At 34.8% G+C, this 132,315-nt stretch overlaps 7 protein-coding genes and 1 non-coding gene across 15 annotated transcripts in view; 5 read left to right on the forward strand and 3 right to left on the reverse strand.

Moving 5' to 3' along the window:
• The window catches only part of LOC144567211 (UMP-CMP kinase 3-like), a 3,918-nt gene extending 2,157 nt beyond the window's left edge, over positions 1-1,761 (forward strand). For 2 of the 5 annotated variants that reach the window (XM_078317291.1, XM_078317292.1), the window contains exon 9: positions 195-503. In XM_078317291.1, the coding sequence (XP_078173417.1) occupies positions 195-356 (162 nt within the window). In that variant the 3' untranslated portion in view covers positions 357-503. The other 3 variants (XR_013515366.1, XM_078317293.1, XM_078317294.1) reach the window with 3 other exon arrangements.
• A 936-nt stretch (positions 1,762-2,697) lies between these two features.
• LOC144567867 (proline-rich spliceosome-associated (PSP) family protein) lies at positions 2,698-7,062 on the forward strand. Its single transcript, XM_078318074.1, has 16 exons — positions 2,698-3,089; positions 3,165-3,410; positions 3,508-3,570; positions 4,022-4,129; positions 4,589-4,666; positions 4,762-4,854; positions 4,937-5,023; positions 5,244-5,345; positions 5,450-5,569; positions 5,664-5,726; positions 5,828-6,058; positions 6,171-6,229; positions 6,316-6,355; positions 6,453-6,544; positions 6,634-6,703; positions 6,796-7,062. Exons 1-16 carry the CDS (start codon positions 2,820-2,822, stop codon positions 6,862-6,864), a joined length of 1,791 nt encoding a protein of 596 aa, XP_078174200.1. The 5' UTR covers positions 2,698-2,819; the 3' UTR covers positions 6,865-7,062.
• A 104-nt stretch (positions 7,063-7,166) lies between these two features.
• MEE21 (PIN domain-like family protein) lies at positions 7,167-9,613 on the reverse strand. Its single transcript, XM_078318075.1, has 6 exons — positions 9,286-9,613; positions 9,100-9,180; positions 8,483-8,603; positions 8,121-8,396; positions 7,642-7,713; positions 7,167-7,389 (listed from the first exon to the last, which is right to left on the reverse strand). The coding sequence occupies exons 1-6, from the start codon at positions 9,474-9,476 to the stop codon at positions 7,294-7,296; spliced, it is 837 nt and encodes a 278-aa protein (XP_078174201.1). The 5' UTR covers positions 9,477-9,613; the 3' UTR covers positions 7,167-7,293.
• Positions 9,614-15,787: 6,174 nt separating this feature from the next.
• On the forward strand, positions 15,788-19,163 carry LOC144567372 (putative disease resistance protein At1g50180). Its single transcript, XM_078317496.1, has 2 exons — positions 15,788-18,718; positions 18,947-19,163. Exon 1 carries the CDS (start codon positions 16,077-16,079, stop codon positions 18,666-18,668), a length of 2,592 nt encoding a protein of 863 aa, XP_078173622.1. The 5' UTR covers positions 15,788-16,076; the 3' UTR covers positions 18,669-18,718; positions 18,947-19,163.
• Positions 19,164-36,366: 17,203 nt separating this feature from the next.
• Positions 36,367-118,493, forward strand: LOC144567045 (ent-kaurenoic acid oxidase-like). Of its 2 annotated transcripts, XM_078317083.1 has the most exons (10): positions 36,380-36,696; positions 45,114-45,274; positions 45,610-45,926; positions 46,163-46,426; positions 46,508-46,597; positions 46,706-46,784; positions 47,000-47,106; positions 47,315-47,436; positions 47,727-47,841; positions 118,483-118,493. In XM_078317083.1, the coding sequence occupies exons 1-9, from the start codon at positions 36,464-36,466 to the stop codon at positions 47,821-47,823; spliced, it is 1,470 nt and encodes a 489-aa protein (XP_078173209.1). In that variant the 5' UTR covers positions 36,380-36,463; the 3' UTR covers positions 47,824-47,841; positions 118,483-118,493. The 2 variants fall into 2 exon arrangements, with proteins under 2 accessions (XP_078173208.1, XP_078173209.1); XM_078317082.1 differs by lacking the exon at positions 118,483-118,493 and having other exon boundaries at positions 36,367-36,696; positions 47,727-48,044.
• Positions 49,177-52,580, forward strand: EYA (eyes absent-like protein). Of its 2 annotated transcripts, none has more exons than XM_078317084.1 (7): positions 49,177-49,364; positions 49,630-49,801; positions 50,278-50,520; positions 50,816-50,983; positions 51,065-51,158; positions 51,558-51,719; positions 52,075-52,580. In XM_078317084.1, exons 3-7 carry the CDS (start codon positions 50,287-50,289, stop codon positions 52,341-52,343), a joined length of 927 nt encoding a protein of 308 aa, XP_078173210.1. In that variant the 5' UTR covers positions 49,177-49,364; positions 49,630-49,801; positions 50,278-50,286; the 3' UTR covers positions 52,344-52,580. The 2 variants fall into 2 exon arrangements, with proteins under 2 accessions (XP_078173210.1, XP_078173211.1); XM_078317085.1 differs by having other exon boundaries at positions 49,226-49,364; positions 49,627-49,801.
• Positions 65,239-65,345, reverse strand: LOC144567885 (small nucleolar RNA R71). The gene has a single exon (XR_013515534.1). It is a non-coding gene; the product is annotated as a small nucleolar RNA R71 (small nucleolar RNA).
• On the reverse strand, positions 104,767-111,917 carry LOC144567044 (ASI1-immunoprecipitated protein 2-like). Of its 2 annotated transcripts, none has more exons than XM_078317080.1 (12): positions 111,724-111,917; positions 110,881-110,961; positions 110,095-110,631; positions 109,705-109,790; positions 109,100-109,614; positions 108,380-108,748; positions 107,748-108,159; positions 107,434-107,664; positions 106,941-107,065; positions 106,318-106,857; positions 105,306-106,099; positions 104,767-105,217 (listed from the first exon to the last, which is right to left on the reverse strand). In XM_078317080.1, the coding sequence occupies exons 1-11, from the start codon at positions 111,793-111,795 to the stop codon at positions 105,474-105,476; spliced, it is 3,594 nt and encodes a 1,197-aa protein (XP_078173206.1). In that variant the 5' UTR covers positions 111,796-111,917; the 3' UTR covers positions 104,767-105,217; positions 105,306-105,473. The 2 variants fall into 2 exon arrangements, with proteins under 2 accessions (XP_078173206.1, XP_078173207.1); XM_078317081.1 differs by having other exon boundaries at positions 110,881-110,951; positions 111,724-111,891.
• Positions 118,494-132,315: the final 13,822 nt, after the last annotated feature.

Here is a 132,315-nt window from a genome sequence, read left to right on the forward strand (position 1 = left end):
TAAACAAATGCAGGTCCACTATTTGCTATTTTCAACTTTATTTGGAATATACCCAATTCTACCATCAAAGAATTGGGAATTAAGTTTTTAAGTTTGCAGAACTGGCAAATATGCATGACTAATTAAACACGAGTTATTGCTTATTGGTTCAGAGAACCGAGTAATCCATTATATTATGTGCATTTATTTGGTAGGGAAATCATATAGGCTACCAGGATATTGCCATCGAAGGAAAACCTGAGCATTCAGCTAGTCTGATTGAGCGCTGTCTCCCCTTTCTATGTATCATTAGTATTTTGTTATTTTTATTTCAGTTCTTGCTTACAAGCAGACAGCTGTATACTTTTCCACACTAAGGGTTGAAGGATATTGAAAAGGAAATAAAAAATAATTGCAATTATAGATTCTTATGGAACTGCAAGCATACATAGGATAATAGACTGTATTAGTCATAGGTACAATCAGATAAGCAAAATATATATTTTTTAGTTATTTTACTTGTTCCTGTTCTTATACTTATAGGTTGCTTGAGTGTGCATGAAAGAAAATGAAGACAGATTCCACGGTCTCTCCTCTCTCTCTCTCTCTCTCTAGCACACATACACATACACATACACTCATGAAAAAGGGATTTTTTTTTTGTTGTAATTTTTTTTTTTTTTTTGGTTATTTCCAAGGAAGTGTTGCTGAGTGTACCACTTTTGCTTCTTATGCAGGTTTGAAAAATCTAGGATTTCTCTTGGAAGATGACTGTAATAAGATATGGATAGTTTGGAATTGAATTGCTTATCTCCTTAAATGAATAAATTTAAATGTGAGTGTATTCCTTTTTGTTTTGTAAATAGGGGATATGATGTTACCACTGATGTAAACCCTCAAAAGTTCTTCTTTTCTTTGTTTGGTTTGTTAATAGAATTATGGATTTTGCTTTGTCTGTATTTGTCAGGTTCTGGATTTCAATATATCATTCAAATTACACCTGCTAACAATGTGCATTATTTAGAACAAGAAACTGACGATTAAATCTACTTGAACCAAAATAATTATTTACCTATAAAAAAGCAATTGGTTGCTCATTATGCGTGAGGAATAATTGTCTGCCTTTGCTCTTTTCTGGTTTTTCATACGCCTCGGTATAAATGTCGAGACATTGCCACACTGGTCATTTTCATCTAACAATAAATTGGGAGGAAATTCAGTGGCGTATTAGTAAGATTAATTGCCATACACTCAGATTAACATTGGACTGTATCAATTATATTACTCAATTTCAGGGGGGTTTCAGAATTACACACTTTGGTGTGGTGGAAAATCAACCTACCTCCCAAAATTAAAGTGTTCATGTGCTTATTGACTAAACATAAAATCCTGACCAAACATAATTTAGCAAAGAGGGGATGGGGCGGAAGTACTAAATCTAAATGCTATTTTTTGTGATCAAGTGGAAATTATAGACCATTTATATATTCTTACAATGTTCTCTAGTTCGACATGTTTAGTTTTGGATGGGAGAGTGTCAGAACCTAATTGAGAATTGGTCTACTACTATATATACATGTTATCATGAGTTTTGCTATTGCTTTACCACCTGCAGAAAGGAAGAATGGATTGATGCCTCAAAATACTTAACTGGTTACATTTGTGGACAGGCTCAAGCAGAAGAGACACAGGAGCAGATGAAAGAATGGATGCCTCAAGACACCAGCCACATTCCTCTAAAATTCTTGGGATGCCAGTAGAGATGGGCAAGTGGTGGCTCAGATTTCTGATGATGAAGAAAATTAACTTCCTGGCGCTTTACTGTTTTTAGTTAGTTGTTTGTTAAAACAATTTGCTTTTGTTTGTGTGTGGTAACTACTTGAACTTGAACTGCAAAGTAGGCTCCATACATTGGCCTGTTGGAAAAGTTTGCTTTTGTTATTTACAAATTTCAATCAATGAAACGGGCTATATCATTATTTTTCACACAACAAAAAAGATCAATTCTTTTTAATCGCATAAAATGTTACACTTGTAATTACATAAATAAATATTTTTCATTTATGAATGCATTTCAGCACATAGGTTAGAGTACGAATAATGGAAGTCCACATCCAGTTACCCTAGTGTGATGGTAGGCAGCAGATGTGGCATAGCATATGTGCTGTGCGCACCATCCAATTCAAACGCTTACATATCTTTGGAATCTGATTGTGAACTGTCAGATTCTAATTGTATGGAGCCTATAAACTATGGCATATTCAATGTATAGTATTTAGTTCTTATCTAATGTTACCCTATATTCCCATATCATATCTGATAGGTATCATATCCCCGTATTGATATCGTTGTTTTAATAATTACCGTATCACCATATATGTATCGTATCCAATATGATACCCGTACCCTTATCCATGCAACATAGATTGTCCCAATATAATGGTGCAGTGCTGCAGTGTGCTCTGATGAAATAATTTAAGCTAGATTGACATGTAGATTTAAATTGTTTCAAATTGAAGAGTGTAATAAAATAATTGTCAGAAATTAGAACTTCAGAGCAGTTGGTCATAAACAGAATTCGCTGATATTGCTGGCCTGGGTTTTTTGTTCTTTTAATTGAGGCCCATAGGCCTATTTCTGTTCCGGCTTGTATTGGGCTTAAACCAGCAATGAACACATATTATTTTATTTATAAGGAAAAAGAAAAAAATTCAAAGAAAGCTCTGATTAAAAATCCATAACCCAAACCCGAATAGAGGCTACACCGCGTCCTCACTCCTCCAGCCTCCAGGAAGAACCCTCTCCTCCTCTCTCTCACCCCTTGTCGCAAGGCGGCGAAAATGGCCACGGCAGTAGCAACACCAGCCGATCTCAGCCATTCAAACTCTAACTCTAACCCAAATAATGGCGACTATCTGATTAACGGAGGGGGATCGAACGCATCGTCCCAGAAGAAGAAATCGCGAGAAAGCGAGCGCCGCCGTCGAAGGCGGAAGCAGAAGAAGAACAAAAACAGCTCCGCCAACGCCACCGGAGATGATGAAGACAGTGACGCTCTCATGGCCGACGACGACAGTTCGAAGGAGAATAACTATCCCAATAATCACAAGGTACTATTTCAGTTTCTTCGTTATTTCTCGAATTTAGGGTTTGTACCTGTCTGATTTATTTTTAACCTACTTCAGGTGGATTTATTGGTAGAAGTGGAGTATGTGCCAGAAAAGGCAGAAGTAGATGCAAGCTTTTTAGAGGATTTCAAGAGCGTTTTTGAAAAATTTAGCTTCAAGGAAACTGATCCAATATCAGAAGAAGACGCAAAGAAGGAGGAAGCTTCTGATGCGGCAAAAAATAAGGATGATTCTGATTCTGATGAGGAAGAACAAGAAGGCCAACAAAAGAAGGACGGAGCTGTTTCCAACAAGAAAAGGAAGGTCAGAAAGCACTTTTCTTTATTTTTTTTCTTTTCAAATTTTCTTTTGGGTTACTCTGGGATTTTTGTTAATATCAAAATTTTCTTACTTTTTGCAGATACAAAGGAGAATGAAGATAGCAGAGCTGAAGCAAATATGCTCGAAGCCTGATGTTGTTGAGGTCCTATACTTTGATACTTAATGGAATTTAAATGATTGGTAATTAAACTTGAAGGAAAGTTGATTATGGGCTGTTCGGCAACAAAGGATTAAGCCTCCTTAAGTCTTAATCCGTTTCCTTTAGCTTCCTTAGCCGCTTAATCCTACCGAACACTGGTTCCTTAGCGTGGATTAAGAACACCTCCTTTAGCTTCCTTTTGCTCGGATCTTAATCCTCTGCCCCGACTTTACGGCACCCATGCCCCTTCCTTTAGCTTCCTTAGCTTTTACCCACTTAGCGCTCCTTAAGCTCTTAATCCTTTGTTGCCGAACGGCCTCGTAGGGATTTATCTGTTAAATAATTGGGAAACTACAGCTGAAGACGTATCAGACAATTTTCATATTAATTAAATTTTAACAAGATTTTGGGATCTTGGACCATGCTAAGTTGCCTATTGAATTTTGTCTTCTAGGTCTGGGATGTGACAGCATCAGATCCGAAGTTGCTGGTTTATCTAAAATCATACCGAAACACAGTCCCTGTGCCAAGACACTGGTGTCAGAAACGCAAGTTTTTACAGGTGAATTTCTTCTTTCTGTTTACTATGAGTGACTAGGCATGTGGTGATATAGGGTTTTGAGAATGACTATACATACTTTCGGGGGTGCATCTGAAAATATGCTTGTGTACTATACATGTACACACACATACACATGATATGACATAGTAATACAGTATGGTAATGCATAGATCAGGATTCGCCCCTCTTATGTGTAAATCTAATTCTCTTGCAGGGCTGGAGGTGACCTTGGAGGAGCTGGGATTGGCCTTGGTGCTCGTTACATGCTTTCTTAATAGTACTTGTGCAATTTTTGCATGCATCAAATGCAAATGCACGTCATTTGTCTTTGGTCATGCTCAACCTATACAAGGCTGAGTTCAGTCGGGATTGAATGAATCTGAGCCTTGGAACGAAAGTTGTATTTATTTACTTGACATTGGATTCTAGATTCTCATGGTTGTTTGATTGTTTTTTCAGGGAAAGAGAGGTATTGAGAAACAGCCTTTCCAATTGCCTGACTTCATTGCTGCTACTGGGATAGAGAAAATCAGACAGGTTAGAGTTCTTTTCTCTAGACAATTTCTACATATTTTCTTATATCTTGTGCTCAAGGTGGAGCTAAAATTAAATGCTCATTTTGACCTTTCCAGGCATACATAGAAAAGGAAGACAGTAAGAAACTGAAACAGAAGCAGCGCGAGCGCATGCAACCCAAGATGGGAAAGATGGATATCGATTATCAGGTACTCTTTTACTCGGGATATATTGTATTGAGTTTAACCAGTTGCATGTGCTTCTTAATAATTGCATCTGCCGTCTTGTCAGGTTTTGCATGATGCATTTTTCAAGTACCAAACAAAGCCAAAGCTAACTTCGCATGGTGATCTCTACTATGAGGGCAAGGAATTTGAGGTAACCTTTTTAGTTTTTCAAGTTTGCAGAACATAAATTATCATACTTGGCTTTAATGTACTGCATGTTTATACAGGAATCTTGTAATCACTTATTTAGTTATGAAATATCATGTGGTAAAAAATCATGTTGTTGACCTAATTTTCTTTTTGTTGGGTATTTTGGGCTATATGTTCTGATTTAAACAATTATTGTAACTTTATTCTTTTCTCATTGACAGGTCAAGCTTAGGGAAATGAAACCAGGCATGCTGTCTAAAGAACTGAAGGAAGCTCTTGGTATGCCTGATGGTGCTCCCCCTCCTTGGCTTATCAACATGCAGGTTAATTTTGATGTGAAATTAATTCTAATTGTTGGCTTATCCTACCTTGTATTGCTTTCTGTTGTTCTGATTGTTAAATTGTTTATATAAAATGTATTGATCAGAGATATGGCCCACCACCTTCTTACCCAAGCTTGAAGATTCCTGGCCTAAATGCACCTATTCCTCCTGGAGCCAGCTTTGGTTACCACCCTGGTGGCTGGGGCAAGCCACCTGTGGATGAGGTTTGTTTTTCTCAGTCTTAATACAAAAAATGAGATTTATTATAAGCAAACCAAGTGTATAAGTCAATCCTGACTCTTTTGTTTCTCTAATCAGTTTGGCCGTCCTCTCTATGGAGATGTTTTTGGGGTTCAGCACCAGGACCAACCCAACTATGAGGTACGAGGCAGTCCTCAACTTAAAATATATGTTTTTCTATTTTGATTTGACAAATTTGAAAGCTGGCGAAACATGTGAATATATTTGTGATGAACAAACAGGAAGAGCCTTTACCGGTAGATAGGAACAAGCACTGGGGAGACCTGGAGGAGGAAGAGGAAGAAGAGGAAGAGGAGGAGGAAGAAGAAGAACTTGAGGATGAAGAGGCCATGGCTGACGGCATTGAATCTGTTGACTCTCTTTCTAGCACTCCCACTGGTGTTGAAACCCCAGATGTTATTGACCTCAGGAAGCAACAGAGGAAAGAGCCCTCAGACAAGCAACTATACCAGGTAACTTTTCTTCCTTCCATTCTTCTTTCCCTCTTTTTTATAAATTGTTTCTCTCAATTGCCCATATGCTGTTATTTTGTTGTTTAATTGAATGTTTCCATGTTTTTTTAAGGTTCTTGAGGAAAAGGAAGAGAAGATTGCTCCAGGCACCTTGCTCGGGACAACTCACACGTATGCCACACTTTTCTTGTTTGGTCATTTTCTTCTTTATTTTTTTTTATTTGCATGTTTCTCTTATTGCTTCTTTTGTATAACAGATATGTTCTGGGCACGCAAGACAAATCTGCAGCTAAGAGGGTAGGGATTTCATACTATTATTATTATATTTTTTCTTCAAGTTTTATCACTCTCATTGTTTGGGGTTAATGCTGATTATTAAATGGTTGTGTTTCAGGTTGATCTTTTGCGTGGTCAAAAAACAGACAAAGTTGATGTCACTATTCAACCTGAGGAGCTGGAAGTCATGGATGATGTGCTGGCTGCCAAGTAAGATTTATTTGTTTATCACTGATATAAGTCCAGGGATTTGATTGATGTTAATAACTCTAATTTATTATGGTATTAAAATTGCACAGGTATGAAGAAGCAAGAGAGGTTGAGAAGCTTCGGAATCAAAAAGAAGATTTCAGTGACATGGTTGCCGAGGTTGGTTTTCATTCTCATTCCTATTTTGTACGCTATTTGTGTACTTATCAAGCTGGTTAACTTCAATTTAAAATTCTTTCTTTCTGCTGTAGAATGCAAACAAGAAAAAGCGAAAGCTGGAGAAGGATAGCAAATCCAAAAAGAAGGATTTCAAGTTTTAAATGTTTGGGTGTTATCTTCATTGTACCTGCTTAGTTTTGAGCACTCGGCTGAACTCTAATATATCGGGGGTTCTTATTTTTAGATGTATTTTGTAATGTCATGAGCAGAGAAATTAGGAGATATTTTGATGTACTGTACTTAGAGTGATGAATTATAATTTCTCTTCCTTGCATCAAGATAGATTACGGTATATCATATATATGCGTGTCAAATATTTTGATTATGATTGTTTATGGTTGATATGTTGTGCGCATATTATTGTAATTTTAATATAAGAAATGAGCTTTGGAAACGAAAAGCAATTCTGAGGCAAATAATTGTCAATCCTGAAGACTACAAGCACTTCTTAACTTGTAAAAAAAATAAATAAACCTAATCAGTGTGATATCATTTCACAACTAAATCCATGAGAAGATGGTAAAAGAGCTTTAGTTTCCGGTCTCTGATTTACTGTTTGCATTGCCACTGCTCTTTTTGCGCTTCCTGATTCTTTTTCTCTTGGTCACCGGCTCTTCCTTTCCCTCCTACATCAGAAAAATATTAAGGAGTCCTGATGAGTTAATTGCAAAATCATTCAGAGGGACCAGTTTTGTCATCAGGTAGAGGGCAATAGGGCAACAAGATAATTAATTTACCATATGAATACTAGATTGTTCTTTCAATAATCATAGCATTCCGAAAGTCATTTAAAACTGTCTTCCGGAGGAAAATAAATTTCAGAATTAATTAAAGCTAAACCAACAATATAGGAATGGAGGAAAATACATAAACCTCACCTTATTTTGATTTTGAACTTCTGAAGTTTCAGCCTTTTGCTTTTTCTTCTTACAAGAAAGTGGATTAGGGCCCTGTAGATTATTATTTTAAGACTATGTCATGAATATTTCTAGAAACGTTACAGTGCTTATTGTTAAGTTCAGTGTGTGCGGTATCCAATATTGTTATCCCCATTTTGTAACCAAACCTAATATTGCCTCAATTAACCCTGCAATTGTGCAATTTTGCCATTGGACTGCATTCTGAGCCTTCTCTTCTAGGTAACCTCACTGTGATATATTGCCTTTGCTAAAGTTAACTTCAGGACCATTCAGCCTCATTCAATATAGTTCCTAAGGGATCTTTAACACACAAAAAAGCCTAAAATTTGAACAAAATGGTGCCAGCACAATACAAACAGATTGACACCAGAACTGATTAAAAATTCTAGAAGCTCTTACATAATTATCAAATCCTTTTTTTAAAGTGGAAATCATACCTTTGCCATCTTCCTCTTAAATTGAGGCTTGTCTACTAAACCCAGCGATCTTTTCTTAGAATGCAAAATAATTCTAGCTTCCTCTTCTTGAGTTCCATCAGAATCACCTTCGGATAGATTTTCCCTAGAGGTCTTTTTAAAAAACTTTTGCACCTCAGATTCGGTCATGTGCAAGCGTTTCTCTTCCTCTGACTTTGCAAACTCCCGTTGGCTAAAGGAAGGTTGCTCGAGGAACAAAGAATTTTTTAGCCCATATATAACAGGGACTCCTGGTACCTATTTTACATTCATTTCACAGAAAATTAGAAATCTTAAACCTCATCGAATAGTTGAATTATGCAGAGAAAGATGCGAGTATTAACCTCTCGAAACATTTTTCTAAGATCTGAATCTTGCGTACCAACAAAGAAGTGTTCTGAGTTGTTCTCTCCAATTACTGATTGGATGCAATTGGTACCACTCACCCTTTTTTCATGGTCGCACCTGCAACAAAATTATATCTTAATTTCATGGCAGCCAATACTGAGCTTTCACATCATTCTCTTTACACAGAATCACAGAGAAGTTAATCAACTGGATGTTTCCAGTGCTCTTTTGTATATAAAAAACAAGCCTTTTGCGATTTTTGTTGCAAAACACTCATATTATCTCATATCTGCAACTGACTCAAAAATAAACAAAAACATAACTTAACAAAGAGGCTTCATAAATCAAGTCCTTAGTAAGCTCAAGACCATATATAAAGAGGCTATACATGTGTCCTGATTTCACGAAGTATTGGCTACAAATCATTTAGGTTCTAAAAGATTGACAAGCCATGATCAAACAGCAATTTCCTTTTGCCTAATTCCTCTTCAGTTAACACCTAAATGCATATAGTAAAAAAATCATCAACTGTTACACAACGCCAACTAGTAGGAAACCTTTTCAACATGAACAATTGATTCCTTAATATACCAAACCACACAAAAATAAATACCTAGCAATCATGAGCTGCTTAGCAGCTTCTAACGTTTCCGTATGCGAGGGTCCGAGACTTCTAATCTCCGCAACAATGCACCTGCAAACAAAACCAAAACCAACCACTACTTCATATCTTATTTCCTTTTGATTTACTTATATTCTTGCTGAGAGGTTAAAAAAAAAAAAAAAAAAGGAGACCGACTTGGTGGTGAAGAGGAGGCAGCGGGCGCCGAGGAGGCGGAAGAGAGCGTCGTCGGCCGGAGAGAGTCCGTGCGAGAGGAGGTGGTGCACCAGGGTTCCATCCAGCAGCACCTTGTACGGCTCTCTGAACCCAAAACAGGCCGAATAGAACCGCACCACTTTCCGGTGCCTCTTTTGCTTCTTCAACCTCATTCCCTTCTCTCCTTCACTCTCTTTCTATCCTAGTGCTGTGAAATTGGGGTGGAATTGGAGTGGCAACTGGCGACGGCGGAGTGGAGGCGGTAGAGGGTTTAAGGGTTTGCCTTCGTAATTGGTACGAATTGGAGGCCTTTCCCCATTGGTAATTGGGACTTCTATTTGCAGAGCTGCTTTTACTGCGATGAGAGCTTTGTTAATAATATACAATACCAATTTTCTTAATATGTATCTAGGGGTGAAAATATAGTGGATAATATTCAATCAATCCGTATTCGAAAAATAAGATATGGATATTTAATAGAATATTCACATAAATACAGATACTAATATAATTTTATATTTTAATTATTTGTATCCGAATAATAGTTCATCAATATAAAAAATATATATATTATACATCATTATAATTAGATAAATATTATAAATTTTGGTATTTTTTAATAAGATTTATAAATTTAATAAAAATCCGGTCCAATTCTTATTTGTATAATTTGTATCCGTTTAATATTCAATCCATGTATATATATGTATCCAACATATTGCACATAGACGATTAATTTTGCCCGCCTAGGGCATGCTCGCCCTGCCCGCCTGTGTACCCATGCCTGAGCCCAGGTATAGGTCGGGTACTCGGCTACACGGGTACGGGCAAAAAACGGGCCGGACTCGATTTTTTGGGCAAATACCCGACCATACCCGGACCGACCAAACTCGGACCTGACCATACCCGTACCCGACCATACCCGTACCCGTGTACCTGTGCCCGTACCCGTTGTACCCTACCCGGGTATCCGTACCCGTTTAAATTCAAAATTTCAAAATTTTCAAAATCCCCCCCCAACCCATTTAAATTCTGTTTTTTTTCTGTTTTTTAAATCTGTTTTCTTATTTTTGTTTTCTAATTTCTGTTTTTTAATTTCTGTTTTTTAAATTCTGTTTTTTAAATTCTGTTTTTTAATTTCTGTTTTTTAATTTCTGTTTTTTTATTTCTGTTTTTTAAATTCTGTTTTTTAAATTCTGTTTTAATTTCTGTTTTTTAAATTCTGTTTTTTAAATTCTGTTTTTTAATTTCTGTTTTTTAATTTCTGTTTTTTTATTTCTGTTTTTTTAATTCTGTTTTAATTTCTGTTTTTTAAATTCTGTTTTTTAAATTCTGTTTTTTAATTTCTGTTTTTTTTTATTTTATATGTTAGATTCATTTTTAATAGGTTAAAAAAATTGGTTTTTTAATTTATGTTTTTGAATATGTGAAGTAATTAGATTTGTTTTTAATAGGTTAGATTTTATTTTTGAAATTCGGATTTATTTTTAATAGGTTAAAAAAAGATGTTAGATTTATTTTTGTGAATATGTTACATTAGATTTTATTTTAAAATTGTTAGATTTATTTTTAAATAGATTAGATTTATTTTTGAAAATGTTAGACCTATTTTTGAATATGTTAGATTTATGTTGAATAGGTTAGATTTAATTTTGAATATGTTAGATTTATGTTGAATAGGTTAGATTTATTTTTAAAAATGTTAGATTTATTTTAAATAGGTTAGATTTTTAATTTATATTTTATTGTTTTAAAGTAATTGATTTAAGATATTTTTTATTTATATTTTATTTAACCTATTAAAAATAAATGAACGTTTACAAAATATATTATCAATTTAAAATGAACGTTTAGAAAATATATTATCAATTTAAAATGTAAACTAAAAATTTCAAGATATAAATAAATTATGAAACTATATAGTTAGAATGAGAATTTGAAAATAAAATAAAATGACTCGTGTAAAGAAATAAATAAACACATTTGTACTTAGCCGAATAAACATACAAATTTTCACAATAATAATTTTTATATATAAGTTACAAATTTTATTTATTTAGGAATTATAAAGATGTGACTTGATAATTTTATGTATATATATATATACACTATTTGATATTGAAGTATTGAACTATTCAGATTTTAAAAGTCGAATTATAAACACGTAATAATATTTATACGACACTGTTAAAAAAACAGAAAAAAAATATCCTAAAATTAAAAAATATATTAGAAATTGATCAACTTTTGATCTATAAAATAGTTCTTTTAGACAAAATCAATTGTCCTAATCTGAAAATAGTTTAATATTCTAATTCTCAAATGAAAAAATCACTTTTATGCCTGAATCTCTGTCTTTGCTCTCTTCAATGATGGAAATTAATTGTTTTGCTAATATTTTGTTTTGAATTTATTTGATTAAATATTAAGTGATATTTGACAATTTTCAAATTAAGTAATGAAAATGTTGAGTTTAAGAGTAGAAGAAAAAAGATAACAAAAATAAACTCAAATATTAGTTTTAGTGAAACTAAATAATTTGTCAAATATCACTAATTGACACAAATGTGATACACTAGAATTGCATAACACTTTTTATTATAACATTAAAAAATACACATAATTGACACAAATTTCAATTTATTTGGATTTTTCTACAATTAGTTATGAATTTCAAAGTTCTACCGTAAGAAAAAACTTCAAACATCTATAACTTTGGCTAAGAGTGTCGGATTCACGCGTTCTTCGACTTTTCGGAAAGGGGAGAACGAGACGGATCTGATTTTGCAATAATAATTAGAATGAGAATTTAAAAATAAAATAAAATGACTCATGTAAAGAAATAAATAAATACATTTGTACTTAGCCGACTAAACATACAAATTTTTGGCAAGAATAATTTATATATATAAGTTACAAATTTTAATTATTTAGGAATTATAAAGACGTGACTTGATAATTTTATGTATATATATACACACTATTTGATATTGAATTATTCATATTTTAAAAGTCGAATTATAAATACGTAATAACATTTATACGACACTGTTAAAAAAAACCAACAAAAAAACATAAACAAAAAAACCAGAAAAAAAAAATAGCAAAAAAAAAAAAAAGCAAAAAAAAAAACCAACAAAAAAACCAGAAAAAAAAACAAAACAGCAAAAAAAAACCAACAAAAAAAACCAGAAAAAAACAGCAAAAAAAAAAAAATACCCGTACCCGCCCTACCCGTCAAGGGTACACGGGTACGGGTATAGGACGGGTAGGGTATGGTTTTTGAAAAAAATACCCGACATACCCGTACCCGTATATCCTAGTACCTGTCATACCCGTACCCGAGACGTACCCGTACCCGTACCCGTGCCCGGGTATACCCGGGGTACCCATACCCGCCCGACCATTAATACACTAATTGCACATAATTATTTTAAATAAAAGTTTGACGCTCGATTAATGATTCAACATATTGTATGGCACATTATATAGAATATATGTGTTTTTGACATTTTTATACATTCTTGTGTAATTTCTGATGCATTCCTGATGAATTTTCAATGTCACAGTCTTCATCTCCAATAATTGATTAAGCACATGCAGTTTAAATATAACCATGTTTCCTTTGCTTTCACCATCTTATATTATTTAAAATTTTTGTGATCTTTTTATTTTTTTTCTGAGTAAATGTGATCTGTATCTGCTGGATTTTATTTCGGATATCATCATTCTTTCTAGAAAATGTGGCTTCCAAAAGGAACTTATATAGAAGGGCAGTACAATAAAAGTAGGGGTGGTAAAAAAGCTCCTATCTCTATTGTGACTCGCACCTAACTCGTTCGTTAACAGTATGTTTATTATTGGATTGAGTTGTTAACGAGCCAGTTCATCACTAGCTTAGTTCATAATTAACGAGTTTAAATTGGAGTCTAACTTACTTGCCTACTCGCGAGCTAGTTCGGCTAGACATCAATTTGTAAATTTGTATGAATTTGTGTGCAATTTATACTGTCTAACTTGGTCTAGCTCGATTTAGCTCGATTCAAAATTTTTGTAGAATTTATTTTTTTCTTAAAACAAGATCTAGCCAGACCCAGTGAGCCAGTTCATCAACTCGTGAGCTAACTCGGGCTAGCTTGTCACGATTTCAAGCTGAGGTTTTAGCTCGGATGCCCTAGATCCAGCTCGCTCGGTTGTAGCTCGATCCATAATTAACAAGCCGAGCTAGAGCCTAGCTCAGACCAAGCCAGGTCGTTGCCACTCATAAATAAAAGAGATCAAATAATGGATAAATAAATGAATAATTATTTGAATATACTCAAGTACTTTCAAAATTCTCGCATCTTATTTATAAAAATTATGTACTATGTTCCTCACTAGTTATTATTCTTAAAAGATATTATTTGTTCCCAACTAATTATTAGTCTCCATTAATTATTATACTAAACTTCTTACAATATTTTTCTTCTATGGTCCCCACTAATTATATGGTCTCCCTTTCCTAGACTTAGTACTCGTTCCCGCGTCAACTTTCGTAGATATAAATACTTTAAAGATAAGATATTAACACTTGAAAAATAAGATATTAATACTTTGATGCGTAATTTGTTATAATAATTTATTTTTTAGTCCCCCAATCATCCCGCATCAACCTTCCTCTAATGAAGTAGTGGAGACGCCGTATCACCACATCAACCTTCTCTGATTGTCCCTGCGTTAATCTTTCTCTAACAAAAATAGTTGACCACATATATATAAATACTTCAGTGCATAAGTATAAATATTTGCAGTACTTGATATTAATACTTTTAGATGCCATTAGTGTCATATATAAAAAATATTTGTAAGTATAGATATAAATACTTAAACCCTAAACCCTAAACACAACGAAATATAAATATTTGTGTGACGACGAACTAGAAAGTACATCATCATGGATCTCAATTGAAAGAAAAAATTATGTAGAAGACGTTCATGGTTTTATATAGATTTGCAAAATTTCTCACAGATCGTCAGAAATATGGACAAGATTGAATGGAGAAAAAAAAATTTACCTCTAAAAACGTGTATGGTCCCCCACAGGTACTTATGGTGTGGGTACATTTAGGAAATTTGGTTGAGGAGACAATTATTTACGTAAAAATTGTAAATACTTTCGTGCATATGCATAAATACTTGCATATATATTAATATTTTAGAAAAAGAAATTCAATGCTAGAATTTTTGCGGTTCCGCCAGATAATTATGATAGTTATGATGTGAGTACAGTATGAATATTGTAGCGCGGGTGATAATTATTAGCTCCCTAAATAAAAATATATATGAATACAAACTGTACTTGGCATCTCTTTAGGATTTTATAAATAGTGCATGGCCTGAGGCATATATATTAATGATTATGCCTTTTTCTTGCACTTCTAAATCTATTTTGTTGGCCCTAGTAAAATTGTGGAGATTCTGAAGCATTGTGGCAACTTCTATTAAATGAATTTACAACTGGCACAGATTGTTGACAATGCAACATTTTAAGTATAAAAAAAACGACCTTTGCTGGCATTAATTTTAAGTGTTCCTGACCCTTGACCATTTCATATTACAATGGGATTTAAGAAAAAAACGATATGTATTTCTGCATACCTGATTAAACATATTTTATTTTAACTTGGCGATGATTTGTATCTGGAACATAACATATGTTCCTTGCAAAAATTATTTTATGAATATAATATCCTCTGTGAATAGAATATTCAGATTTTCAGTTACATACAGCTCTGAATCTTTTCAATAATCAAAATGGTTTTCTTAAAGTTTTGTGTAGGACGTGCATGATAGGGATAGGCTAACAAGGAACCCGCACACATGTGACGGGTCGTCTGATTCACTTCAAGATTCGTGCTTACCGCTTCAAGGTTTGTGCATATCAAGTTTGTGCAAATTTGAAAGCAAATCGGACAGCACCGATTGGGAATCTGATCGATTTTGGTCCGTCGGACCCGGCCGGCCCCCCTGGCAATTTGCAACATCTCTCTTTTTTTTTCTTTAATTAATGTGCCGGCCTTAATTTGTGAAATACATGCTCACCAATACAGGAGAAGTACATTATTTTTTAATTCAGTTCTGACAATTCTACTGTTTATGTTCTCACATTGTTAAAATAACCACTAATGTCCCTCATATTGTTATAGATTGCACTCATGCCTTGAGCTTGTTATTTTCTCTCATCTCCAAGAAAAAGTAGCTTTAATTAAATTGTTTCATGTGACAGAAAATTTTCCCACCTGTTACTTGGTGTACCTAACATTTTCTACATCTTTTAATTGGGGGATCTATAATCAATAAATAAGATCATGTGTTGGATATGAAAGTTGCCTCATGTACATGGAAATCACGAATTAATTTGTTATTTGCAGGATTAAATAGTCTATGGTACCACTACATTGGCAATATATATATATATATATGAGGTGCAATTGCTTCATATAACATGAAAATCTGATAATGATGCCCAATAAAAAATAACTTACAAGAAATGCAATAAATTAAAAAAGAAGTTATGGAGGCCTCTACAAGCTCAGGAACAAATCAACAAAGAAAGCCCCTAATACTTTATTAGGTCTTTCTTCCACATCATATTTGTTCGGACATTCCAGCAGTTAACTAATGCAAACCATGGTTCGCCTACCTATGTCCCCACCATCAAAGAAAACCCAAGTATTCTGTTCATCATACACAACTCAAATTTGAAAGAGAGAGAGAGATTGAGAGAGGCCAACATGGCCCAAGCAATTGTTTCTCATACGGTGAACAAGCTCGAAGACCTCATGCATGGAGACTCTGCATCCCTATATGGAATGAATGATGATATCCATTGGATGAAGAGAGAACTCAAGAAGTTGCTTTGCTTCTTAAAAGATGGTGATGCCAAACAAATCTGGGACGGAGAGGTCAAATCCTGGATTAAAGATGTAATAGAATCAGCGAATGGTGTTGAGGATTTAGTCGACAGCTATTTATTCCGTGCTAGCAGGTTTCCTCACTACTTCAGTTCTATTCATTCTCGTCGTAGTTTTTTCAAAAAGGTTAATGAAATAAAGCAAAAAATTAATGGCCTATCAGCTCAAAGGTTAACACTTGGCCTTGTTAATCTTGGAGCTCGCCGCTACATTCCCAAACAAATTGTAGATCCGGACGCCCAAAGTAGAGAATATGTTTATGTTGATGGTGATGATGATGCGAGTACTAGTATTGTTGGTTTTGGAGAGGAGAGGAAAGCAATACTAGGCCAATTGAAAAGTTCTGGTGACCGATTACTGGTTCTTTCTCTTGTCGGGGTATGTGGCGTCGGAAAAACAACTCTCGCAAGATCGATATTCCAAAGTGCCGATATTAAACGAATGTTCGTTTCTCGTGCTTGGGTATCGGTGACTAAACACTGTACAGTAACCGATATCTTGAAAAACACAATAAAAGAACTTGTTACAAGTCCCAAAAAAATCAAGGGCCAAACCTTGTCCAAATGTTCGAAATTGATTATTGATGAAGCAAAAGATGATCATAATTTGGAAAGTTGGAATGAGGAAGACATAAAATCAGCACTGCATGAGCTGATAAAACTAAAAGGGAAGTGCCTGATTGTCATGGATGATGTACACAGAAAGGAGATATGGGAAAGAATTCAAACAGCAATTGTTACTACAGATAATGGAAGTTGTGTATTACTAACAGCACGGTCTATAGAGGTTGGCAAATTTGTTGGCCAGCACACCAATCCACATGAACTCTGTATTTTAAATGAAAATGAGAGCAAACTCCTGTTTCTCAAAAGAATATACCCAGATGAAATCGTTCATGAATTCATGGATGATCTCAAAGAAGTCGGCGAAAGGCTACTCAGAATATGTGGGGGCTTACCCATGCACTTGGTGCTACTAGGCAGCCTTCTATCAAGGAAAGCAAAAATCGTCGGTGTTTGGTCGAAAGTGTTAGAAGCCTTGACCTTGCAATCCAGTGATATACTTGGTTTCTGCTATGATGAACTCCCTCTTGAGTTGAAACCCTGCCTTTTGTATCTTAGAGCATTTGAGGAAGGTAGTGAGATCAAGGCTAGCCAATTGAAAAGGCTATGGATTGCAGAATCTCTAGTGTTATACAAAGAAGGCAACCAAGAGAGGGAGCAAATAGCAAACCAGTACATAGAGGAGCTTAGCAAAAGATCCTTAGTGCAAGTCACTAAAAGGAAGTATAATGGAAACCCTTCAAGGATCCTAGTTCATCGCCTTATCCACAAACTATCTGGCAAAGTAACAAAAGAGAACAACTTCCTCAATGTTGAGGGGAGACGCTCAAAAAATCCCCCTTCCGATCCAGCTCCAACGGTGATAACTGCACGCCGCCTTGCTTTTCATGGTGCCATACCAAATACATACTTCGATCCGGTGACATCGGATCTAACAACTCCGAGCCTAAGAACATTTATGTGCTCTGGTTCATCAAAACTACAACACCGGCTTGGCCAACACCTCGAAGGATTGAAGCTGTTAACCGTGATTGATGTAGAGGGTGAAAAAAGGCTTTCAACTATACCGAGTGAGATCTCTAATTTGATCCATCTAAGATACCTTCGTTGGATCGTTCATTCAAACCAAGGGGTAAAAACTTTGCCTTCTTTAGAGAATCTCCATAATCTTCAAACTTTAGCAACAAATGCCACAATAACAATTGGAGATGGCCCGGATGGTTTAAAAAGCATAAGGTGTTTGACACATACCAAGTGTGGATATTTAGTGGCAAAGCAATTGATCAAACTCACTAACCTTAGAAGGTTGAAAATTACGTTCAACGAAAGGGTGATACTAAATCCATTTGAGAAGCAGCGCACACTCGAATCTCTATCTCTATACGGAGAAGAAGGGTCAATCCCGATGGAGGCCTTTACAGTGTTTCCTGCTCTACACAAATTAAAAATTTACGGAATACTGACTGATGCAAAACCACTTCCGGCTCATACTGTATTTCCGCAAGATCTTAAAAAGCTCACACTGGCTTTCTCTGGTCTTACCAAAGACCCCATCCCTACATTGGAAAAGCTTCCAAACCTCATGATCCTTTCTTTGGAGGATAGGGTGTATGATGGTAAATCTATGGTTTGTTCTGAGGGGGGTTTCCCTCGACTTTTGCGGTTGGTTCTAAAGAAATTGGAGAGGTTGGAAGATTGGGAGGTTGCATATGGCGCAATGAAAAAGCTTAGAAGCTTGACAATTGAAGGTTGTAGAAGGCTCAAAATGCTTCCTGAGGGGCTTCAACATATAAACTCTCTCAAGGAGATCAAGTTAATTCAAATGGGCAACATGGTGGTAATTGAATAAGCTGAATTCCATGTTGACATCTGTTGGTGATATTTTGTGAGATTTGATTTGTAAGTGATTCAATTAAACTTCCTGTTACTTTATTTTAGTGAGAAATCATACTATTATGCACCAAAATTTTCAAAGTCTGTAGATCCGGTACTTATCTGTGCATTACATGTTGAAATGAAACAATATATGTCCAATTAAATCCTCTGTGACAATAAGTTTTTGTCAGCTGTCCCAAATTTAACTATGAATTTTTACTCAAAATTTAATTATGAATTCTTTCCTTGTAGGAAAATTTTGGTCATTTCTGCGGATCTTTGCGTGCATTGTTGATATATATTACGAGCACTGCTTTGCCTTTTCCGAATACCCTTTTCCATTTTTATCTAAGTCTAATAAAAGAAATGCATGTAATAATTTTCATCTGGATTTTTTCAAATATGGGAATGATCCCTTTAATTATGTGGAATTGTAAAATTTGTTAAATGCAATAAGTTGTATAAATTAAGTTTTTCGGTTGTAATTAAGATTGCAGATGATATGACATGTAAATAATTGCTGGGTTTTTGGGATTATCAAATCGGTTGTATAAAAGCTTCTGATCCAGTGATGATTGGATTAAATTTTTTTAATGTATTGATTATTTGACAGACAATTGTTATACATATCTATCTATAATTGTAAAGATTTCCTTATTTCTTTTTTTAACTGGATTTTAGAAATTATATTCAGCCATTTATAACCTAGCAAAACAAATATGGAATGTAACTGTCGAAGATAGGAGGCAAATAATTGTATAACAAAATATCAAAAAAGCTTTTAGGGTTAATTTATTGTGTGCTTTTTAACTTTTTTTTTATTTTTTTATTTACCCTTTAAAACTTCAATATATTATATTTACCTCTCAACTCTTTTCATTCTTTCATATTTACCCTTTACACTCAGAGTCCGCATCGTCTGCATTAACTCAATTAATAAAGCATCTTTTGAGTTGATGCATCTCTGCCGTCTGATTTTAAACAAAGTCAATCTAGCCACAACCTATAATTCAAAGAGCTCTTTAATATCAGTGCGGATCTAATCCGCATGAATCTTAAATCGGATTGGACGATCCATATGCATTAACTAAATTTTTTTTTTTTGAGTTAATGCAGACGATACGAATTCCTTAGTCAACACACTTTAATTTTAATATTTCCGATTATACCCCTTCTTTATTTTTTCTCCTTCAATCAAAGCAACCATTTTTTTTAGTTACCACCCCAATAAATCAGAATTAAATGAATACCACCTGAATTACTAAATTTAAGATTCCGTCACGTTCGCACCATGTTTTTTAGTTACCACCCCGTTCCCGACGACCCATTCGCAAGATAGAAACAGAATCGATCTGATGTGTATATATGCTTAAACCTAATGCGTGCGCAGATCCAGAGTGCGAACGGGTCGGTGCACATATCCATCTTGCGAACGGGTCGATGCGCAGATCCATTTAGAGAAAGGGTCAGTCAAGCGGGTCAGGTCAGGAACGGGTCAGTCCGCAAATCCATTATGCGAACGGGTGGCAATCCGTCCGCAGATCCATGGTGCGAACGTGGCGGAATCTTAAATTTAGTAATTCGGGTGGTATTCATTTAATTCCGATTTATTGGGGTGGTAACTAAAAAAAACGGTCAAAGCAAATGAAAGGCATGTAAGAGAGACATGATGAGCTTTGTGCTTCGATAACCTGCTAATTCGATCATGAGTTTAGCCCAACACTCCTACTGGATTTAGAGTAGGGTGCTAAAATGCACTAACCACCATTGTCTCTCTTCTCTCTCCCATGCCTTTATTTGCTTGAATTGAAGAAGATGAAATAAAGGAAGGGTATAGTAAGAAATATTAAAATTAAAGTTTGTGAACTAGTGAGTGATAAATAAGAAAGAATGAGAAGAGTTGAGAAGTAAATAGAATATATTGAAGTCTTGAAGGGTAAATAAGAAAATAAGGAAGAGTTGAAGGACACAAGAAAATTAACCCAAGATTGTATCTCCAATGAGGCAAAGATAGCAATGTATGACAGAGTTTGATGAATTCTCGTGCAATGTTGGAAAATTTCCGGAATCCAGAACTTGCCAATTAATTTCAAAAGAATATCAAAATTTAATGAAGTAGATCTATTCTATATTATTACCAAATCGAGGCAAAAATCAAGTTCAACCATACTGGCGATCAATTTCATAATATCACCAAATTAATGCAAAAAAATCAACTTCAGATATGCTGCCTATCCAAAATAGATTGATCCAAAATCCCTCTCAAAGAGTTACTATATAAAAAGCTATCATGCAAATCGCACAATTTGAACCCCTAAACCCTGCAAAACTATTCAATCAAAAATGGCCATTGCTTCTTGTCCATTTGTTCTCGTATTTATTTTGTCGATTGTTTCCGTGCCGCATTTCATCAATGCTTCTTTTGTATCTCAGGCCTGCACAAAAGCAGCGGCTAGTAGTCCAACTATAAACCGCGACTTCTGCATTGCGTCTTTACAAGCGGACCCAAAGAGCGGGTCGGTCAACTTTGTCGGTCTCGCACAAATTGCCACGGAGCTTACCTCCAAAAATGCAACTAGCACAAAGGCCAAGATTAATAATCTGCTTGCAAATCCAGGAAATGGCAATGATAATATCAAGCCAGAGCTAAGCACCTGCCTAGATTTGTATTCTGGCATGATCGATCATCTCTCTGACGCTGCCAGTGCTATTAGTTCTTTCCGTTATGATGATGCCAAGACATACCTCAGTGCGGCTCTTGATGCACCAAGTGACTGTGAGGATGCATTTTCGGAAAAAGGCACCGGCTCTGTTTTGTCTAACGAGGATTCAAATGCAACACAGCTCTCTGCAATAGCTCTTGCTCTTCTAAACATATAATTCATAATTCATTTCTTATTTTCCTTTTCTTTTCTGAGGTTGTGGATGTGTGATTTGGGTAGTTGACTGTGGTCAATGTATCTTAATTAGGCAATCTAAATTATTAAGTAATAAATAACTAAAACATAAAAAGGGTATACGCTTACAAGAATTTTATTTCTGAAATAATTAATTTTCTAAATGGAATGGAAACAATATAATATGATATTTATTCTTGTCAGTCGTGTCTTTCAAATCTCAAATAACGCTATTTTTACATTTTGGGGCTTATATTGCTCTAAAACTATAAGAGACATTTCGTCAAACAGTTTGCATGCGCGTACAAGTCACGCATTTTTTTGGACAAGTTGAAGAAAACACCATAGAAACCAACACAATACCGCACAAGTGGCAAAACCAACTCGCCAGATTTTTGTAGAAACGAAAGGGGCAAGCGATACTGGCAGACAAATTTCATGTTTTATGTTTCATCGCTTTTTCGCGGCCTTTCTCTGTTCCTTCTGTAAGAATCAAAGAGAGAAATGAACCACCCTGAGTTTCTATCCAAAGATATCTAGCCTATTGGGCCTGGTTCTAGTCTGGGCTTGATACGGGCCTAGATCCAAGAAAATATAAACGTGTTCGCTAGCCGGGTTTAGCCTTTGTGAAACCATAATCGACGATTCTGATTTCTTATAGCATAGACCAACAGTCGTTTGTCCAATTGATGAGTACATTGACACTGTCAATATTTTATTTTCAAGAAAAAAACAAAGAATATCGGAAAATGAGTAAATATGAGCTCACTGTCTAAATATGCCTTGATAAATTAAATTGATAAAAGAGAACATACTTGCATTTGAACCCGAACAGAACAAAAACTGGTTTTAAAAATTTCTGTTCCATTTTGAAAAAGAATAAGAAACTTTCACCAATACAGCAGGCACAACAGATATATAAACAAATTCAAATTAAGCACAACTCCCGCCATTTCTATGTCAAAGTATGTTTTTGTGTACTTTTATTTTTTGGTTAAATTAAAATTTTAAAAGATAAAAAAAATTAATTATAGGGAGATAGAAATCTCTTTACGTCTATTAGAACTAGGGTGTTCTTAAGCTCACCAAAGTATTTGGTGACCTTAACTCCAAAACCCATCAAATTAATTTTAAATGACGAATCCGAACCGTTAGAACCCGCCTATCTTACGTGTGATGCGTCTACATGTGAAATTTTTAAACATTCGAATTAATTTAGTATAAAGTCAAGTAGTCAAAAAACGTTCAAAAAATGAATGCACTAAAATTAATTTATTAACCTTCTAATTTTGACCGATTGACTTTATACTAAACTAATTCGAATGTTTAAAAATTTCACATGCAGACGTATCACACGTAAGATAGGCGGGTTCCAACGGTTCGGATTCGTCATTTGAAATCAATTTGAATGGTTTTGGAGTTAAGTGTTTGGTGAGCTTAAGAACACCCTAGTTCTACTCTTATTTTAAATATATCTAATCACATTTGTTCTTTTTTATTTAGATTAAAAGGGGGGGGGGGGGGGGGGGGGGGGGGGGGGGGGAATGTCAGAATTACCCATAGGTCATGCTTGATGGTGTAAAACTGTACATAAAGCGATTTTTTTTTAAATAAGTTGCTCTTATCCTACCTGAAAGTGCTATTAAAATTACTTCTTATTCCTTAATTTTATTCCTCTTTCAAACATAATCATAAGAACTAATCAATCACAAACAGTCTGGACGTTTAAACACTCCATGTATAGGCCCTGTTTGGATACCTTTTAATTTGATGGGAACTAATGGATTTTGGGCAGAACCCATCAATTTTTTACAAAACCGTTTGTTTGCTCTTTTTTCATTCCCTTCGTTCCCACCATAAGTTCTCAAATAATTCCTCGAGCAGTGTAATTTTTCAATCAAATGAATCCGGACTCTGATTGAATTTTTTATTTCCCAATCTTTCTCTCTTTCTCTACTGTCCATCCACTGCATCTGCCTTTCTTTTTTACTTTATTAGCTGCCACATGGACTCTCTCCACTGTCTCTATCAATGTTCTAAATAGCTAGCTATAGCGGCACTATAGCTTTTTCAGACCATAAACGCTAAGCTATGAGATAAAAGTGCGATAACTTAGCTATGACCGTTATAGCTGTAATAGCTTACTGCTATTAGTGCTATGCGCGATGCTCTATTACTACCGCTATGCTACATGGATATTTTTTTTTGCAATTTATATGGGCTTCTATGCTTCTATTCCTATTTCTTATTTGTGATTTATTCTCTCATTCTATACCGAAAAATATTCAAATATTAATTCTTCCTTTTGATTGCTCTTCATATAGTATTCACTTGTAAAATTATTATCGTTCGTTTCAATTGAAAGCTGATTTTGATTATTATTATAATATATAAAATGTTTAAAATAAGTATACTGACTTCATTTTTCTTATAAAGTTAATTGCTCTTCATCTATTATACTCAAGGTTCTAAATAGCGTTTATCGCGTCATAGCGGGGAGCCTCCAAAAAAAGCTATAGTGAATAGCGACGCTATAGCGAAAGCTATGCCACATAGCATTTTTTTATTTTTATAAAAATTATATTATATATTTGTACTAAATATCAACATTATTTAGCTCATAGAACAATAAATAATACCAAATTGATTAAAAATATTATAATATTCATATTGAACCAATACAAAGTCCACATTGCGACTCAAAATATCCATAGCAATGCTAATATCATAAACTATCGATCTTTTTCTATTCAAAATATCTTCAACATCATAACATAATTTATCTTTTTTCTATTTAAATTTCAAAATAACCTAGAAATTGAAAAGAAAAAAAATTCATACTTCTAGTAAAATAAACAGATGATCCTTGAAGAAATTCTTGTTAGTTCCTAAAATTTCCATAATTTAGCAATTATTTATTTGATTTATCATCAATTAAAAAAAACCAAGAGAAAAATGAAAAAATTATTATAGCGGACTTGAATTTGATATAATGTAATATTCATCAAAATTAAACAATATCTTCACCATTTATTTATTTTAAAGCCCATATAAATTGAAAAAAAAAAAGCTCATGTTGCATAGCGTGCACTATTTGCGCTATACGCTATGCTCTATAGCGGACCGCTATTACCGCTATAGCGTCCGTAGCTCAAATAGCGTGTGTTAATGCTATAGCTTAGCGTTTAGAGTCCAAAAACGCTATAGCGCGCTATTTAGAACACTGATTATAATATGTCATATTATGAAGTATGAACTATTAAATAATGTTACTTTTTTTCTTTCTTATTTGCATAATTAATAAAAAAAATATAGACTTATATTAGTTGTCATTTAGTTGTTACCTCAATTCTTCAATATTGATCATGTTGATAATTAGTAGAAATATAGAATATAAAATTAAAAAAAAAAAAAACGCTATGTATGATAACTTCTGCTATAGCTATGCTATTCGCAATAGCTTTTTTTTTTGTGTCTCCGCTGTGTCGTTATAATCGCTATTTAGAACCTTGTTATCTATACAAAATAATTCTTGAATACTTTATGAGTCTTCTCCACTTTACACAATACAAGAATAAAAAATGAGTATTATATATAACTAGGTGGACCTTGTTTAAATTAGGCATGTGGGACTAACATTGATGACAAATTCAGACATCGTTTTTTTTTTAAAAATTACAGCTATTTTTTGCGTATGTTGTACAATTTTTGTTTTATTTAAGTTGAAATTGATTTTTCAAATAGTAAAAACCAACCTTCTATAATAGTTTTCAACCAAAATTAAAAAGATGCATATTTTTATTTTATTTCTAGCAAATTAAAAATTATTAATTATCAATTGCTAATTTAATTTAAATTTCTTTTATTGAATAACAAGTATACGAGCAAAAGCATTGTTATAAAATAATAACTAATAAGTATTTTTATATTATTTATTTAATTTAATTATACTAATAATTATTAATAAGAATAATTGTGTTGATATCAAGCATTTTAAAAAGAAAAATAGAATTTCTCACAACTAATTCCACCGAACAACCGAACACTTATTTCAAAAGTGGATTTCTATTTCCGTCAAATCCCATCCCGTGTAATCCCATGACAGACGAACAAGCGTCCATCTTTTGTTCTTTGCAAGGGCAAACATAAAATAACAAATTTGTGAATAATTTTCGAACTATATATTTACAAACTAAATAATGATATATATGAAAACTTGAGTTGGACTATAGTGCATTACAATGTATAGGTTTTCTTAATTTTTTTTTTTAAGTTAGTGGTTTTAAATGCCTACTAACAATTTTATTGATAAAAAATATATATTTACAATCTATCAAATGACCGTAATGTCTAAATCTACTCTTTTATTCTCATGAAAATCTTTAAACTACTCTAATATTCTAATCTATTTTAATTATTATAATACTTTAATCTCCATCTCGCTCCACGACCGGATCTGCTTCTTCGACCGCCGCCGCACTCCGACAACAACTGGATCTACTCACTGTCGTGCTCCAGTCGAGATGTTGTTCACCCTAACACCATATCGCTCCACGACCGGATTCGTTTCTTCGATTGTAGACGCGCTCTGACAACGATCAGGTGTACTCACCATCACTATATAATCGAGATAGAAACTCTACGCTACAAGCTCCGACAATACCGCACTCTCGGCTTCGATCGGTCCCGATTACTCCCCTCTCTCTCGTTCTCCTCTTTACTCAAAAAGATAGAACCGAGAGAAATGGAAGATGTTGTATCTAAAAACTTTTCATTAATTTGATCTTATTATTTGACCTTAATTAATAATAATCTCAATTAAAATCTTATTCCTTACTAGACATTATAAATGTCTTACTATCTAAATCTAATCTAAATAAATTGAAATCTGATTGTATAAATTTTAAATCAAGCAATTAGAAATACAATTATGGTAAATATTTAATAATGGACTTATTTGTAATATAAAATAAATTGAGGGTCACTGGCAAATAAATGTCTAGGGTCATCGGTGAAAATTACCATAACATTAATGTTAACCCTTAATTGCCGCATAATCACTTAGTCTTATATATATCCGAATGATGTGAATTATTATAATTGAATGATATAATTAATTATTACAGCCAACAAAACTGAAAGGCTAACTAATAAATGATCTTATAACTGCCGTAGTAATTATAAATCATGTATAACTATCTTGACTATTCTGTTGATCATTCAGAGAAAATAAATAGAATAATATGTTACAATTATTTTTTTTATTTTTTTTTTAAAAGTGGTGAGCCACCGATTTCATTAGAAATCACAAAATTATTTTGGCTTCAATCTCCAACCAAACTGGAGAGAGAAACGCATACAGTATGAAAAAAAACCCACATAGGCAATACACAGTATCATGCCTAGCCAAATATTCAACACAACAAAGCCATGCTAATGTAAGCATCTAATAGCAAAAGACCGGAAAAAAAACCACAAACTAATCATTGAGGAACTCTAACCCAAGCATATGGATTAAATCTTCCTGTGCCAGCATAGGGTGCTCTACCTCTAGCGTTCGATCCCCCTCTTGAATCGTTGCCCTTAGGCCTACTATAATCAAATCATGAGAAGACAAGTCATTAGTGTCAAAAGGCATAATTAAATATAGGTTAAGCAAAGAACCATTATTTAAGGTCTTACACCAAAATGTAACTAAATCAATAATTTTGGAGTCAATGGCCTTTAAAGTAGACATACGAGATTGTTGGAAACAAAGCTTATTTCTTACAAGCCATAAACACCAAAGCACAGCTCCTCGAACAAGCTCTACCAATGGTTTATCCTTAAGGGGAATAGAGGCATTCAGAAACCATATATCATCCATAGTCAAACCCTCAAACAGAAAGTTATTATGTTGAGCAATCCAACTCCATATTTGAAAAGAGAAGGGGCAATGCACAAATAAATGATCAGTAGATTTGAATGAATTACAAAAATGACATGATGTATTACCTATCCAACCTCTATGAGTAAGATTTTCTTTGGTCAACAGTTTATTTCTTTTGAGAAGATAGAGAAAAATTTTGATCTTCAGAGGAATTTTAGATGACCAAATAGATGTAAATTCAAAATTGGGAATACCTCCATATTCAAGCCACATATAATAAGAATGAACTGTGAACTTATCTATAGAAGACCACCTCCATAATAAAGTGTCATTTAAAAGGGGGTTAAGTCTACAATTATTTAAATGAGAAATCAGGTTATGCCACTCATGAAAAGTGACACCTGTTAGTTGGCGTGTGAAAAAGATATCTAAAAAATCATGTTCTAAAGCCTCACTAACCAACAAATCAGGATCTTGAGCTATAAGAAAGAGAGTTGGATATAAACAAGCTAAAGTATGTTCGGAACACCATCGATCTTTTCAAAATAAAATGGTAAGACCATTACCCAAAGATCTGGCTAGCCCAGTATTGACTACATGGGCACCCTTTAAGATACCTCTCCAAAAAGGAGAGCAAGTGGAAGAAAAACCTGTGTGGCCATACTTAGTCAGAACTATTGATTTCCATTTACAACTAATATTTGGATCTTTAAACCTCACCCACCATTTAGCAAGCAAAGACTGGTTAAGACGTTTTAAATCAATTAAACCCAAATCTCCCTGTGATTTACTTTTACAAACAGTTAACCATGAAACTAAATAGTATTTCTTTCGCACTAAATTACCCCCAAACCAAAGACATCTCTGTCTTAATTTATCAATTCACAACCTAATTTTTGCTGGCATAAGAAAGACGGACAACCAATAAAGATGTATGGCAGACATGACAGAATTTAAAAGTGTTACTCGCCCCCCATATGACAGAAGCTTCCCTTTCCAACCTTGAATGCGAGATTCGATTTTATCAATTATAGCTTGCCAATCTAACATAGTAGGTTTTTTAAAATGTAAAGGCAATCCAAGATAAGTAATAGGTAAAGATGCAATTTTACAACCAAACAAATCTGCCAAATGTATTCCTTCTTGATCAGTTAAATTAAATGGTACCATTTCTGATTTTTCATAATTAATTCGCATACCAGAAAGATTCTCAAAGGCAATCAAATGTAATTTAAGGGCCTCCACCATTCGAGAATCAGCTTGAAGAAATAATAAAGTATCATATGCAAATTGTAGGTTCAAAACTGGACCAACATTGGCAGAATTACCAATACCAGATATAAACCCTGCTGACTGGATTTGTTGTAACGATTTATTTAAAACATCGGCCACTAAATTAAAAAGCAAGGGAGACAGAGGATCACCCTGTCTTAAACCTCGTTTCCATTTAAAATAAGGACCTAGTGTGCCATTAAAATTAATACAAGTTTGTCCACTGCAAATGATAGATTTTATCCATGCAATGAATAAAGTCCCAAAACCCCTAGCTTGAAGGACTTCAAGTAAGAAATCCCAATTCACTCAATCAAAAGCTTTTTCGTAATCAAGCTTAAAAAGAATGCCCTTTAGTTTTTTTTGGTGGATATGATGCAAAACCTCATGTGCACAAGCTATATAGTCAGTAACCAATCGACATTTGATAAAGGCAGTTTGAGAATCATCAATAAGATAAGAAAGAACCTTACCAAGTCTATTAGTAAGTACTATGTTACAATTAATTTATTCGTTAAATATTTGAATAGATAGTTTCATTCAAGAGATACCCTCATTAATTAGGAATTAATGTATAATTCTATTCGTTGGAAGATTTACTAGCTAGTGTTATATATTTGCATCAGAATTTGGTTGATATGCACTAATTCTAATTATGTGATACGAATTATTTGGTGAATATAAAAATAATAAAAACGAAATGTGGGGGGTATATAGAGAAAATCATACAATTATTATAATCAATTTTATTGATTGATTTCTGTTACTGATCATGATAACTTATATTAATTTGGGAATTTTAAGATAAATGATTTTTACACTTCACTGAAATGATTAATAAGATACTATTGAGTATCTCATATTGAAAATGTGGGGGGTTTGAATATTTAAAGAAATATTATATTAACCCTATGATATGTATACATATCATAAATATACATGAATATTAAATACATGTCCTTTATTTAATGAGCAAAATGATATAATGATAAGTTTGATGAGAAAACAGAAATGTAATTATATGAAATAAAGAATGCTCATTTAGTTGATCATGATGACTAATATGTATTTAATTATGATGTTATATTTAAAATATAATTAAGTGAGATGATATTGTAGTTATTGAGAATTTAAATGCTCATTGAAATATTTAACTCATGCTATAATAAACATGTCATGTGAAATATTTAACTCATGCTATAATAAACATGCCATGATAATATACATGAATAATAATATATTTGATTAATTTTATATAGCATGATACTATGATTAATTATTTAAATTTATTAATAAACCTTTAAAGATTATTACTAATCACAAATAAATAAAGTAAAAGGAATTACTTACAAACTTAAGAAATGAATGATAATTCATTGTCATGAAAATGTTGATGATGGACTACAATTAAAGTCTATATATATAAGTTTCGTCAAGGGGGATGAGTGTTAGCCCTAATTGGTCATCTTGCGGTGACAATCCAATCTCTTATAGGCGCTTCCTTGAAACAGATTCAATAGGTAATAACAAGCTGATAAGTTGACTAAAAGAGCTCACATTTTTAAGGAGCATTGACTCCAACTCCATCCCTTTGGTGAGTGTGCTCTATGTAGATGATAGGATAAGCAATTTAGCTCTTAATGAGGACTAAGGCGGTAATTTCCATTGGATATGAATCTACACATATCCTTGGTAGATAACTCACCTATATGATATTATGATAGTGTTTGTAATGGCCGCGATGCGAGGCATGGGTAAGCCTTTAAGACTCTCATGAAAAATTCAAGACTTGCGTAAGGCCATTAATGCGCGTATCGCGATGAGAAGCTCCATATTGTGTGTATGGTGGTTGAATTTTGAATAAAATGAACGGGTTCAAGACATAGTTCACTTTGTTTCCTCTAAATTAAATCTATCGATACTAAATGAAGTTCAAAGTTTCTAAACTACTTCATTGATGCACAATATTAATATCCAACAATTTTGAGTTTTGTGGGGGATTGTTGGAACTTTATTTGAAAACTCAAAATTCCAACTCAATATTTTATATTTGATTCAAATATACATTTGCAATATTTCCAAATTGGAGGGTTCAAATGTAAATCTCATGTCCATTCATTTCATTTTCGTTAATTACTCTCTAAATTGATTCATAATAAAAGGAATAATAATTAGCCCAAAGAACACTTGAGCACCGTTTAACCTTTGATTGATTATACATTAATATTCTTTAATAGCCTTATATTTTGGATCCGTTTCTTTTCCTCGTTTTCAATTCTTATTTAATTATCTCAATAATTAAATTATGATCTATGCTGGATATTGCGGAGTTATCGTCAATTGCTTCCATGGCGTGCCTAAGGAGCAATAATCCCGTATTATCTTGGTTGTGGTTTCATCTTGCATGATGAGACGGAATACACTTAAGGAAAGTGTTTCGTACACGATCCGGGGAACTCTATTTCCATTTAATTTATTTTAATTAATTTCTAACTATCCGAATATTCTGAAAATTTATACCAATAGTTGTATTGAGAATAAAAACAACAAGAAATAGAAAGAATGAGGTTGAATGGAGAGAAGGGAGAGGTTGGGTGGCGGCTGCCAAAACCTAATTTTGAGTTGCCAAGGGAAGAGAAAATTCACTTCTGGAAGAGCGAAAAGGTCGCTCAAAACATGTTAGAATTAACTCTCTTGTAGAAGTAATATGTTCTCTTAAACATTAGACCGTAAACAGTTAATTTTGTTTTTCAAATACTCGATCCAAACTGTTCAACTTGAACTTCATATTAATGTGTTTGGAGATTAAATTTTACATTTCTTTTTAGCAAGGTTCTAACTAGCGCGCTATAGCGCCGCTATAGCGTTTTCAGACTATAAAAGCTATGGCGCTATTAGCGCTATTTGGGCATAGCGCTGTTTTTTTAATCAGTCCGCTATGACGCGATAAACGCTATTTAAACCTTTGCCTTTTAAATTGTTTGTTATTTTATTTTATTTTAATCGTTGTGCTACTGCTGACATTTCCTCCAGTGTAGTACATGCCAACTCTTCATAAGCTTCATGGATGTGTTCTTTTGCGTATAGAAAAAATATATATATGTATTTGAGAAATTATTTGGTGGGTGAGGACAAGTTTTGTATCGAATTCTTACACTAATTTTAACATATTATTTATGAATTTATTTTCTAAAGCATAAAATTAAAGTGTGATCTTGTATAACTTTTTAATTTGTGAATTTATTTGAGAAATGAACCACTTCGGAGATTTACAAATTCCTTTTTATTGCCGGATCGGAAGTGAATAGATTGCAATTGCATCCATCAAATGGGAGGGGCACATCATGACGTGGTACTTTATTCTTTAGTAACGTGGTACTTTATTCAAATTACGGATTTTCATGAAACTCTGACATGTTCTATTGGTACCGATTCCAATAGCACAGATTTAGACAACATCGCACAATCTTTTTTCCAAATCATAATCCCAAGCCCAACTTTAAATAGCAATGTCTCGATTTCACTGAAACAAATTGGTCACCAGGAGGAATCATATCACCATATATATGTGCAATGGAAATAAAGAATAATTGATTTGGGGCGATGGACTTTCTAATATTGAAAAGAAAGAGCTGGATCGGAATCTCGAGAAGTTGAGAAAGATTCAACACTTTGGTTCAAATAGATTGATGCTCGTTTTCTAGATGCCGGGGATAACAGTAGGGAAAAAAAACAGAGAGAAGAGAAATATCGAAACCGGATACGATAGCTTGGGTAGAAAAATCTTTTCTCTTAAAATAAACCCTTATATTTAAACAGTTCCCCGAATTATTTTACTTAAAAAAATACAAATTTATCCAAGGTATGCACACTTGACTTGTGCACCCATAAATAAATGCTAACTCGATCTTCATAGTTCATAAGCGTCATAGCTGTATTCTTATGTGCATAAAAATAATATATATATATATAAAAAATGATTTTGTTCACGAGTAATTGAGTCATATGTCGAAGGCTCTAAGAAATAGCTTTCAAATTAAATTAGGGTCCAGTCGAAAAAGGCTTCCGAAGGCCTTCGAATCAGGCTTCACAGGATGGGCCCAAAAGGCTCAAAACAAGGCCTTCTAAGGCCTTCTTCAACAAGACATTTCGACACTACTAGACTCAGTTCGAGTTCGAGATTATGAGTGATCTCCGAAACCAATTCCGTACAATATATCAGGTAGATTGTCAAGTTTTCAGGTCAACACTACATGACAGTAAGAGATCGACCTATAAAAGATTCAAACCTGAACCGAAAAAGGAGTTCACAGATTCACACAACACAAGGTGTCTAGAGGTTAGAGTCCAAACACCTTACACCCATTCCTCTTTCCATCTCGAGCCAGTCTCGAAACCATACGGCCTGTCACCTCGGGACCACTGTTATCAAAATCGAACCGAATTGGCCGATTTGACCGGAATAAATTGGAACTAGACAGGTTTACAATTTGGTTCGCTATTTGGACCGGATATGGAATAGAACCGGGTATATTTAATTAAACCGGCCGATTTTATATAAAAAAACTGAAGTAAAAAAAAAAAAACGGTTTTGTATTGATTTTGCGTCCACTATCATCTATTCCCAATTTTGAATTGAAAGGAACAACTTTTGAGGAAAAAATGAAGCAACTTTTCAGGAGAAAAAAGTGTGATCTAATATGTATTATTATGTGGCTAACTCTATGTAGTTATTTATGTTTTGTAACATACTTTTGTAAACAATTATGTGTTTGAAAATAATCCAACATTTGTTGCAATATTATTTTTATATAAACCAAATATTAATTCTAGTATGGATCATTAGAGGTTCACTTGATCACAAAAACTAAAGAATTTCTATGTAGTTATTCAATTTATTTATGAAGTGTAAAGCTATAAAATTTATTTGATGAAAAAAATATATTTTATGATATTTTATTTAATTTTACTAATTCTAAGAATAAGTTTTACATTTGAGCTACAATAAATATATTATTTTATAATAAAAAAATATTATTTCTAATATATAAATTTACTTTTATAGTACATTGTTAATATGTATATTGAAAATTTTATTACATAAAACATAATTATTTATAATAATAATTATATCTTATAAATAAATATGCAAGTATTTAAAAAATCAGTAGTCAAACCAGTTGAACCATCGATCCAACTAGTGAACCGTCAAACCGGAGCTTTATCGGGTCGACGTCCGGTCCGATTCTGATAACATTGCCCGGGGCAGGACGTATCAATGAGGATAAATTTTGTATAGATACACTATTTTTTTCATGATATTATTGAATTTATTTTGCAAAGAATAAAATTGAAGTATGATTTTTTATAATTTGTTTTAATAAGTGTTTTATATATAATTCAAAATGTGTACATAATATAATATATGAAATGGTACATAAATGATACAGCGTGGCAGAAATATTTAATTAGTACGAATGAAAATGCCAGCATTTAGCACGCTGGAAAACATAGATACATGCTTAAAAAAAATAGGATTATGTTTTAACACAAGAGGGCCTTGGATATACATCGAACCATAATTGGTTCGATGTTTGATCGGAGCCATTCAATTTTTTTTAAAATTCCCACCAACTTTATCCACACGAATCTTGAAACAGTACACAAACAACTTGACACGAATCAGCGACTCCAATCAGGTTTGGATGCCCCCCTTGTTGTACCTATTTATCAACGAGCACCCATTTCAAATGAGTGAAGTTACAATTAATGTGTGACGAAAAAAAATTAATTACGAACTTTGTCTTTAATTTTTTTTTTTTTTTATTGATCAGTCCTCTGCCTTATCGTCACAATAAATGAAAAAAAAAAAAAAAAACGGTGCATGGTACTTCTCTTCTTTTCAAGATATGTACATTGAATTATGTGTTTTTTTTTTCCCAGAAGCAACAAGATCCGAACTTTTTATTAATATAAAAAAAAAAATTTCGAATTCGTTTGAGAAAATTTTAAAAATTGTTCAAACTGCAATTTTATTTCACAGTTTTGGGTCTCAACACCTCAAATTAAATCCCTGATTTTACCCCCTCTAAAACCGTAGAACAAATCCACGGTTTCAAAAAACCATAATTTGTTTTGCACTTATAGGCTAAAACTGTGAATTTAATTCAAGGCTAAAACCATTTCATCATACAACTTTTTGAGAATCAATTTAAAAAAAAAAAAAAAAAATAGAAGGTCTACAATATTTTTTATTTTATCTAGAAGTGACTTTTGAACCGAGATTAATAACTCAGTTTCAAAAATTTTTATTTATTTTTCCAATAACACAAAGAAATATTTTAATTTTTCTTACTGGCACAAAAAATTCGGCTTGAAAAATGTTGACCAGGTTTATTTGTCGCAGTCTTTCTAATAAATCAAATTATATATATTTTCAAAGAAATATATAAAATATTTCTAATATTTTAATAGAAAAAAATCATAAAAATTTCCATTTGAATAAAAAAAACCAGAAATATTTTTGAAGTTGCATTCGCAAAAAAAAAAAAAAAAATTGGTTTTTCGAAACCGTGGATTTATTCTGTGGTTTTGGAGCTGCTAAAACCGTGGATTTAATATGCAGTTTTGGAGCCCAAAACCGTGAAATAAAATTGCGATTTAAACATTTTTTGCAATCTTTTCAAACAGAGTGTAGAATTCAATTTTTTTTTTTTTTTTGGTATTAATAAAAATTTCGGCAACAAGATTCTATCTACCATATCCAAAACAGATTACAGTCTGAATTTTTTTTTAAGAACAATACATTTATTTTAAAAGTATTAAGAGATTAAAAGTGCAAAAATATTATTCGTCATTAATACATAACTTGTTTAAATTTTGAATTGATTTTAAATTTGATTTATAATATATTAAGATACCGATAAATATTAGTCATTGATTTTATATTCATACGTTGAATTATGTTTTTGTAATTTGTAATAGAGCACGAGTGCATGAAATCTTAGTCATTGGAATTATAACATTTGTGCACCTTATCGTCACAATAAATGAAGAAAATTTTAGTGCAGGAAATCTCGATCATTTTTTTTCCCGATACGTACATTGAACCGATTTTTTTATTTATATCTAAAAAAATAATTAAATTTCAAAAAATAACCGAAGATGAATAGAATATTGAAATCTATCCAAACCGGAATTTTTTTTTTCCGGTAATTCAATCCAAAATAAAAAAAAAATTAAATATATATTTTTTTAACTCAAAACTGCCCTTTGTCTTTGTCTGTAATTTTGTTTTTATTTATTATTTATTATTTATTATTTAGTAATCATTTGTTGATCTTATCGTCACAGTAAATGAGAAAAGATATGCACTGTAACTTTCCTTCTTTACGTTCCGTACATTGAATTATATATTCATTGTTTGTTGACCAGAGCACCAGGTCCAGGATCCTTTGTACTATGACAACTATCCATGTACGTATAAAATAAAAACAGATGAAACGCCTCCTACCTTAATTGGTGCCGGACGGACCCAACAGGGACAGGGTATATATATGACCAACCCCCAGTCCCCAGGGAACACCTTCCTATAGAAAAGAAAAACCCCACAAATTCAGACACCTAATCGAGAGAGAGACCCAAACAAATTAAGCAATAATCCATCTTGTTCTCTTCCTCAATTTCATCTCTCTATCTCGATCGGTATCTAGATCTCCTCCTAACACTAAGATGGAAATGGAGTTTGCAACGCTGGTGGCTGTTGGATTACTACTGTTGTTGCTTGTCGGCTGGGTTGCGAGGCGGGTGCACCAATGGGTGCAGGAATGGGGAGTCGATATCAGCGGAGGTGTCAGATTACCACCTGGTGAGATGGGATTTCCGCTTATCGGAAACATGTGGGCTTTTCTCCGGGCGTATAAATGGGGACAACCAGATTCCTTCATGGGCTCCTTCATCCAACGGTCAGTGATTTCCCACGTCACTTTCTTTTTTATTCTATGTTCTTATTCGTATTGTGAGTACGCTCTCCGGTGTCTTCAAGTCATTGCTTAAGAAAGTGCCACTTGTGTCGGCTTTTTCTTTTTTCTCCGGGGCCAGGGATATCTACTGTTTAATGAAACGGAGAGGATAACCTATGAGAGTTAGGGGAGGGGTAGTAGTAGTACTACGGAGTAGAGGGACATGGCGAAGGGGAAGAGGTGTAGGGGGTCGATAGCTGGATAGGATTGGTGTTTCATTTAATGCATACACTATAGCTAGATTTTAAATCTCAAAACCAATTAAGTTGGTCATTACAATTTACAGATAATGTCAATATAGAAAAAGGTTGTCAGTAGCATTTATGGTCAAGATATAGCAATAATTAATTTTTACATTTCTAAATTATAATTTATTAATATATTAACATCTACAATAATTTGTTACAACATATGAGTGAGTCTATGGTACTATGCATATTACGATTTGGCACCGTGCTACGGCTCTATATTCGAGTTTTCAAATCCTAACGGTCGATCCAAACCGTTCATCTTGTTCTCCATATTAATATGTGTTTGGAGACCAAATTTTACATTTTTTGAAATTTTTTACTATTTTTTGAAATTTATTGAAAATCACTATTTTTGGAGGGTCCAGAATTTTCAGATCAAGTGATTTTCTAAATATCTAAAAAAATAGTAAATTTTTTTCAAAAAATGTAAAATTTGGTCTCCAAACACATATTAATATGGAGAATAAGATGAACGGTTCGGATCGACCGTTAAAATTTGAAAACTCGAATATAGAGCCATAGCACAGTGCCAAATCGTAATATGCATAGTACCATAGACTCACTCTACAACATATTATCTACGATTAGGGTCCAATTAGCATATATTAATTTCAAGATTGCTCGGACCTACTATATATAGGTGGTCCAGCAATATATAACAAAGCGTTCCCTACCTTAGATTTTCCCTCCACGAACACCCAAATTAACATATAAACATAAAGCTTTTTCTAGAACTATCTACACGGGTCCTGAATTTTGATATAAAAAAAAAGATCACTGTAAAGGAGATTTAAAGATTACAAACGTACGTACTTACCTTTTCTTTCGAATTTTTTTCATAAACCATAATTGAAAAATGGATTCTTAGGGAACCAATATGATTACAACTTTTTTTTCAAAAATCATAAGAACCGTGGGAACCTCATGGTCTGGCATTTTTTTTTTTTTTTCCAGACCGTGTGCTTCTCACGGTCTTGCCAAATTTTTTTTTTTTTTTTTTAAAAAAAACAGATTTTTTTTTCAGACCGTGGGGTTCCCACGGTCTCAATTTTTTTTTTTTTTTATAAAACAGAATTTTTTTTAATTTTTTAATTTTTTGTATTAAAATATTAGAAATGTTGAATATGTTTTTTTGAAAATAGATGAAATACAATATAATTTGATTTATTAGAAATACTGCAATAAATAACCCGGATCAATATTTTTTAGGTCGGATTTTTCGCGGCTGTAAAAAAAATTAATATATTTATTTATGTGTTATTAGAAAAAAATAAAAATGCTTAGATTCTGAGTTATTGATCCCGGTTCAAAAGTCATTTCTAGGTAATCTATAAAATATTGTGATCTTTCTAGTAAATTTAATTTATGAAAAGTTGTATATATTTTTGAAAATAATAATAACTTTTAAGTTATTTAATAATTGTTATTCAAAAAGAATTCTCAAAATAGATATAACTTTTTATAAATTAAATGTCCTAGAGGGATCACAATATTTTCTGGATTACCTAGAAGTGACTTTTGAACCGGGATCAATAACTCAGAATCTAAGCATTTTTATTTTTTTCTAATAACACATAAATAAATATATTAATTTTTCTTACAGCCGCAAAAAATCCGACCTGAAAAATATTGATCCGGGTTATTTATTGCAGTATTTCTAATAAATCAAATTATATTGTATTTCATCTATTTTCAAAGAAACATATTCAACATTTCTAATATTTTAATACAAAAAATTAAAAAATTAAAAAAAAATTCTGTTTTATAAAAAAAAAAAAAAAAAAAATATTTTTTGGCAAGACCGTGAGAAGCACACGGTCTGGAAAAAAAAAATGCCAGACCGTGACGTTCCCACGGTTCTTATGGTTTTTGAAAAAAAAGTTGTAATCATATTGGTTCCCTAAGAATCCATTTTTCAATTATGGTTTATGAAAAAAATTCTTTTCTTTCCATACCAATAGCTATATATAGCTTGGCCTTTTTAGTCAGTAGAAGTCAAATTATACGTAATAGCGTGTTTTTAATTGAAGATTTGGGGGACCCATTCAAGTTGACTAAACATGAAACAAGATAAGATTTGGGGGACCCATTCATAACACAAACGTGCGAACCCACTTCCATTGAAAGGTGGTATATTTATTCTTGGACCTAGCTAAGGGGGGAGGTACAAGTCCCATAACCTTTATGAAAATTGTATATATTGGCCTTGTCCGGCTAGCTTAAGACATTTCATTTTTAATGTCATTTCGCTTTCACTATATATAAGTTGTCTGGCTCTGTGTTGTCAATTGAGGAGAGCTTGGGGGGCTTTTTATGTCATGATAATACATATTTGGAATTTTTTTAATTTTTTAATATTGATAAAAATGGACCCATAAGGCCATAACGCATCAACTTTTGAGCCCATATTATCACTGTTTCTTCTTTGTGTTTTTATGTTTGGCCTCTCGCGTGCTGCCAGAAGATTAGAATTCACATCTCTACCCATGTTTGATTGAGATCTAAAGCTAAGGAGATCTAAATTGATTATTTCAACTTAGGTCGGTCTAAATTATTCATGTTTGGTTGAGACCTAAAGTTAAATCATAGCTTAAACTATTTCTTGTTTGGTTAGAGTTGGTGGAGGAGTAAAGTTTTAAAAGCCTAAATTGGTTAATTATTTATAATAAGATACTAATTATATAATATTAATATATTAATAATAATTGTAATATATTATATAGAGTAAAGCTAATATACACTTAAGTGTACCGTACTTTTAAGTTTAGGCCGTTTGATTTCTTTAAAAGTCGTGCTTTCACGACTTTTAAAGAATCTGCACGACTTTTAAAGAAATCGAACGGCCTAAACTTAAGAGTACGGTACACTTAAGTGTATATTAGCTTTACTCTATTATATATTATTATAAAATTTATTTAATATATTAACAATATAAATATTAATTATATATTAATAATAATTAATAATAATAAAATATAAATTATATAATTATAAATTAATAATAATTACTAATTATATAATCTTATTAAAATAATAATTTAATATATTAACAATATAAAATATTAATTAATATTAATAATAAGATGCTAATTATATAATATTAATATATTAATAACAATTATAATATATTGTAATATTATTATAATAATTATTTAATATATTAACAATATAACATATTAATTATATAATTACATATTAATAATAATTATGAATAAAAAATATTAATTATATAATATCAATATATTATAATATTATTATAATATTATTATAATAATTATTTAATATATTAATAATAATTATGAATAAAAAAATATTAATTATATAATATCAATATATTAATAATAACTATAAAATATTATAATATTATTATAATAATTATTTAATATATTAACAATATAACATATTAATTATATAGTTATATATCGTTAATAAGTGTCACACCCCGCGGCCACGGGTCGTAACAATCTCCCGCCGTAAGCATACAACGCCGTGTATGCTTACAAGGCAATTACACAGTTCAAGCACAACAACAAGCAATAGAAACAAGTTTCTAATATATAATCAGAGTACACAGTCTGGACAGAAAATAGTACAACAAAAGTATCACATCCGGATACCAACCATGAGGCCTACCCTAAATCTATACAACAAAATATATCTAGGGTCATGAAGTGGTAAGCTACTAAGGCCTACTACTCTCGTGCCTCTCCGGAATCAGTCGCACCAGTACCTGTAAAGTAACCCGAAGGGTGGGGGTGAGAATAAATTCTCAGTGCGAAAGTTGCCACAGTTTAGATTATTGGACTTGCAATCAAACTCTATATTCAACAATGAAACCCAAACCAAAACAGTTCAAACAGATATATATATTCATAAATAACATAATGTCAATGCTCGACAACAATTAACCAGATAAATCACAGTTAACGGAATCCCAAGATGAATTTCAAACACAACACATATTTTGGCTTAACTCGATTTATTAGGGCTTGTAGCAATTACAGATGTTCTTTCGAGCTGGACCCTTTATCAAACCCACATCTGTAGGGTTACTGACACCTACAGATGGCCCACCGAGCTGGACCCTTTATCTGACACCCATCTGTAATCGCTTGGCTTAACCGTTTATTAAGGTCTGTTTCAAGTCACATAAAGAAAATTCTCTTTAGAATCATTTTCAATATTCGCAATATTCAATTGACCTTTCAAATGCATTAACACGTAGGAAAATGCCACCGAGCCATAGACGTTACACACTAGTCACCCACGATCTCAATTCACACATCATAACATAATCACCTTCCCTCGTCCCAACCGGTACTGGGAATCATCGAGGGCCGTTCACCTAAGGCCATTAGGATCCTGGGAATCAAAGCCAGCATACAGCCCGACTTTGCAAATTCATTGGATCCAAGTGCTTAACTTCGTAAATCCATTCACATACATATCAAATCGTGGTGACTTTCAATCAAATCAGATCATAATTGATCGACACAACCTACAACCATACCAGCATGCAAATCACTCAAGTCACATCAATTCGAGTTTAATTTGATTGGGCTATGCAAATGCTTTACACAATTCAATGATGCAATCAATGATATTCAACATGACAAACGAATACACAGTTTAATTCCTGAAAATAAAGTATCAAACAAGTCCAAGAATCCCGCACCTGATTACGACGAGCGTACCGCTTAATTCAGGATCGGACGTCTCGAATTGCCTCGCGAAGTCTTGCTCGACCGAGCCTACACCTATATTACACGTATACTAGGTTTAACCGTGGTTCATGATCGAGGTATTCACTTAAATTATATTAGGGTTCATACTTTTCTATTCCTCTTTCTTGCTTTAAAATCTCTAACTTCGCACAATTTTCATTTGGGTCTTCTAGACCATACACGATCTCAAGTTGGTAACAATTCATTTACTAGTTCACAGTTTCGGTTCCCATAACAATTCAATTCACCAATTGGTTAAACCCTAATTTGGTCAAAACCTAAAATTAACCGTTAAACGTTCTAGAAATTCAAGATCAAGGGGTAACCCTACCGATTACAAGTCTAATCGGTTGGATTAAACTAATCAATTCACGATTATGCCCGATTTCAGTTTTGGCACAAAACCCTAGAAATCAAAATCCACAAATCGGAAGAAATTAGGAAAAAGATTGACAAATAAACAAACAAGAAGTGTAGAGGAACTAATCCTCGAGCAATTCGAACACAAATCTCGAGTTTAAAACGAGAATCTGAGAAATCGAGAAAATTCGAGGTTTCGAAAGAAAGAAGGAGAGAAAGAAATACCAAATAGGAGAGTTCGGAGAGATCTACAGGCGCTTACTCGGTTCCAGTTTCGATTTCTCGCAATAATTGGGGGTTTGAGAGGAACGGGAAACTCTCTCGCTCTTTTTCTCTCTCTCGGGTGAAAATCACTTGAAAATGGGGAAAGGAATGAAGTGGGAGAGAGAGAGAAATTGGATTTGAGTTTTAGGGTTAAAATCACCCTGAGTGCGGACGCACTCATCCGCAGTGCTGGTGGCTTCACCCGCACTCAGCACTTAGTCGGTTTTCAGAACATAAAATTTAACACATAAATCTCTGAGTGCGGACGCACTCATCCGCAGTGCGGGTCACTCACCCGCACTCGGGACTTAGGCAAGAGTTCAGGAAAAAGTCCGAGCCTAATGCGGATGCATTCCACCCGCAGTGCGGGTCCATCCATCCGCATTCAGTACTTGGAAGAATTTCAGAATAACACAGAATTTCATGAGTGCGGACGCACCCACCCGCAGTGCGGGTCAATCCATCTGCACTCAATACTTAGAATATTTTAGAAAATTCAGTTCAATACAAAAATTCATGAGTGCGGACGCACCCACCCGCAGTGCGGGTCAACGCATCCGCACTCGGCACTATAAAGTTTCAAAATCTCAAAATTTCAACGCAGTTTCGATTCACACTTAACTTACTTACTCAGATGAACCTTAATTAAGGTTTTAAACTCCTATTTTGTTAGCACGATTTTCAATTCTTGCTTTTAATTCATTTGAAATTAATTATAAAAATTTCGTAACGTAACAATAAGATACTAATTACACAATATTAATATATTAACAATATAACATAATAATTATATAATTATTTATTAATAAAAGGATATTAAATATATAATATTATTATAACAATTATTTAATATATTAATAATATAAGATATTAATTATATAATTATATACTAATAATAATTATTATCAATAATATACTAATTATATACAAATAAAATATTATTATAATCATTCAAGTTAAGCCACGAGGTGGAATAAAAATTAAATCACCATGTGAGGTGGCTTAATTTAGGCCAGCCTAAAGATCGGTTTATGCCATCTTAGTCCGGCTCAATTAAGACACGTTTGGTGAAATAACGAGGTCTAAACTCCTTATTCCACCATTTAGGCCACAACCAAAAGTCCAACACAGATCGGATATGGATGATACTTCAGCAATAATATTGATTTGCATTTCATTAATATTCGTGTCATAATAGAAATCATTGTTGAGAATATGCAGTAAGAATCATTTCCATGCACAAGATTCAGCGTTTATATTCACATACTGCTAGACTTTGTATTTAGCATGTGAAGTCAATTTAAAGTAAAGTAGATATTTATTATATTACTTTAAAATATTGATATTTCATAATAGTGAAATAAGTAGATAAATAGCTTTTAATAAAATACTTTTATTTTATGTATTAAGGCGTCTTAAAATACTTAGTCAACACAAGCACAAAAAGGTTGCATGCTCTATTTTTTTTTTAAACTGCCAATTATCTCTCATCTCTTAGTTTAAAGCAGGGCTAGTCCTGAAAAATTTGGGATCCGGGGCAAGAGAAAAATTTGGGCCCTTGATATATACAATTTTTTTTTATGAAATTGACTAATACACTTCCACAAGTACTTCAACATCATATGCTTATTAAGTCATTTTTGCATTTTCAAAGTCTAAACAGTTGATCCGAACCGTTAAATATGATATCCATATTAAAACGTGCCTGGAGACCGAATTTTACATTTTTTTTAATTTTTTTTTACTATTTTTTAAGATAGGTAGAAAATCCATTGATTCAGAAGATTTTGAATCATAAAAGACAATGATTTTCTACCTACCTTAAAAAATAGTAAAAAAAAAAAAAAAATTCAAAACAATGTAAAATTTGGTCTCCATACGTTTTAATATGGTTATCCTGTTGAACGGTTTGGATCGACTATTTGAAATTTTAAAATGCAAAACTGACTTGTAAGCATATAGTGTTGAAATACTTGTGGAATCGATTTACCAGTCTAATTTTTTATTAATATGCCAATAGATCCTATCTATTTATAAAAAAAATTTGAGCCCTAATATTTTAGTTATTTTTAATATATACAATTTTTTTGGAAGGGCCCTTGGATCTTGGGACCCGGAGCGGTCGCCCTAGTTGTCCAGCACCAGGGTCGGCTATGGTTTAAAGAACCTGCTTTGTGGTATGCAATTTTGCATATTACAGAGGTGTAATGCCCACAGAATTTCCTAATAGAAGTAGGTCCATATTACAAACCACTGGCTAGCAAAATCTGTTCTCTCTCTCTCCAATAATAACTAATTATTTTCCTGATCCTTATCTAGAAAACAGAGGCGGGTAAGATTGGATTTAGAATAGGTCATTTCCAGTTGGGTTTAATTGGGCCCAACTCAAAATGGGGTTGAATTCTTTGGACGGGCTTATATATCTGGGTCAAGTTTTCCTACTACATGAAACATCTAAAACTTACTATCTGTTATTTTAATTACAGATCTTTTTTTTTTATGGTTATTTAATTACAGGTATTAGATGGTACACCTGGTGTACCTCTAAATAACTGTTGGTTTTGGATTAAGTGAATGTGCCTATGATTCCTTTCTTTTGCTCTCTCTATTATTCCTTATGATCAGTTCTTCCAGTCTATATATGCATTTGGTGTGTTTTTAACATGAACCTAGAAGTTCACACAAATGAGAAGTTTTCTTATAAATATAAAGTAATATGTTCAACTTCCATCTGACTTGATCTCATCTTGAATGCATGCAGATATGGTAAAACTGGCATATACAAGGGGTATATGTTTGGGGGTCCCACAATACACGTGACTTCCCCTGAGGCATGCCGAAGAATTTTGATGGATGATGAGCATTTTGTGCTTGGATGGCCTAAGGCTGCAATGGCGCTTATGGGAAGGAAATCGTTTATTGGTAAGCTGGTGTGCATGCAGTCATTTATTTGGCTTATCATTGGCTTAAATAGCATATATGTACATGTTTACTTGGTTTTTGTGATGGGATCCATTAATTGGAGATGTCATGGTGTGTTATTTTTCTTTTGAATTCTCATATGGTGATTAGGAGATTATTATAAATTAAATTCATTGATATCTATGTTGTCCAAACACCATTTTTCCCCTTAGCATTACCCATGTCAGAACTTTTCTGAAACTGTTCATGATGTCAACTTGAAATTTTTTGCAAAGCTTAAATCAAATTTAGAAAATGGCTTCAAGATATCTGGTAATAAATAAACTTTGTGACAGGTATATCTCAAGAGGAGCACAAGTGGCTTCGAAAGCTGACAGCAGCCCCGATCAATGGCTATGAGGCGCTTAATACCTACCTACAATACATCGAGTTCTGCGTAATATCTGCATTGGAGAAATGGTCAGTGATGGGGGAGTTTGAATTTCTTACAGAATTGCGGAGGTTGACATTTCGGATTATAATGAAGATATTTCTGGGCAAAGAGAGTGATGTCATCACGGAAGCTCTAGAGAGAGTGTACACCGAGTTGAATTATGGGATAAGAGCAATGGCTATCAATATCCCAGGTTTTGCTTTTCATAAAGCACTTAAGGTATGATCTCAGCCATGTTCTCTTTTATTATTACCTCTTTCCCCCTTTTATGCGGGCAGGATAGACTGGTTATCTTATCTGATTGGTTGAGTTTCCAACAAATGATACAAAATGGAGTGAATCAATGCCAATTATATGGCTGGGCACTAAATTTACCAGATAAACAATCATAAGAAAATAAAGTAGTCTAATAACCCGTTCTTGTTAATACAACACTTAACTTTGTTCTATGCAAGGCTCGGAAAAAATTGGTGGAAGTTTTGCAAGCAGTACTTGATGAAAGAAGGGCATTAGAAGGAAGAGATACAAGTCGAAGATCGAAGGACATGATGGATAATTTACTGGAGGTTAAGGATGAAAATGGTAGAAAATTAACTGATGAAGAGATTATTGATGTGCTAATCATGTACCTTAATGCGGGACATGAGTCATCTGGCCACATCACCATGTGGGCAACTGTTTTTTTACAAGACAACCCAGACATTTTCAAAAGAGCCAAGGTTTAAAAATTGTTATGCTTTCCTTTCTTTTTAATTGTATTTTCTAGATATTCCTGGTAAAATGACAATGTTAATTAATAGGAGGAGCAAGAGAATGTAAGGAAAACCATGCCACCAATGCAAAAGGGATTGACACTCAAAGAGATCAGAAAAATGGAGTACCTCTCTAAGGTAAGCTCGAACTTCAGAAACTGAGTGTTGGATCTTTTTTTAGTTACATTCTCTTATACTTCCTTAAAAGTTCTGAAGAGCACTGATTTGTTCTTTTTTTTGTTTAAGCTTATTGACGAGACACTACGCCTCGTTAACATCTCATTTGTATCTTTCCGTAAGGCAACTGCAAATGTCACTATCAATGGTCAGTACTTCATAGCTATACAAATATTCTTACACTTTTTTTTTTTTTTTCTGTGACTATTGTAAAATGTTCCTTGGAATCATAAACGTCAGGTCCTGATTTAATAAATTCAAGTAGGTAAATAACAACAAAAAACAACACAGTTTAGGAAATTGTTTGCTTTACAACATTATTTTGGCTCCCGGTTCAGAGGTTCTTTTAAATATTGTTTGTAGGTTATCTGGTACCTAAAGACTGGAGAATAATGCTTTGGTATAGAAGCGTGCACATGGATCCTGAAGTATACACCGATCCTAAGAAATTTAATCCATCTAGATGGGATGTAAGTTTGGCCACAAATATACCTATGCATCTGACCCTAAACTGAAATTCATGAATAAATTTTAAAATTAGCTTTCTTTTCCTCTTCTTTAATTTCTTTCTACCTTTTCAATCCTTCTTCTTTTCTTTTTAGAAATCATTGGAGAGAATTAGTGGATTCTGTGATATGTATATGTCTTCTGATCTTTTGTAAATTTAACATTTTCCAGGGACCCCCTCCAAAAGCTGGGACATTTCTGCCATTTGGATTGGGTAGCCATTTATGCCCAGGAAATGAGCTGGCTAAGCTTGAGATATCCGTCTTCCTTTACCATTTTCTCCTCAAATACAAGTCGGTTATCTTTTTCTTCTTCCACTATTTTCTCAATTTCATCCCCTTTGCTACAAGAATTAAAAAGAAGTAACATATTCACTTTTCAAATTGAACAAAAGCAAAAGATTAAAATTGGTACAGAAATTTTGTTGTGATGCTGTCTACAAAACTGTACCATTATTGGCAATTAATAGTCATTTTGAAAGATATTTTCAAAGTTAAATTCATTATGCCATTAATAGTCATTTTGAAAGTTAAAAGATATTTAATTTAGTTTCATATTCTCTTTTTTTTTTCTTCTTTCGCAGGCTTGAGAGGGTGAACCCAAAATGCAAAGTGAGGTATTTACCGCATCCCCGCCCTGTCGACAACTGTTTGGCAAGATTAGTGAAATTAGGAGATTGACAGTATTGAAAGAGAAAATTGAACTTGTAGGGTCATATATCTCAATTTATCTGATGAAATAATTGTTGTAGTTTGATGGTAAGAATCAGTAATAAATGTGAACTATCATGAAATTTTCTATCATATCTGTGTTAATGTTTAATTAAAAAATGTAGTTCCATAACAAAATGCGTGCACAATTTATCTGTGATATTAATCCAGATGTTAGTAAGGCGACAAAAGTACCAAATCCTGTTTTTTGCAAGTACCAAATCCTGTTAGTAAGACTATTATTTGCCTCCCTTCTTTATATCTACTATGCAAAAAATACATACTTTGCATATTAGATTTAAACATTTTGTAGTAGACTGTATGCAAATTGAGATTACATAAACATTTACACACACGCTTCTTCTGTACATATAAGGGGTGAAAATAAACCTACTATAACATTATAGAACATTTGGTGGGTTGCTAAAAACCCCAAGTAATTGATAAAGTAAATGAATAAGAAGGGAATTTTTATTTGTAGAAATTATTATCAAATAATAATAAAAACAGAAATAGTATATTTATTTTCGATGTTATAGATGGATCCCAAAAAAAATACAAGATCCAAACTTTGAAATGGAAATTTTGTTTCAGATTAAAAAAAAAAAATTGCTGAAAGAGTGGCTGAGTTTTCTTGAAACAGAAGAATATTGAGATTTTTACTGAAATAGTAGCTGGATTTATTTGAAACAGCAAGAGTGGCTCAATATCTTTCTAAAATAGAATCAATGCTGGATTTTTTCTGAAACAGTATAAAACACGTTGAATCCGATTTTTTTTCTTTATGAATCCATCTTTACCATCGAAAATTCAGATACGTTTTATGTTTCTCTTTTTTTTTTTTTTGATATAATAATGATTTCTATAAATACATAATTCTTATGTTTTTCTTTATTTGATGAAAAAATGAAATAAATAATTAAGAAGATATTTTTTGTTGTCATATAAAATTATGATAAAGTGTAGAAATAATCCTTATTTAGTTATCTCTCTATCTTAGTACAACAAGACAAATAGTTTTTTTATCTAATTATCTCTCCAACCAAACGTCTCACAAAAGAATTAAACAAAATGAACAGAAAATTTTGGACTTAGTTCTTTTTCTACCAAACACAGCGTAACAAGATATGGGACAATTCCTTATCTAATTATCACTTCAAGAAACGTAGCTTAAAAAATAAAAAAGAGGAACAAAAGTTTCAGGTTTAAATGGACAATCTCCCGTATTTTATAACTTGAGAGAATGTAATACCCACATGTATATGGAAATGGAATCGTCTATATAGCAGCTTTCAAATGGATCATCTCCAGTATTTTTAACTTGAGAGAATATAAATATGTATATGGAATCGTCTATATGACTATATCTTTTCACTTTTCAAGTATGAGGTGTGTATGCTTCGGATAGACCGGAGGCGTATAAAACCTGATCGTCCTCTCCAGGCCCTTCCCGTCTCTCTCCCCTCCTCAAACGGCACAAATCAGATCAGAGAATATTTCAAACGAAGAAGGTACGAGATTTCAATTTTTTACTCAAGTTAAACCATGATCTGGCCAATGACGCCGACCAATCAATTTGATCTCTGCTTCTAACTTCTAAGGTTTTAATAGAATTAGTGAAAGCGAGGTTTTACCTCCTCGAAGGATTTTAGTTCGAAATTGTTTTTTTTCCTTGGTCAGAACAGCTTGAATTTTTTTAATAGGAGTCAAACTATATTTTCTCATTGCGAAATTTAGATTCTCGAGTAACTTTTTTTTTTCTTTTTCTTTCAGCAGCCTGTTTATAACCAGCGGATCCCACCCGATTTGCTCGTCATTAGGGAAACCTACTTCACGCTATCCCGAATCTCTATTCTGGATCCACTAAAAAAAAAAAATCAAATCTGAAGCATCAGTCGGTCGCAAACAATATAAACTAGAAGGAAGGAAGAATCAGCTTAAGTCGACGGTGAGTCTTATTATCTTATTCAAGGGTTCTTTCGCTCAAAACGAGGCCAGTCGGTTTGGAAAATCGCCCAATTATCCGATCGTGAGCTACCGGTAGATTTTTCAACCCATGGTAGCAACAACGGACTATGGTTGGATATGGTAGAAGGTCCTAATTTATTGAGTTTTATCTGAGATAAACTTGTTAAATTACTTCCAACTATATTGCAAATTATTTTCTTCTAGTCGTTTTGAATTATCAAGCTAAAAAATAGATATATTGCCTTAAGTAAAGCGCACTCAGCTTGTTGGCTTTGCTTTTGAAAGGCAGTCATGACATCAAATTTGAGAATTCCAGTTTTCCCGAAGAGCAGTCATAACTTCAAATTTGGGCCGGTTGATGATTGAACTGAGTTAAAATCACTAAATGTATATCAAATCAGACAAATAGGAGTATCTCTTATCTATTTCCTGGATTATTTTTATCTTGAGTATCAGATTTGAGGTATGGAGAAGAGTGACTGTAGTTCCACTGCTAGCGGCCTGGTATCATCAGAGAAAGTGAGAACTGTATATGTATGGGACATGGATGAGACACTTATTTTACTGAAGTCATTGTTGGATGGTACTTATGCCAATTCATTCCATGGTGGGAAAGACTTGAAGAAGTCAGTTGAAATCGGCAAGAAATGGGAGAATCTTATTCTTCGAGTTTGTGACGAACTATTTTACTATGAGGAGGTTTGTATAATTGCTTCCCTTTTCCTTTTTTTTTTCTTTTCCGCAGATTTTGTTAGCGATAGTGATTAACATAGCTTCAGCAATGTGAGTTGGAAACTTGTTATAAACCCGACGACATAGTTATTTATTTAATTGTGTTTCAATCTTTTCCTAATGCAAGGGTTGTGGTTTATTACAAAACCACTTTTGCTTAATAATATTACTTTTTGTGAAAGTTTGCCGTTGACTCCTCAGTTTTGCTTACATTTGACTTAATTGCAATAAATTATTTTTCTAGTTGACACTTAATTTGTAGATTGAGAACTATAATGAGCCATATCTCAATTCATTGAGCGCGTTTGATGATGGGAAAGACTTGTCGAAATATGATTTTGAGAATGATTCTCTTTCCGCTCCTAATGACATTTCAAACAAGAAAAAGCTTGCTTATAGGCACCGCTCAATTGCTGACAAGTATAAAAAGGTGCCTCACCCATTGAATTAACCTTGTTATTCTAAGCACTTGTTGTCCTGAGATTTAGCTAAGATTGTGATTTGATGACAGGGCCTGCAAAATTTGCTGGACGAACAATTGCTTAATGCATGGAATGATTTGTATAGTCTCACTGATAGTTATACCGATGGATGGCTTTCTGCTGGTAAAGATCTATCTCTCTGTCTGTCTCTCTCTTGCGCACCCACACACACACACACACACACACACTCGTGTGTGCACTTGCAGACAATTGTTTCTTGCTTTTATCTGGACCAACCTCTCCATCACATTTTATTACAGAAGGGTATTTTGCTCCAAAGAATTATACTTATTTGCATGATATGCAAGGATACGAGGAAATATATTAGATGTGGGTGAATGTAAGGGTATGGGCCGAAAATCAATGATTTCTAATGGTGCATGTACTATTGGTTCTTGTTTGAGAAATACAGATTGTTTACTATAATAGGACTTTTGAACTGTATGAGTGCTGTACTAACTGCTATTTAATGACAAAATGTATAATACTCATACTCTGATTAATTTTTCTATTGTTCTTTAGCACATGAGTTGGTTCAGCAAGCATCTGGTGTAACATCAAATGGAGATGATACTGCATGCAATAATAATAGTGTAAGCCTGATTGTTACGTCAGGTTCGCTGATTCCTAGCATTGCCAAGTGTCTCTTATATAAGCTTGATGACGTCATCTCTCATGATAACAGTATGTGCTTTCTTTCCTGACATCTCTTTCTACCTTTTTATATTGTTTATATTTTCTCTAATTATCATGAAGACAGAAACCCAAGTATTATTAAGCATGTTACATTTGTATTTTACCTATTTTTATCTCTTACTGTTGGAAACTTTGCTAGTTCCACTCCTGATGAAATTTACAAAGGCAAACATTAAAATTCTTTTCTTTATCCAGTGAGCTAGATACATTTCTTCATTTAGAGAAAGTGAGAAAGATCGAAGTTATTCATGAGAAGCCAAAATCAAATATCTGACAAATGCGAAAATGCAGTTCATTATCCATAATTATATATTTAACTTTTTATTTCTTTCCTGTCTTCTAGTTTACAGTTCTTGGGAAGTGGGGAAGCTGCAGTGTTTTACCTGGATAAAGGATCAGTATGACAGCCCCCAAACTCGTTTCTGTGCGATTGGAGATGGCCACGAAGAGTGCAATGCTGCACAATCTCTGAAGTGGCCTTTCATCAAAGTGGACTTCAGACCCGGTAACCCAAACCGATTTCCTGGTCTCAACAAGGGTACACTTAGGAGTTACATATCTGTCATGTATGGGACCCCACAATCTGATGAAGAGGAAAAGCAAGATGGCTGATTCTTTTGTCAACCATAATTTGTTTAAGAAATGGCGAAAAAAGGTGGATCTATTTTTGCATATGCTGGAACCTGTTCAATAATTAAACTGGAGGGCTCAGTTCTTAGTTTGCATTTACTTGTGCCCTTTCAATAGGTCCTTGTATAACTGCGCCTCTCTCTGATATCTGTATATACATTCAGTAAGGTTCCCATATGTAATAACTGTTATCATTTTAATGCATTTGTGTTAATATCTGTGTATTTTGCCAAGTTGGTGCTCTTTGGAAATAGCTACAGATTTCTAAAAAGGTTCAGAGAGGAGATACAGTCATACAGGTGCAGAGCAGATGCATCATATGAAAAAGAGAGGAGATACAGAGCATGTTTTCTTCTGATATACATACAGATGTGGCACAAAACAGGGTGAGGGATAAGTTATTTTATTACGGATAAGGTAACTAAGGTTCAAATTTTAATAACGTAATTATGAGTATGGATTTTAATATTATGATCCATCATGACACCGCCTCCGAGAGGAAAATTTAAAATTGACAAGGGAAATTTCATGTATACCCCCGAAATTCTTGAAATAACGTGTCTTTGATCGTGGACCTGTTTTAGTTTTGAAGAGAGACAGTTGCTCCAATATCATCTTAGTGATGCATGATGCATTTACAATGTTAATTCCATACGGTTGAGAAATTTCAAATAATTTAATGAATGATGAGCATGATCAAATATCATCACTTCATGTATGGAATAACATGTGATCATTTATTAGATAATATATTGTTATATTGTTTAGTTATTACTCTTCTTCTTTTAAAATATTGTTAACATTAAATTTAAAATTATTCAAATTTTATAAATAAAACTTTATAGGGAGAAGGAATAGAAAATGCAGATATTTGAAACCTAATATGTTACAAAGTAATCTGGTACAGTGAATATTTGCATGAGAGTTTTTTATTTTCAATGATATTAATTGTGCAAATAAGAAAAAAAAAAGAAATGTTCTGGTACCTCGAGCCATTATAATCGAGCGCGTCCCTCAAGTAGTATAATAGAAAAAATTTCCAATGTTGTCTAACTTTCGTTTCCAGCATTAATATCTAAACATTTAAAGCTATGTTTATAACATTTTACAATGCTACTCTCAAGCATATAAACGTCTGTATGAAAGTATTAAAATTCTAAATCTGTATAGTTTTAACTCCTAACTACTTTTGTCTTCAAGTCAAAAACAGAAAGATTTCTTTTACCCACTCTTTTTAATTATTTCTCTTATCATTATAATTTATTTTTCCAACGATCCGTGATCAATTTTATGAATCTAAAAATATGAACATTTTTTATTCGATTTTATCTTTCAAATATGATCCATGAAGAAATACTTTTGAGTAATTTTAAAGTCATTTATTTTTTTTTTAAGTAAAACTCATGAGCACTTTAAATTTTCAAGTTTTTAAATATGAGTTTACAACCATTAAAATTTTCAAGGCTTTGTACATGAGGTTTATATGCTTTGTAAATGCAGTGTTATTGTTGAGATTTATATGCTTTGAAGTGTTATTGTTGAGGTTTAAATTCTTTGTACATGAGGTTTATATGTTATTCTCAGTGTTTTAATAATCGGTTCTTATTCGGTATTCGGAAAGCCACCGAATACCAAATATACAGTATGCGGCCGAATATTCGGATTTTTATTCGGATTTATATATTCGGATTTTCAAATGAAAAATCATAGGTATTAACTCTAATAAACATAGATAAACATAGATAAACATTACAAAATAAACATAAATAAAACATAACACAAGTTAGAACAAGTTAACAACCCATAGTACAAATTACAAAACTACAAATAAGTATAAATAAAACATAAGTTCAAACTTAAATAAATGAAATTATAACTTATTCGGTTCTTATTCAGATTCTTATTCTCTATTCAGAAATATTCGGTTCTTATTCGGATTCTTATTCTTTATTCGGAAATATTTGGTTCATATTCAGAAATATTCGGTTCTTATTCGGATTCTTATTCTCTATTCGGAAATATTCGGCTGAATAGATAATATGCAGAAAAATATATTTGGCTGAATATTCGAATCCGAATATTGGACCGAATACTCATTTCCTATTCAGTTTCCAACCGAATACGAATATTCGGCCGAATAGACCGAATATTAAAACACTGGTTATTCTAGAGATTTAAAGTGCTATTAATGAGGTTTATATGCTTGTAAACAGAGGTTTAAATTATTTTGAAGCAAACTTAAAAAAAAAAACTGAAAGTCACAAAGATTTAAAGTGGTAAAAAAAATTACGACACAAATATAACTTGAAAGTTATTCTTCATGGATCTCATTTGAAAGAGAAAATTGGGTAAAAAATGTTCATATTTTTAGATTCGCAAAATTTATCAAGAATCGTCGAGAAAATAGATGAGAATGATCAAAGAAAAAATAAATTAAAAAGTGGGTGAAATGAATCTTTCCGTTATTGACTTGAAAACAAAAATAGTTAGGAATTAAAACTATACATATTTAGAATTTTAATGCTTGCAGATAGAGATTTAAATGTTTGCGAGTAGCATTGTAAAATGTTATAAACAGAGTTTTAAATGTTTGGATATTAGCGCTGGAAATAGAAGTTAGATAAGATTAGAATTTTTTTCAGTTAAACTACTTGTGGGATATGCTCGGAAATTTTGTTTGAGGTACAATTATCAGGCTCCAAAAAAAAAATAGTATTGTTAAGTGAAATAGCAGTGTGTTCACCATGAAACTATATGAAAAGAAGGAAAAGTATTAATCTCTCTTTCGAATTTAGTAACATAAAAAGGGAAGGAGAGAGTATTGGCATTAAAATGTCAGGGAAAAGACCCAAAGATTTGTAAAGTTGTTCTGACCTGAGCCACATTCACCGGCCCACCGCGGTGATCCATTTTAGTGCGAATTTATATATATATATATATATATAGAGTACGGCTAACGCGCTTCCTCTAGCATATGGGCCGAAATGCTTCCGGTGGAAATTTGAAATTTCAAAATCCAAAAAGTCGATCTGAACCGTTCATCTTCTTCTCCATATTAATATCTGCTTGGAGACCAAATTTTACATTTTTCTGAAATTTTTTACTATTTATTAAGCCACTTTGAAAATTGCTGATCCAACGGTGGCTTACCAAACAGTAAAAATCAGAAGCTACCGTTGGATCAGCGATTTTCAAAATGGCTTAATAAATAGTAAAAAATTTCAGAAAAATGTAAAATTTGGTCTCCAAGCAGATATTAATATGGAGAAGAAGATGAACGGTTCAGATCGACTTTTTGGATTTTGAAATTTCAAATTTCAACCGGAAGCATTTTAGCCCATATGCTAGAGGAAGCGCGTTAGCCGTACTCTATATATATATATATATATATAGAGAGAGAGAGAGAGAGAGAGAGATAGGCTATGGTGCATTGCAATGCATGAACCCTTTTATGCATTGCACTATAAATCATGGATTTAAAGTCCAAACGACCGATCCGAACCGTTCATCTTGTTTTCCATATTAATATGTGCTTGGGGACCAAATTTTACATTTTTTAGAATTTTTTTACTATTTATTAAGCAATTTTGAAAGCCGCTGATCTGATGGTTCAGAAAATTTTACTGTTTTTACTGTTCACAGCAAAACAGCAATTTTCAAAAATGCTTAATAAATAGTAAAAAAAATTCCAAAAAATGTAAAATTTGGTCTCCAAGCACATTTTAATATGGATTAAATATCTAACAGTTCGGATCGGTCGTTTGGACTTTAAATCCGTAATTATAGTGCAATGCATAAGGGGTTTATGCATTGCAATGCACCATAGCCCATCTCTCTCTCTCTCTCTCTCTATATATATATATAGTAAGGCTATGGTGCTTTGCAGAGCAAAGAGCCTCTTGTGCTTTGCATTTTGATCCCTTAGAACTCCTTCAAGATTCGTGCAATATCAATCTGATCAGATCTCTCAATTGTCGCTGGATTTAAGAAAATTTGGAACTGGAGATGTCAAGTTAAAAGATTTCGGCCCCTCTCTTCTTCTTCCCGACCCCGACTCTCTCTCACGCGAGACGCCACCTACAGGGAGGCGATTTCACCCGACCAGCGGCTCCTCCCTCCTATCCTGCGGCTCCCCCTTCCTTCTCTCACGCGACCCCCCTCCTTCCCCCGCGGCTCGCAAGAAATCTACAGCGCCACCTACACAAAAGAACAACACAGAAACAGACAGCTGTTGTATTAACTCGAGGGCCATGTGGACCGCGTATGAGAGTACGCGGCCCATGTCAAGTACTGAGAGGCAGAGTTGAAGATGAAATAAGAAACTCTGAAAACGCTTTTTTTATTATCGAATTTAAAACTGAATTTATTTACTATCTTGTTTTAAATCTCTGTTATTGAATTGTTTAGAAAATTAAATACCAAAAATCAACCTTCTCAAACATCTAGTCTTTAATTGATTTAGGTAAAATCTGGTTAATATTTGAACCGTCCTCCAGATTGTTACCTGACCATACCATCGATAGAATTGTATACTTGCAATCTGAGTCACAGTGTTGTCCAGGTTAAAAGGTATAGGTTGCTATACTGTAACTTTTTTATATACTTTTGAGTGAACAAGTTTTTGGCACCGTTGCCGGGGACGACATCATTTATTTTCTGGATTTTTGCTTACTTTATTTGAACTCGAGATTTTAATCTATATCTTTTCTTTTATATATCTCTCTATAGGTGGCTAAGAGCTGCCCTGAATGGGGAACCATATTTCTAAGGTGTATATGTGCTGATTGTTCGCACAAAAGTATAGAACAAAGTTTCAGTACAGCAAGCTGTACCTTTTATTCTTAAATACACTTTCCTATCGCGTAGTATATTGTCGGGTATCGATCACAGGGACGGTTTAGATCTAAACTGGACTCTACTTAAATTAATTAAAAACTAGAAGTTGGAAAAGGGTTGGTTTTGGTTGTTTGTATTTCCTAAATAGTTAAATGATAGAGATTAAAACAAATAAGAGAGTAAATAAATTTGGTTTAATTCAGTAATATAAAAGGCATTTCTAGGGTTTCTAATTTCATCTTCAATTTTGCCTCTCGGTACCTGACGCGGGGCACATGGCCCTCGAGTTAATACAGCAGCAGCCATTAGTTTCTGTATTGATAGTTTTGTGTAGGGTTCTATTGACCGTACCCGATGTTCCTAAACCCCAACTCTCGTTTGTTGGCTTTAATAAACACGATATTGGAATTGCAATTTCTATCCTCTTAGGTTTTTAAACCTCAACTTTCGTTTGTTGGTATTCTATCTAAGTTACTTGTTTGGTTTACTAAAGGTATCCACGATCTCTCGATGCATGGAAAGTTTCACCTCTCGGCTAATAATTGATTTTACCTCTTGGCTTACAAACCTACCTCATGTACTTAGTCTGATTAAGAGAAATATCTAGGCCAAATTACAAGAAAGATGCTGCAGTACATCTAACAGTAAATCAAGAATAATTCAAGCAATTTCAACTAAGCAATTAAATTAATGCTCAAACAAGCAAACGCAAACATCAATACAAATTCAAATAACATGCATATAAAATAGAAGAGTAAAACTAGGGTGCTCTTAAGCTCACCAAAATTTTGGTGAGCTTAACTCTAAAACTCATCAAATCGATTTCAAATGACGAATCTGAATCGTTGAAACCCACCTACCTTACGTGTGATGCATCTACATGTGAAATTTTTAAACATTCGAATTAATTTACTATAAAGTCAAGCGGTCAAAAACGTTCAAAAAATGAATGCACTAAAATTAATTATTAACCTTCTAATTTTGACCGCTTGACTTTATACTAAATTAATTTGAATATTTAAAAATTTCACATGTAGATGCATCACACATAAGGTAGGCAGGTTTCAACGGTTCGGATTCGTCATTTGAAATCGATTTGATAAGTTTTAGAGTTAAGCTCACCAAAACTTTGGTGAGCTTAAGAGCACCCTAGTTCTACTCAAAATAGAATATCCGACTACATCATAACCGTAGAAACTAAAAGATCTAACCTAACATGATCAAAAGGTAAATAAAATAAATAGAGAGAAGAAATAAATGATAAAACTCCAAGAAATCAAGCTCCAAGCTGAGTCTCCTCTTTCCAAGCCCTCGAAACAAGGTGGAGAAAAATGGTGGTATCTCAGAGATGGCCTCCCCAAAGGGGAGATCTCCCAAAAGGAAAGATGCCCTTCCTCCTGCCACCTCCTTCTCCTTTATAGCTATTTTTGTGACTTGGGGAGCAAGCAACCAAGAATGAAAGGTGAATCAATGAAGATCTCGTGAGATATGACAATAAATTTCAGCTGATGCCTTTCTAAAAAGGTTCCTGCGACTTTCACATTACAAATTCTGATTTATAAACTTTCTACAATTGTAGATCTCGTTGTCCTCTTTCCAGTAAGCCTTTATTTGCCTAAAACGGAGTTCTTATGGCCAAGATATGACAAAAATATGAAAAGATGTCGAAAGCTGTAATTTCCATATTTGCTCTGTCTACTTTTTGCGTGGCCCGCGTGGAGTCTGTGCGGTCCGCATCCTGCCTCTGTTTCTGTTGTGAACTAAACTTCAAATGGGCATAACTCATTATCCGTAACTCCATTTTCAGTGTTCTACCACTTTTCAGAAAGCTTGCGAGAAGATCTATAATTTGCTATATTTCCTGAAATTTACATAGACTTGGGCAGTAACTTGACTCTTGGTATAATTCTAAGCTAAATTAAACTAAATTAACCTAAATGCATGGAAATTGGTCAAGTTATTGATATAAAACCTTAGGAAAAACTATACATAATTGGTGCTCATCACTGATCCCTTTGAGTGCAATGGGGAACATATGTCCTGGGATTTCTCTTGGCTTTCCTTTTGGTTCACCCTTGTGACGAGCCTACAATTCATAATCAGCCTATCGGGGTTTATTGATTGTGGGGACGTTTAACTCCCAGCGGGTGCAAGCCCCCACCGTTGATTAAATCAGGTGACCTTTCGGGTCAGTGCTGAACACCTTGTTCATTCTAGGATTTACGCCTATTTTGGTGTAAATTGGGTAATTAGGGCTAAAAATGGTTCATGTAAGGTTCATTTGGTCATTTGGTAGGTTATCAATTGGTTTGGACATAATTCAGACATTTATTTTGGTCCGATGTGCATGTACATATGCATTTATATGGTTCAAACTTGAAAAAGACATGTTTTAAATATCATTTTTATATTTCATTTCTAAAAGTATGTCAATAGAGGGGTATTTTGGTCATTTCAGGTTATGGTTGAAACTTAGGCATATTCAATTATTACTTAGAGTTGTAGAGAATTGAATTTGGGTTCATTTGGAACTGATTTGAGTCGATTTGGACTTAAAACGAAGAAGTTGTGGCCAAAAAGGACTGAAAAGGGCTTGTCTGTGAAGTTTTTATACTTCCAGGGACCAATTTATAATTTTCCAAGGATCTGAGGCTATGATTTGAGCTTTTGACAAGGTATGGAATGAAAATTGGCCTTTCAAGGGCCTGTTTGCAAGGATTTTACATGGCCAAGGGCTCGTTTGTAAATTCCAAAAGGGTTCTCTGTAGATTTTAAATAAACATAGGGGTTTATATGCAAAAGGGGTTCATTTGGTCACATCTAGACTTTGAGATTTGTGTTGGGCTTTCAAGATTTGAGCATTGGGCCCTTAATCAGCGCACAAAGTCTCGAATTTCATCATGTGAGCCTTAAGATCCACGTTAGATCATTTTAAATTTATCAGCAGGAAGACAAAAGGGGCCTACTGCACAGCAAACGGTCAGAATGGTTTGAATTTAGGCCATTGGATCAAATGGTTGCTTTAATATTCGCGGCGCTTGATGAACCCTAGGGTTCATCCCTGACAGGGTCGAGCAAGGGAGGCTCCGGCCGTTTCCGACCACAGCGACGTCGACCAAATACATCATCTTGACTGTCTTAACGTCAGGAGTTGATCGACACTATTACCGGCGGCTGGAGATTACCGGAGACGGGGATGAGGTATCTACAGTACTCATTCAGTACCGATAGCCTTTCGAACGTATTTCAATCAGTTTCTTTATGATTTTCTTCAATTGTTTGATCATTTGAGATCGTGTGAAGGTTTAAAAGCGTTTAAGAACGTCAATTTGTCATTTAACAAAGATCTGAGCATATCTCAGGTTTTAGCTGTATCGGTTCCAGTACCAACTTGATACTAGTAAGTAATTCAAGGGGTTTAGGGTTTATTCAGTTGTTCAAAGAGGTCATTCAGACCATTTAGAAGGATTTAGGATATTCCTAAAAATTTGCACTAGGATAAGCTTGGGCAAGTTTAAGTCATATATAAAAGTCTTTTTCACAATTTTAACCCAATTTTCTCTTGAATTTTGTACAAGAGGTATGAATTTAATTTCACAGATTCAAAGACACATATGTCAAGGATTTTTACTCACAATTTCATGTTTATCTGAGCATTATTTCTCAGTCAAAAGGGCATTTTAATGTGAAGGGAAAAACTAGTAATTTTACAGTTTTAAATTCAACTTTTCCATTTTTAAAAGCTGAACTTTGACATATCATATCTTTGTGTAGGAAAGTCCAAATCATGCAAATTTTGAGTCTATCTTGTGTATTTTTCTTATTCTCTACATGATAGTGTATTCACTTTTGCAGTTTGGTCAACAGACCAGTCCAGACTTGCCAGATTACCAACAGAGGTCAATTTGGAGGTTTTTAATGCATAGTAGTAATGCACTAATGATGCCTATCATCCAACCAAGTGCTGAGCATGGGTCTGGTATTGTACCATGGTTCAACAGAGAGAATTATTCCGCTTGACATTGGTCTGATTCATCATTTAGACCAGTTTAAGTAGATTTTAGGACATTTAAACATCATTCCTTACACCAGTAGCTAAAGGAAAGGGATTCAAGCATCAAACCAATACTAAATAATCATTTTAAAATATTTCACAGGTACTAGAGCATAGCAGTATATAGAAATAGCCTCTGGAAGACATGAAATCATAGTTTTTTATTTATCCTTTAGCTTGATTTAGGTAAGATCATTAAGGAATCACCAATTAAAAGATGCAAATGACATTTCTCAACATAGCTAATGCCTATATGCACTTTTAACCTCATCCTTTCAACATTTTGCAAGAAAGTTTAAGAAAGAGGGATTTTTACCAAATTTGGCAGCATAAACCCTTGTTCTAACTCATTTTCTTTGCAAAATAGGCCTGAATCAGAAGGAATTAAAGAGGGATACTAGCTGGCTCAACCCCAATAATCCTGGTTTATAAAAAAAACATGTTTTGAACATTTTAAACCCTTAAAACTAAAATACTGCAATAAATCTGATACAAGAGGATACCAGCTGGCTCAACTATTTTATCTTCATTACTCTATTGTTTCAGAAGAGTTTAAAATATTTTATTTATTGAAAAATTCAAGAGATAAGGCGGGCCATTTTTATGCATCTTATACACTACTTTTTATTTTTATTTTAATATTGCAAAAGGAAGTATTATGACATAAAAGGAGTCAAAATATACTAAAATAAAGTTTATTATGTTTAATACTAATTTAAAGTAGAATAAATACAAGAAGAACCTATTTTTATGATAATTAGATCCATTTAAAAGGAATTAGGACAAAAGAGAGTAGTAATGCACCAAAAAAATGAAAGAAAAAATGCAAAACAGTAAAGAAAGAAAGGCAAATGTATCAAAGAAACTTTTATTCATGAAAATTTATGTTTATAGCATCACCATGGAAGGTCTACATCTTTCTAAACTTGCAATTACCTAATCTCAGGGGTTTTCTACAAGAAGAGGAAATGTTTTAGGCCTTTGAAGAGCCAATTACAGGGATTTAAGGGCTTTAGCAATTATCTAGCTATCAACCTCTCTATAGGGTATGTATTAGGTCCTTTTAACTTAGCTATGAGTGCTTTTATATATGCAAATGCTAGGGATTCAATCCTTCCACCAGCTGAGGTGGTCTCATGATAACTACATGTGTTTGATCAAATGCTTAAGCTTGATTCATCATGATTTAAGGTGCCATCAAGGCAGGGATCATCTAATTATCTTCCAACATGTCATCTGAATTTGCTGGATCAATTTAAGCCCTTGGATTAGACTTGAGGGCATGGAGTGACATCTGAGCCTTTGGTTTACTGACTTTCAGGAGAGGAAGGCTTCATTGCATGATTCTCCTTGTTAGATATTCATTCTTCTATATTGGCATTATCTCAGGGGCTTAGGGCACGTGTCCTTGGGGACCAAATGACACAGTGGCAGCTGGAATAATATAATTTGTCATCTTGTGCATTAAACAGTAGCCATTGTATGTGGCATACTATTATATAGCATATCCTATCAAATTAATACTCCAGTCTACATCGTGACATACCTAAAAGGCTCCCTTCCAAATATTAGAATCCAATTTGGGTTATAGCTCAAGTTTTCATATTGACCCGTTCAACCTTCTCGGCAGAAATTCCTGCTTGGGAGAGAGAGATAGCGCTTAAGGTTCGGGCAGAGAGGGATTGGCATAGACCTTTATCGATCTTAGCAAAAGGTTTGTTCAATTACTCCTTAATTCCCTCGAATTTTGGCCATAGCGCAGCCTGAGAGAGAAGAGGGAGAAGGGAGGAGTGATGTCAGCAGTGGGGACCGCTTGTCAGTGCCTCAGTGATATAGTATCCTTCTTTGCATTCCTCTGGTGCGCTTGGTGTTTAGCAAGCCGTGTAGAGGCTTGAGCATGGTGTATGAAACGCCAAGCGTACGCCATTCGAAGGGGACAAAGAGCTGGGGCGCTGGGAACCCGTCAATTTGGATGGACTATAGCATATACCCAGATGCTTACTGTCTGGTGTATGAAGCTCAATGCTCATGCTCTAAGTCCATCTATCTTGTAGATTCAGCGAAATTCCATTTCTTTCACTGATCATAGGGTCCCACCTGTAGGGTAGAGTTTTGTGACTCCTAATTTGTACCCAGGTTAACAGGGGTAAATGCTATGCGTACGCTTGCCATGTGGCACCATTCACAAGCTGCCATGTCAGCTTAAACTTCAAAAATCCATAACTCTTCAACCATTTTGAGTTAGGAAGTTTATAACATATCAAAATTCATGGTTCATCATGTAGAATATTGTCATATATTCTAACATGCCATTATTCATTCATCTCGGAGAGCCTTTCATACATTTTGGCATTTTTCAAGTATTAAATATTTGGAAAAATTTCTAGTATACCCATCTAACTTTTGAAATAGCCAATTTCCCCATCAAAACACCATAATATCGAATATCCCCATGAAAATTCAATATTCTTTCTTCTATCCCCTTTCTATCATTTCACCTTTTATTTAATTATTATAAAATTTATATAGACCAATATACCCTAAAGTTTTTAATGGAGATGTCCTCTTTCTTCCTACAAACACTCACGCCTTGATATTTCCTGTTGAAGGAGATTGCACGGGAAAAAAAATTCAGCCTCAGTTCTCCTTCATGTGTGTGCCTCCCACGGCTTGAAACTGAAGCTATTAAGCTTGTCACTATATATTCTCGTAGCTAGCTAAACATTGGAGACCTTGAGCGAGTATTGAAAGCCTGACATGGGCCTTACCTTGAGTAAGTATTTAAATCCCTTTCTTTACATGAGATAGTTGATGTTTAGGGATTTCTGGAATGGGCCAAACATCAACTAAAATTTAGTGATTAAAGGAATAAAGGAACTTCTCATAAAATTCTACCGAAGCAATAAAAACGATATTTACTAATTAGTTTCACGCATCAGCCATGAAATGTTCGCCCAAATTTCTTTATTTCTTGGTAGACCTAATCAGAGCAGAGAAGCTAAGGCCCGAGCGATACCTGAAAGGTATTTTCTAGCACCGAAAAGAAGGAAGATGAACAGGAGAAAATATTAGGCGCGAATGTCTTTCCATTTTTTTATTCAATCACGTTAATTACATTTTAATGGGGATATCTCCATTAAAAACTAAAGGGTATATTGGTCCATATAATTTTTATAATTATTAAATAAAATATTAAATAATAAAAAGGGGATAAAAGAAAGAATATTGAATTTTGATGGGGATATTAGATATTAAGTTGTTTTGATGGGAAAATTGGCTATTTTAAAAATTTAGATGGGTATACTAGAAATTTGCCCTAAATATTCCATTTGTTTATTTAGCACCATTTTAGGGTACAACACTCTCTTTACAGGAACAAGCTAGCATTCATACCACCTCCAAAGGAGCAAAGGACCAGTTTCCATCACGGAGACTTTTCCAGACCCAAATCCATCAACCAGCACGGCTGTTCCTGTGCAACCACCTCTCAACACGGACCGTACAACTGATACACGGCCCGTGCACTCTGAACATCCAAGCCGAACAAGGATGAATAATGACAACGAGAGAGACAGAGAGGACCTGACCGATCAGGAAGATGAGGACATGCAAGACTTCATGCCAAGAACTCTACGTGAATTCAATATGTCGAGAGCTAGAGACGTGAAGGGAGCAATCAGGCTACCAAGAATTGTGGGACAGCAACCGAACTTCAATCCGGACATTGTTAACATTGTGTAGCAGAACACCTTTCATGGCTTGGATCATGAGCATCCACATGCCCACCTCCAGACCTTTCTTGAATGTTGTACCACCATAAAGACCAATGGGGCAACAATTGATTACAGTAGACTTGTATTGTTTCCTTTCACTCTTAGGGACAAGGCCAAGAAATGGTTAGGGTCATTACTAAGGGATTCCATTATCAACTAGAGGGAACTGTCTAATTTGTTTATGACTAGGTTTTTTCCCCATAAAAGAACTGCCAAGGTAAGAATCCAACTGACCAGTTTTAGGCAAAGGTCTGATGAAACCCTAAACGAAGCTTGGGAAAGGTTTAGGGAGTTACAGTATTTTTGTCCACACCATGGTATTCCTGACTGGTTGTTGATCCAAACTTTCTATGATGGTTTAACTGAAAGCACTCGTACATCTGTTGATGTTGTTGTAGGTGGAGCACTGATGTCAAGGGAACCTCAGGAAGCCATGAACCTAATCGACAACATGGCTCAGAACCAACAGTGGTCCGGCCGCGATAATTCTAAACCTGTAGGAGGCGACCGATTCGAAGTGGATTAGATCACAACCCTAACCGCCAAGATGAATGCTATGCAAAAGGCTTTCGACAAGATTAGTGTCAAATCAATTGGAAACTATTAGACACAGCCAGAGTCTTGTGCCATGTATGGGGAGGGGCATTCCTAAGAGCATTGCCCACTGGCACATGATAGGGGCCAAATTTGTCATGATTTCCCTATCACTTAGCCTATATTATTGTCATTTATCGAGTTACAATTGCTTATTTTTTAGAGAATCAGATTCCTTTATGGTATTTCACTTGATTTTAGAGAATTACTAATTTTCAATGATTTTGGAACAAAAACATGCTTAAAATACGCAATTCTGACACCTTAGCCTCAGGCACACAGATGCCGTCATTCGCATGCTATCCAGAAGCGCTACCACATAGATCTCAACCAAACCGGATGCTATTCTCGAGACACTATCGCAGACGGTTATGCCACCCATACGAATCTCACCCAAACCGCATGCTATTCTGACATCTGCATGCAAAAACTGCCAGAACAACAGTTATAGATCTAACTTTCCAATCAAGGCCTATTTAAACAAATGGACACCTAGGAAAGAGTCACTCTGGACATATCACAAAACACAATACACATCTAAGAGCACTTAGAACTAGGGTTTAAATCTAGTGGAGGCTATGCAAAATGGAAATCACTAAGGAATAACAAAGTCTCAACTAGAAGGGAAGGAAGAAACAAGGTATGAAAACGGAAATCACTAAGCACTCTAGTTGTATTAGGGTTGTAAATGTCCTATTATCTTGCAATCTGAAGACACTACTGGAGTGCTCCAAACACTTTCAATTGGAGTGTTGTATTAAGCTTGTAAATGCCCTATTATCTTGTCATCTAGAAACACTACTAGAGTGCTCCAAACACTATTAATTGAAGTGTTGTATTAGGGTTGTAAATGCCATGTTATCTTGCCATCTGGAGACACTACTAGAGTGCTCCAAACACCTTCAATTGGAGTGTTTTATTAGGGCTACAACAACCCTATTATCTTGCCATATTAGAGATACTACTAGGGTGCTCCAAACACCTTCAATTGGAGTGTTGTATTAGTGTTGTAAATGCCTTATTATCTTGCAATCTGGAGACACTACTAGAGTGTTCCAAACACCTTCAATTGGAGTGTTATATTAGAGTTGTGCATGCCCTCTAATCTTGCCATATAGAGACAATACTGGAGTGCTCCAAACATCTTCAATTGGAGTATTGTATTAAGGTTGCAAATGCCCTATTATCTTGCCACATAGACACACTACTGGAGTGCTCCAAACACCTTCAATTAGAGTATTATATTAGGGTTGTAAATGCCCTACTATCTTGCAATCTGTAGACACTACTAGAGTGCTCCAAAGACCTTCAATTGTAGTGTTTTATTAGGGTTGCAAATGTTAGTCTGTAATAATCTAGAAGTCAATAATACGATAAATTATCACAAAGCTTTGTTCATGAATTGAATGTTTATTTATATATCATTTTGTTGCCTTGAGTATTATTGAAATTATGGATCATTTCGAGTTCATGACTGAAATTGTGAAACTCCATAATATAGATAATATATACTCTTAAAAGTCACTGACCAAGGTAATTAGCAGGAACACTAATTACCGCGATAAGGTTAGCATGTGGATTAAAAGATGGTTAAGTTTTACAAACCACCTGACACGAGATGTCATTTTAATCACATGGATACATGTTCTAGGAACATGGTATTTGACAGACCCCGAATGAAACATTAAATAGAATTGTGTTCGTGTCATTTATGTTTTCATTCAGTGTCAAGTTCTACAGTATAAGGTATTTATCGTTCCTACTAAGAAATACGTATGTGTGAGTGTTATCTAACGCTGTCCGTAAAAAGCAGTCATAACGGTAGCATTTCCATATGTATAGCTTAGCTGAGGAAGTGATAGTCTGCCAAGAATACTATTTGTCCCTCGTATCTCTATACGAGCTATAGCATCACTGGGCCCCTTGGTAGAGTTAGATTATCTGCATGCGGTATAATTACAAGAGTAATTATATTTGATAATCTACTCAAGATCAAGAAAAGATACAGTTAGCAAGGATGACACACATCTACCTTGAAACTGATCTGATAGCTATGAGACAGAAGAACAGACACAAGTAAATTGTTTACTGGATCGTGATATTGTACAGTACATCATCATCTGTGTAATTGGATGGTCATAGTGTATACAGCCAGATGCCTCCTATGATTATAGAAGTTAAAACAGTTTTAATTCTATTTACCAACATAACACAGATCCTATTGGGTCACACCATATAGGAGTTAATCGGAGAATCTTATTGTGATTGATTATAAATTGGTTATGATCAATATTAAGATGGTTATAATTAATTATACGTGTTATAATTAAATTATATTTGTCATGCTAAAAATGACAAAGCAAAAACTAATGGTTATAATTAGTTATACTTGGTATAATTAATTATAATTAATTGTACGTCATTTAGAATGACAAACAGAAACACAGGTTTGTTTATAAACGTGTTTGACATGTTGTATAAAAATTACCAAACGAAAACCGTAAACGAATATAATTGTACATGACAATTATACATATTTGATATTGGATAGTTACTATTTACTATTCCTTTGGGTAAATGGGTTTAGAATCCATTAAACTAATCTAACCAATATGAAGTTGCAAAATCAAATTTGAATGCCACATCCAAAATGGCAAAAATGTAATTTTGTCAAGTACGGGGGTATTTCGGTCTTTTGGCGAACCTCCTCATTTGCCTATAAATAGATGGGCATAGGTGAAAGAGAAAAACCACTAATTCACGTGTTAATCTGATTACTTCGTTAATTGAATTTCTCTCTTTCTCTATTTACGGTTTTTCGATTGGTGAATAGTGTTTTACCGAATTTTCGTGGTATTTCAGATTTGATTTAATTAGCAAATCTGATTGAAATGAATTTTTCAGTGAATAGTGTTTTTGCAGAATACCGCGGTTTATAGTATTTCTGGCAAAAGAAATAAACTGCTCTCTGGTTAGTCCTGGTGGATAACCAATAAAGGTATCACACGTGTGGTACCCCGAGTCGATTCCTTCCCTGGTGAGGTTCTACTCGCTTGGTCTGCATTCCAACTGTGATTTGGAAATAAGGTATAAACATGTTATATTAATCTATTTAATTAATAAATAGATTTAATGTTTTAGAAAATCAATTATGGAGTAGATCTGTAAATAGGATTAAACGAATCTTCTTGATTCATTTAATCCTTAGCTTAAGGTAGATGTAAAAGTTTTGTTTTACTCTTTCCGCACCTTAAGCATATAAATGGGTTTGAACAGTCAAAACCCCAACATGATTAATCAATGGGTTTGAACAGTCAAAACCCCAACATAATTAATCAATGGGTTTGAACAGTCAAAACCCAACAGTGGTATCAGAGCACATGGTCTCCCGCTGATTGATTTTCTAAAAGTTATAACTTATGCAAATAAGGTGCATATACTCTGTATCGGTTTAAATTCTTACATTTGCAGCACAAGTCCAAAACCGATTAGAAATGAGATTTTCTTAGTTCGGTTTTACCGACTAAGAAAGTTAAATTAGATTTACGCTTTCTTTATGCTTTCTTTATGCTTTCTTATGAAATGTAAATGTTTACATTTCTTGGATCGGTTTTCCGACCGAGAAAGATAAAATAGGATTTTGTGCTTTCTTTATGTTTTCATTTTCAAAACTTTTGATTGCGTTAAAGTTCATCTAAGAATGTGATGAAGCAATAAAGTACCTGAGTAAGAGCTGTTAATCTCCACTCGTAAAAGACAAGGTTAATGACAAGAAAAGTCTCGGCTTTTCGTCTGACCCTCTTTTACGTGTCCTGATAGCTGGCCCAAAGGGGACTTTGTCACATTACCAAATTGCTTTAACACTTTTGAAATGGCAAAATTTAGTGTAACTTTTCACCTTTTTCGAAAACCTTCGGATAAGTAAAGTTCATCGAAGAATGTGATGAAGCGATAAAGTACCTTAGTAAGAGCTGTCATTTCCAAACCGTAAAAAAGATGGTTCTGTCTAGGAAAGATTGAGTCTAAGCGGTCCTTGTGACCCCGATCTTTCCTGGGAGCCCCTTTTACATGTCCTAATGGCTGGCCGAAAAGGAACTTTGTCACGTTACCAAATTGCTTTATGGACCGAAAAGAATATCTGTTTTAAACATGTAAACTGTTTATATGCTTTAAACGGTATAGAATAAAGAACTGAGCATAGCTGCAAAATAAAGAATTAGGAACTGATAAATAAATATACCTGACTTGCTCCTGTATATAAGTAAATTAGATTTACTGCTTTGATATGAAATGAATAAATTAGATTTATCGCTTTCAAGGAACCGTGAAAGAACGTGATGTCAAAGAAAGATTTGTGAAGGAACTCACCGTTGTCTTTCTGGCAGACGACTTTCACGTGTCCATAAGAATGTCCAAAGTCAGTTACAAGAACTGACTGCTTAAACAAAGCTAAGCGTATCAAAGAGGTACTGATAAGAACAGCAACTAATGGAGATCACATTTCGTATTCAAGACTTCCTTTCCACGACTGCTTAATGAAGCATATGAAAGAGGTCGTTATAAAGATACGAATAAAATCACATTTAGTCATTCTTACATATGTTGAGAAAAGAAAGTAATGGGGATCACATTTGATATTTTAGACTTCCTTTCCACGACTGCTTAATTAAGCATATGAAAGAGGTCGCTATAAAAATACGAATAGAATCACATTAGTCGTTCTTTCTGACATAAGCTAAGAAAAGAAATGGAGATCACATTCGGTATTCAAGACTTTCTTTCTATAATTGCTTAATGAAGCATATGAAAAAAGTCGCTATAAAGATACGAATAGAATCACATTAGTCGTTCTTTTTCACATACCCCTTTGGAGATTGCTGGCACTGTTAAGCATAAACACCAACCCATCAAATAATTAAGTATTATGCCCTTCCTACTCTATCCTCCTCACATCATTGTTCATTGGTTGATGATTGAAACCTACTCAGTAGGCATCGCCTTTTACCTTTGGTGGTCGAGGGTTATGTGAGACATAACAAAACAAAATAGAGTGATGTTACTTACCGATGATTTCTAAAAGAGTTTTAGGCTCGGGGCAAAGTCTTCGTTAAAAACACGTGATGTTTTAACGAAACTAAGAATCACAAAGAGATGTGATTAGCAAGTTTTCTTACCTAAGATAACTGATAGCCATGATATGCATACACTGCCTTGGTTATTGGTGAAAACATGGATCTTGGTCCTACTGCAAAACGGGAATAAAACAAATTTGCAGTGGGAGTTTTATTATTAGAATAAAACATTACATGAACAAAGCTAAAATCTTTACATTTAACATTGTAGTAATATGGCTAAAGAAACATCTTTCTCTCTACGCTCCCTACTCGAAAAGATAGACATACGTGAGAAAAAGGAATATATCCTAAATACACCGGTCCCTGCTGAAATAGTAGAGAGCAGCTCTGTCAGTACTCACACGCTTCGTATGACAAGAGATGATGAGAAACTGGAGAAGCTTAACTGTCCGTGGAGCCACGAGTTGGCCACGAAAGTTATTCTGGACTCATTTCCTCCCAGCTATTCGGAGTTCATTGTGAACTCCCATAAGCAAGAGTTGGATAAGAGCTTGCAGGAGCCCCAAGGGATGCTGAGGATCACTGATAAAGACATTGAGAATAGCTCTCATGTCATAATCCAAGAAGGTGGGAGGAAGATAAAGAAAGCCCCAAAGAAGGTGGCTCCGAAGTACAAAGGCAAAGGGAAGTTGGTTCTAGGAACGAACTCTCCCAAGATAAAAGTTTTTGCTAACTTTGACTGCTATTTCAGCAATAGCAAAAGTCATTGGAAGAGAGGCTGCCTGAAGGATCTAGAAGTTCTGAAATCTGGGCGAGTCTCAGAAATTTCAGTTTCTGGTATCAATGTTATTGAAGTTAACGTTGCAACCTCTAGTAATGATTGGGTACTGGATACCGGATCATGTGCTCATATTTGTTCAAATGTGCAAGCACTGAAAAATAGGAGGAAGCTACATAACAAGGAGATACAACTCCAAGTTGGAAACGGAGCACGAGTTGCAGCCATGACAGCTGGTAGTATAGAGTTGTATTTGCCCAGCGGGCTTGTAATGGAACTAGAAAATGTATATTTTGTTCCTAGCATTTCCAGAAACATCATTTCAATCTCATGTTTAGAGATGAATGGTTTCTCTTTTGTAACAAAGGACAATAGATGTTCTATATACAAAGATGAATTATATTATGGATCTTCATATATGATGAATGATCTTTATATACTGGAAATGGACAAACCCGTGTTTAACATCAATAACAAACGACTCAAAACATCACATGAAAGCACGACTTACATGTGGCATTGTCGCCTTGGTCATATAAATGAGAAACACATCAAGAAGTTACATAAAAATGGACTTCTTGGTAAATTTGATCTGGAATCAATTGACACATGCGAATCTTGTATACGAGGAAAAATGACCAAATCGCCTTTCTCCAAAAAGGGCGAAAGGGCAAGTGACTTATTAGGTCTAATACACATGGATGTATGTGGACCTATGAGTACTTGTACAAGAAATGGTTTTTCTTACTTTATCACATTTACTGATGATTACAGTAGATATGGTTATGTCTACTTGATGAGACATAAGTCTGAATCCTTTGACAAGTTCAAAGAATTCAAGACTGAAGTAGAAAATCAATTGAACAAAAGTATTAAGGCTCTACGTTCTGACCGTGGAGGCGAATACTTAAGTTTTGAGTTTAAAGAGTACTTAAAGGAATGTGGGATAGTCTCACAGCTCACACCTCCGGGGACACCACAGTGGAACGGTGTTTCTGAGAGACGGAATCGAACTCTGTTAGACATGGTTCGTTCCATGATGAGTGAAGCCACACTTCCGAAATCGTTCTGGGGGCACGCACTAGAAACTGCTGCATGAACAATAAATATGGTTCCATCCAAGTCAGTAGAAAAGACTTCATACGAGTTATGGTTTGGGAAACTCCCAAATATGTCTTATCTTAAAATATGGGGTTGCGAAGTATTTGTCAAACGCCTGACGTCTGGCAAACTTGATCCCAAGGCTGACAAGTGCTTCTTCGTAGGGTATCCTAAGGAAACGAAAGGATATTACTTCTATCACCAATCCGAGAACAAAATAGTTGTTGCTCGTGATGGTAGATTTTTGGAGAACGAGTTTCTCGCAAAAAGAAGTAGTGGGAGTAATGTAATACTTGAAGAAATTCAAGATACATCACACAATATAATATCTGATACAGATCAGATAAACCCACCTCTTGATTTTTCGGCTGATGAGCATCTAGAAGTACCAAATCCACAAGTAGTTATGGATGAGGTTCTAGTCCCGAGCTTAAGTACTTCAACACAAGTTGAAGAAGAACTAGATCCGCAGACCGTTGTGGATCAAGTTCAACAGCCCGAAGAACAAGTGTTACGTAGGTCAACAAGAACAGTCCATGCACCCGAGAGGTACTTGGGACTGCACGAGATCTCAGTCTATGACACTGAAGATCCTTTGACCTATGCGGAAGCAATGGATAGGCCCGACTCCGATAAATGGCTGGAGGCCATGAGATCCGAAATACAGTCCATGTATGACAACACGGTCTGGAACCTAGTTGTACCACCTGATGGGGTAAAACCCATAGCCAACAAGTGGGTTTTCAAAATGAAAACAGATATGGATGGTAAGATGACTATATACAAAGCACGACTAGTAGCGAAAGGTTTCAAACAGATTCTCGGTGTAGATTATGATGAAACTTTTTCGCCCGTGGCTATGTTTAAGTCAATTCGGATACTCCTAGCAATTGCCGCATTTCATGATTATGAAATATGGCAAATGGATGTCAAAACCGCCTTCTTAAATGGAAATTTAGAAGAGGATGTGTACATGACACAGCCTGAGGGTTTTGAAGATTCAAAGAATGCTGGGAAGGTGTGCAAGCTTCTTAAATCCATCTATGGACTGAAGCAAGCATCACGGAGTTGGAATCTTCGATTTGACGAGGAAGTCAAAAAGCTTGACTTCGTTAGATGCGAAGAAGAACCATGTGTATACAGAAAGACTAGTGGGAGTGCCATCGCTTTTCTTATCCTATATGTAGATGACATACTACTAATGGGAAATGATATTCCTCTTTTGCAACAAGCCAAGTCTTCGTTGAAGAAAGTCTTTTCAATGAAGGACTTGGGCGAGGCTGTCTATATACTAGGCATAAAGATCTATCGAGATAGATCAAATAGACTTATAGGTTTAAGTCAAAGCACGTACATTGACAAAGTGCTGAATCGGTTCAGCATGCAGGATTCTAAGAGAGGATTCCTGCCAATGTCACATGGTGCTCAACTAAGCAAGACTCAGTGTCTTTCGACAACTGATGAGCAAAGCACTATGAGTAGAGTACCATACGCTTCGGCTATTGACTCTATCATAAACGCCATGTTGTCCACTCGCCCTAATGTCTCGTACGCTTTGAGTGTGACGAGTAGATATCAGGCTAATCCAGGCATAAAGCACTGGAATGCTGTAAAGAATATCCTTAAGTTCTTGATGAGAACTAAGGATATGTTTCTCGTCTACAACGTTATCACCTAATATGAGAGATCGTAAACACAATAAGATGTTTATAATTTAATTATAAAAGATATAATATAAAGGTGATGTAAAGATATGTAGAGTTGACACAGTCAGCAACACAGCTGATCCACTTACAAAACCTCTTTCTCAAGCCAAGCACCAGCTCCATACAGCTTCTATGGGTCTGAGACACATAGGAGATTGGCTATGAGTTTTTCTTTAGATCTGTGAGATTTTAGAATACTAGAGATTTGTATAAGTAGGGCCTACGATGATTGGCTCCTAGCTTAAGTGGGAGATTGTTAGTCTGTAATAATCTAGAAGTCAATAATACGATAAATTATCACAAAGCTTTGTTCATGAATTGAATGTTTATTTATATATCATTTTGTTGCCTTGAGTATTATTGAAATTATGGATCATTTCGAGTTCATGACTGAAATTGTGAAACTCCATAATATAGATAATATATATACTCTTAAAAGTCACTGACCAAGGTAATTAGCAGGAACACTAATTACCGCGATAAGGTTAGCATGTGGATTAAAAGATGGTTAAGTTTTACAAACCACCTGACACGAGATGTCATTTTAATCACATGGATACATGTTCTAGGAACATGGTATTTGACAGACCCCGAATGAAACATTAAATAGAATTGTGTTCGTGTCATTTATGTTTTCATTCAGTGTCAAGTTCTACAGTATAAGGTATTTATCGTTCCTACTAAGAAATAAGTATGTATGAGTGTTATCTAACGCTGTCCGTAAAAAGCAGTCATAACGGTAGCATTTCCATATGTATAGCTTAGCTGAGGAAGTGATAGTCTGCCAAGAATACTATTTGTCCCTCGTATCTCTATACGAGCTATAGCATCACTGGGCCCCTTGGTAGAGTTAGATTATCTGCATGCGGTATAATTACAAGAGTAATTATATTTGATAATCTACTCAAGATCAAGAAAAGATACAGTTAGCAAGGATGACACACATCTACCTTGAAACTGATCTGATAGCTATGAGACAGAAGAACAGACACAAGTAAATTGTTTACTGGATCGTGATATTGTACAGTACATCATCATCTGTGTAATTGGATGGTCATAGTGTATACAGCCAGATGCCTCCTATGATTATAGAAGTTAAAACAGTTTTAATTCTATTTACCAACATAACACAGATCCTATTGGGTCACACCATATAGGAGTTAATCGGAGAATCTTATTGTGATTGATTATAAATTGGTTATGATCAATATTAAGATGGTTATAATTAATTATACGTGTTATAATTAAATTATATTTGTCATGTTAAAAATGACAAAGCAAAAACTAATGGTTATAATTAGTTATACTTGGTATAATTAATTATAATTAATTGTACGTCATTTGCTTATAAATAGAGGGGCATAGGTGAAAGAGAAAAACCAATAATTCACGTGTTAATCTGATTACTTCGTTAATTGGATTTCTCTCTTTCTCTATTTATAGTTTTTCGATTGGTGAATAGTGTTTTACCGAATTTTCGCGGTATTTCAGATTTGGTTTAATTAGCAAATCTGATTGAAACGAATTTTTCAGTGAATAGTGTTTTTGCAGAATACCGCGGTTTATAGTATTTCTGGCAAAAGAAATAAACTGCTCTCCGGTTAGTCCTGGTGGATAACCAATAGAGGTATCACACGTGTGATACTCCGAGTCGATTCCTTCCCTGGTGAGGCTCTACTCGCTCGGTCTACATTCCAACTGTGATTTGGAAACAAGGTATAAACATGTTATATTAATCTATTTAATTGATAAATAGATTTAATGTTTTAGAAAATCAATTATGGAGTAGATCTGTAAATAGGATTAAACGAATCTTCTTGATTCATTTAATCCTTAGCTTAAGGTAGATGTAAAAGTTTTGTTTTACTCTTTCCGCACCTTAAGCATATAAATGGGTTTGAACAGTCAAAACCCCAACATGATTAATCAATGGGTTTGAACAGTCAAAACCCCAACATAATTAATCAATGGGTTTGAACAGTCAAAACCCAACAGCAAATGCCGTATTATCTTGCCATATATAGACACTACTAGAGTGCTGCAAACACCTTAAATTGGAATATTGTATTAGGGTTGTGAACGCCCTATTATCTTTCCATATAGAGAGACGACTGGAGCACTTCAAACACCATCAATAGGAGTGTCGTATTAGTGTTAAAAATGCCCTGTTATCTTGCAATCTGGAGACACTACTAGAGTGCACCAAACACCTTCAATTGGAATATTGTATTAGGGTTGTAAATGCCATATTATCTTTCCATATAGAGACACTACTAAGGTGTAACAAACACCGGCAATTGACGTAATGTGTCGGGGTTGTAAATGCCCTGTTATCTTGCCAAATAGAGACACGACTAGAGCGCTCCAAAGACCTTCAATAGGAATGTTGTATTAGTGTTGTAAATGCCTTATTATATTGCAATCTGGAGACACTACTAGAGTGCTTCGAGCACGTTCAATTGGAGTGTTGTATTAGGGTTGTACAAGCCCTATTATCTTCCCATATAGAGACACTACTAGAGTGCACCAAACATCTTCAATTGGAGTATTGAATTTTGGATGTAAATGCCCTATTATCTTGCCATATAGAGGCACTACTAGACTTCGCCAAACACCTTCAATTGTAGTGTTGTATTAGGGTTATAAATACCCAATTATCTTGCCATCTTGAGAAACTATTATAGTGCTCCAAAAATCTTCAACTGAAACGTTGTATTAGGGTTGTAAATGCCCTATTATCTTGCCATATAGAGACATGACTAGAGCGCTCCAAATACCTTCAATAGGAATATTGTATTAGTGTTGTAAATGTCGTATTATTTTGCCATATGGAAACTCTACTAGAGTGCTCCAAAAAGTTTCCATTGGAGTCTTGTATTAGGGTTCTTAATGCACTATTATCTTGCCATATAGAGACACTGCTAGAGTACCCCAAACATGTTCAATTGGAGCATTGTATTACGGTTGTTAATGCCCTATTATCTTGCCATATAGAGACACTACTATAGTGTTCTCGACACCTACAATTGGAGTAATGTATCAGGGTTGTAAATGTCCTATTATCTTTCCATATACACTACTAGAGTGCTCCAAACACCTTCAATTGGAGAGCTGTATTGGGTTGTAAATGCCCTATTATTTTGCAATATGGAAACACTACTAGAGTGCTCCAAACACCTTCAATTGGAGTATTGTATTAGTGTGGTAAATGCCCTATTATCTTGCTATATGGAGACACTAATAGAGTTCTCCTAAAACTTCAATTCGAGTATTGTATTAGGGTTGTAAATGCACAATTATCTTGCCATATAGACACACTACTAGAGTGCTCCAAACATCTACAATTAGAGTATTCTATTAATGTTGTAAATGCCCTATTATCTTGCCATATAGGGACACTACTAGAGTGCTTCAAACACCTTCAATTGGGGAGCTATATTAGGGTTGTAAATGCCCTATTATTTTGCAATCGACACACTACTAGAGTGCTCCAAAAATGTTCAATTGGTGTATTGTATTAGGGTTGTAAATGCCTTATTATCTTGCCATATGGAGACACAGCGAGAGTGCTCTAAACACCTACAATTGGAGTATCGTATTAGCATTGTAAATGCCCAATAATCTTGCTATATAGAGAGCTCATAACACCTTCAATTGCCTCTCTATATTAGGGTTGTAAATGCCCTATTATCTAGCAATCAGGAAACACTACTTGAGTGCTCCAAACACATTCAATTGGAGTATTGTATTAGGGTTGTAAATGCCTTACTATCTTGCCACATGGAGACACTAATAGAGTGCTCCAAAAACCTTCAATTCGAGTATTATATTAGGGTTGTAAAGGCCCTATTATCTTGCCATATAGAGACACGACTAAAGCACTCCAAATACCTCCTATAGGAATGCTGTAATAGTGTTGTAAATGCCGTATTATCTTGCCATATGGAGACACTACTAGAGTGCTCCAAAAATGTTCAATTGGGGTATTGTATTAGGGTTGTTAATGCCCTATTATCTTGCCATATAGAGACACTACTTGAGTGCTCCCAACACCTTCAATTCGAGTATTGTATTAAGGTTGTAAATGCCCTATTATCTTGCCATATAGAGACACTACTCGAGTTTTCAAAACACCTTCAATTGGAGAGCAGTATTAGGGTTGTAAATGCCCTATTATGTTGCAATATGTAGACAATACTAGAGTGCTCCAAACACCTTCAATTGGAGTATTCTATTAGGGTTGTATGTCGTATTATCTTGCCATATGGAAACACTACTACAATGCTCCAAAAATGTTCTATTAGAGTATTGTATTATTGTTGTAAATCCTCTATTATATTGCCATATAAAGACACTACTAGAGTGCTCCAAACACCTATAATTGGAGTATTGTATTAAGTTTGTAAATGCCCTATTATCTTGCCATATAGAGACACTACTAGGGTGCCCCCAAACACCTTCAATTGGAGAGCCATATTACGGTTGTAAATGCCCTATTATCTTACCATCCGGAGACACTACTAGAGTGCTCCAAACACCTTAAATTGGAGTATTATATTAGGATTGTAAATGCCATATTATCTTGCCAGATGACGACACTACTAGAGAGCTCCAAAAACCTTCAATTGTAGTGTTTTATTAGGGTTGTAAATGCCCTCATATCTTGCCATATAGAGACACTACAAGACTACTCCAAACACTTATCATTCGAGTATTGTATTAGGGTTGTAAATGTCTTATTATCTTGCCATATAGAGACATGACTAGGGTGCTCCAAACACCTTCAATTAGAGTGTTGTATTACGATTTTACATGCCCTATTATCTTATCATATAGAGACACTAATAGAGTGCTACAAACACCTTCAATTGGAGTATTGTATTGGTGTTGTAAATGCCCTGTTATCTTGCCACATAGAAACACTACTAGAGTGCTCCAAACACCTTCAATTGGAGTATTTTATTATTATTACAACAACTGTCTTATCTTGCCATATAGAGGCACTAACAGGGTACTCCAAACACCTTCAATTGGAGTATTGTATTGGGGTTATAAATGCTCTATTATTTTGCAATCTGGAGACACTACAATAGTGCGCCAACCACATTCAATTGGAGTGATTTATTAGGGTTGTAAATTCGTTATTATCTTGTCATATAGAGACACTACTAGAGTATTCCAAACATCATCAAATGAATAATTGTATTAGGGTTGAAAAAGCCCTTTTCTTTTTTCCATATAGGGACACTATTAGAGTGCTCCAAACACCTTCAATAGGAATGTTGTTTTAGTGTTGTAAATGTCCTATTATCTTACGATATGGAGACACTACTAGAGTGCTCCAAATGCTTTTAATTGGAGTGTTGTAGGGTTGTAAATGCCCTGTTATCTTGCCATATAAAGAAACTACTAGAGTTCTCCGAACACCTTCACTTGGAGTATTGTGTTATTGTTGAAAATGCTCTTTTATCTTGCCATATAGGGACAGTATTAGAGTGCTCCAAACACCTTCAATAGGAGTGTTGTATTAGTGCCATAAATTCCCTATTGTTATACAGTCTGGAGAAACTACTACAGTGCTACAAACACCTTCAATTGGAGTATTTTATCAGGGTTGTAAATGCCCTCTTATCATCTCATATAGAGACACTACTATAGTGCTTTGAACACCTTCAATTGGAGTATTGTGTTATGGTTGAAATGTCTTTTTATCTTGCCATATAGAGACACTACTGGAGTGCACACCTTCAATAGGAGTGTTGTATTAGTGCCGTAAATTCTCTATTGTTATACAATCTGGAGAAACTACTAGAGTGCTCTAAACACCTTCAATTGGAGTATTGTATCAGGGTTGTAAATGCCCTATTATCTTGCTATATAGAGACACTACTAGAGTGCTGCAAACACCTTCGATTGACGATTGTATTAGGGTTATAAATGCCCTAATATCTTCCCAAATGAAGACACTATTAGAGTGCTCCAAAAACCATCAATTGGAGTATTGTATTAGGGTTGTACAAGCCCTGTTATCTTGCCATATAGAGACACTACTAGAGTGCTCCAAACACCTTCAATAGGAGTGTTGTATTAGTGGTGTAAATGTCCTATTATCTAGCAATCTGGAGACACTACTAGAGTGCTCCAAACACCTTGGATTAGAGTGTTGTATTTGGGTTGTACATGCCCTATTATCTTGCCATATAAAAATACTAATAGAGTGCTCCAAACACCTTCAATAGGAGTGTTGTATTAGTGATGTAAATGTCCTATTATCTAGCAATCTGGAGAAACTACTAGAGTGCTCCAAAATGCCCTATTATCTTACCACATAGAAACACTACTGGAGAGGTCCAAACACCTTCAATTGGAGTATTTTATTAGGGTTACAACTACACTCTTATCTTGCCATATAGAGACTCTTCTAGAGTACTACAAACACCTTCAATTGGAGAGTTGTATTAGGGTTGTAAATGTCATCATATCTTGCCATATAGAGACACTACTAGAGTGCTCCCAACACCTTCAATTCGAGTTTTGTATTAGGGTTGTAAATGCCCTATTATCTGGCCATATAGAAACACTACTAGTGTGTTCCAAACACCTTCAATTGGAGAGCTGTATTAGGGTAGTAAATGCCCTATTATGTTGCAATCTAGACAATATTAGAGTGCTCCAAACACCTTTAATTAGAGTATTCTATTAGGGTTGTATGCCGTATTATCTTGCCATATGGAAACACTACTATAGTGCTCCAAAAATGTTCAATTGGAGTATTGTATTATGGTTGTAAATCATCTATTATAGAGTTAGGCTAATATGACACTAGTGTTATATCAAACTAAATAACACCACATCTTAAACCCTTAGATCTGCTTTAAGATTCGTACTATCCGCTTTTACTGTTCAAGCACTTCATTTTGTACGAATCTTAAAGCAGATCTAAGGGTTTAAGATGTGGTGTTATTTAGTTTGATATAACACTAGTGTCATATTAGCCTAACTCTCTATTATATTGCCATATAAAGACACTACTAGAGTGCTCCAAACACCTATAATTGGAGTATTTTATTAAGTTTGTAAATGCCCTATTATCTTGCCATATCTCTACACTACTAGGGTGGCCCAAACACCTTCAATTGGAGAGTTATATTACGGTTGTAAATGCCCTATTATCTTGTCATCCAGAGACACTACTAGAGTGCTACAAACACCTTAAATTGGAGTAGTCTATTAGGGTTGTAAATGTCGTATTATCTTGCCAGATAACGACACTAATAGAGTGCTCCAAACACTTTTAATTCGAGTATTGTATTTCGGTTGTAAATGCCATATTATCTTGCCACATAGAGACATGACTAGGGCTTCAATTAGAGTGTTGTATTAGGATTTTACATGCCCTATTATCTTATCAAATAGAGGCACTACTAGAGTGCAGCAAACACCTTCAATTGGAGTATTGTATTGTAAATGCCCTGTTATCTTGCCACATAGAAAGACTACTGGAGTGCTCCAAACACCTTTAATTGGGGTATTTTATTATGATTACAACAACCCTCTTATCTTGCCATATAAAGACACTACTAGGGTACTCCAAACACCTTCAATTGGAATATTGTACAGGGGTTGTAAATGCCCTATTATCTTGCAATCTGGAGACACTACAATAGTGCGCGAACCACCAATTGGAGTGATTTATTACGGTTGTAAATTCTCTCTTATCTTGCCATATAGAGACACTACTAGAGTATTCCACACACCATCAAAAGAATTATTGTATTAGGGTTGTAAATGCCCTATTATCTTGCCATATAGAGACACGAGTAGAGCACTCCAAACACCTTTAATAGGAGTATTGTATGAGTGTTATAAATGTCTTATTATCTTGCGATATGGAGACACTACTAGAGTGCTCCAAAAGCTTTTGATTGGAGTGTTGTAGGGTTGTAAATGCCATATTATCTTGCCATATAAAGACACTAGTAGAGTGCTCTGAACACCTTCAATTGGAGTATTGTGTTATTGTTGCAAATGCCCTTTTTATCTTGCCATATAGAGACACTACTAGAGTGCTCCAAACACCTTCAATAGGAGTGTTGTATTAGTGCCGTAAACTCCCTATTGTTATACAATCTGGAGAAACTACTATTGTGCTACAAACACCTTCAATTGGAGTATTGTATCAGGGTTGTAAATGCCCTATTATCTTGCCATATAGAGACACTACTAGAGTGCTACAAACACCGTCGATTGAGGATTGTATTAGGGTTGTAAATGTCCTAATATCATCCCATATGGAGACATTATTAGAGTGCTCCAAAAACCATCAATTGGAGTATTGTATTAGGCTAGTAAATGCCCTATTATCTTGCAATCTGGAGACACTACTAGAGTGCGCCAAACATCATCAATTTACGTACTGTATTAGGGTTGTAAATACCCTATTATCTTGCCATATAGAGACCCTACTAGCGTACTCCAAACACCATCAATTGGAGTGTTTTCATTAGGGTTGTACATGCCATCTTATCTTGCCATATAGAGACACTACTAGAGTATTCCAAACACCTTCAAATGGAGTATTATATTTGGGTTGTAAATGCCCTATTATCTTGCCATATAGAGACACGAGTAGAGAGCTCGAAACAACTTCAATAGGAGTGTCGTATTAGGGTTTTAAATGTCTTATTGTCTTGCGATCTGGAGACACTACTGGAGTGCTCCAAACACCTTTCATTGGAATGTTGTATTTGGGAAGTAAATACCCTATTATCTTGCCAGATAGGGACACTACTAGAGTGCTCCGAACACCTTCAATTGGATTATTGTTTTTGGGTTGTAAATGCTATTTTATCTTGCCAAATAGGGACACCACTAGAGTGCTCCAAACACCTTCAATAGGAGTATTAGTGTTGTAAATGCCCAATTATCATACAATATGGAGTCACTACTAGAGTGCAACCAACACCTTCAATTGTAGTGTTTTATTAGGGTTGTAAATGCACTATTATTTTGGCATATAGACACTACTAGAGTGCTCCAAACATCAATTGAAGAGTTGTATTAGGGTTGTAAATGTCATATTATCTTGCAATCTAGAGACACTTGTAGTGCTCCAAACAACATCAATTTAAGTATTATATTACGGTTGTAAATACCCTTTTATCTTGCCATCTAGAGGCACTACTAGAGTGCTCCAAACACCTTCAATTAGAGTATTGTAATTGGGGTTGTAAATTCCCTATTATCTTGCCACAAAGAGACAATACTAGTGTGCTCTAAGCACCTTCAATAGGAGTGTTGTATTAGTGTTGTAAATGCCTTTTATCTTGCAATCTTGAGACATTACAATAGTGTGCCTAGCACCTTCAATTGGAGTGTTATATTTGGGTTGTAAATGCCCTCTTATCTTGCCATATAGACATACTACTAGAGTACTCCAAACACCATCAAATGGAGAATTGTATTACGGTTGTAAATGCCTTATGTTCCATATAGAGCCACAACTAGGGTGCTCCGAACACCTTCAATAGGAGTGAGGCATTAGTGATGTAAATGTTCCTATTATCTTGCAATCTAGAGACACTGCTAGGGTGCTCCAAACACCTTCAATTAGAGTATGGTATTAGGGTTGTAAATGCCCTATTACATTGCCACATAGAGACATTACTGGAGTTCTCCTAACACCTTCAATTGGAGTATTTTATTAGGTTACAAGAACACCCTTAACATGCCACATAGAGACACTACTAGGGTGCTCCAAACACCTTCAATTGGATTATTGCATTAGGGTTGTAAATGCCCTGTTATCTTGCCATATATAGACATTACTAGAGTGCTGCAAACACCTTCGATTGGAGTATTGTATTGGTGTTGTAAATGCCCTATTATCATGCAATATGGAGACACTATTAGTTTGCTCTAAAAACCTTCAATTGGAGTATTGTATTAGGGTAGTAAACGCCCTACTATCTTGCCATATAGAGACACTGCTAGGGTGCTCCAAACACCTTCAATTAGAGTATAGTATTAGGGTTGTAAATGCCCAATTATCTAGCCATATAGAGACATTACTAGAGTGCTCCAAACACTTTCAATTGAAGTGTTGTATTAGTGTTGTAAATGCCCTATTATCTTCTAATCTATAGACACTAGTGGGGTCCTCCAAACACCTTCAACTGGAGTGTTGTATTTGGGTTGTAAATGCACTATTATCTTGCCATATAGAGACAGTACTAGAGTACTCCAAACACCTTCAATAGGACTGTGGTATTAGTGATGTAAATGTCCTATTATCTTGCAATATGTAGACACTGCTAGAGTGCTCCAAACGCCTTTTATTGGAGTGTTCTGTTAGGGTTGTACATGCCCTATTATCTTGCCATATATAGACATGACTAGAGCGCTCCAAATACCTTCAATAGGAATGTTGTATTAGTGTTATAAATGTCTTATTATCTTGCAATCTGGAGACACTACTAGAGTGCTCCCAACATCTTCAATTGGAGTGTTGTATTAGGGTTGTACAAGCCCTGTTATCTCGCCATATAGAGACACTACTAAAGTGCTCCAAACACCTTCAATTGGGATATTGTATTAGGGTTGTAAATGTCCTAATATCTTGCCACAGAGAGACACTACTGGAGTGCTCCAAACACCATCAATTGGGGTACTGTATTAGGATTGTAAATGCCCTATTATCTTGTCATATAGAGACACTACCAGAGTACGCCAAACACCTTCAATTAGAGTGTTATATTAGGGTTGTAAATGCCCTCATATCTGGCCATATAGAGACACCACAAGAGTACTCCGAAAACCTTCTAATGGAGTATTGTATTAGGGTTGTAAATCCGTTATTATCTTGCCAGATAGAGCCACGGCTAGAGCGCTCCAAACTCCTTCAATAAGAGTGTTGTATTAGTGATGTAAATGTTCTATTACCTAGCAATCTGAAGACACTAATAGAGTGCTCCAAACACGATTGGAGTGTTGTATTTGGGTGGTAGATGCCCAATTATCTTGCCATATAGAGACACTACTAGAGTGCTCCAAACACCTTCAATTTGAGTATTGTATTAGCGTTGCAAATGCCCTATTATCTTGCCACATAGGGACACTACTGGAGAGGTCCAAACACCTACAATACGAGTATTTTATTAGGGTTCCAACAACACTCTTATCTTTCCATATAGAGACACTTTTAGGGTGCTCCAAACACCTTCAATTGGAGTACTGTATTAGGGTTGCAAATGCCTTATTACCATACCATGAAAAGACACTACTGGAGAGCTCCAAACACCTTTAATTGGACTATTTTATTAGAGTTACAACAACACTCTTATCTGGCCATATAGAGACACTTTTAGGGTGCTCCAAACACCTTCAATTGGAGTATTGTATTAGGGTTGTAAATGTTCTATTACCATGCTATATAAAGACACTACTGGACTGCTCCAAACACCTTCAATCAGAGTATTTTATTAGGGTTACAACAACACTCTTATCTTGCCATATCGAGACACTACTTGCTTACTCCAAAAACCTTCAATTGGAGTATTGTATTAGGGTTGTAAACGCCCTATTATCTTGCCATATAGAGACACTACTAGAGTGCTCCGAATGCCTTCAATTGGAGTATTGTATTGGGGTTGTAAATGCATCTTGCCAAATAGAGAGATTACTATAGTGCTCCAAACACCATCAATAGGAGTATTTTATTAGTGTGGTAAATGCCCTATTATCTTCCAATCTGGAGACACTGGTAGGGTGCTCCAAACACCTTCAACTGGAGTGTTGTATTTGGGTTGTAACTGCACTATTATGTTGCCATATAGAGACTCTTCTAGAGTACTCCAAACACCTTCAATTGGAGAGTTGTGTTAGGGTTGTAAATGTCATCTTATCTTGCCATATAGAGACACTACTGGAGTTCCAAACACCTTCAATTAGAGTATTTTATTAGGGTTGTAAATTCCCTGTTATCTTCCCATATAGAGACACGACTAGAGAGCTCCAAAACCTTGAATAGGAATGTTGTATTAGTGTGGTAAATGTCTTATTATCTTGCAATTTGGAGACACTACTAGAGTGCTCCAAACGCCTTTTATTGGAGTGTTCTATTTGGGTTGTACATGCCCTATTATCTTGCTATATATAGACACGACTAGAGCGCTCTAAATACCTTCAATAGGAATGTTGTATTAGTGTTATAAATGCCTTATTATCTTGTAATCTGGAGACACTACTAGAGTGCTCCAAACATCTTCAATTGGAGTGTCGTATTAGGGTTGTACAAGCCCAGTTATCTTGCCATATAGAGGCACTACTAAACTGCTCCAAACACCTTGAATAATATTATATTAGGGTTGTAAATGGCATATCTTGCCACGGAGAGACACTACTGGAGTGCTCCAAACACCATCAATTGGGGTACTGTATTAGGATTGTAAATGCCCTATTATCTTGACATATAGAGACACTACCAAAGTACGCTAAACACCTTCAATTGGAGTGTTATATTAGTGTTGTAAATGCCCTCATATCAGGCCATATTACAAGAGTACTCCAAAAACCTTCTAATGGAGTATTGTATTAGGTTTCTAAATCTGCTATTATCTTGCCATATAGAGCGACGACTAGAGCGCTCCAAACTCCTTCAATAGGAGTGTTGTATTAGTGATGTAAATGTCCTATTATCTAGCAATCTGAAGACACTACTAGAGTGCTCCAAACACCTTTGATTGGAGTGTTGTATTTGGGTTGTAAATGCCCTATTATCTTGCCACATAGAGACACTACTAGAGTGCTCCAAACACTTTCAATTTGAGTATTGTATTAGCGTTGCAAATGCCCTATTATCTTGCGACATAGAGACACTACTGGAGAGCTCCAAACACCTTCAATTGGAGTATTTTATTAGGGTTACAACAACACTCTTATCTAGCCATATAGAGACACTTTTAGGGTGCTCCAAACACCTTCAATTGGAGTATTGTATTAGGGTTGTAAATGCCCTATTACCATGCCATATAAAGACACTACTAGACTGCTCCAAACACCTTCAATCGGTGTATTTTATTAGGGTTACAACAACACTCTTATCTTGCCATATAGAGACACTACTCGGGTGCTCCAAACACCTTCAATTGGAGTATTGTATTAGGGTTGTAAATGCCCTATTATCTTCCAATCTGGAGACACTGGTAGGGTGCTCCAAACACCTTCAACTGAAGTGTTGTATTAGGGTTGTAACTGCACTATTATGTTGCCATATAGAGACTCTTATAGAGTACTCCAAACACCTTTAATTGGTGAGTAGTATTAGGGTTGTACAAGCCCTGTTATCTCGCCATATAGAGAGACACTACAAAAGTGCTACAAACACCTTGAATTGGATTATTGTATTAGGGTTGTAAATGTCCTATTACCATGCCATATAAAGACACTACTGCACTGCTCCAAACACCTTCAATCGGAGTATTTTATTAGGGTTACAACAACATTCTTATCTTGCCATATAGAGACACTACTGGGGTGCTCCAAACACCTCCAATTGGAGTATTGTATGAGTGTTGTAAATGCCCTGTTATCTTGCAATCTAGAGACACCGCTAGGGTGCTCCACACACATTCGATTGGAGTATTGTGTTAGGGTTGTAAATGCCCTATTATCAAGCAATATAGAGACACTACTTTTTTACTCCAAAAACCTTCGATTGGAGTATTGTATTAAGGTTGTAAACGCCCTATTATGTTGCCATATAGAGACACTTCTATAGTGCTCCGAATGCCTTCAATTGGAGTATTGTATTAGGGTTGTAAATGCCCTATTATCTTGCCAAATAGAGACATTACTATAGTGCTCCAAAAACCATCAATTGGAGTATTTTATTAGTGTGGTAAATGCCCTATTATCTTCCAATCTGGAGACACTGGTAGGGTGCTCCAAACACCTTCAATTGGAGTGTTGTATTAAGGTTGTAACTGCACTATTATGTTGCCATATAGATACTCTTCTAGAGTACTCCAAACACCTTCAACTGGTGAGTTGTATTAGGGTTGTAAATGCCATCTTATCTTGTCATATAGAGACACTACTAGAGTGCTCCAAACACCTTCAATTAGAGTGTTGTATTAGGGTTGTAAATGCCCTGCTATCTTGCCATATAGAGACACGACTAGAGCGCTCCAAATACCTTCAATAGGAATGTTGTATTAGTGCTGTAAATGCCTTATTATCTTGAAATCTGGAGACACTACTAGAGTGCTCCAAAAACATTCAATTGCAGTGTTGTATTAGGGATCTAGAAGCACTATTATCTTGCTATATAGCGACACTACTAGGGTACTCGAAACACCTTTAATTGCAGAATTGTATTAGGGTAGTAAACGCTCTACTATATTCCCATATAGAAACACTGCTAGGGTGCTCCAAACACCTTCAATTGGAGTATGGTATTAGGGTTGTAAATACCCAATTATCTTGCCATATAGAGACATTACTAGAGTGCTCCAAACACTTTCAATTGGAGTGTTGTATTAGTGTTGTAAATGCCTTATTATCTTCTAATCTATAGACACTAGTGGGGTGCTCCAAACACCTTCAACTGGAGTATTGTATTTGGGTTGTAAATGCACTATTATCTTGCCATATAAAGACACTACTAGAGTACGCCAAACACCTTCAATTGGAGTGTTATTTTAGGGATGTAAATGCCCTCATATCTGGCCATATAGAGACACTACAAGAGTACTCCAAAAACCTTCTAATGGAGTATTGTGTTAGGGTTATAAATGCCCTATTATCAAGCAATATAGAGACACTACTTGCTTACTCCAAAAACCTTAAATTGGAGTATTGTATTAGGTTTGTAAACGCCCTATTATCTTGCCATATAGACACTACTAGAGTGATGCGAAAGCCTTCAATTGGAGTATTGTATTAGGATTGTAAATGCCCTATTATCTTGCCAAATAGAGACATTACTATAGTGCTCCAAACACCATCAATAGGAGTATTTTATTAGTGTGGTAAATGCCCTATTATCTTCCAATCTGGAGACACTGGTAGGGTGCTCCAAACACCTTCAACTGGAGTGTTGTATTAGGGTTGTAACTGGACTATTATGTTGCCATATAGAGTCTCTCCTAGAGTACTCCAAACACCTTCAATTGGAGAGTTGTATTAGGGTTGTAAATACCATCTTATCTAGCCATATAGAGACACTACTAGGGTGCTCCAAACACCATCAATTGGATTATTGTATTAGGGTTGTAAATGCCCGGTTATCTTGCCATATAGGGATACTACTAGAGTGCTTCAAACACCTTCAATTACAGAGTTGTATTAGTATTGTAAATTGCCTATTATCTTGCAATCTGGAGACACTGCTAGAGTGCTCCAAACACCTTCGATTGGAGTATTGTATTGGTGTTGTAACTGCCCTATTATCATGCAATATGGAGACACTATTAGCGTGCTCTAAAAACCTTCAATTGGAATATTGTATTAGGCTAGTAAACGCCCTACTATCTTGCCATATAGAGACACTGCTAGGGTGCTCCAAACATCTTCAATTGGAGTATGGTATTAGGGTTGCAAATGCTCAATTATCTTGCCATATAGGGACATTACTAGAGTGCTCTAAACACTTTCAATTGGAGTGTTGTATTAGTGTTGTAAATGTCCTATTATCTTCTAATCTATAGACACTAGTGGGGTGCTCCAAACACCTTCAAATGGAGTGTTTTATTTGGGTTGTAAATGCCCTATTATCTTGCCGAATAGAGACATTACTATAGTGCTCCAAACACCATCAATAGGAGTATTTTATTAGTGTGGTAAATGCCCTATTATCTTCCAATCTGGAGACACTGGTCGGGTGCTTCAAACACCTTCAACTGGAGTGTTGTATTAGGGTTGTAACTGCCATATTATGTTGCCATATAGAGACTCTTATAGAGTACTCCAAACACCTTCAATTGGTGAGTTGTATTAGGGTTGTAAATGCCATCTTAGCTTACCATATAGAGACACTACTAGGGTGCTCCAAACACCTTCAATTTGAGTGTTGTATTTGTAAATGCCCTGTTATCTTGCCATATAGAGACACGACTAGAGCGCTCCAAATACCTTCAATAGGAATGTTGTATTAGTGCTGTAAATGCCTTATTATCTTGCAATCTGGAGACACTACTAGAGTGCTCCAAACACATTCAATTGCAGTGTTCTATTAGGGATCTAGAAGCCCTATTATCTTGCCATATAGAGACACTACTAGAGTACTCGAAACACCTTTAATTCGAGTATTGTATTAGGGTAGTAAACGCCCTACTATCTTGCCATATAGAGACACTGCTAGGGTGCTCCAAACACCTTCAATTGGAGTATGGTATTAGGGATGTAAATACCCAATTATCTTGCCATATATAGACATTACTAGAGTGCTCCAAACACTTTCAATTGGAGTGTTGTTTTAGTGTTGTAAATGCCCTATTATCTTCTAATCTATAGACCCTAGTGGGGTGCTCCAAACGCCTTCAACTGGAGTGTTGTATTTGGGTTGTAAATGCACTATTATATTGCCATATAGAGACAGTACTAGAGTACTCCAAACACCTTCAACATGACTGTGGTATTAGTGATGTAAATGTCCTATTATCTTGCAATATGTAGACACTGCTAGAGTGCTCCAAACGCCATTTATTGGAGTGTTCTTTTTGGGTTGTACATGCCCTATTATCTTGCCATATATAGACATAACTAGAGCGCTCCAAATATCTTCAATTGGAGTGTTGTATTAGGGTTGTACAAGCCCTGTTATCTCGCAAGAGACACTACTAAAGTGCTCCAAACACCTTCAATTGGAATATTGTATTAGGGTTGTAAATGCCCTATTACCATGCCATATAAAGGCACTACTGGACTGCTCCAAACACCTTCAATCGGAGTATTTTATTAGGGTTACAACAACACCCTTATCTTGCCATATAGAGACACTACTCGGATGCTCCAAACTCCTTCAATTGGAGTATTGTATTAGTGTTGTAAATGCCCTGTTATCTTGCAATCTAGAGACACCGCTAGGGTGCTCCACACACATTCGATTGGAGTATTGTGTTAGGGTTGTAAATGCCCTATTATCAAGCAATATAGAGACACTACTTGCTTATTCCAAAAACCATCAATTGGAGTATTGTATTAGGGTTGTAAACAACCTATTATCCTGCCATATAGAGACACTACTAGAGTGCTCCGAATGCCTTCAATTGGAGTATTGTATTAGGGTTGTAAATGCCTTATTATCTTGCCAAATAGAGACATTACTATGGTGCTCCAAACACCATTAATAGGAGTATTTTATTAGTGTGGTAAATGCCCTATTATCTTCCAATCTGGAGACACTGGTAGGGTGCTCCAAACACCTTCAACTGGAGTGTTGTATTAGGGTTGTAACTAGACTATTATGTTGCCATATAGAGTCTCTCCTAGAGTACTCCAAACACGTTCAATTGGAGAGTTGTTTTAGGGTTGTAAATGCCATCTTATCTAGCCATATAGAGACACTACTAGGGTGCTCTAAACACCATCAATTTGAGTGTTGTATTAAGGTTGTAAATGCCCTGTTATCTTTCCATATAGAGACACGACTAGAGCGCTCCAAATACCTTCAATAGGAATGTTGTATTAGTGCTGTAAATGCCTTATTATCTTGCAATCTGGAGACACTACTAGAGTGCTCCAAACACATTCAATTGCAGTGTTCTATTAGGGATCTAGAAGCCCTATTATCTTGCCATATAGAGACACTACTAGAGTACTCGAAACACCTTCAATTGGAGTATTGTATTAGGGTAGTAAACGCCCTACTATCTTGCCATATAGAGACACTGCTAGGGTGCTCCAAACACCTTCAATTGGAGTATGGTATTAGGGTTGTAAATGCCCAATTATCTTGCCATATAGAGACATTACTAGAGTGCTCCAAACACTTTCAATTGGAGTGTTGTTTTAGTGTTGTAAATGCCCTATTATCTTCTAATCTATAGACACTAGTGGGGTGCTCCAAACACCTTCAACTGGAGTGTTGTATTTGGGTTGTAAATGCACTATTATCTTGCCATATAGAGACAGTACTAGAGTACTCCAAACACCTTCAATAGGACTGTGGTATTAGTGATGTAAATGTCCTATTATCTTGCAATATGTAGACACTGCTAGAGTGCTCCAAACGCCTTTTATTGGAGTGTTCTGTTAGGGTTGTACATGCCCTATTATCTTGCCATATATAGACATGACTAGAGCGCTCCAAATACCTTCAATAGGAATGTTGTATTAGTGTATAAATGTCTTATTATCTTGCAATCTGGAGACACTACTAGATTGCTCCCAACATCTTCAATTGGAGTGTTGTATTAGGGTTGTACAAGCCCTGTTATCTCGCCATATAGAGACACTACTAAAGTGCTCCAAACACCTTCAATTGTAATATTGTATTAGGGTTGTAAATGTCCTAATATCTTGCCACAGAGAGACACTACTTGAGTGCTCCAAACACCATCAATTGGGGTACTGTATTAGGATTTTAAATGCCCTATTATCTTGCCATATAGAGACACTACTAAAGTACGCCAAACGCCTTCAATTGGAGTGTTATATTAGGGTTGTAAATGCCCTCATATCTGGCCATATAGAGACACTACAAGAGTACTCCAAAAACCTTCTAATGGAGTATTGTATTAGGGTTGTAAATCTGTTATTATCTTGCCATATAGAGCCACGGCTAGAGCGCTCAAAACTCCTTCAATAGGAGTATTGTATTAGTGATGTAAGTGTCCTATTATCTAGCAATATGAAGACACTAGTAGAGTGCTCCAAACACCTTTGATTGAAGTGTTGTATTTGGTTTGTACTATTATCTTGCCACATAGAGACACTACTAGAGTGCTCCAAACACCTTCAATTGGAGTATTGTATTAGGATTGTAAATGCCCTATTATCTTGCCATATAGAGACGCTACTAGAGTACTCCAACGACCATCAATTGTAGTGTTTTATTCGGGTTGTAAATGCCCTCTAATCTTGCCATATAGAGACACTACGAGAGTGCTTCAAACTCCTTCAATTAGAGTATTGTATTAGGGTTGTAAATGTCCTATTATCTCGCAATCTGGAGATACTGCTAGAGTGTTCCAAACACCTTCAATAGAAGAGTTGTATTAGCGTTGTAAATGCCCTAGTATCTTGTAATATGGAGATACTACTAGAGTGTTCCAAACACCTTCAATTGGAGTGTTTTATTAGGGTTGTACATGCCCTATTATCTTGCCACATTGGGACAACTACTGGAGTGCCCGAAAAACCTTCAATTGGAATATTTTATTAGGGTTACAACAACCCTCTTATCTTGTCATATAGAGACGCTACTAGGATGCTTAAAACACCTTCAATTGGAGTATTGTATTGGGTTTGTAAATGTCCTATTATCTTGCCATATACATACACGACTAGAGCGCTTCAAACACCTTCAATAGGTGTGTTGTATTAGCGTTGTAAATGTCCTATTATCTTGCAATCTGGTGATATTACTAGAGTGCTCCAAACACCTCCATTTGGAGTGTTATATTTGTGTTGTACATGCCCTATTATCTTGCCATATAAAGACACTACTAGAGTGCTCCAAACACCTTCAATTGGAGTATTTTATCATGGTTGTAAATGTCCTATTATCTTTCCATATAGAGATACTAGAGTGCTCCAAACACATTCAATTGGAGAGCTGTATTATGGTTGCAAATTCCCTATTATCTTGCAATCTGGAGATACTACTAGAGTGCTCCAAACACCATTAATTGGAGTATTCTATTAGGGTTGTAAATGCTTTATTATCTTGCCATATGGTGACATTAATAGAGTGCTCCAAAAACTTTCAATTCGAATATTGTATTAGGGTTGTAAATGCCCTATTATCTTGCCTTTTGGAGACACTACTAGGGTTGTAAATGACTTTATTTTTTAGTATAACCTTGTGCAACTAATCTAGCTTTGTTTCTAACTACATTACCATTTTCATGTTTTTTGCTCTTGAAGATACATTTAGTACCTATAATCATACAGTCTTTTGGTTTTGGTACTAGTTCTCAAACATTATTACGTGTAAATTGGTCAAGTCCTTCTTGCATAGCACATATCCACTTTTCTTCATTATTTGTTTCCTTGAAATTTTTAGGTTCTAATTGAGATACAATGCATAGTGAGCAATCATTTGGCTTAGACCAGACCTAGTCCTAACACTTTTCCTAGGGTTACCTATGACATTTGTAAGAGGGTGAGCGGGAACTTCCATTAGATTCTCGAGAATTTGATTTGTGTCTTCGTGAGTCTCTTGAGAATCTCCATGAAGAGTATTTTCTTCTATTGTGGATTGCTCAAGTGGAGGAGTGATTGTCGGATCCTCATCACTAGTAAATGTCTATACGGGTCGAGGCTCATGTGTGGATACATCATTTGTTGCATTTGTTTGAGCTTGGTTGTTTTCGTCATTTCCCTCATTCTCTTGATTTTGTCTAGGTGTTTCAATACCTACAAAGTCATTTCTTTCCTCGTCCATGTGATTAACATTTTCATCAAATTTGACATGTACATATTCCATTATAGTACGATGTTGAGGTATGTACACTCTGTATGCTTTACTAGTCATGGAATATCCTATGAATATACCTTCTATGGCTTTGGGTTCAAATTTGCCTAACTTTTGTGATTCATCTAGAATAAAACACTTTGAACCGAATACCCTCAAGTGTGAGACATAGGGTTTGTAACCTTTCAAAAGTTCATAATGTGTTTTGTCTAGGATTGGTCTTATGTTTACTCGGTTAATTATATAACATGCAGTGTTAAAGGCTTCGGCCCATAAGTGATGTGGAACATTATATTTATGTATCATGCTATTTCAAGTACGATTCGATTTTTCTGTTCAGCTACTCCATTTTGTTGAGGTGTTCTAGGGGCCAAAAATTCTTAAGTATATACCCTCTATTCATGCAAAATTTACTAAATTGAACATTTTCAAATTTTCCCCCATGATCACTTCTAATTCTATTTAATTTTAACCCTCTTTTATTTTCAACCCGATTACAAAAGATTTCAAAATTTCAAATGCTTTGTTCTTGTGTTATAAGAACATTACCCAAGTGTATCTACTATAGTCATCTACTATGATAAATGAATATCTCTTTTTGGTCAAGCTTAGAGTGCTCATTGGTCCTACGAGATCCATATGAATTAATTGCAATGGTTGAGTGGTAGATATCATCCTTTTTGGCTTAAAGCTATTCTTTGATATTTTACCTTTTACACATGCGTTATATAAACCTTCAGTCTCTATGTTATTTATGGGTAGTACTCTCACAAGATTTAATTGAATTACTTTTCTGATAGTATTATTACCAATGTGACCTAGTCTCCTATGCCACAACCTATAGTCCGATGTACTGTATGCTCTGCGGCTTAAACATCCAACCCGCATGCGGATTTCTCATACCGTATGACACTTAACTTAGCCAATTTTTATGTGTTTTTCATCATGTTGCATGTTGTACACTTCGTGTGAGGTGTTGCATGCTCCATATGATGCCCTATTTTGATACTTTCTTTAGAATTGGCCTAAATATGACATTTTTGCTCTATTTTTGCAGTAAACAATTCAGAAAAATGGCTACTTTGTATGCGCTTTTTTGTCATTTTTTGTACTTAAAAGTAGTGATTTTTGCTATATAAATTGGTGTTATCACACCCCCAAGCTTAAACTTTTGTTCATCATCAAACAAACTAAGTAAAAACTATGGTTTATGTTTATTAAAAACACCCTCTCACAACATGATTTAAAAATAATTGAAACATTCCTGAGCATTAACTAAATACAAAAATGTCTACACAATTCTTAATATTTGTACTTTATGAGTTTATAAACAATGAAAACTTTTGCATTATCAACATTTCGATTTCATTTGAAATAATTTTGAAGACCTTATTTAAAATAATTATGGTAAAAGAAATCTATAAATCTATAGATACTCTAATTTTTCATCCCCTCTAAGTTTTGATCCCTCCTTTGAATATAAGGATTTGTAGTCTAAGTATGCAAATAGTAATGTTGTACCCTAAAATATTGCCAATTAAATAAATAGAAACTGGTAATAATTTAAATACTTGGAAAGACACCAAATGGTTTAAAATCTTCCCGAGATAAAGGGAAAAAGACGTATTAAAATTCATGGTAATATTCCACGTTTGAAATCATGAATTTTGATATAAAATGCAGATTCTAACTCCAAATGGTTAAGGAGTTATGAATTTTCAAAGAATTGCTGACGTGGCAGCCTCTGAATGGTGCTAACTCAGCCTGGGTACCCATAACAATAACCCTAAGCATTCTGGGTACAAATCGGGAGCCGCAAACCTCCACCTTACAAGTGGGACCCTCTGGTCAGTAGCAGAAGCGAAATTTCGCTGAAATCCAGAGATAGGTAGACTTGGAGCATGGAGATTGAACTCTGTACACCGAACTGTAAGGGTTTAGGCTCACACTATACCAAGTCTACTCAAATCGTTGGGTTTAAGTTAAACTCAGCGCCCTGGCGCCTTCGACCTCTTCGATTGGCATGCACCCGGTGCTTTGTACACCATATTTGAGCCTCTGCGCGGCTTACCAAGTGCCAAGCGCACCCTAGCAAACCCGAAGAGGACACTGTGTCCCTGAGTCTCTGACTTGTGGGACCCGAGACCCTGACTCCTTCCTCTCTTCTTTCTCGTCCTGAGCTTCGATTGAAGCTCGAAATTGATGGAAACGAAAGGAGAATTGACTAAGAGCTCACCTGAGACTGAAGAAGGGATGTAATCTCTACTCCTTTCTGCTTTCTTTTAAGCACGAGCTGCTTCCTTTTCTTCCAACTAAACCCAAGAAGAAAGGAGATTGACAAGACGATTGAGCCGAGTTAGGCAAAATTGAGACTCAGGGATTGAAATGGAACCTCTTGAGCATGTCACGATGCTATTTGAACTGTCAATTTGATTGGTAGCATGTCAATTTAAGTCTATACATGAAGGGTACCTGGTGCAACTCGGGTGCAGTGCAAATTGATCCAACTCATAATTGGTGACATGTTAAAGTGTGATTAGGTGATCCCCTGCACAGATACTCATGGAAAAATGCCAATCAAGCTGAATCATTTGATCAGACACCTCTGGTCAAGATGAGACCACCTCAGCCCTATCAAACCCTAAGCTGAGCTCTTTGCCTATAAAAGGGCACCTCAAATGAAGAACAAAGAGAGGAACAAACATACAGAAGGAGAGACAATAAGCTAGAAACACACACACACACAACATACACACACACATCTACACACCTACATTGGTGCACACACACACACCATAAGGTTCCTCTGTGATAAACAAGCCTAATTCATAGGTAATTAGAGTTTGGATTCGATGTAAAGCCCCTAGGGGGGCATACCATGTATTTATTTTCATTAATAAAGTTTCTTTTCTTGTCATTTGATCTTCTTTTGTTATATTTTTGCTTCTTTTCTGTTTTGATCTAATAATCTCTCTTAAAAACACCTAAATAATGTACATAAACATTAAAAATACAAAAAAATCCACTGTTTGATACAAGTCTTTCATAAAAATTACATTTTTAGTACATTTTCTCTATTTTCTTTCACTCTTTTCTTTTCTGTCTCCTTTGATCACTTTTGCAAATTGATTAAGGGCTAGGATGAGTGTAATGAGCCAGTTGGCATCCTTGCTCATCTAATCCCTTGATTTCTTTTATTAAAAGTGATTAAAAAAGGAATAAAGTGACTTAAATAAAAGATAAACACACAAGGGTTATTTAAAGTGAGCCAGCTAGGCATCCTTTGCAGTTCTCAACCCTAAGTTCACTTGAGAGAGCCTAGTTGCAGCTAGATCCAAAGAAATAGTGAGTTTATGCCCATTAAATGGCTAATTTCACTATTTTAGAGGACTTAATTGCAAATAGTGAGAAACCGAGGACTAAGATGTAAATATGCAGCAGTTATACTCCATTTTCCATTTACATTCTTTATCCAATGAAGTTTTGATGATATTGCTCTTTAAAATCAAGTGGATATGCTTAAAAACATGATTTTCAAAAAAACTAGGGACCTCCCTGCATATTTCTAAGTTCTGACATATTAAAAATATATGAAAATAGTGATTTCATGAATTTTGAATTCTTTGATCTCTCCTTTATGCTTACTGGTACTAAAACAGTGGTTTTAAAGCCTTTGAAATCTGTTATGAAATCAAACCAGACCTCAGGAAGACTTGTACCAACTCCTGGTACCATACTAGACATAAACTCAGCACCTAATTGCCAAAGAAACTCAATTGGTACATTGGAATGTACTGAAATGCACTTAATTGACCCATGTTGACAGATCTGTCAATACTGATCAAATAATGGACTAAAATGAAAAATGGACTTCACAGTCAGATAGAACACATCAAAACACATGAAATTGATATAAAGTTTGCATCATTTGGACTTTCTTACACAGAGTTATGGTCTGTCAAAGTTCATCTTTAAAAAATGAAAATTCTGTATTTAATTTGGTAAAATTACCAGATATGCCCTTGGCACTGTTCAAAGCTATTTGATTGAGTTACAATGCTCAGAAAAATCTCAAATTTGGAACAAAGATCCTTGAAATGTACATCTTTGAATTCATGAAATAAAAACCACACATCTTATAAAAAATTTAAGAGAAATCGATCTGAAAATATTGAAAAATGTGTGTTCTTCATATCACTTTGATCCAAAATTCAATTCAGCACAAATCAATGCTTCTAAGATGGCTTAAATCCTTCCAGATGACACATATGACCTCATTGAATGTTTAATTTTACTTGAAATCTCTTGTACCACCTATTGGTACCAAATCAATGCTGAAACCGAAACCATAAAACTCAAATTATGCTCAAAGCTTCTTTAAACATAAAATTGATGCTTCTGACATCTTCCATAGCCTCACCCGATCTCAAATGACCAATTAATTGAAAGAAATCCCAAAGAAATCAATTATAATTAATCTGGAGATCAATCGGTACCGATAGGTACTGTAGATGCCTGTTCCGCCACCTCCGATGGCCGACAATGGTACCAATCGACTCCTGACAGTCTCACGATCACAACCATGCTCTTGGTCGGCGTCGCCGTGGCCTAGATCGGCCGGAAGGAGTTCATCGGGGAAGAACCCTAGCCGGGAAACCCTTTTGCACGAATCTTGAAGCAAACCTCCTGATCTAAAGGCCCACCTTCAAATTCACGAATCAAACGGTCTCTGACAGCATGGGACCCCTCTGTCAGTGATTCAAACAAATTAAAATGACATGGCGCTAATCTCAAGGCCCAAATGGATTAATCCTAAACCCTGCACATTAATTAATGGTCCAGTGCACATCTCAAAGACCCAAAAGCCCAAATCTCAAAGCCCATTTAACCAAATCATCTCTGCACCAATCTCAAAGCCCAATGATTCCAATCCAATAGCTTGTACACATCTCAAAGGCCCAAAAGCCCAAATCTTAAAGTTCTGCACCAATCTTAAAGTCCACATGTGACCAAAAGATTCCTTTTTACACACAAGCCCCCTCTGTTTATTAAAAATACACAGAGAAGTCCCTGTAAATTTACACAAAGGTCCCTGCCAGCATAAAACCTTCTCAAACAAGCCCTTAAAGGCCCAAATTGCATTCCAGACCCTGTCAAAAGCCCAAACTACAGCCTCAGGTCCCTAGAAAATTACAAACAAGTCCCTGAAGCATAAAAAGTTCACAAATAAGTCCTTTTTGGTCATAATTTTTTCATACTAAGTCCAAATCAACTCAAATCAGTTCCAAATGAACCCAAATTCAATCCTCTATGATTTCAAACAACATTTGAACATATCCAGATCCTAGCCATAATCTGAAATGACCAAAATGCCCCCCTCCCCTCTCTCGACATATTTTATAAATAAAATATAAAAAATGATATTTAAATGCTCCTTCCAAATTGAAAACACACAAATGATATTTCTCACGAATGTTCTTACGCTTTAAACATATAAAATCCATGTCTTCATGCATACATCATGACAATCGACCAAAACATACCCATAAATCAAATGAGAACCAACCATACGACCAAAACAGACTATACATGAGCCCTTTTTAGCCTCATTATTCAGTTTAATCCAAATAGGCACACATTCCGGAATGCATGAGGTATTCAGATAGAATCGAAAGGTCTTTCTGATGTAATTAACGGTGGGGGCTTGCGCCCGTCGGGAGTAAAACGTCCTCACAATCGAAAATAATAAAGCCTCCGACGACTGATCATGAACGTAGGTTGTCACAATGGGTGAACCAGGAGGAAAGCAGAAAGCAAATTCCGAGTGAATGCCTTCCCCTGAGTTCGGTGATCTGCCCATGAACCAGAGCATTGAGCCCAGCCGGGAGCATTCCCACTCACCCACACATAAAACCCGCACCGTTAGCTAACCTGACGCCGTGCAACTTTCTGCGCCCTACAGGTAAAAATGCAAAAAGTAAATACACCATACTTTAATTAGCTTTACCTTTTATTGCATAAATACAAATGAGAGGTTATGCGTTCCGAATGCATCTAATGATTTCATCGGATGATTCTTGTATCGCATAGATGCAAACGAGAGGTTATGCGTTCCGAATTCACATAAGGATTTCATCGAATCTCAATCCGAAATATGATGGTGGAACTTAATCTTAAGTCCTCTTTTCATAATTAGTATTTTTGGATTTTTGGTGGGACTTATTATTATGTCCTCTTTTAATAACTTAGTTGCATTTTACTAAAATACACACAAAACTATTATATATATTCCTCAAAATCGAGGTCTGGACTTAAAAAGGGATTTATTTTTGAAAATATTTCAAACCTTAGAAATTTGTACATAATAAAAATGAAAAAAATCATCTTTCAATAATGTTTCTTTTTCAATCAATTTGTTGTTAGCCTTAGTCTTTTCATGCCTAAAATTTCAAACAAGTGTCTTGGAGACTATGCTACTTTTTCATGTAGGAATTGATTCAACAAAATGTGCAAAAGCTTCATGCTTTGAAAATTTTCAAAAAAAATTGTGTGTTTTTCTCATGTGGACTTTATCTAACCTATACTTTATGCATTCTCAAACAATTAAGTGCAATCTTACAATACTATATTTATATAGAGGAGGGTTCAAATGCCTCCATTTTTTGTGCCTCCATCATGCCTCCATTTTTAATAACTTAAATAACTCAAAGTTTAAAACTTAAACGTCAAAATAAAACCGTTAGATATGATCTATGTTACTTTCTCTATGTGCCCATAAAAAATATCATATTTTTATTTTCCTTTTATGTGAATTAATAAGTTAAAAAATTAACGTCTAGATATTATCCACATTAGTATACATTTTTACAAGCTCAAGATCACAACCAAAACAAAGTTGAAATGCCATATTTTTTTTTACATGTGCATAGATAAAATGATATAGTTCATATCCAACAGTTTTATTTTGAATTTTAAGTTATTAAAGTTTTTAAAAATGGAGGCATGATGGAGGCACAAAAAATGGAGGCATTTGAACCCTCCTCATTTATATAACCTAGGTAAACATTCTAACAAGCTTGCAATCTCAATCAGTTAAGTTTAGTTATGCAAACCCAATTCATGGTTAAGTAAAAATTTATAAGGTAAAAAATAAAAATAAAAAATAACCTAACCTAATATACAAGGGTCAATCCCCTCCCTCAAGTTTAAATCTTGCATTGTCCCCAATGCAACAGTAAAATCTTCAAAGAAGAAATCGAACCCAGGATCAAACTTACAGTCAAAACCAATGAGGCATGTCATCGAAGGGTGGTCCTTCTTTAGTGTTGTAGGTCCTAAAGAATTCGCTCACATTATCCATGAGCTCTATGGAACTCGAGGTTATCAAGTCTTTGCTTGATTTTCATGAGCTCTTCTACTCCTGGGCATCGATGAGGTTGATCTTGACTGAAAGAAGTGCCTGGCTCCATGTTGGTGGTAGGTCTGATTGTTTTGAGTAGAAAAGAGACCTGGTTCAAAAAAAAAATTCCAGGAGTAGACCCTTGCCTACCCTATGATACACTACTTTTGCCTCGGCAAGCGAAGCAGAAAAAAGTTATAACTCCCTACAACTAGAATTGCATAAAATGAGTTAAGAATTATGACTCTTTACAACTAGAATCGCGAAAAACTTCTGCTACACATTTAGTGATTAAATTATATATAGAGAGAGAGAGAGGAGGAGGAGGGTTTGACTTACAACAAGTTACCACAATCATTTTCTATATTTTTCAAAGTCCAAATCATCGATCCAAACCATTAGATGTGATCTCTACAATAAAATGTGCTTGGAAACCAAATTTTATATTTTTTGGAATTTTTTTACTATTTATTAAGATGGGTACAAAAACTAATCAAATTCAAACTATTGAATTTTGTACCCATCTTAATATATAGTAAAAAAATTCCAAAAAATATAAAATTTGGTCTCCAAGCACATTTTATTGTAGAGATCACATCAAATTATTGTATAGTGAAATATAATAGTATCGTGTCAAACTAGGGCTGGCAAAAAAATTCGAGGTTCGTGATTCAAGTTTAATTCGATTCGAAATGGGTTCGAATTGAAACGAACCAAACCAGGTTCGGTTCGGAATTAATTCAAATCAAACTCAAACCTAGCCTGGTTTGATCAAAATAGGTTCGTGATTTTTTTGTTGTTCGAATCTCATAAAATCACCAGCCATCCATTTACCTAATGAAATTAAAATCCAAGATAGAGAGTCATAATTTAACTTAGCCGACACTCCCTCGCTCTCAAATCTCAATAACCTAGTTCTCTCTCCACCTCTCCCTAACTCACTCTCCCTCTAGCTCTAAAATATAGCTGACGTTCTCGGCGACTGGCTGTCTCTCCGGCTGTCACTCCTCTCTCCGGCCTAGATGACTGTCTCTCCTCTCTCTTCGGTCGTCTCTCATAGTTCATACCAGGAAAGCCGTCTCTGATGTATTTTTTCATGAACAATTTTTTAACTTAAAAACAATTATTTCATAGTTCATACCGGTAAAAGGAAGCCATGTGAATTTTGTCCCACGAGAAAAAATTAATGTATAAACTACCGGTATAACTAGGGCTGCTAAAAAATAATTTAGTTTGTGATTCGATTCGGGTTCGATGCGAAAAATGTGTAGTTCGCAATTAATTCGATTCGAAATGGATTCGGTTCGAAAAGAATCAAACCAGGTTCGGTTCGAAATTAATTCAAACCAAACTCAAACCTAAGGTAAGTTCGGTTTGGTTCGGTTCGTTGCCACCCCTATGTCAAACATATCATTTGTGTCAATAAATTAAATCATTTTTATATATAAAAAAAAAAGTTTGATCATCTGTTCGTGTTAGTAAATTGTATCATTTTTTTTAATTATTCGTCAAACTAAAAATTTAACCTAGGAGAATTTATTAATTTGTGACGTGATATTTTTGTGACCTATTTATAAAGGGCGGATTTGTGAATTTATGTATAACTCAAAGAGGTATTCAGTTATTTTCATAATTTCAATTTTTTTAATTATGTATATTAAAATTTAATTAAGTATCATTTTTCTTAAAAAAATTTATATATAGTTCAGTTTTCTTTACAAATTATCACGATGCGTTTGTAGTTTAGTGATTAGAGTTTTAGTTTGTTATTGTGGAAATTTGAATTCAAGTTTCCGTTATATATTATTATGCATTTTTACTTTGTCTCTTCTATCTAAATTTTTTAGTTCTGTCTATGTATTCATATGTATATATGTGATCAAGTTATGAATCAAGATTGATTCATAAGATATGTAGCATCATGTTATTTTGTAACTGTGATCACATTATGCATCAAGAATTCAAGATTGATTCTATGACAAGTAGTATCACGTGATATGCGATTCATGTCGGATGATTGTCCGTGGGTTCGTGCGTTTGTTAATTCACTTGCAAACATGAAGATTGAGATCACGTGCGTTTGCTAATTCACTTGCTAACATGAAGATTGAGATCACCCGGCTACATTGATCATTACATGCCAACAAGCACCTCTGTTAATTAGCCTATCTTGTCTATGGATGATACAAATATTAATTACCAACAATCACCTCTCCTATAACATGGAGGACGAAACATTAGAAGGCAGTTAGGGTATCAGCATTGAAAATCCTATCTAGCCTCCATATTCAAATCCCTTGCTGTCTCAGAAAAGCTGGTTTCAAATATTTGTTACCAGCCCAGATTTGATACTTTTTTTAGATCTGAATCTGTTGCTCTTTTGAGATCCGCTTACCCCTCAAATCTAAGACTGTTAAAAGTACTTAAATGGTTAGGAAGAAAGAAAGAAAAAACAGCAAATTCTCCACTATAATTTTAATAGCTTAAATCGAGTAAACGATGTACTATGCTACTTCACCATGGAAACGAGAAACAAAGAAATGAGGAAGAAATGAAAATGCAAACTTGCAACACAATTGGCATCTTAAGAAAAAGACTTGAAAAACAACATTGCCTTGATCATCTCTATGACTAGCTGCTTACTCCTGACCTAAAAAGCTAAAGAGGTAAAGCCAAATTTACAACCTCTCTTACTCTCCCTTCCATTCTTTTCCAAAACAACTATGGTATACGTCAGTTACAAAAATAACAAGGAGCATGTTGGCCTCAAGAGAGTTTGTCCAAAACAGTCGACATTCCTTTTTTTTTAAATTTCTCAACAAACTCGATGGTTATGGAGGGTACTGCACATTCTTCTTAAAGAATCATTTGCACTATCTATCTGCGTAACCATTTCACACCTCTGCACCAAAACACATAACATGTTAATTCAACTGTTGATTAACATCCAAAGAGCATTAGAAGATGATAAATGGTGCAGATGAACTTACTATGCCCTAGCATGATATTGCTTGAGTCTGACATATATACAGATGAGGTATGACTTGGCACGCTCATACAGAGGAATCCAGCTCTATATTGGCTGTCTAAAAGTAAACTGCTTGGGACAAACTATATACAAAATGTGACCCCCATACATGCTCCAATTTTCTTTCTGTTTATGAATCCCTAGGTCGAATAAATGGAAAGAGATCTATGTTTCCCGAAGATTTGTTAGGTCCAGCCTCTCCACCACCATCTGACAAGGCATTGGGGAAACCAAGAGAGAGAGAAAGGGTGGCAGTCTCATCCACCACCTGTACTGGCCTACTGCTACTACTATCTCCTTGTCGATTAACCTTCGGTGAAGAGAGGAAAGGTAACATTGGACCCTTTTTAGGAGACTTCTTGGTATCACCTAAGGCCAATTCAAGGTCCGGGGTGCTAGTTTCCCTGGGAGGATACTCTAAATTTATATTCTGACGAACCATTGTTTCATCTGCTGAAATGAGTGTTGAGAAATTCTCTCGGTTCTGGACAGTTAAAGTAGGAAATAAGATATTTCCATCATTCTTAGAGATCTGAGGTGGTGGTGTTTCCTTATCTGTGTAGTCCCTCCCATCCAAATTCTCATCCATAGGTTTAACATGATTGCTGCCAAAGACAAAATTGAGATCTCCATTGTTAGACCTTGCTTTCTTGTGCTGTCTTTCAGTATCAATACCAACCCCGTAGAGGGATGAGAGAGGTTCCATCGAGCTTGACCGTTTCCTGCTGGCCCGCAAATTGATCGAGCTTTCATCACCTGTTTTATTCATGAAGTATAAAAACATTATCAGTGAAAAAAATATTATATTAGCATCTTTTTTGGGAGGGACATTCTTCAACGACAAGCTTCAGTTTATTGCATCCTAAACGAAAAAGATTTCCAGGCAGCACTGTAAATTCCTGAATGAGAACTCACATCATACCAAAACTGATAGAAACAAAGCAAAATTTGTTACCGTAAAAAGAAAAAACTACCTTGTGTAAGACTATGACAATTTGAAGGACCGGAAGGAAGAAATTCTGGTCCCAAGCTTGTGTTTTTTGATGATTCAGCATAACTAGAATGTACACACGGAATCTCTTCAGATGGAGAGTTATCAGAGCAAGTAACTGTTATATTGGCTGGTTTTTCACAAAATCTCTCTCCATGCGGACCAACCCAGTTCTCACCACCAATAGCTGCAACAGCTTTCTTGGAATCAATAAGATTGACCATATCATATTGCTTGTCTACTACTTCCTCTGGTTCTAGTTCTGTGTCCTCGCATGAATTCAAGTCAACAAGGGGAGGAGAAATGGAAATGCGTTCTGCTTCTTTTTCTTGTACTGCATCAGCTTCTTTTACACCAGACTTGTCTTTCAAGCAATTTTGTGTTACTGTCTTTGAATTTGATTCAGTTTCCATGTTTTTACAATTATTCCAGTCTTGGACAAAAGTTGAAATGGGTTCATCTTTTGAGAATTTTGTACTGTTACCCCTGAATATGCCCCAGAGGAAGTATAGCTTGTTCCATCCTAAAAAATTGCACAAAAAAGTTTTAAGTGATTAATTGAAAAACAAGAAGCAACTGAGAATACAAGGATGTGTTTATTCTTACTTTGAGAATATTCAGGCAAAATATTAGAAGGAAACACAAGAAGTTCAGCTGTGTCAATTTTGCCTCTGAGAGCCAAGTCATTCTTGTGCATGCTCTCCACAAGCTTCATGTAACAATTTTCATAACTGCAAAAATGTCAGCAAGAAAATAAAAATGAAGAACCAAATACAACAATTGCAGGGAACAGAGAAGATAAACCTATCATAAATCCTATACTTCCATTTTAATGTACATAAAGTATACTGAATTAAAATCCAGTTCAGTACAATTACACTTCAAAAAAAAGGGGGGCAATACTGGTGGCACTTGGGCATGAATGATCAGGGCATATTGCTTGTTTATATGGCCATTGCTCATTTACTGGGCTTTTATGGCTTTTGTCAATACCCAGTACTAATATCAGTGGCATAAACAGCTACCAGAACAATTAATATCAATCATTTACCCCAAATGCTGAGAGGAAAGTGTAAAACAGGTGCATGAGTAAACTGACCTCTCACAATCCCTAGCAAAGAAATAAATGGCAATATTTTTTTCTGTAGGCCTTCCATCTTGGAACTGTACTGGCCATGTTTTCTGACGAGGAACCTCTTCCAGCTGCAAGTGCGAGGGGAATCTTTTTACAAGTTCTGGCACTTTCGGCGAAACACATGACGAGAAGTGAGCTTGAAATCCATCAAATCTGTCAAGCTGCTTCCCTTCTCTTACCAGCTCAAAACCACCTCTGAAATTTTAACGAAATAATTAATAAAAAGAAAAGGGTTAATTCAGTGTGATAAATAAAGATATAGGGAGAAGAGAACATACTGCCAAATCAAATCTACTTCAGGGATAATGGCTGATTTCAACTGATCAAAAACCACAGGTAGCAGACTGCAAGTTTTAACAGGATCAATTTTCAAACCATTACTTGGATCCATCCTCAGCATTGGATTGTCAGGTTCCTTCTTATCCATGAACTTGGGTCGTTTCAGAAGACCTTCCTTGCCATTTCTTTCAGAACTTGGTTTGAGGGCTAAACGGGTCGGGTCCTTGGGACAGGACTGTATGGCGTGACCCAATTCATTGCACCTCTGGCACCTTGGGGCCCTTGGGGTGGCCAAAGGAACATTTCTCTGTAAGATAGAATCCAAAAGGGAACAAGTCGAGATGTCGTCAGGTCTTGGAAGGAGGCTCCCCGAAGGTTTTGGAACATTCGGTTTCTTTATTTCATTTCGCCCTGATAAACAAAAGTGCAACATAACATTTAAATTCAACCCAGATAAAACCTGGTTATCAACACATATTAGCACCAATGCTACTAAGATTTTTGGTATTATTGTTGTCAAACACTCGAGTTTTAGTCTGGACCACAAACTAAAACTTTGATAATGTGCACAGGTTCCAAAAAAGAAAAATGAAAATGGAGGTACCAAAGTAACAGGTGGTGAGAATTTTACCGATGGGCAAACTATTGTCCGGCCCTTGACTGATTGCAGCTCCGCTGGAGTCTATCTTTGGAGACACAATGCCAATTGAAGGCCGCCCCAATATAGATGCACCTTTGTTGTTGCTATTAATATTGCTAGCATTATTCATTAAATTTTTGTCCTTTGGCGGTGGTTTCTTCAAAGTCTCTGTTGTGGCACTCTGGTTTGGGTTCTTAAAAGAGGATGACTTCGAAATGATGCGGTCCGGTTCTTTTCTCAGGTTATTACTGGAAGCAGGATCTTTTGAACCTTTGGGGATCTGAGGGACCTCAGTAATCTGTTTCACCTTTGGTACTTTCGAACTAGGAGCCTTGAAAGAAGTCGACTTCGATAGAATTCCTGTGTATAATAAAGCAAATTTCTTTGAAATTCGAAATCCAGTTATATGAATCTTTTTTCAGACAGACATGAAACATTAAGGGATTCACAAGTACACCGAGTAGTTTATTCTTTATACTAAGAGGTAAACTTTTGTCTTCAGTGAGCTCTTACTCTCTTTTGCACAAATTGAATCCAACTCAACAAGCAACATGAAAATTTAGAGCCATGGTGATTTCTTTGAAAAGAACTAAGCTTAGTGTTGATGACTAATAAATATATAAGAGAAACTGAACATTATTGCTAGAACAGAAAAACAGGTGTAATTAGGAGTGAGGGGAGAGGAAAAAAGAAACTAAGAATACAATTTACCTCGTGGTAGGGAAGTACCAGACTTCCCTTTCTCCAAATCAGAGTCAAGTACTGAATTGTCACGTGTTGGAATGGACAAATTTTTCTTCATTTCCACTGCTTCTATTTTCTTAGCATCAATTGGTTCTGGTTTCTTTGTATCAATTGTGTCCATTTTCTTTGTTTCAGCAAGTTGTTTTTTCTTCACCACTGACTCAGTTTTATTTGGATCTGCTGATTCTGTGTTAGTTTCTGTTTTCTTTGAAACTACTTTTGACTCCATTTTCTTGTCACAAGCTGGCTCCAACTTTTTGAGCTCCTCTTGATTTTCTTCTTTCCTCTGGAAGTAGGAGTTCAGTCTCCTGGGTGGCTTCTTTTCTGGAACCTTCGCCTCTGTTTTCTTCTCCCTTCTTTCATCAGATTTAGCCACTGCTTTTTGTTTATCCTTTTGTTTTTCAGCTTGCACCTCAATCTGGCATTCTTCACATAGCCACTCACCTTCTGGAAGCTTCTTCATCATAACACGCATACAATAACTGTTAAATGGAACACATAAGTATTAGACAACTATTAGTAAGATAAACCAAAACGGAATGAATGATAAAATGAATGTTACAAAATATTACGTATGTTCAGCTCCATCACTGCATCTTGTGCAAAAAGCAAGCAAATCTTCTTGACCTACATCTCCACAGATATCACACACTTTGACCTACAATGAATGACAGAGTAAATATCATAAAACAAGATTAAACAAAAGTGCGACATTAAGTACAGGCAACAAAAACATACAAATAAATCTTCTTATCCTTTTACAAAGTAGAACCAAAATTGCCCCTCTTTTAGAAAAATAGGTTAGCGAGGGGTATTGGAGATTTTTTTAATGCCTGGGAGGTGTATAGGAGACATTTTGTTTATATTAGGAAAAAAATAAAAAACACAAACACTCAAGTAATTGCAGTTTATCATTCAAAAAACAAAAAGTTGTATTTCTGTAGAAAATGCAACAAACTTACATCATCCTCTACTTCATCAGAGCTTTCTGCCTCAGCAATCTTATCTTTTTCCTCCCCTGATGAGCTAGGGTTTTTACTATTTTCACATTTGTCATCAGTCATATCAACCTTTATAGCCTCATCCTCTTGCTTACTAGTCGTCTTATCAGCCTCATTGCCATCTGCCAGCACAGTACCAGGAGTCATCTTCTCTTCAATTTCATCAGAAACTAAAGATGGCTTCGCCAACTTAGATAGGCTTTCATCTTTCACATTTTCACCGCATTCTACTCCCGCTTTGCCCTCAATGCTTTCAATTTTCGGGTCACAGGTCAAATCACAACCCGACATGTTATTATCACCCACTTGGCTAACAGAAGGACAGATCTCCTCTTTTAAAACCTGGCTCAGTTCAGGTTTTAATTCACTACAAAATCGGGGTTGATTCTTCAAATGAGAACAGGATGAGCAAGGTGTAGAGCACACATTACATAACCCCTTCTCAAATTTAGGAATTCCACTTTCAGATGATTGTTTCTTCTTTGATAGAGAGTCAACCTGTACAAAAGAAGAAGAAAAATACTCAGAATGGAACTACAAGCAACAATTATAATACAAACATAGGTTGGTACCATGTAGCCACTAAAACTGAAATTTTAAAGAGCTTAATGCTTTGAAATATAATACCATCCTAGGTAATATTATAAGATCGGGTCACGGAAACTTTTTTATAAACTTTGCATAAGAGAAAGAGACTTAAATTGAGAATTAAATAAATTATTTATAAAATTCTTATAATGTTCTTACCGATTCAGGTTCCTTCAACTCAAAATCTGATTCGTCAATGGGTCCTTGGATTCGATAACCCCCTTCAAGTACTGGTGTGATCTAGAAAGGATATTAAAATTACAATTTCAGATCAGCATTGAACAAAAACTAACAGAAAGTTATTCAATGCAAATTTTGCATCCCAATCAGAATAGAAGAACTCCAACCAAAAAATTAGATGAAAGAAAACAATAGGAATTGATTTTGCATGCAAGTTACAAGCTATACCAAAAAGAGATTACAACACAATTGCAGTCCTTGGCTTTAATTATGCAATCTAACCTTAATTCACATAGTTAGCCATTAACATCAAATAACTATTTCAGAGTTACATAATAGCATATAGAAGACAACAATGTACAAAGATAATAGGTTTTACTAATGGTAAATCATGCTGCTGATGATTAATCATGTAAAAGTATGTAGAAGCCTACTTAATGGTCTATCTTTGGTGCAATGCAGAATATCCAGAAGCTAAGGCTGGACAATTTACATGAATAGATCCTAATGTGAGAAAAACTTACTTTTCAGTAAATACAACCAACCGACCTTAAATCAATAAAAATATTTTAATAAAGTTATACGTGTCACTGTTTGTAGTCATATGTAATCAACAAACTGGCTCCCAATATGCAAATATTTGCAACCTTCTCATATGATTAACCAACCAATGGTTCTGATCATCTATCAAGTCTATCTGGTAATAGTTCCTTATTTAGCAGCAATTAGAGATTCCCCCCCAAATAGGTTATAAAGCTCTAGGAAAAATAAAACCCTAATTCCTTCAAAATAAAAAATAGGAGATGGATTCTGATTACATGCCTTCGGCTCGGAAATTTCCTCTGTAGAATCGTAAAGCTTCTTTAGTTCCCTCTCACGGCGTCCAATCATCATCCGCCACACAGGGCGATTGGGGCGGATCCACTAGGGTTCCGGCGGAGTAGGTGCTATCGTGCGCCGGCGGGAATTTGGGAGCACAAATGGCGAGGTGAGAAGAGGGGAAGCGAGCAAGCAAGGGTTAAAAGATTGAAGGGGTCTGGCCTATCGTGCGCCGGGTGTACGGCGGCGTACGATATGCGCTAACATGCACCAGACGGCGATGTGGGTAGAAATTAGAAGGGGTAATTGGGAAAAGGCTCAAGAGATGGGAATGTAATCCGCTGCTATTTTTTTCCCTGAAAGTAATTCTGCTATTTTTATTTTTTTAAATTTAACTGTTTAATTTTTTTAAGAACGAATCTCAAAGTAACTTTTTTTTAAAAAATTCTGTGCACGCATCTCGAAACAATTTAATAACTGAATTTAGAAAAGTAGAGATAGCAGAAACACTATTCATGCACGAGAATAACAGCATATTTTCTCTCCAAGAGATGAAGAGATCTATACAAAGCCTCGGTTCAAGCTCTTTTTTATTTTTTTTGGTGTTCCAAATTTATCGTATTGTTGAATTATTTTTTCTCCGACCATTTTTATTAATACTAAAAAAAAAAATGTCCCTACCATCTGTTTTTTTTTTCAAAACTGTCCCGATTGTCAGGTTTACGGGCAGCCCAATAAACCCACAAGACCGCCCCTTGTAGAGGCGGTCCTCTTTTTTTTTAGAGATATTAATATTTTGATTTAAATAGTTTTGTGAAGAAAAGGTTTTCTTGTTTAGAGTGTACGCCAAAAAATAAGACATTTGATATATTTATGAATTGATGTCGTAACTCTTTACTGCGATTTATACAGGATACGCGCATGGGAATCAAATCTGCAGCTCACATGCATTGTTTTAACTTTTGTCAAATCAACATTTTACTTTCGTCAAATCACCACTCAAAAAAATAAAAGAGCAAACCGAAACACCACACTCAAAGAATCTGTATCTTATGGGACCTGAGGTGCAATTTATATAGACGGTCCATATTAATTCTCAGTCGAAATAAATTCAATGTCTTAAGAAAATATAAGAGTTTGTTTCAAGATGCGTGACAAGTTAAAAAAACGGTTCAGATTTTATAATTGAACCTCAGGTATCTATGATCTGAATTCCACACTCAAGGATCCTATTTGTCATTTCAGACTGTCACCTGTGCTACTCAAATCACTTTTGCATTTTGGTCCTTGTATCAGTCCAGACTGGCAGTATAGGTCTGGACTGATACAAGTGCCAAAATACAAAAGTGATTACACCAACATGTAAAGCATTCAAAAATACACAGAATTGACACAAATTTCAATTTATTTGGATTTTTCTACAGTTAATTATGAATTTCCAAAGTTCAGCTTTCAAAAAAACTTTAAACAGCCATAACTTTGGCTAGGAAAGTCAGATTTGCGTGTATGACCACTTTTCAGAAAGGGGGGACGAGACAGATCCAATTTTTCCCAGGAGAACCCTAGGCATCGTCGCATCCAAAGTATTAGAATTTCAAAAAAGCGTTGTTTAGTGCCTCAAAAATTCAACTTAAGTTTTCATTCAATGGTAGACATACAACGATCGGTATTTTGTTTAGTCAAAAGCCTAAGAAATTATTCGTATACTTATTTTAAAATGCATTTACTATTTATTGTGTTCGTTTGCCTATCTCCGAGTAAATGGTATATGTCGACAATAATCAAATAATTCAATTATTCTCTAAAAAAAAAAAAAGTTGACATCATTGAGGCAAGCTAACTATATTTCCTTGTGTATATTTGAATAAAATAAATTATTAAGAATCAAGGCCAAGAAAACTTCATAACTATATCACATGCGCATATCCTATATAAATCGTAGTAAAGAGTTATGACATCACTTCATAAATATATCAAATGTCTTTTTTTGACGTACACTCTAAACAAGAAAACTTTTTCTTCACAAAATTATTTAAATCAAAATTAAAAAATTAAAAAAAATAGAGGACCGCCTCTGCAGGGGGTGGTCCGCTAATGGACTGGCCCACCTCTACATGGGGCGGTCTGGTGGGATTATTGGGCCGCCCATGGGCCTGGCGATCAGGACAGTTTTGAAAAAAAACAGATGACAGAGGCATTTTAAAAAAAATCTTTGTTTTTGGAGGGTATTAATAACAATTGACGTTTTTTCTCTTTTTATTCAACTATATAAATGTCAAATAAAAACTAAAATAATTATAAGAAAATCATTAATTATTGTAAATCTAATATTTTTAATAATAATTTGGTTAATGTTAGGAACATAACGTTGCACGATTATAAATTTTATAATTATATGTTGAAAATAATTAGTTTATTGTTGAAGACAAATATTAAGTGTTTATATGCATAACATATTTAATAAAACAATAGTATATATTAAATACATTTAAGAATGAATAATAAAGAGAGCATTTAAAAAATAAATTCAACATATTATTTTCATTTATTTAGGAGTTAGACGGTTACAATTTTACGAGGGGCCAAAACGTTGTCATGACAAGTGGGGAGCTCTGCTTATTACATAGTTAATGCTTATGTATAGTGAACAAAGTTTATCAACACGCGCATGATGTGTATTCATACTTTCGTGTATTTTTTTTTTGGTTGAAACCCTTAGGCAATTGCATTATAGAAAAAACGAGTCATTACAAGCCTGTTTTAGCGTAGGTTCACTTATTTAATATATTACATAGACCTATATACTAAACTACTTGTTCATGCTCAGCTGCTAGTGAGAATGTGAAAGCAACGGTTGCGAAATTTTGTGTTCGCGCCAGATTAGCTAGGTGATCGGCATGTTGATTCTTTTCTCGTGGAATGAAATAGCAGCAATAAAATGGAAAGTTGTTAAGGTATTTAGGTATCCTTGCCAGTACCGTATATGAACGCCAGTCAGCCGCATAAAGTGATTGCATTCTTTTTTAAGGCTGCAACATCTCAGCTAGAGTCAATGAATCCGTGAATAAGACACATTTCTCTATTTGATGCGCCATAGCTCCCTCAATTGCCAATAATAGTGCCATGGCTTTCATGTGAAAGGGGGATATTGCATTAACGAAACTTCTGATCTCGTATCTTACTAAGCATTATGCATGTTTGATGATATAAGCTGCGCCACCCTGTTCATTGCTATCAAAGTAACCATCCACCCATACTTTAGATTCATTCGGTACTACTGCACCCCTTACTCTCCAAGCAATATCTTGTGCACCTGTTAACCTTAGATGATTATTTGATAAGGTATTACCTAGTGCGTGAAGTGGATCCAATATGAGTGCGTTGATTGTGTTTTCAGGCATGTATTCCTTTTGTTGAAAGATACAAGCACACCTTGCCTTCCATATGTGCCATGTTAGCATCATAAACAGGGCAATTTGTGAGATATCTAGATTTTCCCAAATGTGCCAAATGCAGTCCAACATACTCTCGTGCTGCACCAGTGATGTCCTGAGACCCAAACCTGACATGAACCACGTCACTCTTGCATATGGGCAAAGAACAAGGGCATGACTTACATCTTCAGTTATTGCATTACAAATGCCGTAGGAAGGTTGAATAGTTGAAATTATTTTTGAAAAAGCAATCCCCGTTGGCAGCACCTTTTGCAAAATCCTCCAAAAAAATATCCTTACTCGCGGCAGAACCCGTGGTGTTTTCCAAATTTTCTTCCAGACTTATTTTTTCCTTTGATGAGATCATACGTCTAACTAGCGGTTGTAATTGTTCCAGCATCTTATATGCCCTTTTTACTAAGAACACCCTATTCTTTGCCCCTTTGAAAAATCATATCCTCAAACCCCTGTCACAATATAACATCACAGTGTTGTGACCTTATTTATTGCGCCAGTGTAGTACCTCCAAACCTTTCTAGTGCAGCCATGTCCTAAGTGAGCATGTTATTATTGAAAAGGGATGCTACCTTTAATTGCAGCTGTTGTCTGACTGGGGCACCGAGTTCCTGCCACTCACCAAACCAAGGCTGACCATGTGCAGGGCATGTGATGCCATCTTCTAGTATCCAAGTTGTATTGTGAGCCAGTATATCTTTGTTCTACATCATTGCTTGATAGACAAAAATTATATACATATTTGATCTGGTTTTCATCATGAAATAACACCAAATATCTTGTATTTTGCACATAAAAATAATAGAATACACCTAGAATCAAGTTACTGCATTTGTTTGGCCTTAATTTGAAGAAAATGAAGAAAAGTTCCCTTAGTGAGGACGCACTCAACACTTAGACAAAATATGCCGACTTCAACATTGAACAGAAAAATTTAGCCCCCGATGCGGACGCACTCAGTACTTAGCCAAATTTTAAACAATTTCAGAACTTCAGAAAACAAAAAATCTGAATGTGGTGTAGATGCACGCAGGAATGCAGAAAGTTAAAAAAGAAAGTTTGGGAGTCCGTGCGAACGTAGAGATGTCCCAGTGCGGACACACTGAAGTCGCAAACAGCCTAAAAACACATTTTCGGTGATTTTTCTATTTCTGGCACTCCAAGCCATGTTTCAAGAGCTCAAATAAGACCACGCCAGTTAGGAAAACTTGTAGAACAAGTATTTAGTAACCTTTCACCTCCATATACTCCAGAATTGGCAGAACTTCACCTATAAAAAGGGTAGAACTTTCTCATTCAAGGCATCTCTTGGTGTATGTCTCTTACCATTGAATATAACGGAAAATCTACAGAAATTCCTTAAGTCTCAGAAGCATTTCAAGGAAGAAGAAGATTCAAGCAAGAAGTCAGCAAGATTAAGGTTCTTCATTTGGAGAAGGGTGTAAATTATTTCTCTATTTAATTTCTCTTTGTTTTAGCCAATTATTATATTGAATTTTTTGTTGAATTCTTGCATCTCCATGAGAGGATAGTTTTCCTCTCTAGGGGTTTAGGTCTTATGCATGAACTTGTTTAATTCTATCTTACTTAGATCTTAGTTTTATTATGATTGTTTGATTTGATTGTTAATTTCTGTGATTTATTCTTTGTGTTGATTACATGATTTGTACTTGAATTGTAGTTATCCCGCTTTGGATTCAAAAGAACCAAAAAAGCTTAGGATCATATAGGATAGTACCAAATTATGAACACAAATACCTTAGTATTTGGATTAGAATTGACTAATTTGACATCTAAACCGGAACTACAGAAATTAGAGTTAGGATTTGGTGAAAGATTTAATCGTGAAGTCAAATCCCTAATTAGGACATCTTGAATTGAATTGTTTATTGGTATCAAGGACTTAATCGTGAAGTACCAATATCTAAGGATATGATATACTAACAAGAGCTTCATGGTATAGATAGCTAGGGTGAAGGACTTAATCGTGAAGTCCAAACTATTTAGGCACATTATTAATTCACGAAAGTGACCCTTTTAACATCTTAGGTTAGAAATCTCGTCATATCAAACATGAATTTAAACAAACCGAGTAGATAGGATTAGCAAGGGATTGTAGACCAAATGCCCCTAGACTTCCAATTCTTGAAAGCAACCAAAACTCTATTTTACTTTCCTTATTTAGTTTAATTGTTTAAAACTCTCCTCTCTTCGGGTGTTGAATCCAAACTTTATGATTTTAGAACAACCCCCCCCCCCCCCCCCAACAACTTTACTTTCCTTTAAAAATCTGAAAAGAATTAATACATTCAAAGATTAGTATTTAACCATATTCCCTATGGACCAATACCCAAGTACTATAAAGATAGGTTGTGCGCTTACATTCGACCATTCATTTGAGTATTAGGTTTAATAAATTTAAAAGTTCAAGAGTATAAAATCAGCCATAAAATTCTATACATAAATACTCAACAAGGCTTGCCATAGGCGTGTGCATCCCTGGATCCATTGTGAGCACCAAAAGGAGATTGCATGGTGGTACTTCTCTTACAGGATCTGAACCCATAGTGCCTTGTGACCCGATACTAATTTCCATGTTGCCTTGAGTACCATTGCCTTATTAACTGTATGTAGACACCTCAAGCCTGGTCCGTCTTCCAGCTTGGGTTCAGTTAACCTATCCCATTTTACATAACATATAGCCTTCTTATTAGCTTTACCCCAGAAGAACTGCACGCATCTTGATTGAATTTTTTCAAGCACCGATTTATGGATTAGGGTGGTGCTCATGTGGTAGATAGCTAGTGACTCCAAAACTAACTTGACTAACACGAGTTTTCCCACTGGTGAGAGTAGACGAGCCTTCCAGGCATGCAATCAATTATCAATTTTATGAAGCAAAGGCTTAAAACCAGCCGGCCTTGAAACATTAACCACTCCCCCAAGATATGACTCATTTTCATCTGTGAATTTTGCCCTAAAAATTATGTTTGTGGTTCTGACCTGTGCCAGTGGCGTTGCTTTGGAGAACCACAACTTTGATTTTTCAGGCGAAATTTGTTGCCCAGATAGGTGACAGAATTGCCAAAGAATCTTGTGAATGAGCCTCACCTCGCCTCGTTCGGCTCTACCTATGATTAGCAAGTCATCTGCATACATGAGATTGGTGACCAGCGGTGTTGTTCAAGTAAGTTTTAGCCCTTCAAATTGTTAGTTTGTAATAATCTAGAAGTCAATAATACGATAAATTATCATAAAGCTTTGTTCATGAATTGAATGTTTATTTATATATCATTTTGTTGCCTTAAGTATTATTGAATTTATGGATCATTTCGAGTTCATGACTGAAATTGTGAAACTCCATAATATAGATGATATATACTCTTAAAAGGTCACTGACCAAGGTAATTAGCAGGAACACTAATTACCGTGATAAGGTTAGTATGTGGATTAAAAGATGGTTAAGTTTTACAAACCACCTGACACAAGATGTCATTTTAATCACATAGATACATGTTCTAGGAACATGGTATTTGACAGACCCCGAATGAAACATTAAATAGAATTGTGTTCGTGTCATTTATGTTTTCATTCAGTGTCACGTTCTACAGTATGAGTTATTTATCGTTCCCATTGAAAAATATGTATGTGTGATTGTTATCCACCGCTGTCCGTAAAAAGCAGTCATAATGGTAGCTTTTCCATATGTATAGCTTAGCTGAGGAAGTGATAGTTTACCAAGAATACTATTTGTCCCTCGTATCTCTATAAGAGCTATAGCATCACTGGGCCCCTTGGTAGAGTTAGATTATCTGCATGCGGTATAATTACAAGAGTAATTATATTTGATAATCTACTCAAGATCAAGAAAAGATACAGTTAGCAAGGATGACACACATCTACCTTGAAACTGATCTGATAGCTATGAGACAGAAGAACAGACACAAGTAAATTGTTTACTGGATCGTGATATTGTACAGTACAGCATCATCTGTGTAATTGGATGGTCATGATGTGTTGCCAGATGCCGCTCATGATTATAGAAGTTAAAACAGTTTTAACTCTATTTACCAACATAACACATATCCTATTGGGTCACACCATATAGGAGTTAATCGGAGAATCTTATTGTGATTGATTATAAATTGGTTATGATCAATAGTAAGATGGTTATAATTAATTATACATGTTATAATTAAATTATAAATGTTATGTAAAAATAACAAGCAAAAACATTGGTTAATTTATAAACGTGTGTGACACGTTGTATAAAAGTTAACCGGTTAATTTATAAATGTGCAGGACATGTTGTATAAATTACCGAAACAATAATCGCAAGAAAAATATATATAATTGTTCAGAATAATTATACGAATATTATTTGTATTCGGGCCGAGGGCATTCGGGTCTTTTCAGATTCGTCCTTATCCGCATGACATGTCATCGATCCTATCCAGATGACACGTCATCGATCTTATCCACATGACATGTCATCCTTATCCATTCAATGGCATATCTTGTAAATAGGCAGAACTTGGAGGGCATTTTGGTCTTTTGGCAACCGACCCTAAACCCTATAAATAGGGGTAGAGAGAAAAATCACTAATTCACTCATACCGTTTCGTGTCGAAACGAATCGGTATTTTCTCTCTTTCTCGGTTTCTTTTCCAAATAGTGTTTCGGTTGAGAAAAGAAAGTTATACGTAGTTGACGTATAATCTTACGAGTTGTTGTGAAGTATATTTACGGGATCGATGAATAGTGTTTTACCGAATTTCGCGGTATGTCAGTTTTGCATATTGATGAAACTAAGCAACCGAAAATTCGTGTTTACGGGTTTTCGTCTTTTTCCCTGTGAATAGTGTTTTTGCATAATTCTGCGGTTTACGGTATTTCTGGCAGAAGAAATAAACTGCTCTCCGGTTAGTCCTGGTGGATAACCGATAAAGGTATCACACGTGTGATACTCCGAGTCGATTCCTTCCTTGGTGAGGCTCTACTCGCTCGGTCTGCATTCCAACTGTGATTTGGAAACAAGGTATAAATATGTTATATTAATCTATTTAATTGGTAAGTAGATTAAAGTTTTAGAAATCAATCATGGAGTAGATATGTAAAAAGGATTAAATTGGGTTTTGATGCCAAAGGAATACTGAAGGTGGACCGCCTTGGAAAGTTTCCTGACATACCCTGTTTAATCCTGAGCTTAAGTTGGCTGTAGAAATTTTTGTTCTACGGTCATTCCGCAGATTAAGCCTAAACGGGTTTTGGTTACAACCCCAACACAAATCCCCCTTGATTGGACTCGTGCTTTAGCATGGAGGTGAGGATATTCATGCATACTATGAATATGTACGGAGACAAGGCACAACCCTGTCGGATGCCTCTTAATGAGGTCATGAAACCTCCACCCGTTCCTTGAAATAGAATTGTGAAATAGGTCGACCAGACGCACATCATAAGCCATGCAACAAAGCATGGTGGGAGAGCATGCTGATGGAGAGCTTTTTTCAATGAAGGTTCAACTCATGTGGTCGAAGGCCTTCGACAAATCTGACTTGAGACAAAAAGCGGGTATGGTGAAACTTGCTTGTGAAAAGGTGTGAATAATCTCTCGCATGAGTATGACTTGATCCGAGATGTCAAGACCCGTGTAAAGGCGACTTAATTTGGGTGAATTAGTTTAGGCATGAGAGGCTTTAATCTGTATGCCAAAATCTTGGAGATAATCTTGTACATTACATTACAGATACTAATCGGTCGATAATCCGTCACCTTTGTCAGGCTGTCGCATTTCGGTATAAGCACCATATTATATTTTGATATATACCGCGAGATCTCATTGGTTTCAAAGAAGCCAAAGACCTCTAGTTCAATTCTTGGCCTAACTAGATCCCAGTAGGTCTGCACGAATCTGGCGTTGATGCCGTCAGGCCCCGACACTCGGTCCGGGCCGAGGCTGAATGTCGCCCTTCTGATTTCTTCTAATGTTGGAGGCGCCTCCAAGGATTGTCTATGAACTGGGTGTAACACAGGCACTGTAATTTGCAACCGTCCATCACATGTGTCGGCCAGTCCGTAGGTGTTAGGTCAGGTATGTTGGTTCCAAAGGCACCTAGAGGGGGGTGAATAGGCATTTTTATATTTTTGGTCTAAGTAATAATATTCTAACAAGTCAGTAAGTTATTCTTGGCGGAAACTAGAATAACTTTGTCCTAAACTAAATGTAAAGTAAGTAAAGTAAATAGTAGAGTTTAGAGACACTTGACACGAGAGTTGTTTACGGAGTTCGACACTAACGCCTACGTCTCTAGGGCTCGCGACCTTCTAGATGGCGCGTGTTTCTTTACCCAATGAGAAAGGAGTATAAGGTGGAACTGGTGAGCCCATACAATTCTTCTGGGAAGTCACACGGCCCTAACAACACAATCTGAGTCGCAAGGACTTCAAGGATTGCAAGATGAGCACAAGGCTCGAAGTAGTAAATGATTTGATCACTCTAGTTGGTTGATTGATTGTGTATATTGAAGTTGGAGTGCATAAGCAACAACATCTTTCTCTAGAACTGTAAATAGGAAATATTGAAGTTGGAGGCGGCTAGAGTGATACTCCAAACCTTGGTATAACTTCTATTTATAGAGAGCTGATAAAAAGGAAGTAAGTAGTGCTGACCGTTGTAACGGTACAGGGGACCGTAACAACGATAGGTCAATCGGAGTAGTTTGGAGTGTAACGGTGGCTACTGTTGATCACGGTAGATGACCGTGACAACGGTACCCACCACAGTAATCCTCTGAAAGGTTTAGCGATGCGGTGATGCTAAATCTTATTTTATGCGTTACAGGATTTGTACATAATTTATTTATTCTGTTATCATGGTCACTGGACCGTGACAACGGTAGGCCTCACTTAGGTCAATCTAAAGCTTATTTTACCAATCTTACATATATGTTATCCTTAATCTTGAGTTAATACTTTTGCTATCCAATGTCTTGTGCCTTCATGACCATATCCATGATGTTATATTGCAATGTCTTAATTCATCATTGATGTGTAATTGTATAATTATTATTCCTTCACTTGTCATGAACCTGCACATATACTCAAGAGAAGAACTGTAAAATGTAATTATGTATGTTTTGCAAATCTAGTCAAACAGATAAGTCGAGGGCTCCTAGCCAACAAGGTACACAGTAGATGTTCTTGTAATGCTGCGTAAATGTCGCACGGATTCTTTTTTGATCAATCGTCCATAATCCATCCTCTAGCTGTAGTACTTTCATAGAAGTTAGAAGACCAATTGAAACTGACGTAAAAGCATAATTACTAGTTCAGAGGTTTGCTCAACACGGAAGTCATATATAGCATGCATTTGCGGTACCGCAAAGAGATCTCAATCCTCTCATGTTGTACCGATCGATGTGGGGCTGGTGAGTAGGGGTGTTCATGTTAGTTTGTAATAATCTATAAGGCAATAATACAATAAATTATCATATATGTTTTGTTCATGAATTGGATGTTTAATTATATATCATTTTGTTGCCTTGAGTATTATTGCATTTATGAATAATTCCGAGTTCATGACTGGAATTGTGAAACTTCATAATACATATGATATATACTCTTAAAAGTCTTTGATTGAGTTTAATTAACAGGAACACTAATTACCGCTACAAGGTTAGTGTGTGGATTAAAAGATGGTCAAGTTTTATAGATCACTAACAAGAGATGTCATTTTAATCGCACAGATATATGTTCTAGGAACATGATATTTGACAGACCCCGAATGAAACATTAAATGGAATTGTGTTTGTGTCATTAATATTTTCATTCAGTGTTAAGTTCTAAAGTATGAGGTATTCATCTTTCCTACTAAGATATGTGTATGTGTGATTGTTATCTAACGTTGTCGCCTTGTCGGTAAAACGCAGTCATAACGGTAGCTCTTCGGTATACATAGCTTAGCTGAGGTAGTGATGGTTTACCAAAAATATTATTGTCCTTCATATCTCTATACGAGCTATAGCATCACTGGGCCCCTTGATAGAGTAAGATTATCTGCTAGCGGTATAATTACAAGAGTAATTATATTTGATAATCTGCTCAAGATCAAGAAAATATTAAGTTTGCAAGGATGACACACACCTACCTTGAAACTGATCTGATAGCTATGAGACGAAAGAATTAACACGAGTAAAATAGTTTACTGGATCGTGGTATTGTACAATATAACATGATCTATATAATTTGATGGTCATAGTGCATTCTGCCAGGTGTCTCCTATGATTATAGAAGTTAGAACAGTTTTAACTCTATTTACCAACATAACACAGATCCTATTGGGTCACACCGTATAGGAGCTACTCGGAAAATCTTATTGATTAATTATAATTTTTTTATGATTAATAATAAGATGGTTATAATTAATTATACGTGATATAATTAAATTATAAATGTCATATAAGATGACAAGCAAAAACAACGATTAATTTATAAACGTGCACGATACGTTGTATAAAACTTACCAAAACAACAACCGCAAGAAATATAATTGTTCAGAATAATTATATGGATATTAATTGGATTTGGGCCGAGGACATTTTGGTCATTTCACATGTCATCATTATCCACATGATATGTCATCATCCTTATCCACATGACATGTCATCATTCTTATCCACCGAGGGTATTTTGGTTTTTTCACTTTGAAACCTCCTTACTATTCATGGGGTATTTTGGTCATTTGGCAACCTCCATATAACCCTATAAATAGGGGTGGAGGGGTAGAGAGAAAAACTACTAATTCACTCGTATCGTTTTGTGTCAAATCGAATCGGTATTTTCTCTCTTTCTCGGTTTCTCTCCCAAATAGTGTTTCGAGTTAGAAAATGATGTTATACGTAATCCATGTATAATCTTACGGGTTGTTGAGAAGTATATTTGCGGGATAGGTGGATAGTGTTTTCCTGAATTTTGCGATATTTCAGTTTTGCTTATTAGTGAATATGAATAACTGCAAATTCGTGTTTACATGTTTTCGTCTTTTCTCGATAAATAGTATTTTTACAGAATCTCGCGGTTTATAGTATTTCTGGCAAAAGAAATAAACTGCTCTCCGGTTAGTCCTGGTAGATAACCGATAGAGGTATCATACGTTTGATACTCTGAGATGAACCATTCCTGATCATTCTTCTCGCTCGGCTGTATTCCAATTAGAATTTGGAGACATGGTATAAATATGTTATATTAATCTATTTAATTTATAAATAGATTAAAGCTTTAGAAATCAATCATGGAGTAGATCTGTAAAATGATTAAATTGGGTTTTGATGTCAAAGGAATACGGAAGGTGGACCGCCTTGGAATGTTTCCTGACATATCCCGTTTAATCCTTGGCTTAAGTTTGAAGTAAAAAATTTGTTTTACGGTCTTTATTCATCTTAAGCTAATCAATGGGTTTGAACTGTCAAAACCTCAACAGTTCATTGGGTCCGGTTTAATTGATTTTGGACCGAACCAAATTAGTTCTGTTCAAATGGTTCAGTTTTTTCAGTTTATTGGATCGGTTCGGTTGGCTTTTCAAAACTGAATAATAAGTTTGGTTTGGTTTGATTTTAAAATTTTCAAAACCGAATATACTGAACCGACTGAAGTTTTTTTCTCTTAATACCGGCAACAAGTGATAACCCTAGCCCAATCCAATCCCTTGCGATGTTTCTCTCAATACCTACAAATTATGGTCTCCCTAAGTCCAATCACCTTCCATAAGTCATAACCCTAGACGCTAGTAGACGATACCTTGTCGCACAGCACTCGATAACCTATTCCTCTCCCACGCCTATATAGTACGCCACGCGAAACCTGACCCATCCTAATAGCTAAAGCAATGTAGTGAGATCAACCACTGCTATTGTATTATGTTTTTTTGTTATTTTGGTTGCTTAATATTTTAGATATGAATACTTTATATTTTATATATGAATATTTGCGCGCATAGGCATTCATACTTGCATCCAGTTATTTTAGAAATATGTTAGGTATCTTAGGTATGAATACTTGCATTATGAGGTATAAATATTTGCTCAACGTGGTATGAATACTTGTCATATTACGTATTAATATAATCAAGCACCAAACTGAATAATTTGTAAAAAAAAAAAATTAAGATAATTTTCAACGTAACAATTCATATTTCAGTTATAAGTATGAATACTTATATTTCGAGTTATGATTACTTACAATACTTGTTATTAATACTTCCAAACATCATCTAGTGCCACAAGGAAAAAATATTTGCTCGACGTGGTATAAATACTTTCCATATTACCGAATTAATATAATCAAGTACCAATTAAAGTAATTTGTAAAAAAAATATTAAATTAAGATATTTTCCAACGTAACAATTCATACTTTAGTTATAAGTATGAATACTTACATTATGAGGCATGAATACTTACAATACTTGATATTATTACTTTAAAACGTCATCTAGTGCTACAAGAGAAAAAAAAAGAATATGTTAGATACAAATACTTAATACACGAACTATTCACACTTGCATGACGATGTATTAATACTTGCAATACTTGATGTTAATATTTTCAGACGTCGTCCTGTGTTATATGGAAAAAAAAATTGATAAAATATGTTAGGTACAAACACTTCAAATAAGAATTATATACATATGCATTACGATATATGAATACTTGAACGACGAGGATGAATACTAGCTCGACAAGATATTAATACTTACACGATAAGGTATTCACGATGATGAATGAATACTTGCACGATGGACAACCCGAAAGTATGTCATTATGGATCTCATTTGAAAGAGAAAATTACATAGAAGACGTTCATGGTTTTAGATTTGCAAATTTCCTCACAGATCGTCAGAAATATTGACGAGATTGAATGGAGAAAAAAAATCCAACTCTAAAAACGTGTAAAAGATGTGTGTGTGATGTGTCCAGTTTTGTTTTCAAAATACTTGATATATAATATATTAACACTTGTGTGCATAGGTATCCATATTTGCACGCGTCAGTTATAAAATCTATCAAATATTAAGTGGTCCCCAAGTAATTAATGAAGTTCAGTTAGTTAACAGTCCCACAAGTAATTATTGACTGGGGGATAGTTAGTTGATCCCTATAAATTATATAAACATTTTCAAAGTCCAAACGACAAATTCAAACTGCTCAACCCGATCTCCTTCTTGAGAGCTTCGTATACATATAAATTTTTTTTTAATTTCAAATTTATTTTGTATCGAATTAACTAGTCAAAAAAATGAAGATTTTTGTATGCATCTTAATGCATTATTGTCCTGAAATATCTTTATATTCAAAAATTATAAAAAAATATATAAATTTTGATCTCCAAGCACATTTTAACATGGGGATCATGAAAAATAGTTTGGACTTGTCATTTAAATTTTGAAAACATATATATATAGAGAGAGAGGAGGTATCAAGTTACAACAATTTTTGAGTTACAACAAGTTACAACAAGCATTTTCTACATTTTCAAAGTCCAAATTGTCTATCCAAACCGTTAGATGTGATCTCTACAATAAAATGTACTTGGAGACCAAATTTTACATTTTTTGGAATTTTTTTACTATTTATTAAGATGGGTACAAAAACTAGTTAAATTCATACCATTGAATTTTGTACCCATCTTAATAAATAGTAAAAAAATTCCAAAAAATGTAAAATTTGGTCTCCAAGCACATTTTATTGTAGAGATCACATCTAACGGTTTGGATTGACGATTTGGACTTCAAAAATATAAAAAATGCTTGTTGTAACTTGTTGTAACTCAAAAATTATTGTAACTTGATCCCTCCTCATATATATAGGCTGTGGCTAATTTGCTGCCGGCAGCATTTCTGCCGGCGGTGCTATCGCATTTTATTTATTTTGTGATATCCAAACAACAAATCCAAACCGTTAGATGTTTAATATATACTATAATCTACTTGGACACCAAAATTTACATTTTTTGGAATTTGTTTACTATTTATTAAGATGGTTTGAAAACCGTTGTTTTCAATGCTGCAGAAATTTACTGAAAACAGCAGTTTTCAAACCAGCTTAATAAATAGTAAAAAAATTCCAAAAAATGTAAAATTTGGTCTCCAAGTAGATTATAGTATAGATTAAACATCTAACGGTTTGGATTTGTTATTTGGACATCATAAAATAAATAAGATGCGACAGCACCGCCGGCAGAAATGCTACCGGCAGCAAATTAGCCGGACCCATATATATATATATATATAGAGAGAGAGAGAGAGAGAGAGAGAGAGAGTACGGCTAACGTGCTTCCTCTAAAATCTAAACCGTTCAAACCAATGTCTTTAACGAGAGCTTCGTTTTCATATAAAAAAATTTAAGTTTCAAATTTATTTACTATCAACTCAAGCGGTCAAAAAAAATGACCAAAATAGTGCATTGCATCTATATATAGATATATCTATCTATATATATATATAGAGAGAGAGAGAGAGAGATGAGCTATGGTGAGCTATAGAGTAAAAGGGGTTTTTTACTCCATAGCAAAAAAATTCCATTTTGAAAATTCAAACAACCGATCCGAACCGTTTATCTTGTTCTACATATTGAAATGTGCTTGGAGACCAAATTTTACATTTTTTGAAATTTTTTTACTATTTATTAAGCCACTTTGAAAATCGCCGATCCGGTGGTCCAGAAATTTTTACTGTTTTTTACTGTTCACCCGGATTTTCAGATTTTTCAAAGTGGCTTAATAAATAGTAAAAAAATTTCAAAAAATGTAAAAATTAGTTTCCAAGCATATTTTATTATGGAGATCACATCTAACGGTTTGGATCGACGATTTGGACTTTCAAAATGAAAAAATAGTGTGGAGTACAAACGCGTTTTACTCCGTGTCTCACCGTAGCACATCTATATATCTATCTATAGATCTATAGATAGATATCTATCTATAGATACATAGATCTATCTATAGATATACATATATCTATCTATAGATATACATATATATATATATATATTATAAGCAAATGTTATGATATGTATATATAAACAACGTATATCAAATAAAAATACCATATAATATTGTGCATGAATAAAAAGTAGTCTCGACTTATTAGTCAAATAATATATCATTATTTCGAAACTATGTTACCTCAATACTTCATATATAGTTCTGTACCTGTATCCGATACAGATGGTATTGTCGCATCGATGTACTTATATCGTGTTAAAAATATTTGTATCACTATATCATGTATCGTATATTCGTATCTGTATCCATGCAACACACCTTCAAAGTTTTTTTGCTATCATTTTGTCCAATAAATATTTGTAGTAATCTTAAGAGTGTCGGTAGCAAAAAGATCAATAAAATTTTCTAAGGTAAGTTATTTGGATTTGAAGTTTCCAACACCCAGTTTTTAACTCTTTCTTTTGTTAAAAGATCGCTTGGTCAATTTTCTCCTCGAATTCCAAGTTTTACGGCCTTTACTTTTTCCGACATTTTTAAAAATACTCAATTAACTAAAATTTTTAATAATAATAACTAGATTTGAGCCAAATTAATAAAAATGCTCAAACCGTGAAAAATTTTCACGGCTTGAAATTTTAATTCCAAACCGTGGAAATTTTTCACGGTTTGGTTTTTTTTTTTTTTGCAAAACAGAAAAAAATTTATTTTTTATATTAAAATATTAAAAATGTTAAATATATTTCTTTAAAAATAGATGAAATACAATATAATTTGATTTATTAGAAAGAAGGTAACAAATAACCCGATCAACATTTTTCAAGCCGGATTTTTCGCGGCTGTAAGAAAAATTAATATATTTCTTTATGTGTTATTAGAAAAAAAATAAAAATGCGGGGGTTTTGAGTTATTGATCCCTGTTCAAAAGTCACTTATATGAAATATAGAAAATATTGTGATCCTTCAAGTACATTTAATTTCTAAAAAGTTGTATCTATTTTGAGAATTCTTTTTGAATAACAATCATTAAATAACTTAAAGTTTTTATTTTTTTTCAAAAATAGATTCAACTTTTTAGAAATTAAATGTACTAGAAGGATCACAATATTTTCTGTATTACCTAGAAGTGACTTTTGAACCGGGATCAATAACTCAGAATCCAATCATTTTTATTTTTTTTCCAATAATACATAAAAAAATATTTTAATTTTTTCTTACAGCCACGAAAAATTCAGTCTGAAAAATGTTGATCAGGTTATTTATTGCAGTTTTTCTAATAAATCAAATTATATTGTATTCCATCTGTTTTCAAAGAAATATATTCAAAATTTTGAATATTTCAATACAAAAGAAAATCTGTTTTGTAAAAAAAAAAAAAATGAAACCAAAACCTGAATTCATCCGGTTACATTGAAACCGGTTTTGTTTTTTTTTTTATATTTTTTAATTTTTTCTATTGAAATATTAGAAATTTTGAATATATTTCTTTGAAAATAGATGGAATACAATTTGATTTGATTTATTAGAAAGACTGCAATAAATAACCCGATCAACATTTTTCAGACCGGATTTTTCACAGCTGTAAGAAAAATTAATATATTTCTTTATGTGTTATTGGAAAAAAAAATAAAAATGCTTTGATTCTGAATTATTAATCCATGTTCAAAAGTAACTTCTAGATAATACAGAAAATATTGTGATCCTTCTAGTACATTTAATTTCTAAAAAGTTGTATCTATTTTTGAAAAAAGACAAAAACTTTAAGTTATTTAATGATTGTTATTCAAAAAGAATTCTCAAAATAGATACAACTTTTTAGAAATTAAATGTACTAGAAGGATCACAATATTTTCTATATTATGTAGAAGTGACTTTTGAACTGGGATCAATAATTCAGAATCTCAGCATTTTTATTTCTTTCCAATAACACATAAAGAAAAATATATTAATTTTTCTTACAGCTGTGAAAAATCCGGTCTGAAAAATGTTGATCGGGTTATTTATTGCAGTCTTTCTAATAAATCAAATCAAATTGTATTCCATCTATTTTCAAATAAAATATATTTAATATTTCTAATATTTTAATATAAAAAAAATTCTGTTTTGCAAAAAAAAAAAAAAACCAAGCCGTGGAAATTTTCTACGGTTCGGGTATTTTTATTAATTTGGCTCAAAACTAGTTATTATTATTAAAAGATTTAGTTAATTGGGTATTTTTAAAAATGTCGGTTACTTTTTAGTCAATGGAGTCTGGTGTGTTGACAATAATAATATAGTTAGTTTCCGAAATGATATATTAAGAGTGCGACCAGTTATATTTATTTATGAGTGAGTCACTATGCATGTTACGATTTGGCACCGTGCTACGGCTCTATATTCGAGTTTTCAAATCCTAACGGTCGATCTGAACCGTTCATCTTGTTCTCCATATTAATATGCGTTTGGAGACCAAATTTTACATTTTTTTGAAATTTTTTTACTATTTTTTTAGATTTATTGAAAATCACTGTTTTTGGATGGTCCAGAATTTTCAGATCAAGTGATTTTCTAAATATCTAAAAAAATAGTAAAACAATTTCAAAAAATGTAAAATTTGGTCTCCAAACACATATTAATATGGAGAACAAGATGAACGGTTCGGATCGACCGTTAGGATTTGAAAACTCGAATATAGAGCCGTAGCACGGTAACAACCCGTGATATGCATAGTACCATAGACTCACTCTTTATTTATTTATTGACGACTGAGTAACTTTTTTAGGATTTACTCTGGTGGGACCGTGGAGCCGTGGATGTAGAGAGAGGGGGGTAGAGGCGGTTACTAAGACACAATTATATAATTTTATACTAGCATCGTACCCGTGCGTTGCAACGAAAACAGATTATTTCATTATAAAATATTATAAAATGAAGAAGATCAAGCGTTTCATTATTTCATTATTTGTGTGACCTTTTTGAAAATCAACCGTTCAAATACGTGCTGCACAAATCTCAAAGCAATAATAATACTGATAAGATATGGATACGGCGATACGGCAATTTTCAAAAATGAAGGATACGATACGGCTATTAATATATATATATATATATATTTATTATTTTATATATGATATTTATATAATTATAATTTAAATCAAATTTGTAGAGAAAAATAGTTAAATACTATATTTATCTACAAAATAACACATGTGAACTCTAGTGTAGGGGTAAGAATTTTGGCACCAACAGAATCTAATTGGGTTCGAATTCCACCTTCAGCAGAAAAAAGGGTGCGCGGTGCACAGCCTCGGTCCACGGGAGCGGCACGCGGTCTACGGGCGTTGGGATCATATGCGGCACGACCAGTGCATGCTTAAGTGTTGAAGCGCATAATTTGGAAAATTCATCTATGTGCAATCTAGAAATTCAACGGCTGAGCATTCTTCTGAAAAAAAAAAAAAAAAATCATGACCCTTACAGAATCTAGACATTAAGCTCCTTAATAAGGATGAGAGATATTTTAAATTTGTTAAGGGTCCGTTAATCAAGACATTTATTTATTTTAATATTTTTGCACAAATTTGTAGAGGCAAAGTAATCATCATTCATATTTCATCCGTCATTATCAAACTCCTGATCCACATACATGCTCTTTCCCTTTCATTCATTATCGTAGTTAGAGCACAGCATTAAAGACAAAGATAATGTGCCATTCGTAACAAGTAAAATTGGGTATGAACGTTGAATGAATTCTCGGGAAATAAATTTGAAACGACAGAATTTTCCATTCCTGTAAACCATAATTAGAATTTTCTATACTCCTATAAGACATGAAATAACACAAGGTTCGGTCGTCGAAAACCACCAAACTATCATAGATGCCCTTGTATACTACTAAATGCATGGTCAACGTCGTCACCTCTACTACACCGTCAAGTTGTTTTCATTAACCCCATATAGCATCGCTTTTATCAGTTTATCTTCATTTAGAAGCAATATGTATTATACCACAAATGCACCTTCCTTGTAACATAATTAACAATCTAGTGATAAACTAATGCTAGCACGGTCGTTTATGATACTTTGGTGGTTTTACAGGGGCATTCGGGTATTTCAGGCTTATTCAAAAATAAATACACCATGATGCTACATGCACCAATTATAGTTGGA

Source organism: Carex rostrata, chromosome 16 (genome assembly GCF_964058835.1).
Source record: "Carex rostrata chromosome 16, lpCarRost1.2, whole genome shotgun sequence".
NCBI classification, from domain to species: Eukaryota; Viridiplantae; Streptophyta; class Magnoliopsida; order Poales; family Cyperaceae; genus Carex; species Carex rostrata.

Coding starts and splice junctions, on each gene's coding strand:
- LOC144567867 (XM_078318074.1), top strand. CDS start 2,820: ATGGCCACGGCAGTAGCAACACCAGCCGATCTCAGCCATTCAAACTCT. Junction 5,024..5,243: donor ATGAGGGCAAGGAATTTGAG/GTAACCTTTTTA, acceptor TCTCATTGACAG/GTCAAGCTTAGGGAAATGAA. Junction 6,704..6,795: donor TCAGTGACATGGTTGCCGAG/GTTGGTTTTCAT, acceptor TTTCTGCTGTAG/AATGCAAACAAGAAAAAGCG.
- MEE21 (XM_078318075.1), bottom strand. CDS start 9,476: ATGAGGTTGAAGAAGCAAAAGAGGCACCGGAAAGTGGTGCGGTTCTAT. Junction 8,604..9,099: donor AAGCAGCTCATGATTGCTAG/GTATTTATTTTT, acceptor ATTTTGTTGCAG/GTGCGACCATGAAAAAAGGG. Junction 8,397..8,482: donor TTAGAAAAATGTTTCGAGAG/GTTAATACTCGC, acceptor AATGTAAAATAG/GTACCAGGAGTCCCTGTTAT.
- LOC144567045 (XM_078317082.1), top strand. CDS start 36,464: ATGGAAATGGAGTTTGCAACGCTGGTGGCTGTTGGATTACTACTGTTG. Junction 46,427..46,507: donor ACATTTTCAAAAGAGCCAAG/GTTTAAAAATTG, acceptor GTTAATTAATAG/GAGGAGCAAGAGAATGTAAG. Junction 47,107..47,314: donor TTAATCCATCTAGATGGGAT/GTAAGTTTGGCC, acceptor AACATTTTCCAG/GGACCCCCTCCAAAAGCTGG.
- LOC144567372 (XM_078317496.1), top strand. CDS start 16,077: ATGGCCCAAGCAATTGTTTCTCATACGGTGAACAAGCTCGAAGACCTC.
- EYA (XM_078317084.1), top strand. CDS start 50,287: ATGGAGAAGAGTGACTGTAGTTCCACTGCTAGCGGCCTGGTATCATCA. Junction 50,984..51,064: donor TTGCTGACAAGTATAAAAAG/GTGCCTCACCCA, acceptor ATTTGATGACAG/GGCCTGCAAAATTTGCTGGA. Junction 51,159..51,557: donor CGATGGATGGCTTTCTGCTG/GTAAAGATCTAT, acceptor ATTGTTCTTTAG/CACATGAGTTGGTTCAGCAA.
- LOC144567044 (XM_078317080.1), bottom strand. CDS start 111,795: ATGATGATTGGACGCCGTGAGAGGGAACTAAAGAAGCTTTACGATTCT. Junction 107,066..107,433: donor TTTGCTAGGGATTGTGAGAG/GTCAGTTTACTC, acceptor ACATTTTTGCAG/TTATGAAAATTGTTACATGA. Junction 106,100..106,317: donor TTGTCATAGTCTTACACAAG/GTAGTTTTTTCT, acceptor TGAATAAAACAG/GTGATGAAAGCTCGATCAAT.